This window comes from Petromyzon marinus, chromosome 27 (assembly GCF_048934315.1).
Source record: "Petromyzon marinus isolate PM22_M1 ecotype Great Lakes invasive population chromosome 27, UKy_Petmar_22M1.pri1.0, whole genome shotgun sequence".
Classification (NCBI taxonomy): domain Eukaryota; kingdom Metazoa; phylum Chordata; class Hyperoartia; order Petromyzontiformes; family Petromyzontidae; genus Petromyzon; species Petromyzon marinus.
In genome coordinates this window covers 10,685,796-10,829,974 of record NC_133693.1, presented here as the reverse complement: position 1 = coordinate 10,829,974, position 144,179 = coordinate 10,685,796, and the positions used below count along the sequence as shown (strand labels likewise).

The 144,179-nt window shown below is 44.8% G+C and overlaps 1 long non-coding RNA gene across 1 annotated transcript; it reads left to right on the top strand.

Moving 5' to 3' along the window:
- Positions 1-87,716: 87,716 nt before the first annotated feature.
- On the top strand, positions 87,717-115,688 carry LOC116946541 (uncharacterized). The gene is made up of 3 exons (XR_004403580.2): positions 87,717-89,545; positions 109,644-109,771; positions 109,944-115,688. It is a non-coding gene; the product is annotated as an uncharacterized LOC116946541 (long non-coding RNA).
- Positions 115,689-144,179: the final 28,491 nt, after the last annotated feature.

Here is a 144,179-nt window from a genome sequence, read left to right as displayed (position 1 = left end):
TGGACAAGTACTGTATGATCAAACAATCCTCGAGACCAGCTTCAAACCTCTAGTGGTTTTGACAAACGGGCTGCACTTGTGCACATGTACATCTGTCTACCCTTCGGGTGAATTATTGTGTCAAGCCTGCAATACAAACAATATCAACAGTGTAAAAATAAATGTAGTTTGATAGTACTGGTGTGGACCAATCAGTTTCAAGGACAATGCATGTATTATCAGAGTATGTTTTTGTTTGCATGGTGACTGCAAGCATTGTGGTTAATGCAGACATTATTCCTTCTAAAAGGTTTCAGTTTGGTGTTTTAACATCTTAACACGTGTTTTGTTGCCAGAAAAAAGGGGGAAAACCCTATTATCAGTACAGGATTCAACATAGAAATCGTATTTTACCAAAGCACTGTTGGTGGGCTTGTAAACGAACAGCCAAACGAAAGACCAGCGTCGAGTAAATGTCCTCTTGCTTTGTTACTCACGGACTAATCGAATATCACACCTGCCGTTACTTGGGGCTGACAGTTCCTGCACTTGATAAACGAAACAAGAACACATCTGTCTGTCGCCTGATAATGCTAGTTGTAATTGCTGACGAAACGTCGTGCTCGAATTGTAAATGTTGCGGGTTTACTCTCCCAACACCACCGGTGTGCAGTACTAGTGACGAATTGGCACGTTTTGTTTGCTTGACAAACCTTACAAATTTACTGTATTGGGTGGTGGCGGGTTTAAAGACGCATTTACGTGATCTAACCCAATTTTTTTTTTATTATGGATAATATTGGTCGTGAAAGCCAACGCAGTTTTAAACAGTTTAAACAATATTTTGGCTCATACACATGACCCAATATTACTTTTGTGAGATTAAACAAATGTGGATTTCTTTATAGCACAAGCAATTCACGGCGTTAAAACACGCAATGAAGTAAGTGGGATCCAAGTGAACGTTGTTGTAAGAGAGACAAAGCACCGAGAACCGCACGTAGGTTTGGCTGTGTCGGGTGGTGGCGGGTTTAACAACGCATTTATATTTACTCGCTGGGTGGGTGGGTAGCTACTTAATGGGTAGGTGGGTAGCTACTTGCTGTGTGAGTGGGTAGCTACTTGTTGGGTGGGTGAGTAGCTACTTGCTGGGTGGGTTGGTAGCTACTTGTTGGGTGGGTAGCTACTTGCTGGGTGGGTAGCTACTTGTTGGGTGGGTAGCTACTTGCTGGGTGGGTGGGTAGCTACTTGCTGGGTGAGTGGGTAGCTACTTGTTGGGTGGGTGGGTAGCTACTTGCTGGGTGGGTGGGTAGCTACTTGTTGGGTGGGTAGCTACTTGCTGGGTGGGTGGGTAGCTACTTGCTGGGTGAGTGGGTAGCTACTTGTTGGGTGGGTGGGTAGCTACTTGCTGGGTGGGTGGGTAGCTACTTGCTGGGTGAGTGGGTAGCTACTTGTTAGGTGAGTGGGTAGCTACTTGTTGGGTGGGTGGGTAGCTACTTGCTGGGTGAGTGGGTAGCTACTTGTTGGGTAAGTGGGTAGCTACTCGCTGGGTGGGTGGGTAGCTACTTGCTGGGTGAGTGGGTAGCTACTTGCTGAGTAGGTTGGTAGCTACTTGTTGGGTGAGTGGGTAGCTACTCGTTGGGTGGGTGGGTAGCTACTTGTTGGGTGGGTGGGTAGCTACTTGCTGAGTGGGTTGGTAGCTAATTGTTGGGTGAGTGGGTAGCTACTTGTTGGGTGGGTGGGTAGCTACTTGTTGGGTAGGTGGGTAGCTACTTGCTGGGTGAGTGGGTCACTATTCGCTGGGTGGGTGGGTAGCTACTTGTTGGGTGAGTGGATAGCTACTCGCTGGGTGGGTGGGTAGCTACTCGCTGGGTGAGTGAGTAGCTACTTGTTGGGTGAGTGGGTAGCTACTTGTTGGGTGAGTGGGTAGCTACTTGCTGGGTGAGTGGGTAGCTACTTGCTGGGTGGGTTGGTAGCTACTTGTTGGGTGGGTGGGTAGCTACTCGTTGGGTGAGTGGGTAGCTACTCGGTGGGTGAGTGGGTAGCTACTCGCTGGGTGAGTGGGTAGCTACTTGTTGGGTGGGTAGCTACTCGCTGGGTGAATGGGTAGCTACTCGCTGGGTGAGTGGGTAGCTACTCGCTGGGTGGGTTGGTAGCTACTTGTTGGGTGAGTGGGTAGCTACTTGTTGGGTGAGTGGGGTAGCTACTCGCTGGGTGAGTGGGTTACTACTTGTTGGGTGAGTGGGTTACTACTTGTTGGGTGAGTGGGTAGCTACTTGTTGGATGGGTGGGTAGCTACTTGCTGGGTGAGTGGGTAGCTACTTGTTGGGTGGGTGGGTAGCTACTTGTTGGGTGAGTGGGTAGCTACTTGTTGGGTGAGTGGGTAGCTACTTGCTGGGTGAGTGGGTAGCTACTTGCTTGGTGGGTTGGTAGCTACTCGTTGGGTGGGTGGGTAGCTACTCGCTGGGTGAGTGGGTAGCTACTCGCTGGGTGAGTGGGTAGCTACTTGTTGGGTGAGTTGGTAGCTACTTGTTGGGTGGGTGGGTAGCTACTCGCTGGGTGAGTGGGTAGCTACTCGCTGGGTGAATGGGTAGCTACTTGCTGGGTGAGTGGGTAGCTACTTGTTGTGTGGGTGGGTAGCTACTCGCTGGGTGAGTGGGTAGCTACTTGTTGGGTGGGTGGGTAGCTACTCGCTGGGTGAGTGGGTAGCTACTTGTTGGGTGAGTTGGTAGCTACTTGTTGGGTGGGTGGGTAGCTACTCGCTGGGTGAGTGGGTAGCTACTTGCTGGGTGAGTGGGTAGCTATTTGCTGGGTGGGTGGGTAGCTACTTGTTTGGTGGGTTGCTACTTGCTCGGTGGGTGGGTAGCTACTTGTTGGGTGAGTGGGTAGCTACTTGCTGGGTGGGTGGGTAGCTACTTGTTGGGTGGGTAGGTAGCTACTCGTTGGGTGAATGGGTAGCTACTCGCTGGGTGAATGGGTAGCTACTTGCTGGGTGAGTGGGTAGCTACTTGCTGGGTGGGTTGGTAGCTACTTGCTGGGTGAGTGGGCAGCTACTTGTTGGGTGGGTGGGTAGCTACTTGTTAGTTGGGTGGGTAGCTACTTGTTGGTTGGGTGGGTAGCTACTTGCTGGGTGAGTGGGTAGCTACTTGCTGGGTGAGTGGGTAGCTACTTGCTGGGTGAGTGGGTAGCTACTCGCTGGGTGGGTGGGTAGCTACTCGCTGGGTGGGTGGGTAGCTACTTGTTGGTTGGGTGGGTAGCTACTTGCTGGGTGAGTGGGTAGCTACTTGCTGGGTGAGTGAGTAGCTACTCGCTGGGTGGGTGGATAGCTACTCGCTGGGTGGGTGGGTAGCTACTCGTTAGGTGAGTGGGTAGCTACTTGTTGGGTGGGTGGCTACTTGCTGGGTGGGTAAGCTACTCGCTGGGTGGGTGGGTAAGCTACTTGCTGGGTGGGTGGATAGCTACTCGCTGGGTGGGTGGGTAGCTACTTGTTGGGTGAGTGGGTAGCTACTCGCTGGGTGAGTGGGTGGGTAAGCTACTTGTTGGGTGGGTGGATAGCTACTCGCTGGGTGGGTGGGTAGCTACTTGTTGGGTGGGTGGGTAGCTACTTGCTGGGTGGGTAGCTACTTGTTGGGTGAGTGGGTAGCTACTGGTTGGGTGGGTGGGTAGCTACTTGTTGGGTGGGTGGGTAGCTACTCGTTGGGTGAGTAGGTAGCTACTTGCTGGGTGGGTGGGTAGCTACTCGCTGGGTGGGTGGGTAGCTACTTGCTGGGTGGGTGGGTAGCTACTTGTTGGGTGAGTGGGTAGCTACTGGTTGGGTGAGTGGGTAGCTACTTGTTGGGTGGGTGGGTAGCTACTCGCTGGGTGGGTGGGTAGCTACTTGTTGGGTGGGTAGCTACTTGTTGGGTGGGTGGGTAGCTACTTGCTGGGTGGGTGGGTAGCTACTTGTTGGGTGAGTGGGTAGCTACTCGCTGGGTGGGTGGGTAGCTACTTGTTGGGTGGGTAGCTACTTGTTGGGTGGGTGGGTAGCTACTTGCTGGGTGGGTGGGTAGCTACTTGTTAGATGAGTTGGTAGCTACTCGCTGGGTGGGTAGGTAAGCTACTTGTTGGGTGGGTGGGTAGCTACTTGCTGGGTGGGTGGGTAGCTACTTGTTAGATGAGTGGGTAGCTACTCGTTGGGTGGGTGGGTAGCTACTTGTTGGTTGGGTGGGTAGCTACTTGCTGGGTGGGTGGGTAACTACTCGCTGGGTGGGTGGGTAGCTACTCGCTGGGTGGGTGGGTAGCTACTCGCTGGGTGGGTGGGTAGCTACTTGTTGGTTGGGTGGGTAGCTACTCGCTGGGTGGGTAAGCTACTTGCTAGTTGGGTGGATAGCTACTCGCTGAGCGCGTGTGTTGCCCAACTACTCCAGTCGGCAAAATAAACACGGACCGTGTATATATATAAAAAAGCCGCACCTCCAAGGCACCGGGTGGGTGGATGCGAGGGCCCAAACAAAAGTTGCCTTTCTGGTTTTTCTTTTCGTTGGCGTGTGTGCAAACAACAACAATAAACGCTAACCTCAAGGCGCCGCCGCCGCTGCTGCTGCTACCGCTACCGCCTTGCCTAACAGATGGCTTCGGCTTTACTCCGCACATTTCGGCGATAAGCTGTGCCTTTAATGGCATTATCGCGGCGCAGGGAGATAGCGATATGTAATTTTATTGTGGTCGCCGGACCACAGCCAAGGGAGTAAGTCGGTAACCTCTGGCCGTAAAAAGGCCCAGTCATTAGACTTCGCTGTAATACGTTTTCATAATGTTACTACTACTTCGATGTTTTTGTTATTTTATCAGGCAAGGCCCACTGAGCTATATAGCTCTTTTTCACAAGCGACCTGGCTATCAACAAATGATTAAGGCCTTCGAAGCTTAGGCAGTCGTATTGGTGAAGGGGGGGGGGTTGTTTGACCATACTTCACCTTCTTGGTCAGTGTTAAAGGTAATCAGTTGCTGTTTTGGAGAGAACAGACTCTCTTGATATTTGGCATAAAAAACTACTTGAACATTTTTAGTATTTTACCAGGTAAGGTCCACTCTTTTTCAGAAGCGGCCTGGTCACAAATGATTGCTCGACGAAGTGGCTTATCACGTGGACATTTAAAGCAGCAGCCAAATACTCGAAACGCGTGTTGAGTCTAAATGTGGAGGGGGTACCCGGATAAAAATCCACGCGACCACGGCGAGGGAGAGAGACACGCAAACTCCAAATATGGAACCCACGACCTCCTCTACACCAAGCGAGGTTGTTAACTTCTCCTAGCCACCGTGACGATGATGAGAGAGACGCAAACTCCAAATATACAGCAGGCGTTGGGGTCGGAATCGAACCCACGACCTCCTGTATACCAGGCGAGGGAGTTAACATCTCCTAGCCACCGTGATGATGAGAGAGAGAGACACCGCAAACTACAAATATACAGCAGGCGTTGGTGTCGGGATCGAACCCACGACCTCCTGTATACCAAGCGAGGTAGTTAACATCTCCTAGCCACCGTGATGATGATGAGAGAGACACCGCAAACTCCAAATATACAGCAGGCGTTGGGGTCGGGATCGAACCCACGACCTCCTGTACACCAGGCGAGGTAGTTAACATCTCCTAGCCACCGTGATGATGATGAGAGAGACACCGCAAACTCCAAATATACAGCAGGCGTTGGGGTCGGGACCGAACCCACGACCTCCTGTATACCAGGCGAGGTAGTTAATATCTAGCCACCGTGATGATGAGAAAGAGAGAGACACCGCAAACTACAAATATACAGCAGGCGTTGGTGTCGGGATCGAACCCACGACCTCCTGTACACCAGGCGAGGTAGTTATCATCTCACCACCGTGATGATGAGAGAGAGAGAGAGACACCGCAAACTCCAAATATACAGCAGGCGTTGGTGTCGGGATCGAACCCACGACCTCCTGTATACCAGGCGAGGTAGTTAACATCTCCTAGCCACCGTGATGATGATGAGAGAGACGCAAACTCCAAATATACAGCAGGCGTTGGTGTCGGGATCGAACCCACGACCTCCTGTATACCAGGCGAGGTAGTTAACATCTAGCCACCGTGATGATGAGAGAAAGGGACACCGCAAACTCCAAATATACAGCAGGCGTTGGTGTCGGGATCGAACCCACGACCTCCTGTATACCAGGCGAGGTAGTTAACATCTCCTAGCCATCATGGGGCCCTTGCAAGTACTACCCACAGAGCATGAATGTGCATCGCAGTGCCCAGCAATTCATAGCACGCAACTGCAAGCCAATGTCTTCAGATATAAATTGAAAGAAATATGCAGGTTTCTGCTATACTAATTATAGAGTTATCGTTATTATTGTCATCACACTGACGCCGCCTATCTGGCCGATGCGTGTGAAACTTTTCACGTTCGAGAATCGCATCGAAAGGCTCGCGCGAACACGCTTTGCGGGAAATGTCTCACCTCCAATTAACATAACGGCGTGTGTGGCACGCGAGTTTTGCTGAGTTACCGTTCATGTGGCAAAGTGACAGCGTCTCTCACGATAACTAGAAGTGTCTTTTCTTTAAAAAAAATGTGTAAAAGTAGTCAAGCATGATTTACTGTTTTGGTTTTCTTCATGAGGATGCATGACTAACCAAACACCCTCCACTCACCAACCACACACACTCCACTCACCAAACACACGCACTCCACTCACCAACCACACGCACTCCACTCACCATCCACACACCCTCACTCCCCACTCACCAACCACACGCACTCCACTCACCAACCACACGCACTCCACTCACCAACCACACGCACTCCACTCACCAACCACACGCACTCCACTCACCAACCACACACACTCCACTCACCAACCACACGCACTCCACTCACCAACCACACGCACTCCACTCACCAACCACACACCCTCACTCCCCACTCACCAACCACACGCACTCCACTCACCAACCACACGCACTCCACTCACCAACCACACGCACTCCACTCACCAACCACACACACTCCACTCACCAACCACACACACTCCACTCACCAACCACACACACTCCATTCACCAACCACACACACTCCACTCACCAACCACACACACTCCACTCACCAACCACACACACTCCACTCACCAACCACACACACTCCACTCACCAACCACACACCCTCCACTCACCAACCACACACACTCCACTCACCAACCACACACACTCCACTCACCAACCACACACTTCACTCACCAACCACACCCTCCACTCACCAACCACACGCACTCCACTCACCAACCACACACACTCCACTCACCAACCACACACACTCCACTCACCAACCACCCACACTCCACTCACCAACCACAAACACTCCACTCACCAACCACACACACTCCACTCACCAACCACACACACTCCACTCACCAACCACACACACTCCACTCACCAACCACACACCCTCCACTCACCAACCACACACACTCCACTCACCAACCACACACACTCCACTCACCAACCACACACTTCACTCACCAACCACACCCTCCACTCACCATCCACACACACTCCACTCACCAACCCCACACACTCCACTCACCAACCACACCCTCCACTCACCAACCAAACGCACTCCACTCACCAACCACACACACTCCACTCACCAACCACTCACACTCCACTCACCAACCACACACACTCCACTCACCAACCACACAGACTTCACTGACAAACCACACAAACTCCACTCACCAACCACACACCCTCCACTTACCAACCACACACACTCCACTCAAAAACCACACACACTCCACTCACCAACCACACAGACTTCACTCACAAACCACACACACTTCACTCACCAACCACACACACTCCACTCACCAACCACACACACTCCACTCACCAACCACACACACTTCACTCACGAACCACACACACTCCACTCACCAACCACACACACTCCACTCACCAACCACTCACACTCCACTCACCAACCACACACACTCCACTCACCAACCACACAGACTTCACTGACAAACCACACAAACTCCACTCACCAACCACACACCCTCCACTTACCAACCACACACACTCCACTCAAAAACCACACACACTCTACTCACCAACCACACAGACTTCACTCACAAACCACACACACTTCACTCACCAACCACACACACTCCACTCACCAACCACACACACTCCACTCACCAACCACACACACTTCACTCACGAACCACACACACTCCACTCACCAACCACACACACTCCACTCACCAACCACACACACTCCACTCACAAACCACACACATTCCACTCACCAACCACACACACTTCACTCACCAACCACCCACACTCCACTCACCAACCACCCACACTCCACTCACCAACCACCCACACTCCACTCACCAGCCACACACTCCCCACTCACCAACCACACACACTCCACTCACCAACCACACACTCTCCACTCACGAACCACACACACTCCACTCACCAACCACCCACACTCCACTCACCAACCACACACACTTCACTCACCAACCACACACACTCCACTCACCATCCACACACCCTCCACTTACCAACCACCCACACTCCACTCACCAACCACACACACTCCACTTACCAACCACACACACTCCACTCCACCAACCACACACACTCCACTCACCAACCACACACACTCCACTCACCAACCACACACACTCCACTCACCAACCACACAGACTTCACTGACAAACCACACAAACTCCACTCACCAACCACACACCCTCCACTTACCAACCACACACACTCCACTCAAAAACCACACACACTCCACTCACCAACCACACAGACTTCACTCACAAACCACACACACTTCACTCACCAACCACACACACTCCACTCACCAACCACACACACTCCACTCACCAACCACACACACTTCACTCACGAACCACACACACTCCACTCACCAACCACACACACTCCACTCACCAACCACTCACACTCCACTCACCAACCACACACACTCCACTCACCAACCACACAGACTTCACTGACAAACCACACAAACTCCACTCACCAACCACACACCCTCCACTTACCAACCACACACACTCCACTCAAAAACCACACACACTCTACTCACCAACCACACAGACTTCACTCACAAACCACACACACTTCACTCACCAACCACACACACTCCACTCACCAACCACACACACTCCACTCACCAACCACACACACTTCACTCACGAACCACACACACTCCACTCACCAACCACACACACTCCACTCACCAACCACACACACTCCACTCACAAACCACACACATTCCACTCACCAACCACACACACTTCACTCACCAACCACCCACACTCCACTCACCAACCACCCACACTCCACTCACCAACCACCCACACTCCACTCACCAGCCACACACTCCCCACTCACCAACCACACACACTCCACTCACCAACCACACACTCTCCACTCACGAACCACACACACTCCACTCACCAACCACCCACACTCCACTCACCAACCACACACACTTCACTCACCAACCACACACACTCCACTCACCATCCACACACCCTCCACTTACCAACCACCCACACTCCACTCACCAACCACACACACTCCACTTACCAACCACACACACTCCACTCCACCAACCACACACACTCCACTCACCAACCACACACACTCCACTCACCAACCACACACACTCCACTCACCAACCACACACTCCCCACTCACCAACCACACACACTCCACACTCACATACACCCTCACTCCCCACTCACCAAACACACACACTCCACTCACCAACCACACACACTCCACTCACCAACCACCCACACTCCACTCACCAACCACACACACTCCACTCACCAACCACACACTCCCCACTCACCAACCACACACACTCCACACTCATCAAACACACAGCCTACACTCCCACTCACCAAACACCCTACACTCCCCACTCACCAACCACACACACTCCACACTCACCAACCACACACACTCCACACTCACATACACCCTCACTCCCCACTCACCAAACACATACACACTCCCCACTCACCAAACACACACACTCCACACTCACATACACCCTCACTCCCCACTCACCAAACACACACACTCCCCACTCACCAACCACACACACTCCACACTCACATACACCCTCACTCCCCACTCACCAAACACACACACTCCACACTCACATACACCCTCACTCCCCACTCACCAAACACACACACTCCACTCACCAACCACACACACTCCACTCACCAACCACCCACACTCCACTCACCAACCACACACACTCCACTCACCAACCACACACTCCCCACTCACCAACCACACACACTCCACACTCATCAAACACACAGCCTACACTCCCACTCACCAAACACCCTACACTCCCCACTCACCAACCACACACACTCCACACTCACCAACCACACACACTCCACACTCACATACACCCTCACTCCCCACTCACCAAACACACACACTCCCCACTCACCAAACACACACACTCCACACTCACATACACCCTCACTCCCCACTCACCAAACACACACACTCCCCACTCACCAACCACACACACTCCACACTCACATACACCCTCACTCCCCACTCACCAACCACACACACTCCCCACTCACCAACCACACACACTCCACACTCACCAACCACACACACTCCACACTCACATACACCCTCACTCCCCACTCACCAACCACACACACTCCACACTCACAAACCACACACACTCCACTCACCAACCACACACACTCCACACTCACATACACCCTCACTCCCCACTCACCAACCACACACTCCCCACTCACCAACCACACACACTCCACACTCACATACACCCTCACTCCCCACTCACCAAACACACACTCCCCACTCACCAACCACACACACTCCACACTCACCAACCACACACACTCCACACTCACATACACCCTCACTCCCCACTCACCAACCACACACACTCCACACTCTCCGCTCCAGTCATCGCCCCCTCTCCCCCACCGCCACACCTCCTCTCAGTGGGTGGTCTCTTTCACTCCCTACAGCAGCGTTGCGCGTTTGTTTCCTAATCCCTTAGCTTCAACATTTTCGCAAAATACGTAATACTTGACCACAGTGGTTTGAAACATTTTGTTACATTTTGACAAATTTGGTTTCTGTTTACATTTGGTTGAAGTGAACTTCTGATCGCCACTATGACAAGATGTTAACTACCTCACCTGGTATACAGGAGGTCATGGGTTCCACGGGTATCCTCATTTAGAAAACATACGTTCAGAGTATTTGGTTGCTAACATTTCCACATCATAAGCCACTTCTTTGAGCTATAATTTGTGGCCAGGCCGCTTCTGAAAAATAGCTGTACAGCTCAGTGGGCCTTACCTGGTAACTTTAAAAAGAATTAATGTGTTCAACCACACATCGTACACTTCCCGCTGATAGGAAGACAAGTCAGCGCCTTGTGTGGAAACATAGACGGTTTCGCGGTCAGTGTGAAACAAGACGAGAGGTGTGCGGTTTGTGGTGTTAAACGTCGAAGATTAGTAGGAGTGAGAGTGATCCATGGGTTATGGGGAGAGTTGAAGGTCATCTACCACACGTAGCAGAGCAGTTTCGGTAGAATGAGCTTGGTGCACTGGGTCATGGAGTCGGCAGAGGGAGGGATGGGAAAAGATGAAGTAAGCGCCAAACAAGATTTGGGCTGCACTCATCGTCACAGGCAGTCCTGAGCTCGTGACGGCGATTCCACAATAATATGGCAGCAGTCAGTCTCTCCAACCGCTATTGAACTCGCTAGAAAGTGCCCCTCATTTTATTGACCCACGAGGGATAATAGGCTGAATCACCCCCCCCCCCCACCAGGATTTGAACTTACGACCTTCCAATTGTGAGCTGAATGCTCTGTCACAGCATTGACCCCCAGCCACAATCATAAAATGCCGTCGACCCACTTTCCACTCCGCGTTATATTTCATGCCAGGGCAAAATCATTCCATCCATCACTGTGACCTTTATGACTGATCTAGATTTCTCCCCCCCCCTACTCACCCCAATTTTTTTTTTGCTCTGCTCGAAAAAACATCACGTTCGTCTTTTTTTGCACGCGTTGTCGAAGTTTCAACGACAAAGTATCGCGTCTTATCTACATGCAGACCCGCTGCAATCTGAAGTAAGGGGCCTGGGAATGCATTTTGCCACCTTTGTCATTAACAATGCCGCATTGAAGCTGTGAGTAATATATCCTGTACATACGTATGAAAAATATATGTACATATATATAACATGTAATTTGAAATTGTCATTCTTCATGGCAAACGGAGAAGTGATGTATATTGTGCTTCATTAATCACCAAAACAATCATGGCCAAATTAGGCTCCGCAGATTGAAGGACTAATTGGCAGATGTAAGCGTAATTGTTTTAGAGGCTCATATTCAGGCAACCGAGCAGTTTCACTTGCATTTTATTATTATATCTCATTTGAATCCATGCAACATAATTAGTTTTATTTGTGCGTCTATTAAACAATTCATACGGAGTTTTAAATGTTCGCTATATTTTACGGTTTATCTTTAGTGCCCTGGAATGTTATTAAATGTAGACGTTTAGTCTTACGGAAAATTTTTCCTACGTATACAAAACGGTTTGGATCGTACCAAATATCTGCAAATGAAAACTATTCACACACCAATAGTTTCCACCCGCCCCGCAAATTTCATTGCCTTTGTAAGTAACCGCATTATAAAACGCTGACTCCTACAATAAATCAGTTTCCTACACACCATCCTTCACCGCTCTGAAAAACTAACGTCGCAATACTAGACTGCTTATTATACTTGTACATGTTTTACTTGCAAAGGCAGCTTTTAAAGGCAATCGTGGTGAAGTGTAATTTTTTTAATATTATTTAACATCGCTAACATTTTTTTTATTCGGACCGTGCGCTATTTAATATCAGTCAGGCAGCTCTCTAGATCCAGACAGGATCCCATTTAGAGTTAAAACGTAAAGCCAAAGGTGGAGAAATAAAGTGCAGCAGAAAATGCTAACACAAAATACGCGATGAGTAGAGTGGTACGCAAAAAACATTAGGCCGACTGTATAATAGTGCGGATGAACGTCGCATATCCACCGCCATCTCTCCACCCAGACCAGTTATCCACCCACACTCAGTTCAGTGATCGTCCAAAAAGTGTTTTTTATGCTTACGTAATGGAATGAACTCAGGGGAGATGATTGCCCATTTCTGGATGATAATGCTGGGACCCTAGTTTTTTTTTTACCCAGGCAGTCACTTGTCATAAGCTACGTCCTTCGTCACCAAAAAGCCGCGATTCCATTGACTGGATTTCATCATCCTAGTTCTGAGGGATAAAAAATGAGACACCGCGTAAGTTGACTGACACAGGGTGAACCGCTTTGTTTTACAGAGCGTGGCAGAATGCCGTCTTACGTTGAATCGCAAGAGGTTTTATTACGAATGCGAATTTGCGCAGCAGAATTTTGGAGGGAGTTGTTCCTCGCCTCGGCCCGCGATGCCCTGCCAAATGCTGGCATTCCAAAAAGGTGCATTTCTTCACATCACCGAATAGAATTCGAAACAAATTCTGGAGACTTTGGCAAACTGAAAAAAAGTGGAGAAAAGCAAATGAATGTCAACGATTCATTGAGAAGAGATGAACGCGTATGAATGTTGTGCAAAGTTCTCCAACTTAAAAAAACGTTACTTTAGTCCACACTTTAAATTTAAAAAGTCTGTAGTTATGAACTCCCCTTCGGGGGTCCACAATTCAGTGGATATCTGAGCCAGTCGCAATCGTGGATAAATAAATAAATAATATGTATTTTTTTTACACGCTTGTAAGAAATGTACTAGAAGTAATGGCAAAACTCCACGACTCCAGGAAGTGGCCCCGAAGCTTGCCATAACGTAAGGGACCGTGGCCAGTTACAGCCAACGTGAGTTGAGCGTGGACAATTAGACCCAAGCCGAAACATAACATAAACAAAATAATGTTTAAAAATATATATTTTTTATGATAGAATATAGTATTGTCATCAGTATGACATAAGTATACCAAGTTTGCAGTCGATACCACATTGGGAAGTGGGTTAAAATTGAGTTACAAGATTTGAGGATACAACAACAACAACAACAGACGGAGTGAGTTAAAAGAAAGCGTGTAAAAAAAGAGGAGGGTCAGGCGAAAGGGTTGTCCTGATACTTTCGGCCGTGAAAAAAAAAAGACCAAAGTAATCCAATGCCACATGACGACCACAGATGAAGAAGGATACCGGCTCGGACGACGACAGAGGAAAGTGGAAACAAATGACAAAATGTGCATCATCATGGTACGTGATGATGAGTATTGTCCCACTTTAGTGGCACCTCGACCAATGTGTTTCCATTCCCGAAGGTGGTGAGATGTTACCTCGCCTAGTAAGAAGGAGGTTGTGGGTTCGATCCCGACCGTGTTCTCTCTCCCCGTGGTTTCATGGATTGTTCTCCAGTTCCTTCAGTTTTTCCCTACACATTTAGAATCAACATGCGTTGAGAGTATCTGGCTGCTAAAATTTTCCACAAGATAAGCCACGCAATTGTTCATTAGGCATTCACAACGCTTAATTGCGTGTGGAATCAAACACTCGGGCATATGTTTGCAAAAGGAGCCGATTGTCTCTCAATGCTAATTGTAACGGAGGAAACGAAAACACAAATGAGTTTACGAAGCAGCCCTCTACGTAATCAATCCCCATCCCGAAATGCGCAGTGAAGAGTCATAAATTAGCGATCCCCGATGAGCGAACATTGATTATTTAATTTGCCTAAATAATGGGGGAATACACACGGTAGAGGAGTTGAGGATCTCAGTGTATTGCACTGAGATCAAACCCACGGACACACTCACACACGAGAAAACTTTCATTAGCATTTCACAATTAATTAGTTGCCAAAACTGTAATCACTGCGATGATCGCAACATATGGGATTTCATGACACAAAAATCAATCAGAAGTTCAGCACTTTAATTGCAGCCAAACGAAGGCTTGCGAAAACGGCGTGCGTGAACACTTAAATTAATGTACGAAAATAGATTATGATCCCCTGCATAGTATACATAGACTTTTGCTGCAAGTGATGCGAGTGTGTGATTAACGTATTTTTTTTAAAACATGTCTTCATCAAATGGGACAGGAAAACGTTGCCCAACGCGGCTTTATCTAACGCGTATTTTGGCTCTTCACATTTTACCCTCCGAGGTTCGTGCTTTCCGGAGCACGGGGGGCGGATGTGTCGGCTCTAAGCGGTTTGACGCTGCGAAGATCACCATCGCCGCGTCGACAAAGTAAGTGCCACATCCGTTGGATGGTGTGAACGAATCGACCGTGCGAACGATGTATCTATCTGCCACGTGTGTTTTTGCGTGTTGAGTTTTTTGTTGTTGTTGCGTGATAATGTAACACACTTCAACGCGCGCAATGGCACAACGGAAATGTGCACACATTGCCGCAAGGATCTTGCCGTGCAGTCGTTGAGGACGTGAGTCAAAAGGACGCCGATATGGCAAATCATTAACGAGTGACGGTGTCAGGGGCGAGCGTCGAGCTGACAATTCAGCGTTAGGGGCGAGCGTCGAGCTGACAATTCCGAGTTAGGGGCGAGCGTCGAGCTGACAATTCAGAGTTAGGGGCGAGCGTCGAGCTGACAATTCAGAGTTAGGGGTGAGCGTCGAGCTGACAATTCAAAGTTAGGTGTGAGCGTCGAGCTGACAATTCAGAGTTAGGGGCGAGCGTCGAGCTGACAATTCAGAGTTAGGGGCGAGCGTCGAGCTGACAATTCAGAGTTAGGGGCGAGTGTCGAGCTGACAATTCAGAGTTAGGGGCGAGTGCCGAGCTGACAATTCAGCGTTAGGGGCGAGCGTCGAGCTGACAATTCAGCGTTAGGGGCGAGTGTCGAGCTGACAATTCAGCGTTAGGGGCAAGTGTCGAGCTGACAATTCAGAGTTAGGGGCGAGTGTCGAGCTGACAATTCAGAGTTAGGGGTGAGCGTCGAGCTGACAATTCAGCGTTAGGGGCGAGTGTCGAGCTGACAATTCAGAGTTAGGGGCGAGTGTCGAGCTGACAATTCAGCGTTAGGGGCGAGTGTCGAGCTGACAATTCAGAGTTAGGGGCGAGTGTCGAGCTGACAATTCAGCGTTAGGGGCGAGCATCGAGCTGACAATTCAGAGTTAGGGGTGAGCGTCGAGCTGACAATTCAGCGTTAGGGGCGAGTGTCGACCTGACAATTCAGAGTTAGGGGCGAGTATCGAGCTGACAATTCAGCGTTAGGGGCGAGTGTCGAGCTGACAATTCAGAGTTAGGGGCGAGTGTCGAGCTGACAATTCAGCGTTAGGGGCGAGCGTCGAGCTGACAATTCCGAGTTAGGGGCGAGCGTCGAGCTGACAATTCAGAGTTAGGGGCGAGCGTCGAGCTGACAATTCAGAGTTAGGGGTGAGCGTCGAGCTGACAATTCAAAGTTAGGTGTGAGCGTCGAGCTGACAATTCAGAGTTAGGGGCGAGCGTCGAGCTGACAATTCAGAGTTAGGGGCGAGTGTCGAGCTGACAATTCAGAGTTAGGGGCGAGTGTCGAGCTGACAATTCAGAGTTAGGGGCGAGTGCCGAGCTGACAATTCAGCGTTAGGGGCGAGCGTCGAGCTGACAATTCAGCGTTAGGGGCGAGTGTCGAGCTGACAATTCAGCGTTAGGGGCAAGTGTCGAGCTGACAATTCAGAGTTAGGGGCGAGTGTCGAGCTGACAATTCAGAGTTAGGGGTGAGCGTCGAGCTGACAATTCAGCGTTAGGGGCGAGTGTCGAGCTGACAATTCAGAGTTAGGGGCGAGTGTCGAGCTGACAATTCAGCGTTAGGGGCGAGTGTCGAGCTGACAATTCAGAGTTAGGGGCGAGTGTCGAGCTGACAATTCAGCGTTAGGGGCGAGCATCGAGCTGACAATTCAGAGTTAGGGGTGAGCGTCGAGCTGACAATTCAGCGTTAGGGGCGAGTGTCGACCTGACAATTCAGAGTTAGGGGCGAGTATCGAGCTGACAATTCTGCGTTAGGGGCGAGTGTCGAGCTGACAATTCAGAGTTAGGGGCGAGTGTCGAGCTGACAATTCAGAGTTAGGGGCGAGTGTCGAGCTGACAATTCAGAGTTAGGGGCGAGTGTCGAGCTGACAATTCAGCGTTAGGGGCAAGTGTCGAGCTGACAATTCAGAGTTAGGGGCGAGTGTCGAGCTGACAATTCAGAGTTAGGGGCGGGCGTCGTGCGTGAGTGCCGCGGTACTGGAAGAGGAATGGAGACAGGGTTTTGTGTTGAGGTGAAATTGAAAAATAAAGAGTGTACAGTATGCGCACAAGAAATGGAGAGCGACTCGGCATCCTTTAGTACAATAACAGGGGCGGAAATAATGTGGGAATTAGTTCAGGAAAGAGGGAGCGGCTTATAACTATGTGCCCGGGAACGCAACCCTATGTTCCCCACAAGGTATATTGTTTGTCGAACGCGGTGTTGCCCATCACGGCATTTTCCAGGAAAGCATTTGGTGAGGTCTGCCTGTAAACATATTACTAAAAGTATTTGTCCCACTCTCAAAAACTCAAAACATTTCAACGTAACACGCAAGGGCCCTTCGTCCGCATCGGTTTTTTTTTTACAGACGCAAGTCGCAACATTAGAAGCAGCGGCATCGCAATGTATTTGTGCTTAATTCGTAAATGTTTATTTTTGTTTTAATGCCTATGTTCCTGGAACAGTGTGGGGTGCTGGGTTGCAGGCTGCGAGAAAGGTGAAGAACCACTGGCCCAGAGCTCCAGAATTGTTGGGTCATTGCCCGCGTTTCGCTAACCGAGGTGCAGGCCCGCCGTTGCCTTGTTCGGCACAGCGTCTTGACGTTTCGCTCCACGTGCCCAAATTCAGTTTCTGAAGAAGCTGCCAGCGCGTGGAGCAATAACCAGGTACATCGGACAGCACTCCGGACATCATGCATTACACGGCATAGAGCACAATCACTAGGGCAACTCTTGATTTGGCTGCTGCTATAAATTTCCACGCGATAGGCTACTTCGTTGAGCTATCAATTTTGGCCAGGTCGCTTCTGAAAGAGACGCGATGTTTGTTTTCCCATTCATTCATACCTGATGATGGTCGCTTGTGTTGTAATCGAAACGTCGTATTTCTATTACTGTTTAAATTTATTTTTCATTCTACGTGACTTTACCGAAATAACCAAAGAGTAATTCCTGCAGTCACGAAAGCTTCGAAACTAGTTAGAAGCTAATCGCTTTAGTGGACTTTACCAGTTAAATAAACATAGATTTGATTTTGCTTACCTTTCCTATGCTTTGCACTCCTGTCCTGTTTTCACTTTGTTGTTGTAACTTTCTGACCCCGTGCCCCCTACGGGACATCTGTGAAAAATGGCTTCATAGCTCATCGGATTCCCTCCAGGATAAATAAAGATTCTGATTCTGATCATTTATGTATTTGCCCCTAGAGCCTTCCTCGGTTTCCCCAACTCTGGCCTAATTGCCAGCCAAGTCTCACGGATGTGGAGTGAGACTCGGGCACTCGGGGTCTTTTTAGCACCCTCACTGTGATGTCGCCAAGTTCCAGGACGAGGAAATGATCGCGTAACTCATGTAGAACTGCCGATGTTTACTGTGCCTGAATGTATATGCATTTATGTCGAACTTCTTTCGCACCGTACGTAGCCAACCATGCTAATCGGAGGTGCGGGGGGGAAGAACAACAAACTAAACACACAAAAAGCAGTTCTAAAGATGTGAGTTCGTCAATCAAGATGATTTTAGGGTGCATGGTTCCCAGTGGCTTCCTAATATCGGAATGGAAGAGCGTTCCAGACGGCCGCAGAAGCGCATCCGAAAAAGCGCGCGCGAAGCGGCGACCTATGATTGGACGGCAAGCCTCGCGCATTTTCCAGGACGCGGGGGGGGGGGGGAAATGATTTCATCATTCATTGAGAACTGTTGATGTGTTTGCTGTGCCTGAATTGCAAGTTCGCATGCTGTGTACTAGGCCCACACCACCTCCAGCCCCTCACTTCTGTTGGCAACTGATCAATCGGTCCCCGTGAGACTATCTAACCCACCACCCCCCACCTCCCCCCCCCCCCCCCCACTGGCATCATTTCAATTGACTCTCACATAGAGTCCTAGCCAGTCTAATGACCTCCGCTAGCCATCTCTCATCTTCCAACACTTAATTGTAATTCAGCAGTCTGGACGTATGAATAAGGTGCTGTTGCTGTTTTAAAGATAAATCTGGGTAATTTCACATTAACAACTTGAGCATCAAGTGTTATGTGGATGAGCAACTAAACAAAAATAGAACTTCCTCGTTTCATACTGGGAGCTTCTTCAGTCAGTTCCTGAAGACGCTTCCAGAACTTGGACCAAAACGTCGGACACATTTCCAAAACGACATGCGACACAACCTGGTGAGGTGTTGCCACTGCAATGCGCACCGCGTGACCTCGCCTGGCCTGACCGCAAGCCTTACCCCCACGCTTCTGTAATGACAGTGTATTTCTTACCGTCGCCTATTATCGAAATCAATACTTGACTACTATCTCTTCATCTGGTCTGTTTAAAATTACTTCAGTGCCGCATTAGCGCATCGCCCCCGTGGCTTCGTCCTGAACTTTGCGGTGGTTGATGCTCCTATTCTCCCACGTTTCTTCTCCCCCACCACGTCCTCTTGCAGAGTCCCCCCCCCCCAACTTGTATAAAGTGGGCTATGTTTTTTTGCATTAGAAAAGATGTCTGTGTGTCTGTGTTGTTGCTGTCGTTGCTGTTGGAGGTGGCGGGGAGCGGCAATCCAACGGTTGTAGGGCGCTGCGCTACGAAGCCGGCGACCAGAGTTCCATTCCCGCTCACGGCCAACACCGGCGACGATTGCCTGAACCGGTCCTTGGACTCCCCGAGGTCAACTCGGCCTCAAGTGAGTACCTGGTGCGATGTGTAAACATCGCCGCTAGGGAGACAAAGGCGGCCGGGCGTGGTGTTGGCCACCCATCGCCTCGTGTGCCATACTGGCCTTCAGAGGTGCAGTCTGTTCTCCTATAATGCGGTAGTTGCTTTCCTGAAGAACGCCGCGTTGTGGAAAAATCGCGTTATAATGAATAATATCGGGTAAAGCACATTCCGCGATAACGCGCGAGACGAATACGCAGGCTGAACAAATACTGAGGTGCACGGGTAGCATCTAGAGGCATCCCACTGCCTTGCCACTGCCTTGTGTGATGCTACGCCGAGGCAGCCGTACGGCCGCTTATTCCAACTCGCGCGACGTCGTTCCGTTCACTCAACCGCGTTTTATCCAATTCGCATCCGCGTTACAAGAAATGTGTCCCCTAATACACTCACCGCGTTACATCCAATTCGCGTTATGAAGACGCGCGTTGCGAGAGAACTGGCTGCACTTGATAGCAGCACTTTCCCCAAAAGTCGGTTAAGGCTGTACAGGGGATCTTTGTCTTTGTTGTTTGAAGGTGATGGCGGTAACAATCAAACAAAAGTATTGTGCTCATTCATGTTTTTAACACAAACTCATTTGGGGGTCATTTAAATGACGGCTCCTGGGATCTATCGCAGGTGTCTGGAACGCATCTCTCGCAAAATAACGAGGGAATACTGTACTTCCAATACCTTTTTATTACTACAGTATTAATGCAGCCCACATTCGCATCCACTTTGACACCCATATGTGTGTGTTTTGTATGTGTTTGTTTCTGTGCTCCATTCAGCATTCATAAACCAAATATTGCCTTGCAGCGGTTTGGCGGTTTGCCCGCCACGCCGTTTCAGCCTACTTACTATACCTGTGCGTCACTCGGAAGCCTACACAGCCACAGATGCTGCCGAACGCTAAGGATTTTTTTTTTTGCCGAGAGGTTAATGCTACACACGCGATGTGCGAGCACGCACGTGCACACACCTAGCCACATAGATACAAAGAGTTCCTTTTATCCTGGGTACGTTCTGGGGCGGATTTCTACTGCTGAGGATCTACTGAAAGGCCGCATTTTTGGCCTGCCCCAGCGCTGGTATTGACACAGCCCACAGGCTACTCGGTTCAGGCTGAGCCAACCCAGGAGTGGCCCAGGCCGAGTTTAAATGGCACTCGCCATGAATGGTTTCTTGAATTGCAGCACCGCGCGCTGCCATCACAGCACCACTCTGCTCCTGCTGCTTCTGCACGTGGCACTGTTGTTGGTTAGCGAGGGGGCTCAACTTACATGGCAAGTTGATTTCTTTAAAATATTACAATTGCAGGGTGGGGGGGGGGTCGTCACTCATTATTAACTAACACTTATATTCATTGTACAATTATGCAATAAAATTACTGTGTGCAAAATGTATATTAACGTTGTCAATTCGTGCATCGCTTGTTGATGCTGCACACGTACACGTGTTGATATGGAGTACATGAATGACTTTGTATTTTATTACCGGCCAGGTGGCTCAGCGGTATAGCGACCGGCTCACAATCAGAAGGTTATGAGTTCAAGTCCGTGGCTGGGGGTTGACTCAGCCCATCAACCCTCTGGGTTCAATAGAATAAGTACTGCTCGCTCTATGGGAAGGTCAACAGTGATTTTCTCCACGGTTAGACTGGCCCCCGCCATAGGAAGTTGGAATTTCCACCACTGGCTCAGGGCTGTGACATGAGATTGAGCACCAATGCCTCGGTGCTCATCGTTGCAGATAATAATTTTGGTGTGGATGTTAGAACTTGAGTATTAGATAGCCGGATTGATGTATGTCCTTTAATTATGACCAGATAAGAGTCCATTGGGGAGGAGAGGTGGTGCCGTGGTGGACATTATGTAGATTATTTTGCTGCTATAAATTGCCACATGATGAGCCGCTTCGTTGAGCTATCATTTGTGTGCAGGGTCGCTTCTGAAACAGAAGCTAATAACTCAGTGGGCCTTACTTGGTGAGAAAAAAAAAACTGTTTAGTTTTATTTGTATAAATTTTTTACGTGATTTGTTTACCTTTCCTATACGTTGGACTCCTATTGTTTATTTGTATTGTCTGTTGTTGTAACGTTCTGACCTGCCCCTTCTGGACATGTGTGACAAAGAGCTTCGTAGCTCATTGGATTCCTCCAGCATAAATACATTTTCTGATTCTGACACACTTCGCTAAGATACCGGCGGCATGAATTCAACTTTGTCATGCCTAACACGAGACACAAGTAGTATGTGAACTGGTCCTAGCCTCCCTTCACTAGCCCTGACGGAACAGTGTGGTGAAGTATGGCTAAACAGCCCTGATGATTGATGCAGCGTGGAGAGGCCGTCATACAGTGGTAGCTTGACAAAAGGCTGTACATTATTATTATTATTAGCATTATTAATATATTAGAGAAGTCTCTTCTTCAAGGGACACCTGGGTTTAAAAAAAAAAACGTATGGCAAAACAGGAAATTGCAATGTGCAAACGGTAACAGTGCAGAGACACAACATGTATGGACAATTTACAACACAATTAAGAACAGTAAATAAGTAATGAATACACAATAAAGACTAAATATTCATGAATATAATATACATGAAATGGGCTTATTATTCAAGTTTTGGCATTTGGGGGGGAAAGTGGCCCAATGGCTCAGAGGTCCGATCACTGAACTGATGCTGCTGAGGGCCTGGGTTCGAATCTCGGCACCTACTTGTATCTAAACTGGGTTTTCTCAAGTGGAGGGAGTTGGTGATTTCTTTCTGGTCACCAATGACTGCACAAAAAAAAAACCCTATCACATTAAACATTTGGTTGTAAAGTTAACATTGGGTTTTCAAGTAAAAAATTAAAACATAGGTTTGACTGTCATGTGATGATATGCTGAGTACGAGGCAAGTGCGGCCCTCTGCTTTACAGACCACAAGTCAATCGAAGGGATCTCAGAGGCAGCTCTGTGATATCTGCTTCCGTGGGCCATTCTTTAGCATGAAAGGGTTGCACTGCCCTGTGAGAGATTTGAAAGGATACTTCGTCTCCTTAGGTGATGCTCATAGCAGATTTTTTTTTAATTTAAAAAATAATTTGGGAAAATTATTTTTAAAAATGAGTTATGCTGGCACAGAATGGCTTACTCATGAAAATGTCGTCTAAGGGTCTTTTCAAAGCCTACTCTATAGCAAGGCAGCATTCTTTGGTGTTTTCTCACAGAAATTACCGGGTGACTGCGTGTTCACTGGCTCATTGACAAGCATGCTGGCCACTTGGCTACACAGCTGTCTACGAAGTGCTGCATACACACCCAACAAAACATAGGACAAAGATCCCCCATGTAACCTTTACATACTGTTGGGGTAAGTGCTATTTGGGAGCGCCTATTAAAGACGCCCTGCTGCTATTGCCTCCTGAGCACTGATGTGTGTGCGCTGCAGCAGGTGCTCATTTAAGGCTAAGTTAACAGAGGGGATGTCCAGGGACAGTTCAGGTATCACTCCTGATGTCAGCCATGGCTCTGAATAAAACTCAGGTGGCTGGGTTGGTAGGCAGGTGCACTAACCACGGTGTCACCACGACAAAGATCCCCCGTTTAGCCTTAACATACTTTTGGGGCAAGTGCTGTTAGCGAGCACCTATGAAGGCCGGCACGGCACACGAAGGGGGTGGGTGGTCAGCACCACACCCGGCCGCCTTTGTCTCCCCCAGTGCTGATATTTACACACCGCTCCAACTACTCATTTGAGGCTGAGTCGACCTAGGGGAGGCCCAGGGCCAGTTCAGATAACCGTCACTGGTGTCGGTGGTCCTTAGCAGGAATCTAATTCGGGTTTGCCGGGTTCGTGGCAAGGCGCGTTTGACAACCACGCTCCCGCTGTCCAACACACACGCGCACACAATCTCACCAATGCAGTTTGCACGTAAGAGCCCACACGCGGACCGGGCGCCAATTGAAGACGTTGCAGGCAAACGCCGGCGGAGCGACACAACGAGACGTGCACGAACTCGAAAGGCGCCACGGACTCCACACGTAACACAACAATCCTCAAACAACAACAAAAAAACGTGGAGCACAGCCGCAAAGGGCTTCACTCACAGGCACACGACGTGTGCAGTTGTAAGGTGCGGTGGGGGGAAGCCACGGCGGTGAGAGAGAGAGAGGTGGAGGAATCGCTGTTGGGTTTTTTTTTTAGAAAGGCAAGCTACACCGGAGCGTCGTTCCGGATGAAAGCGCGCTTTTTGGCACCGGGGGTCAAGGCTCTCTCGCGAGCTGAGAAAGTTGCGGAGAGCCCCACGGTGTGCGGGGCAGCTGCAAAAACAGCTCGGGTTTCAGGCAGTTAAAAGTAAAGAGCCCCGGGGCTTGCCGCGTGATAAAAAGCCACAATCATTACTACCCTGCTCTCTCTCTCTCTTTCTCCCCAAGCGCTCACGCGCGCCCGCTGGTCACACGCCAGCCTCGGGGACACTCACGACAATTTGTCCCCAGTGATGGAGGTGGCAATAGACTGACCGCACGTAGGGAAAGGGCTACCGGAAGGGAAAACGAGTCAAGTCGCAAAAAAGGGTACCGGTGTATCGAAGCGTGATGCAGAGTGTTCGCCTCCCGTGCTAGCCACGTTTAGTCATCCACGACAGAAATTTAATTTGTTTGGGTTTTCAGTAACACCCCGGTTTACGTTGCGGATGCGTGCCCGAAAGGTGTGATGGATATCGAAACGACGTAAATCAAAGTATTTTTCACCCCTCTCCAAATCATCAAAATAATATATCATACCTTACAGTACAGTACATGTATCTTACGTGCTACGCTGAAAAGTGGTTCGTGTACATGGCACACGGACCACTGAGAGGCGACGGATAACGAGACACGACGTACGGTGACGTACGGTGATGCTGGGTAGCGGTGTTAACAAAGCGACGGCGTCTTTGTGAAACGACGTAAAACGGGGAGACGTAACTCGGGGTAATGGGTGTGTCATGAATGCATTAAATGAGGTTTCATGCAACGCGACATTATTTTGCCATGTGTATGGAAATGTTACAGATTAAAGGATCTTGTTTTCGAGTGTTTCGTATGACACGGTGTGAATATACATCGTTCATATGTTTTATATTTTGTTTACACATTTGTTCGTTTCTCGGTTCGCTTGTGCTGGTGAGGGTCGCGGCGGCAGCTTGTTGAGTAGTGGCGGTCCAGACCTCCCTTTCCCTGGCGACAGACTCCAGCACTACACTACTATACACTACACTACTATACATTATACACTACTATACACTACACTATACACTACTATACAATACACTATACTATACACTTCTATACACTACACTACTATACACTATACACTACACTATACACTACTATACAATACACTATACACTACACTACTATACATTACCATATACTACTACTTTTCACAGACTATAGCTCTTGCTGGGGAATTCCAAGGCGTTCCCAGGCCATCCGAGCGACACAGTCCTGCCAGCGTGTCCTGGGCTGGCCCCGGGGTCTTCGCCTGGACCTTGGCAATGGAACAAATGTAGTGGCTGGGAATGTCACTGTGTGGTGCCGGGCCTGCGAGGCCACGGCGGGATGTCTACTGTTGTGTGTACACCCCGGACACGGGGTGTACTACCAGTCCTAGTGGGGGCGTGGGTGAGCGCTGGTTAAGCGCGGTGGCACCACGCACAGCGTGCGGGCTTCCATTGAGAGAGCGAGAGAGTGTCAGCCAGCTGGGATTACGTTGGGGGCATGATACGCTGGCTGACCTGGGGACATGTGACCAGATGATACTGGAGGGGGGGCACCGGTGGAGAGGACCAATGGGTGGTCACGTGGTGCGGGAAGAACTCTCGAGAGCCTTCGGGCAAGGGCGAGAGAGATCGAGAAGGTGGGCGGGGCGAGAGGCGGAGTCAGCCCCAGCCTGGCCCGCTATAAGGGGGGCCCTGTGAGGGGCTCGGGGTTCTTACTGTTGGAGAGGCGGGAGATCCACGTCAAGCTTGAAGAAGCCTCCAGCCACGTGGTGTAGGACCCAGCTTGTGGTCCGGACCGGGATATTGGAACCGTGTCTAGTTGCGCCGTAGCGTGGTTAGTTGGGTGGTCACCACCCGAGAGTATGTTGTGTGAATAGTTAATAAACGTGTTGCTCCTAAGACAACGTCTGCGACTCAGTTGGACTCACTACACATATATGTATGGTCGTATATTAGGAAAAACAATGTATACTGTACTTCATAGATTACAGATGTGTATATATGTATATACTGGATATATATACATGGATATACACACCTACATCCCTATGGAAACTTGAAAGAAGCCATCCCAGGGAAAGAAAAGCAAACCATCAGCTTTAAATGAAAATGAACCGCATCATTACATTGTCAAATATCGATGTTTACACTCAAGATACATGCGGAACATAGCGCGTGTAAGAATCCATGTTTTTCAATTCGTGTGTTGTACTTTATGTCCTGCGATGGATTCACATACCACCATTGCAGTCACTGGAAGAGCTCACCACAGTTCTATGAAGAAAGTAATCCACAGATTGACATAATTTTGAGGATATGTGTGATAATGGTTTTGTTTTAACGTTTCAAGTTGGTGAACTCCATGCATCGGCATGCAAGCTTTTGCATTCCTCATTTATCTGACGTCAACCAAGCAATCCACTACTCTGATAACCTGGAAATGGCATTTTTTTTTGAAAGAGACCACATGTATCTTCATTCAGTGAATTATGTCGGAGTAAAATATCTAAGACGCACAAAGACACACATCTTTTGTCTAAAACGCGTTACATTGGACAGTATTATATTATAAAAAAATATACAACGTTGGCGGTAGAACAGTGATGCGAATGTTGGGCTCACTGCGCTATGAAGCCAGCAACCTGAGCTCAACTACTGGCCATGGCTGTGGTTTGGATGTCAGTGGCAAGTGATGTCCAAATCGCAACTGACATTGAACGTGCGAATGTTGAATCTCTTTCGCACCGTACGCAGCCAACCGTGCCAATCACATTATGGTGAAGTATGGGCAAATAACATGTATTACTGACACGACTGTAATCCAATAGTGGATTGCCATTTATCTTTATATAAAGTTTGAATTTACAATATATGCTAAATGGGATTGCGTTATGAATATGAATTGGGGACCTTAATCTAACAGTGGATTGAAAGAGGCCGTGGCTGCTGCTGCTGATAATATACACGGTATGCTATATACATCACAATGTCTGTTGTTTTTAATATCACTAAAGGGCTTAATGCCCCCTTGTTCCAGGCATGCAATCATGCTTGACCAAACTCTGAAAGGGAATAAGCTTAGGGAGGCCCAAGGGGTCTGCGTGGCTTTGGGTCTCAGATGTATGCTTGAAATGAGTGCAGCTGAAATATAATGACACCACTCCGTTGCCAAAATAGCACATTATTAGCAATTTCCACTATTTGTCCCAGCACATGTACGTTTCCGAAAAGCGAATGTTTTGTTTCACTTCCAATCAATACAATTAAGGATCGGAGTGTCATCCGTCAGCTGCAGTTGTAACCGTTAGTTAAATTTAAGAGTAGCATTCACGAGCGCCCTCCGTAAAACAGTTTGTGAATGGTGTGAACGTGTTTTGGGAATGACATTTAAAGCAGTGGTGAGTTTGCAAGGAAATGTTGGTGTGGGTTTAGCTGGTACATGTTCACCAACCGTGAGTAAAGAGGTCTTATTCAGAAAATGCTTTGCCTTTCATATTTTTGGGGGGTTTTGACTTTTGCAATGTAGCCAGGGTGTCTCGATATCCTTAGTCTGCACACTTAGTAGTTGCAAATGTGAAGCTTCAGCTTAGAAACGTTAATATTAGACATGCATTTTGAACATCAACAGTGAAAATACCACTGACAACTACTAACTAATAGGAATTAAATAAACGTCAATACTATTTATTGTAACACTTTAAAGTACGCATTTTGAACAATCTTGGGTGCATTTTCCAGGCATAAATCGGTGACAAAAATGAGCTTCTCAATCCATAACGAGTTTGATAACGGCTGATTGGTCACCAGCAATTGGAATGATTACATCAATACTTGCTTTACATTAGATTTGCCAAGAAGGAAACCAGCCACTCATGTGGAGAGTGGGAAGATAGCAGCCCTTGTGGATAAGTGATGATAGGCCAATGAATGATGTCGGGCTAATAAGGGAAGTGACGTCACATCCAGGTCACCATGTAATGGCGTGTGTGGATGCTGTGCTCTTGAAGGGGATTCTACATTCATAGGGTCCATGTTACGACTGCACATCTATGAAAAAAAGAGCTTCATAGCTCATCGGATTTCTCCGGTCTAAATCAATATCCTGATTCCTTTAAGCATTTTTAAACAAAAAACTAAATTATAAAGGATGAACGCTATTGTAAAGTTCAAACACGTTGCCAGACGTACAAACTGCGGGCGCTTGGGACGTATCCACGTGCAACACGAACGTAGTGACATTAACGCCGTAGGCATCCCCTAACATCTGTGGGTCATTCAGGGATTACGGAAACTTTTTTTTTACCATAAAGACCTTTTTTTAATTCAGAGGGTTGTACAGTAGCTGTTGTGCAGCCCCTGATGTCACAAGCAGCTTTGCCAGTTGCTGTGGTTCTTCCGTGAAAATCTAAAGCAGCTCGGTCACTGAAAAGCTTTGAACCTCTTAAGGCAAACACATGGGCCAAATCACCATTATCAGGAAGAGATTACAGAAGCGGCCACAACTGCATAAAACAAATAATCAGCGCTAATGAAGAATGGCAACATTTAATTTGATGACGCGAAACGATCCCGTTAAATCGATTGTCTACAAAAAAAATTACTGCAGAGGCCTCATCAAACTAGGAATGTCACACAAGTCCACGTGAAAATGACAAGTTCGACACCAGAACCACTTTGCCCACGTGTTTCATTGCAACCATACAATATTTGCCGTGTGATTAAAGACACAAGGTAAAAAAAAAACAGCTCTTAACTTGTGGCCACATACTTGCATACTATTGTGTGTCCAAGGCTGTCCAACAGTTTGAAGCGTCGTGAGTTAAGTTGTGGTATGGCATCGCATTTACAGTGCTTTTGTAGACGCATTGGAGTGACACCATTGCAGTGACATTACGAAAGTGCTCCTGACTGTAACTCGTAAGGAGATGTTTCTTATTAATGAAGCTTCAACTGCATGTCAGACAACCCAAGGCACATAGCTTAAGGTATCTACTCTTTTGATATCTTGCTACATTTGCTTTTCACTTGAGTTAACACTTAGACAAATTGTTAAAAGGGCAGGCACTATTTGGCAGGTTTTATTGGCTGTACAGCAATTTGTATTAACACATTTTGAGGGAATCAACGTCATATGAATTACAAACTAGTTAAAATGTATATGTTTGTATAGTTTATTGAGTTAAATATGTGGAGAGATTTTAGACTGACCTAAGCGAATTGTTCCCACCTCTCTAGAGAAATAATATGGTGAATAGGATGCAAAGATGATCAATAATGTAATACAATAAAGACTGGGGGGGTCAAAAAGTAAACAGAAAACAACCTATCTAAATCAATAAAAAATATGACAAAAGTAAATAAGATATATGAATAAAAAAATTCGCGGACTTAAAATGTGCAGCACTATTATGATCTGAATGAGAACACGATGAAGACAATTATATTTCATCACAAATTAGATTAAAAGTTTAATTATTCAGCTTCAAGACACAGAGAGAGATAGCCACTCCCTGGTGGCAGGGAATTACATCTCACTAAAACTAAAGCAAACTATTCTTATTTTATCAGGTAAGGCCCACTGAGCTATAGAGCTATTTTTAAGAAGCGACCTAGCCCTAAATGATAGCTCAACGAAGTGGCTTATGATGTGGAAATGTATAGCAACCAAATACTCGAAATGCATATTTCTAAATGTGGAGGGAAAACCCGCAGGACCCGGAGAAAAATCCACACGACCACGGGAAGAGAGGGAGAGAGACACGTAAACCCCAAATATGCAGCAGGCGTCAGGGTCGGGATCGAACCCACGACTATAATGTATACCAGGCGAGGTAGTTAACATCTCGCCACCATGGTGCTCACAAGATAAACGACATAACTACTTCCGCCATCTCCTTCACTCGGACCTTATTGGACAAAACCCAGACGGTGTGTTTCTGGCTGTGTATTGGCCGCTTTGCGCTTTACTCTTTGGTTCTATTCGGTAAAGTCACGTAGGTAAAAAATTGAAACAACAAAAATCACGACGTTTCGGCCACAACACAAGCGGCCTTCATCAGGTGAAGGGACCAACCTGTCCAGCGGACAGCGTTGCGCTTTGTCAATCCACCGGAATGAACACGTGTCAAATTAAATCCTTCAAGGTGCAATGGATAGCGCACTGCACTTTCCACCCTGTCACCACCCGAATAGGATTCGCGGTCCTGGCATACTATTACTGCTGATATGCTTGTTTACCCAGGAAAGCCTCACCGAGTCTCATGAAGCCTTTTTCAGGAGGCTCCTGCCAACATCACTGGTGAGTGATACAATCTGGTCGTGGGCCCCCCCCCCCCCCCCCCACCTTCACCAACGTGGTGAAATATGGTCAAACAACCCCGGTACGATGAACACGGTGTGAGAAAGCCTTTTCCCTTCATTTGGAGTGACAAAGTGTTGCAAAATATCCATATCATCAGAGCAAGGATGAACCATATAAACCACGTAGTACAAACGCACGTTTTATTTTGAAAGTGATTGGTGACCAAGCTGAGACCATCAAAGAGTGTTGAACTGGGCAAGGGTGGTGTGGGGGAATCAAATCCCCATTATGGCAGAGACTTTGGCTCAGTTTTCTGACACAGGCGTCATCCCACTGAGCTCACCAACCACTCCCTTCTCATTACCTGCACCTTTAAAGGTGTTACGGCAAGAGTGCTTGAACCGACAACCAGAAGGTTGCAAGTTCAAATCCAAGTTGGGTGGCAACTCGGCCCTTCATCCTCCTTCCTGCGTCAATAAGATGAGAAGCACTTTTAAGTGAAGCCAACGATGATGGTGCTGCATAGAGACAGGCCCCTGCCACATGAATGTGGAATACCCACCACACGCGGAGCCCCACCAACTAGGATTATGACTAACCCATTGCTTTGTTTGAGCAGGCAGACACTTTGAAACAAATTTTTTTTTATTTCTATCACTTCACAATAAAAAAAAAACTAGGGCTACTCCAATTGGGACTCTGCGGTTTTGCTTTCATTGTCTGAGCGATTGAATGAATTTCAGAATGTGGCCAATCGGCAGCCTGTGTTCCGAAGAGCTGGCGTCCCCCTGGGCGCAGCACCAGGGTGCGGGTGAGGTGAGCGGTGGGGGAAGTGAAGCGGATTTCCCACACAAGGTGAGCGGCGGCCCCATGCTCCTCACCGGCTGTGGTGGCGAGATGTTAACTACTTCGCCTGCTATGCAGTGGGCCGTTGGTTCGATCCTGACCTTGGCGCTACCTTAAAAAGTAAACTTTTTTTTTTTTTACCAGGTAACGTCCACTGAGCTATGTAGCTCTTTTTCCGAAGCAACTTTGGCCACGAATTACTTCTCAAAACAATGGCTTATCATGTTGGCATGTATAGCAGCCACATACTCCAAAAAGCACGTTTCTAAATGTGGAGGGAAAAACCGGAGGATCCACATAAAAATCCATGCCACCACGGGGAAAACATGCAAACTTCAAACATACACGTCAAAGTGATGAGAGAGAATGTTACGTTAGAAAGTAATGATATAAAGTGATGAGATACAGTAATGAGATAAAGTGATGAGAGAGAATGTGATGCGAGAAAGTGATGAGATAAAGTGATGATGACGATCCAGATGACCCCCCAGTGTATGCGGATGTGTCTATGTGGGAGCGGTAAGGACATCCCAACGATCATCGTCATCATCATTGTCGTCAGCATTGTCGTTACTGCATCCTCCTACTGCGCAGCATCATATTTAAGGTAAGTTAATTTATAAATTATTATTTAATACTCTTTGGGTCTTTCGGTAAAGTCACGTAGATAGAAAAATAAGAAAAAAATAAAAAAAATAACGACGTTTCGATCACAACACCAGCAATCGTCTTCAGGTGAAAAAATACAGCAGGCGGACTGCTGAGACAGGAAGAAATATAGCGAGAGAGCTACTGCAGCCAAAGGTTATACTGTATAGGTTTGAGATGGGTAGAACCAGAAGGTAAGTGGGCGGGGCTAGAGATGGAATTTGCAAGTAAATGTAAGATCGCAGAGCTAGGTATACCTCGGCTGAGCTAGGTATAGCTCAGCGGTATTACCTTGGTGTCGCGGCATCTCTTCAGAGAAGTGAGCGGCTCGATTAGATGAGCCTTCTTGTCTCGGAGTCCGTTAAAAGATCTAACGGTTGTGTAGAAACCCTCCCCGTAATATTTATTTTCATTTACTCTGTTTACTATAATAGATTTTTTTTGCGTGTGATTATGAAGTATGTAATAGCTTATTTACGAATTTATTTAAGGCAATTCATCTAAGTTTGCATATACCAACATCATTATCTGTGAAATTTGCTATTCATTAGCATCTCTGGAACATATACATCGCGAATAACGAGGTAAATACTGTATAAATGTCTTAGTATCTCTATCGAGTTACTTACTCCTCTTCGCTCCCTGTGGAGCATAAGGCCCCAACAAGCCCACGCCGTGCCAGACGGTCTACAGCAGCTTTCTCTGCTTCACCCCAAGGCAGGCCCATGGCATTTAGTTGGTCTAGAGCGGTGCTATCGCTAGGTGGTCTTCGTCTGCCCCGTGGCCTTTTCCCTTGTGCCGTTCCCCGTTTGGCCGTTTTCGCTATGGACTCGGGTTCCATTCTCAGGACATGTCCCAGTCACCATTGTACCGAGTTAGCAATATTTTCAGTTAGTTAGTACCTGTATTGAATAACTATTTTTACCGTCATGGGCCTCTTAAACGTGAGCCAGCCAGAAGTAGAGGATTACAGGTCTCCCTATGTTCATTACAAAAATATAATTAATCTGTGTTCTGTATTTGAAATGTGTATTCCGCGAGGGCAGGCTTTTAGCTCAAAAAAGTTCTTACTTATGGGTTATAATTAGAGAGCTGGCATTGAGGTTAGGATTAGAATTAGGTGGGAGAGAGAGGTTAGTGTTAGGTTAGGATTAGGGAATTCAGGTTAGGGTTAAGATTAGAGCGGTGGGGGGTAAGGATTAGACTTGTGCATGGCTGAGACAGATTTACTACAGCATGAGGCAATGTGAGGGTCTGTTGTTGCACCGTTTAACTCTGAATGTATTGTTGGAGAATGCAGAACAGATTCAGGTTCGAGGCATATATATATCTGAACCACAAAAAAATGACACTCAATGTTTTTTTCCAATAGCAAACAAAATGCAAAAGGTGCAGTTAAATGGTCGCGTTTGACTAGATGCCCAGTAGCGGCATGAACAGATGGTTGGGACCTGCGCGTGACAGGATTAACATTACACCTGCTCAGCGCTGATTGCACGATAGAATAACATTGTAACAAACAATCAAAAAGTCGCTTGTGTGCGTGTGTGCTTTTATATGCGTGTGTTTAAGCAAGACGCCGAATAGTAAACGAAAGTGTTGCTGGGTAATTGGGTTGTTGGGGGGGCAGGAGCATGTTTGATCAATTACACACGCGAAAAAGTTCCCCTTTTTTCGGTGGGACCCTGTTTAGTTTGGGCAGCCCGGTCCGTCCCCCAGCTTTCTGTCCCACCCCCCCTTTCTTTTACATCACCGGGTCAGTTTACGTTGACGTGTGCATGCGTGCGTCACGACGTGATGTAGCTGCAGTGACATACGACGTCACTACTTTGTTGGCTCGGTATGGGTGCTGCAGGCGGGTGTCACGGGGGTCGTGTCAGGCCGTGGCACTCTGCGTGAACCCAACAGGACACGTGACCGGACAAAGGGGGGCTAGGTGCCCCAGGTGGGACCCTGGGGGTCACGTGGTTGGGGGCCCGTACCGTCCCGAAGGATCGAGAAGGGGGGCGTGGCCTGGGGTGGAGCCAACCACGCCACGGGAGTAATAAGCGGGGTGTGAACAGAGAGCTGGGCTGTTCAACCCTGGGATGAAGATGCCATCAGCGGTCCTTTCAGTTTTCAGTTTAGTTTATTTATTTTGGTATAGCCCTGTGAGCCATTCGGCTCTTGAATTGGGTGCAACCACAACAAACAAAAAAACACGAACATGAAAAACATCTTAAAGTGACTGTGTGACTGTGCAAACAGAAAATCCATGAAAAAAAACAGCAAAAATATTCCTGAAAAAAGCACCGTACACCAACGCTGTTTGCAAAAAATCCCAGTGGGATGCAAGTCACACAACAACAACCACAAGAAAACTTAGATAAAGGCCATCAGTCTAACTCCGTACTACAACAAAACTAACATGTCCAAACCAAAAAACTTTTCCAAATCACCAAAAACTAAAGCCATAATTGCAACGTAACAGTGATCACAGGGACTGTGACCGAATTTTTACAATAAACTACGTAAATAACATGTAACACCAAATCCTAGAGCCATAGCTGGCTGCATGAGTTACTCCACAACAACAGAAGCATCAGTCGGAGTATCAAATTTTTCAATGCACCTTTAAGATCAGCACGCTAAATCAAAATACAGATAATACTTTGCAGCGTCAGCTAGAGCGAATAATTTTATTTTACGCCAATGAATAGCAGTGGCAGCTAGGAGTGTACAACTCCTCTAGAGCAGTTTTGAGAGAAGATCTCATTGGTAGCGATTCAAGTTGCAGTTTATTGGCAATAGCATTCCAGACTCTGGGGGCATCAATAGCAAAGGCCCTTCCTCCAGTTTTTGTACGGCAATAGGGAATGTGAAGCTGGTAAATGAGCGAAGACCTGAGGTCAAATTTGTTCTTTGAAACAGAGAGGAGATCCAGCAGGTAGTCTGCGGATTTTTTTGTAAGTACATCGTGAATAAATAAGATCTGGTGCACAAGCCGTCGAACATTTAGAGATGTTAAGTTTGACCCAATGTAGAGATCACAGTGGTGAGTCCTATATTGGCAGTTCAATGCAAATCTTAAGGCCGAGTGGCAGATGGAATCAAGCTTCTTCAGTACAGTACTTGGGGCTGATTTATACACAGTAGTCAAGTAGAGGCAGTATGGTAGCTTTTATCAATGCCAAACGGAACATAGGGGAGAAGCAGTGCTTGTGTCGATACAGAAAACCAATTTTTATTTTTGTCTTTTTATCAATATAATCAATGTGATCTTCAAAATTCAGTTTTTAATCCAGGATGACCCAAAGATACTTATAGATCTTGACTTGCTCTATTTGATAATTATTTAAGGAATGTAATTGGGGAAAAATAACTTCCTGCTTTAGTCCTGGTGAGAAGCATAGCACCTTGGTTTTGGAGGTATTCAGGACTATTTGTTTTTTTTCGGTAAAGTCACATACAAAGAATAAAATAACATAATAGCGTACGACGTTTCGGTTGCAACACAAGCAGCCATCATCAGGTACAGAAGAGCTAAATTTACGAGAGAGGAGAAACACATAACCCCACATGTATATACAGACACCCAAGTAGGGGGAACTAACACAGACACAACAGGCGACACAGAGAGACAAATATACCCAACAGACAGAGTTTAGCAAAATTTGGAAACCATATAAAGCAACACAGACGGTCGGTCAAAACACAATTAACGCATAGTCCGGTTTATTAAGTTATTTAAAAGATTGCTAAATTGCAAGTTAAGTATGAAATTTAAAATACAGACCGCACACACACACACATAGACATTCAAGTAGAGCGAACCAGCACAGGGACAAGTACACAGTGAAGTCGCCTTAAATAGGCAGAGAAGGATTTGTGTCTCTGTGCTGTCTCTGCCTGTGTGTAGGCTTTGGTGCTTCCGAGTGTGTGCTGCCGTGCCCCACTTTGCTCCATGCATACCTCATGCTAATTTGTCCCATTGTCTCTCAGCCTTACCTTCTCTGCCTATTTAAGGCGACTTCACTGTGTACTTGTCCCTGTGCTGGTTCGCTCTACTTGAATGTCTATGTGTGTGTGTGTGCGGTCTGTATTTTAAATTTCATACTTAACTTGCAATATAGCAATCTTTGAAATAGCTTAATCAACCGGACTATGCGTTAATTGTGTTTTGACCGACCGTCTGTGTTGCTTTATATGGTTTCCAAATTTTGCTAAACCCTGTTTGTTGGGTATATTTGTCTCTCTGTGTCCCCTGTTGTGTCTGTGTTAGTTCCCCCTACTTGGGTGTCTGTATATACATCTGGGGTTATGTGTTTCCCCTCTCTCGTAAATTTAGCTCTTCTGTACCTGATGATGGCTGCTTGTGTTGCAACCGAAACGTCGTACGCTATTATGTTATTTTATTATTTATTATTTATACGTGACTTTACCGAAAAAAACAAAGAGTAATTCCTGCAGTCACGAAAGCTTCGAACCAAGTCTATTCAGGACTAGTTTAAGAGCAACTAGCTGATGTTGTAGTTTGTTGAAATCACCCTGTAGCTTAGCAATCACATCATCCGGAGAGCGGCAAGCAGTAATCAGTATCGTGTCATCTGCAAAAAGATTTACCCTGGAATGATCCAGGTCAGTGCCCAAGTCATTGACATAAAGAGAGAACAAAAGGGGGCCGAGGATGGAACCCTGTGGAACCCCTTTTGTTATCTTAACACTGTTTGACCTCCAACCATCTGTGAATACAGTTTGGGTGCGAGAAAAGAAGTAATTTTGTAACCATTTTACTGCGTTTTTGGAAAAACGAGGCAACTTAGTTTACTAAGCAGGGTGTTGTGGTCTACTGTATCAAAAGCTTTGGACAGGTCTAGAAAAAGACAGGCACAGTACTGCTTATTATCCAGGCTACTGTAAATATGATTCAGAGAGTCTAATGCAGCAGATGTGGTGCTGTATTTTTTTTCGGAACCCAGATTGTTTTAGATGTAGTAGATTGTTGGTGGGCAAGAAACTGCTAATTTGGTAGAACAATAATTTTTCAAAAATTAGCATCAACGGGGACAAAATTGAGATAGGTCGATAGTTATTTGGATCATCTTTAGGGCCCCCTTTGTGAAGTGGACGGACATAGGAATGTTTCCATTCTAGAGGAACTGATGCTTCTTTGATGGACAGGTTGAAAATATGGGCTATAGGTTTGTATATTAGGTGACCACCAGTTAGTAGAGCAAAGACGGGAATACTATCTGCTCCGGTAGAGGAGGACCCTTTGAGGTAGGACAGTTGTTTCAGAACATTACTTTCGTGGATTGGCTGTAAACTAAATTCGTTTAATGTTTGGACAGGGGTGTAGGAATTTGCATGAGCAGGGGTGACTCCCAATACATTATCAACAAGATTACCAGCTTCAGAAAAATGAAGGTTAAAATTGTCAACTATTTTTTTGGGGATCTGAAAAAAATTTTCCCCATTTCGGTTAAGCTCAACGGGCAGATTGTCTGTTTTGGACGCCTTTTCGTCCTCGAGTCTCCGATCGTCGTCCGTGACCAGGCAGCCCGTCACCTGCCCTGGTCACGCTGTGCCGTACTCCCCAAGTGTTGGTGAGATTAGGAACGGTGGTCACCACCCTGTATACAATGTTCACGTTGGTTGCTACGCGTTAATAAATATTGTTGCCTCCAGGTTGAGTGTGCGCCTCAATTGAACCCACTACATAACGGGTCCGCAACGTTGCCTCGATAACAACACAAATACATATATATGTACGTGTATATAGCAAAAAAAAATAACGCGCAGCAACTTGGCGTCTTCCCTCTTCGTTAGAAGTTGCCTTGTAAAGTTAACGGGTTTTTTTTTTTCGTTTTGCCAGGTAGTTATCAGCGCCCCAGGGACTCACCGACATGTGCATTGACACTTCTGTTATTGGTGGAAATATCGGGCCTACAAGCAGGGCGATTTCTATAGCCCCATGTATATTCTTGGTGAATGAAAATAACCCGAACCTTTTGTCCACCTAAACTTGCCTTTCCGAAACTTTGCACTCGCATCGTGTGTTTGTATTGTTTGTTGTTGTACCTTTTTGACACCCGATCTACCCCTACTAGACATCTGTAAAACAAAGAGCTTCATAGCTCATTGGATTTGTCCATGATAAATACAGATTTTTATTCTGACACAGCCGTGGATAAGCACAGATAATAATAATAATAGGAGTGACTTTTAACTAGGTTTATTATCGGTGAAATGGCCGTGGGTAACAGGAATTGTCACGCAATTTCTGGATACCCGAACCAGGTGTCACCTGCATATTCATACTGTAGTTACCTTCTCTCTGTTTAATGTTCATTTTTTTTGTCGATGAGTTTTGTAATTTGTGTTACGTTCAATCTTCAGATCATCTGGCCGATCCGACGTTGTGCTGCAGACAATTATGTTCGCACAAATGATCAATTCCTCAGTTGTTTTTCTTCTGAATTGTATTTCCTTAGATTTTGTCACTCTGTTGACCCAGTTCACCCTCGAAAACGAAACTCATCCTGGTCTCTTGAGTTTTGGATCTTAGGAGTGATTATAAACATCACCATAATTATCATCATCGCCAACTTCACCATCCTCTAAATCACCGCATTCATCAATCAATCCATTCCTAAAGCCATTGTCAGGGCGCGACTGTGGTGAGATGTTCTACTACCTCGCCTGGTATACTGGGGGTCTTGAGTTTGATCTCGACCCTGACACCTGTTGCATATTTGGAGTTTGCGTCCTGTGGATTTTTCTCCGGGTCCTCTGGTTTTTCCCTCCACATTTAGAAACGTGCATTTCGATCAATTTCCACATGATAAGCCACTTCGTTGAGCCATATCGCTTCTGAAAACGAACTTCATAGCTGAGTGGGCCTTACCTGGTAAAATAAAATAAAAAGTTGACAAATAGTTAATATTCTTAGTTTTTTCGGTAAAGTCACGTTGAAGAGAAACAACAAAATAACAAAATATATATAAAACAATAAAAAATTATCACGACGTTTCGACCATAACTCAAACGGTCATCATCAGGTGTGTCGGTTTGATGATGATGATGACCGTTTGAGTTATGGTCGAAACGTCGTGAGAATTTTTTATTGTTTTATATATATTTTGTTATTTTGTTGTTTCTCTTCAACGTGACTTTACCGAAAAAACTAAGAATATGAATTACTGCAGTCACGAAAGCTTTAAATCAAAATAGTTAATAGTTTTAGTAAATTTCACCACCATTATCATCATTATCCCCGCCACGAAAATCTGAATAGTCTGGCTCCTGACACAGGAATGTGGAACATACAATAATGGCTTCGTGCCAGCATTACAGATGAGCACAACCTCACACTCATATGAACAGGGATATATGTTGAATTGTTCCTTTAAGCTTTGGGCTAATAAAACATCCTGGTTTTATGGGTTAGTTGTGGGTGGGATATTGGTCCCGAGAAATAAAACCCACTGGTTATTTTCATCATGTGACTGTTAGTAAAGCTCATGGACGTGACATGTTATTCCAAACTGCAATATGAAGTGTGGCAGTTGCCTATGAATTTTGTGATCTCAAAGTTAAATAAAATGCAATTTTGACTGGAAAAAAAAATCCTACAGTAAATGCTTCATTTTCTAATTCACAAACTACATGTGCTTCGTTTAAACATTGTAATATTTTCAATAAGTTCGTTAAACGTTTACAGATTTGAAGCTAACTTTGGTGGAAATGTTAAGAAAATGCCTTAAACTCTCTATGTACGTATGTTGAACTTCTTTCGCACCGTACTTATCCAACCCTGCTAATTTGAGGTAGAATCTCAATAACAAGAACCTCAGCACATGTCCTTTCTCACCGAAAGCCTGGTCTGCACAGGATTTACAGAGCTACTTTAGCAGGCGAACGCAGCCCAAATCACGTACGCCCTGGGGAAAGTGGCGCCCTTCGTGCCGGGCAAGAGGTCTGTCACTGTGGGACGTGGGACGGGATTCACGGCACAATTTGGGACAGTGTCGCAATGTAACACGTGCACTCAAATACAAAAATACCCCGTATAGCCTGCAACGACTGTTGGGGCAGGTGCTGTTAGCGACCAGCGCCGATGAAGGCACGCACGGCACGCGATGGGGTGGGAGGCCAACACCAAGCCCGGCCGCCTTTGTCTCCCCAGTGGTGATGTTTTACACGCTGCACCAGGTACTCATTTGAGGCTGAGTCGACCTAGGGTTCAGATAATCGTCACCGTTATTGGCCGTGAGCAGGAATCGTAGCGCGATGCGCTAACCACTGCACTCCCGCTCCCCAGCCTTTCACTCAAATGCAACAAACGCCATTCGCCACTAAGTGGCGGTGACCTCACCACGACGCCTGTGCCAGGCCAGGTGCACTTTAAGGCCACGTGAAGTGTCGAACGCCCGTTGTTGGCAGGTCAGGGGACAAGATCCAGGGTGCCATGGTTTTGCCTGACCGAGATGACTGGCCGAAGCACCGCCTCTTGCCCCCCTACTGTGCCAACTTGCTGTGTTTCATTCGCCCGGCGCTCCGCTCGTTGTTGGGAGCGTCGCTCACTCTGTCATCCGTTGTTGCTGGAGGGCGGACTGCCTCCCACTGCCTTAGTAGCAGCGTCCTTCACGAGTTTGCTCCTCTCAAATACAACAAAAACAACAACCGCCATTCGCCACTAAGTGGCGGTGACGTCACCACGACGCTTGTGCCAGGCCATGTGCACCTTGAGGCTACCACGTGAAGTGTCGAACGCCCGCTGGCAGGAGGTCACGGGGCAGACCCAGCAGGTGCCACGGGTCGACTGACTTAGAGATGACCGAGATGAAAAATACACACACACACACACTCGCTCGCTCGCTCACCCACACACGCAGGGGTACAAGACAAACGATGCAGTGTGTGCCCGGTGACACACGCAGGCAACCAGACTTCTCAAGTCGCGCGTGTTAGTTCGGGGGTGGGTGGTGGGGGGTCGACTCGTGCGGGGCTCTCACGGGCATCTCACCAGTCCGCGAGGTGCCCGCATGCGCTCGTGGTGTGTGTGCTCTGTGTTTCATCACCTAGCGTACGAAAGCCTGGCGGACCGAGTTCGATTCCCGCTCACGGCCAACGCCCAGTGACGATTATCTGAGCCGGTCCTGGGCTTCTCCTAGGTCGACTCGGCCTCAAAACGAGCCCGGCGCCGTGTGTTGTAAACATCGCCACTGGGGAGACAAAGGCGGCCGGGCGTGGTGCTGGTAGCCACCCGCCCCCTCGCGTGCTGTGCCGGCCTTCATAGGTGCTCGCTAACGGCACTTGCCCCAACAGTCTGCTAAAAGGCTACACGGGGGATCTTTGTCTTTGTTTTCCCATTGAAACATGCCAGTTGCCTTGTGCCCTTCCTTGGCTGTTCTCTGCAGTAGTTGGTGGTTAGCGGTGTTCATTTTGCTCGATAAAATCGGTGACACAAACGTGTTGGAGTCGATCAAGCGTGCTCTTCATTTATTTTCGTCCCTGAGTGGACGAGTGGGGACGACAGCAAGTGCGATGGTGACTCTGAAAACCACTAAATACCAGCGGGTGATGACCGATGAGGAGACGCGAACCGAGATAAGGGGCCGTCCATAAATGACGTCACGCGATTTTGGACGATTTTTGACCCCCTCCCCCCCACGTCGTCACACGGCGTCACAAAAAGTCAGACCCCCCCCCCTCTCAAATATGACGTCACAAAGCTCTGCCCCCCCTCCCCCCCCAAAAGAAAACATGCTTCAAATCGCTTTAAACTATTGTCATTGTAGTGCGTATTTAATGTGGCGCTGCACTCTGATGTTGTAGGAGAAAACATTTATTTAAAAGTAAATTTAATTAAGTAGAACGTGTTGTCTATGTTTATTTAAAGTTGTGCATTTTGATGTGACGTCAGATTTCTCACCCCCCTCCCCTCGTCACACATCGTCACAAATGCCTGACCCCCCCCCCCCCCAGGTGCGTGACGTCATTTATGGACGGCCCCCAATGTATAATACAGATTTGTTTTTGGGGTTAGATCTCGTTCTGAACCCCCCAAAAAAACCTGTATTATGGATGATATTGGTCGCAAAAGCCTACTTGTTAAACTGAGATAATATATTGATGTCGTTCGAGACCGGAGTGAGAAAGACGACCCCCCACACACCAACATGTATTAACGAGTGAACTTTACGTCCTATTGACACAGTCGCCTCGACCAGGAGAATTAAGAAATAAAATCCACAGACTTAGACCTAACTAATGCTCAAGGCTGTCATCGACCAGGCTAAGACTATGACTAATGTAATACACTAATTAAATAAATTATTAAATTCTACCGAGTGGTTTCGCGCATTGTGCTATAAACCCGGCGACCTGATTTCAATTCGTGACTACGGCTGACATTGGCGGCGACTGTATATCTGACTCCTCATCATTGCCGCACATTGACCAGCACGGTGATGGATGGTCAAACAACCCTCGTGACCGAGGCTTTCATCCAACAGTAGACTCACAAAGGGACGTGCAATGCAGTCCTGTAGAGTGTATGCGTGGTTATAGTCATCCGCTTGCCATGGGGGTTGGGGAGGGGTTTTGGGAGTGGAACTCCCCTACTGAGAGCTCAGCCCTCCTTTAAAAAAATCTTACATTTTAAAGTTGTCTTGACGGCCCTGTTTTTCCTTTGGTTTGTATGTCCCCCTTTACACAACAATGTCACAAAGCAGGGATGGTTATGTCCACAGTGCTGTAACAAGTCGGTGGCGAGAAGTGAACTACCTCGCCTGGTGGACAGGAGGTTGTGGATTCGATTCCGACGCCTGTATATTTGGAGTTTGCATGTCTGTGTCTCTCCGCATGGTCGCGTGACATTTTCTTCGGGTCCTCCGGTGTTTTTCCTCCACATTTAGAAACGTGCGTTTAAGAGTAATGGGTTGCTATAAATTTCCACATGATAAGCAACTTAGTTGAGCTATCGATTGTGGCCAGGTCGCTTCTGAAAAAGAGCTATTTAGCACAACGGGCCATACCTGGTAACATTACAAAAATATTAAGTTTTACTTTTTTTACGTTTGCATTGCCTAATCAGTTAAGATTAAATGTGAGTACGATAAACATTGAAGGTGTATAGCAGCTACAAGCGCATTGCATTTCATGCAGAGGATTCATCTCTATTGGCTTAAAAATCTAAAGATTATCTTTGAAGAGCGTTATTCATCAAAACCGAAAGCACCTAACATCCTAATCCATTGCAATAACATACACACGCATATACAGTATTACATTATATAAAGTGCATGACCACAACTTGTGTTCATTCATATCCTACCATATGGCACTCAATGACATCTGATCTATCAACAGCACAAGATAAATACGGACATTTAATATTTTGACCATGAGCGTTTGCAGAGTTACAGGGTAATATTGCATCTTCATATTACACGCCACTCTATAGTGAATAGATATGAGTGTATTTCTAACATCTTAACAAAGCATAATTAATGCGATACGGTAAGTAATAATTGTATTAAGAACCGTTTATTTATAAATCAATTAACTTCAATGCACTTTATTTACCATAACAAAGCACGTGACCTTTGTAAACGTATCTAAGCTCCTCATAGTTAGACAATATTGTTATTACTTTTACAATTCAGTTATGGGCACATTTTTGTGTTTACTTTGGAGTTGAGCTATTTATAAAGAAAATAATGAGCAACTCACGTGAAAGCTTTAACATCCTTCCCATCACAGTAAACAATACACTTTGGTCATTTCCCACTTAAATTACTGGTGGCAATAAAATCCAAAATTGACTTTCTTAAAACTGGCCCACCGGTGATTGTGCGAACCGCTGATCTATCGGCACACAAATAATTACTTAATACAGTACAGAACTGTATTTTTTCAGCAAATAAGAGGGAGAAACACGTTTCCTAAACAAATTACAAGTCCCAGCAAATGTTTTAAATCATCATTTCGCGATGACCGTGCGCCCGAGAGCTCAGGAGTTGTTCCGAATGACCAAGCTCTTTTCTGATTAAAATCCCGAGCAAGCGTGTGGGTGGAGGTCCTCAATTGTGAGGGCTTTGGGAGGGGGAGGGGATGGGCCGTGCATTGGGGATGGGTGCAGGGGAGTGGGAGGGTTGCGTGATTGTGGTGAAGGGATACACTGGGGGATGGGGGGGGGGAGCTTTAGCCCAGCACGTGGCTGCATAAGGCCTGTGGCGAGTAATTTTCTCGCTTTTATACGGCTGAGCCCTGATGGTTGCCATGGGATATGTGCCTGGCATAAGGAAAGCCACAAAGCAGGAACGGAGGCGGTATGGGGGCAAGGCAGCCCTCGGTTTGCAACACGGGAGGGGGTGCAGGGGGTGCTTTTAGTTTGGACGGATTCAGTGCCTCTCCTAAAAAAAAGGAAGAAAAATTTAACAATAGAGGGCCAGGGCTACTGTAGAGCCTTTTTCATGCAAAGGTCAGCCTGGATGACCCTAAGCCAAACTCTGGATGCTGCTGGGCTCCTTACAGACAATAGACTGCTAGACAGGGCATGCAGGGCTGTATGCCCAATACACACGGCGAGATGTAAAATGCTGCGCTTAAGAGTGATCAGCCCATAACGTGCGCATGCAAAGATCACCCGTAAAGCCTTTAACAGACTGTTGGGGCAAGTGCTGTTAGTGAGCACCTATGAAGGCCAACACGGCACACGAGGGGGTGGGTGGCCAGCACCATGCCCGACCGGCTTTGTCTTCCTCGTGGCGATGTTTTACACATCGCACTAGACACTCGTTTGAGGCTGAGGCTACGAACCTGGCGAGGTCCAGGACCAAACCAGATAATCGTCACTGGTTTTGGTCGTGAGCGGGAATCGAACTCGGGTCGCCAGGTTCGTAGCGTAGTGCGTTCACCACTACCCTACGGCATGGACACACACAGACACATATACACACACACACATAGACACACACACACACAAGTACAAGAAAGGCAAAGTTCTCCCGTACAGTCATTCACACTCTTAAAGAAAGTGCTGTTAATGAGCACCTATAAGGCCAGCCTGACACTTGAGGGGATCGTGTGGCCAGAATTGTTGGTGTTTAAATATTGCACCATGTACTCATTTAGTCGACCTAGGAGTGGCCCACAACAGCTTGTAATAACAGCTGTGTTGCCTGCAGTGTGAAAATGAATACACACAAGGACCAAAAGGACCCAAACAGATTCATAGTTTTAATTAGCAATGGGCATCTATTAACAATCACTTTTCGAAGCTTTGTTTCCATGAATTCCCATTTGTGTAAACGTAAACATTGGAAAGCAGTTTAAAACAAAATACATTCTATTGTGCAGGGCACGTCATTAAACATTAAACTACTGAATTCACCGCCACACTATTTATCTATGTGGGATGTTTTTAATGCTGGTGATAAAAAACGATTTTCAATAGCCCTTGTGGTTTTGTGAAGCCGAAAATGCATCATTGGATAAAAAGAGTTTAGGAGGACAAAGTGTTTGAACTCGGGCTGAGGGAGCTATATCCTCTCACACACTGCTTCTCATAATACGGCACTTGCTGATGAGTGAGATAACAAGATTTCACAATGCTATCAGCAAGGGGAATTGTTACCTTTCAGTCTAAAATGAGACTGAATGGTAACTATTCGTTTGGCGAGATTTTGAGCTTGCAGATGGCGCTTCTGAAAGGACTCCAACTGATGGAATCGGTTAGTGACGGAGTGGCGGGCAAGAGCAGGGTACACCCGTGAGTGGGTGAGCGAGAGGGCAAAAGAAAATTTGGGAGACACGGGGAAAAAAAAAGATGGATTGCAGATGCACGCGTCCGAAATGGTAGGGACGTCAGCACGCGGAGGCGATTGTGAAAAGGCACAGTAAAAAAAAAAACTATCATCAATAAACTTACGATTCACAATGTTCATTGAAGTAAAAAATACAAATATACAGCCCTTTCAATGCACTATTGAAACTAAAACTATAAAACGAAACAATTTTTTTTTTCATTTTACCAGGTAAGCTCCACTGAGCTATATAGTTATTTTTTTTTAAAGCGACCTGGCCACAAATGATAGCTCAACAAAGTGGCCAATCACATGGCAATTTATAACAGCCAAATACTCGAAGCGCACGTTTATTCTAAATTTTGGGGGGGAAAAAGCCAGAGGACCCGGAGAAAAGGCCACGTGACTACGGTGAGAGAGACATGCAAACTCCAAATATACAGCAGGCGTCAGGGGTCGGGATCGAACCCATGATATCCTGTATACCAGGCGATGAAGTTAACATCTCGCCACCGTGGTCCCTTGTACTAGATGAAGGCTGTGTCAGTCGTGGGGGGGGAGGTGGTCGTTTGACTCCGCCACGTTGATCGGTTGTTGAAGGGTGCAGAGGTGGTAAGGGGCGGGAGTAGTTTAGAATTAACTTTTTCTCTGTGGTCAAGAATCAAATTTGATTCGTTGGGTACAGTGCGTGGTGCGCTCTAACCACGGCACGACTGCTATCATGAATATGACAGAGCACTGAAACAAACGTCGATTCAGAGTGTGTAAAGATCGATGTAAAGAGAGGGGGGGGGGGGGGTGTTGGTTGTAGTTTATTTTCAAGATAGTTGGGTATGGTGCTATATTGTATATTGCATTTGGGGAGATCTGAAATCGGGAATATGGTCGAATAAGGAACGTGCAGAAAAAAAACCCTGGGAATATGTATTCCTTGTGATTTACAAGCGTAGTCTTATTGTGATACAGTAGAGAACCGTGAAAGACATCATTGATCAAGTTTGATAACATTTGTATTATTGCAATAAATAATGTGGGAGCACAAGCAAACATTCCATGGCTATTGTTTGCCGAGCTTGGGGAATGCAATGCAATAAGGAGGATAATCTGAATCAAATCTATAAAAAAAATCACGATCTGCCAAATAAGTTGTGAACATTTTTTTTTGTCAATAACTCACTAAACTGCTGTGATGTGCTCATAAAAGTGTACGTGTGCCCGCATGATTGGGAGAGTGTTATTTTAGTGATTGAATGCGTGCAAATGCATGTGGGTGCATGGAATGCGAGTTGTATGCATCTGTGTATATGTGGGAGCAGTAGTGTAGTGGTTAGCGTGTTCCACTACGAACCCAGCAACCCGAATTCGATTCCTGCTCATGGCCACTACCAGTGACGATTTTTTGAACTGGTCCTGGGCCTCCCTTAGGTCGACTCAGCCTCAAATGAATGCCTGGTGCGGTGTGTAAATATTGTCACTGGGAAGACAAAGGCAGTCGGGCGTGGTGCTTGCTTCTCACCCCATCGTGTGCCGTACCAGCCTTCATAGGTGCTACTCACTAACAGTACTTGCCCCAACAGTCTGGTAAGGCTATACGGGGGATCTTTGTTCAGCGTGAATGTGTGTGTGTGTGTTTATGAATGAGCCTGCGTATATTCGTACGTGAGTTTTACCAGCAGGAATATGTATGTGCATGTGTGCATTACATAGCATGGCGTTAGCACGATAGTGTACGGACAATTTAACCCGGTGCGATGAAAATTGGCATGGTTAAGACCAGAGCCATGTAGATGAAGTGATCTAATTTTTGGCTTGTCTTAGGCTCACAGTTCAGAAATTGTAAACGTACAAAAAATTACGTGGACTGTAACGCTGAATTGATAATGTCGCGTGAAGGATTGTGTTTAGCGCCCAGCGCCAGTGTGTTCTCTGATGCGGTCAGTTACATTTAGGCTTAACTTTGAATTCAAATATAAGCCATTAAACACTCAATTGACTGGATAATCCATCTTGTTTTATATATTCTTCTTTTTATTACTGCATGGATATAGCATCCATCACTAGACCGGTGCCGTGGCAACGCACGTATCCATATTTATTCGGTGTGTCAATTTCACGGCAGTGCAAAAAAAATGTACAGATGTTATTGATGAACACGTTAACTAAAAACTGACAATGAATTTGCGCTTATCAGTGCAATACCAATTCGTGTAAATAACACTGCACAATGGTAAAACAATTAACAACACTGATACTGATATATGAAATAATGAGAAATACTTTAGCCAAACATCTTCAGATTGCGTATGCAGAAGTATGTGACTACAATGTCCACTATCTCACCTTGGCTACATCAAAACCCTGACTACGTTCATCCTTGGCCAGGATGAAGCTCAGTTTGAAGACACACATTGGTTATAATCCATCCAGGTTTAACTCATCCCCATCATCTCTCCAGGGTCGATAAAATCGGTGCTGTGCAGTGAGGCTGTAACTGCTCCGTGGAAAGTGAACAGTAGACTGTTTGAACGATGAACTGGTCACTGTCACATGAATGTGGAATTCCCACCAAATGCTTGTGACGACTACACTGGCTATTGTGCTTTGACGCAGTACTATATAAAATATGATGCGCTTCATATTTGTTTATACATCTTCTGGTATATCTATATATTTTTCTCAGTTGAAAGGCCGTCAAAATATTTATGCGAACAACTCCGCTAAGATCCCCACTAAAATTCTAAAGTTTATTTTGAAGTCTCCAATTAATATCATAACGAGTGGGTTACCCGCAGCTGAGCACTTTTTAAATTAATTCTGGAAGCTTTGGGCATGAACAATGTGCCCCTAAAAATCCCAAAAATGCTTTAGTCTGGCTCTCAGAGCCTTTGAGCAGCAAGAACGAACCCTAAGAATCTTTAAAATGCCTTAGTCTGGCTGTTTGTGTTCCGTTGTGTCATTTCGTGTATGGATAGGCAGCTTGGGTGGAGTAGTGGCACAGTGATTCACACACTGTGCTCTGAACTGGCTACGTGATATTGACTCTCGGCCACAACTAGCATCGGTTGTGAGTGGTATCTGAAGCAGCTCTGAGTTTTCCCCTTCACAAACCCGCACAAGATGAAGTATAGTAATGACAACAAAGGGAGACAGTGCGGGGAGGCCTTTACCCACCAGTTATATGTTTACACATTTACTCTGCATGTTCTCTTACTCCTTTATATAGCTTTTACATTTTTTGTTGAACGTTAAGCCATTTAAAATCTTGACTTAAAGCTTTGTGACTGCAGGAATTCATATTCTTTGGGTCTTTCGGTGAAGCCATGTAGATAGAAAAATATATATTTTTAAAAAATTATCACAATATCACGATGTTTCGATCGCAACATATATTTTTTTCCTGCCTCAGCAGCTCTCACCTGATGACGATTGCTTGTGTTGCGATCGAAACGTCGTTATATTGAGATTATTTTCATTTTTTTTTATTCTATCTACGTGGCTTTACCGAAAGACCCAAAGAATATGTTAAGCCCTTTTGTTATCCATTACTGAATGAACGCCTTTTCTAGGTATGTCGGTCTAAACTAAACGATTTTTTATATTTTTTTATTTTACCAAGCAAGACCCACAGAGCTATGTACAGTATCTCTTTTGCAGAAACGACCTGGCCACAAAGTGATAGCCCAACGAAGCGGCTTGTCACGTGGAGATTTACCGCAGCATAATAAGATAACGGCATGTTTCTAAATGTCGAGCGGGGAAAACCGGAGGACCCGGAGATGAATCTACGTGACCACGGGGAGAGAGAGACCTCCTGCATACCAGGCGAGGTAGTTAACATCTCGCCACCATGGCGTGCTGGGGGTTTTCTTTTTACCCAGGACTGTTTTTTTTTAATATCACGTGCACTGATGCTAGCCGGGAATAAAAACTCGCTCAGCGTGGTCATAGTGCTGGCAACTGCGCCGCAGCTTCTCATACATACCGACACTATACAGAGATGACGATAATTGGCTCCACAAGTCATGGTTTCCACTTGAAAGCGCGTCAGACGCTGAATCTAAACAATCTCCCAGCGCTCATGAATGGACGTCGCTGACTGGGTGAGACCACGTCAGACCAATTTGGAGCTCGCCGATTGGCCGAAATTGGCGGTTGCCTGCTCCTCGTAAGCCCGTCGTTAACAGGGCAATGGTCGGTAAGCGAACACATTGAGCTCCTTGGAGGCACTACACTACTATACACTACACTATACACTACACTATACACTACTATACACTACACTATACACTACACTACTATACACTACACTATAGACTACACTACTATACACTACACTATACACTACATTACTATACACTACACTTTACACTACACTATACACTGCTATACACTACACTACTATACACTACACTATACACTACTATACACTACACTACTATACACTACACTATACACTACTATACACTACACTACTATACACTACGCTACATACTACTATACACTATTATACACTACACTATAGACTACACTACTATACACTACACTATACACTACTATACACTACACTACTATACACTACACTACTATATTCTACACTACTATACACTACACTACTATACACTACACTACTATACACTACACTACTATACACTACACTACTATACACTACACTACTATAGACTACATTACTATACACTACACTACTATACACTACACTATACACTACACTATACTATACACTACTATACACTACACTACTATACACTACTATACACTACACTACTATACACTACTATACACTACACTACTATACACTACACTACTATACACTATACTATACACTACTATACACTACACTACACACTACACTACTATACACTACACTACTATACACTACACTACTATGCACTACACTACTATACACTACACTATACACTACTTTACACTACACTTTGGGCTCTATGGAGGTCCATCGTTAAGTGATTAGTCTTTAACAGGGGCGGTCGTTAAGAGGGGTTCTTACTCTACACTACTATACACTACACTATACACTACACTGTACACTACACTGTACACTATACACTGCGCTCTATGGAGGCTCGTCGTTAAGCGATTAGTCGTTAACAGGGGCGGTCGTTAAGAGGGGTTCTACTGTAATTGTTAAACAATGATGATAATTAAAAATGTTGTCATGTCCCACGACACAGCTACTGTGCGTGTCTGTTCCATTTATCGTGTGTAACAGCAGCTTATTATAATGTGGACACATATACTTCAAGTATATATTGATTGATATTGGGGGATACCACCACAATTTTAATCTATAGGGAAGCATAGTGAGTGCACGTGAAGAAAAGCAACGAGTGCACTTTTTTCTAGAACGTTACAGAAACTTTGAACTGTCTTGTGTGTTTGTGTGCCTATATATATACATACATTAAAATGTACTACGAAGGACTGCAAAGGAAACTTGTAATAATACAGAGCTAATGATGGGCAATGCTGGCCGTCCTTAATAGTGCACGCGGTTTATCTTGGCTGGCTTGAGCGGTGAATCTGGCTGTGGAATATTCGTCGACTGCTCTCTAAATAGCAATGGCTTGACTCTCTCCATCCTCAATGCCATGTCAGGCCACGTAACGCCTCCAATGAATTATGTAAAGCGTCGTGGAATATGCTTTTATTTAATGCATAATGGATGCGCTGCAAAATGTTAGGAGGAGCCCGTTGGTCGCCAGATGAATTGGCAAAGGCCATGGCACAATCGACACCAGGTAAGGGACGTTAGTCTCCATGCGCACGCTTACACTGGAATGCGTGCCAGTGTGGGGTTAGGTCCAGGCCAAACTTGCAGCACGATGCATCACGTTACAACGTGGTCTTGTGGAGAATCAAGAAACAAAACAAAAAGACAAACCTATCTCCAGGTGCCTTCCAACCGTGGTAGGACAAAGACAATCGGGTTGAGTCTTAGAAAGAACAGCGCGACAGATATTGACTTGTATTTTTTGTTTCATGGGCTCACTGTGTGGCAACGGCACCGCTGGCTGACTTTGATTAAAAGCGAGCGTTTTGATTACGCCTATCATCCAATAATTTGCGTAAGGAATTTCCTTAGCATTGCCAAAGTCGTTATTAAAGTTCCTGTGGCGTCATTTGTGAAAGGAGAATAATTTCTGCCAGTTCAATGGCCCATCATCTTAGATATTCAAAACTACCTGCAATTAAACTAAATGGCCCTTTTTAACAATGACAAACTCAAAATCTCCCCCATTTAAAGGACATTGTCCTCTATGTTCTTTTAAGTAGCTTAAAATTACATGATTCAATTGATTTATTGATTTAAGCACTCGCATTTAGTGATGCCTTCCTTATACCCCATGAAACTATACAACCATCGGTGTATGTTTGTATCGGTACATTCCATTCACACGAAAACGCGCCAATGAAATGACTTTGTCCGTTTGTAATCGGGTAAATGAACAAAAGTTGTGAACCCCAATTCATTTTCATCAAACTTGACAAAGGTTTAAACATCAAAGCAGCCATGCATTATAAAAAAAATGTTTGCTAAATCCTTTTACGTTAATGCATAAATAAAAATCCTTCATGCGCACTGACATTTAATAATGATATTTTGCTATTATACAATACCAGTATTACGTACCAAAGAATGTGCGACACTGGGTTAGCAGTTGTGTATGAGTGCAAATGAACAAGAACTCAGGACGTTCATCAATAACACTGCCCTGAAGTGGAATATATATGATAGGTAATGTTTAAAGCAATGGCCCTTCTTCACAACAGAGATATCCTTCTGCATCATAGCATCATTATATACAGGGCATGCACATGCAAATGCATCTCAAAATGTTGCAGAGAGGGAAAGAGGCATTAGGTCGGAAAGAACATCAGGAAAGGAAATGAGCAACAGGGCTGTATAGGGTTAATTTGGAGAGCCTATGCAGTATATGTACGTATGTTGAACTTCTTTCCCACCGTATGTAGCCAACCACATTGACGGAGGTGCGGGGGAAGGACAACAAACTATACACACAGCAGTTGTAAAGAAATGTGTTTAAAATCTAGATGTAAAGTGCATAGCTCCAGTCGCTACCCAATATCGGAAGGACGAGCGTTCCAGACGGCCGCAGAAGCGCATTAGAGAGTGTGCAATGCAGTGGCCATCTTTTGTTAGATGGCTAGCCAAAAGCCACTGTGAGGATGACCCAAGTGTGCGTGATGGTTTCTGCTCCTTGACGAGATGAGCAGGGTATAGACAACGTTCAGGTGTAACATAGAGAGGGAGTCTGGACAGTGGGGTTGAACGGTGGTGCAGCGGTTTGTGCACTGCACTATTAAATCGATCATTCAGAGTATTTGGCTGTTATCAATTTCCATGTGATAAGCCACTTCGTTGAGCTGTCGTTTGTGGCCATGTCGCTTCTGGAGAATAACTAGTAGCTCAGTGGGCGTTACCTGGTAAAATACAAAATTGTTTAGTTTTAGTATATTTACATATTTATTTTTAGTTGTTTGCTTACCTTTCCTGAACGTTGCTCTCCTATCGTTTTTTGTAGCGTTTGTTGTTGTAACTTTTTGACCCACCCCAATGGGACATCTGTGAAAAAGGAGCTTCATAGCTCATCGGATTTCTTCAGGATAAATACAGATTCCGATTCTGAACACAGCATCCAGAGTCACATTTCTGAACACGGATAAGTTCAGTCGCGAGTGAATTCCGAATCAGTCCTTGGCATCGCCTTCCCCAACGTGCACTGAACCGGTGCGCTATAGTCAAACAACCGCCCCCCATATATTTATATATTTTCAGAGGGAGTAAAATGTGGGTGAGAAGAGATGAGAAACAATGCAATGAAGACAGGACTCATTGAAATTACATCAATGGGGGACAATTCAATCATAGAGGGAGTTGGAGGTAAGTTGTAAGGCCGGGCTTCAACGGGATGAGAGTGAGCAGTGAGGACAGGCACAGAGTAATCATTCCAGACTGCAGGGATGAATGAGGGAAAGGGGTGACCTGTTGAACAAAGGTTGATTGCACCTGTCAAGAAAAGACATTGTTTGCCAGGGTGCAGGACATGTGTCGGAGAGGTAAATACATGGTGATGTCTTTTAAAACAAAATATTCACCGCAGAGAGCAAAAACACGTACATTTATTCAAGCAAAGTTAGGTGTGTCTGTCGATGATATCGACGGAAATTCTACATTCCTATGGCAGCGGCAAATTCTAACATGTAAAACAACAAGAGCTGGGATGATTAGTCGTCTAAGTGTCGTTGTATTCTTGGTTCTTTCGGCAAAGTCACGTAGAAGGGGAACAATAAAATAATAAAAATATAAAACAATAAAATTCTCACGACGTTTCGACTGCAACACAAGCAATCATCATCAGGTGTGAAAACCACAGCAAGAAAATTTGCAGCAAGAAAATTTGCCGTCGAAACGTCGTGAGAATTTTATTGTTTTATATTTTTATTATTTTATTGTTTCCCTTCTACGTGACTTTACCGAAAGAACCAAGAATATGAATCCCTGCAGTCACGAAAGCTTTACATCAAAATGTAAGTGTCGTTGGTTACGTTTCTGTGGTTGATCACTCGGGTCCGTTTAAAGTTGACGACCGCCCTCACATCCTGTCTCTTAACAGCTGGAAACTCCTTACAAGTCACACCAAGTGTGACGCGCTTGATGATGCCAAGCTCCGCCCACCACCTCCCGTCCAGCAGCACACACAAGAATATACGTGAGACTTTTTTCCCCAACAATGTTTTGGCTATCCTTTAATTGAGGAGATGATCGGTAGAGTGATCAATTACCTATACAGTCGGGGATCCCAGCTGTAAAAACAACAACAACAACAACCGTTGACTTTTACCACAATGTAGTACAATGCTATTTTTTTCAACCGTCGAGGAATGATGGGCCAAGTCGACCCTTGACCAGGATTTTAACTCGCAACTTTTGTGATCTTGATTCGTGCACTCTGTCACCCAACTGATGTGCAGTGTTTTAATAAATAAAAAATCAATCAACCCGTGTCCCAGCTGAAATGAACAAAGGAGCGATACTCATGTTCTGTCGTAGGCCCTATCTCTGTGGTGGAATTCCACCTTCCCATGGCGGGAGACAGTCCATAACAAAGAAAAGTGCAGGTACATTTTGTTGAAATAAGCATGCTTGGATGGTTTATTGCCAGCTACTAGGACATGATCGCCGCATATCCATCATAATAACGTTGTTTTGGGTTGTATCGAAATGTAAATGTGTCGTAAACATACAGTAAGGGAAAACAGTATTTGATCCCCTGCTGATTTTGTACGTTTGCCCACTGACAAAGAAATGATCAGTCTAATGGTAGGTTCATTTGAACAATGAGGGAAATAAGTATTGATTGAATAAACTCTCAAGTACAAAAACAACAACAACAACGCTGTGCGGGTAATGTGGAAAGCAGAGACTTTTCTGAAGTCCTGGCAGTGCTGAGTCGGGGAGCGGAAGGCACCGGTGGGCAATCCGGATCGTTTGAGACAACAGCGACCCAGTGCAGGCTAATGGTAATGCTTCATAATCCTGGCCGGGAGATGGCTTTGTTAATGCTTCATAAATGCTTTATAAGCTCTTTTTTTTTAAGCAGTGATAATGGACTGAAAGAGATTCGTATTTATTGTTTAGCAATATTATGAATGCCTAATTACAGCTGGTGGTTTAACCTTCAGTATCCAATTAATAGCCCACATAAACAACGTGTGTGCGTCTGTGTGTGTGTCCATCACTCTTCAAATCTCTGACTGCCAAAGTGTGATGCTGTGTAATGTTAAAGGCTTTATTGTTCCAAACGTCAAGGAGAGTTTTTTTGGAACGCGAAAATGAAAGCTATGAAAATGCACTCAACAGCCTCTTTCACATGCGACAATATTCACCGAGCATGGAGGTCACATGGGCCATTACAAGTGATTGATATTAAACATATAATTGTTTCTGATTGAATATTCATCCCCATCATCCCTCTGGGAGAGTAAATGAGTATCAGCTGGAGGGCCACTTCACGAGTTGAAATCAACGCTGGCTGCCGTCCTGTAGTTCCCACCATGAACGTGTCTGCACGGTCTCAGGAATACTAATGGATGTGAATGCTGTGCAGGGCCCAAAATAGCACCCGGGACACTAAAGTCTGAGCTGATTCCCATCTTTATGAAAAGGCCCAATGACATCGTCTGTCCGGTTTGCCCCATAAGTTGCTCAAGGAGCCATTGGCCAATTTCTGCCCAAAAAAATCTGATGATAAGGACACACGACAACCTATGAATCGGAGCCTTTGACTTTACATATATTATATATAAAATATGTGGCTTTTTATACGAAATGTCCTTTGACTATTCAATATAGTGGGCATGCACGTGTACGTGTGGTTGAGAGTAAAATAATGCCCAAGCGGTGTTTCCACTCAAACGGGGGGGGGGGGGGATTTTTTATGGCACGGATCCATTGGTGGAAATTCCACATTCCTATGATGGGGGAAGGGGGCAGTCGTTGCAAAAGACAGCCCCTGTTGATTTCCTGCAAAAGTGGAATTCGTTCTTTTTTCACACCCTGGGAAAATAAAGGGCAAAGCCAACTGCCGGCTGGCATGTGAACTCCGTGACGTTCTGGTTGCGAGTTGTTGCGCTGGGTGTAGTTAATGGGCCAATATTAACCATCGTCTGGCCAACTCCTACAGCAAGTTGAGCTGAAGAATTTAACTCCAAGGTTAACTTAATACGTTAAAATAAAAATGCTTAGATATAGTATACCGTCGTGAAATCTTCACACTAGTGTCATGGATTTAAAACTTTCGTGACTGCAGGAATTCATATTCTTGGTTCTTTCGGTAAAGTCACGTAAATATAAAAAAAAGCAAAAACCCACGACGTTTCGATCGTAACACAAGTGGCCTTCGTCAGGCGTGTAAGTGACTTCATGATGAAGACCGCTTGTGTTGCGATCGAAACGCCGTGGAGTTTTTGCTTTTATTTTAGATTTTTTGTTTTCTATTTACGTGACTTTACCGAAAGAACCAAGAATATACCAGTGTAACTGTGGAAATTGTCAAACCCTGTGGGAGGCGAGTATACTCTTTGATACAAATAGCATAACCTCGAACACAGTGCTTCCAATTCTTTAGGATCGCTTCATGAGTTTAACTCGCTCAAAGGTTAATTTATATTTCCATCTTTACATAGTTCTGTTTAGTCATATGTATGCCTCTCTTTCCCCAATGATGCGTATATAGCCATCGAACAAAGACGGCCACTGCATCTAGTGCTTTCAGATGCGCTTCTGCAGCCGTCTGGAACGCTCTTCCTTCTGATGTTAGGAAGCCACTCGAGCTGTGCACTTTTAAATCTGCATTGAAAACTAATTTCTTTACAGCTCTTGTTTGTGTTTAGTTTGTTGTCCTTCCCCCACACCTCCGATAACCATGGTTGGCTGCATGCATGCACACCACTGTTCTGTATATAGTCTAAAGATGTGGTTGCATTTGAACGCTCTAAAATCCAAATTGTATTGCGTTGTTTACCAATGCACTAAAAAAAAAAACACGACGTAGCATTGCACGACTCAGTGTGGTCAACACGACTTAAAATGCCACGATTCCGTGTTGTGCGCTGTTCAATGTTAACACTCAGCATTCCGGCGCTATTGTGTTACGAAAGAAGATAAATGAGTGAATCTCACGAGAGTGACAGCCCTGAGGAAGAATATTGGTTTCCTTGAAATTGTACACTTAAATTAATGGGAGCAGTGGTGACCTAACAGAAATTGCAAGACCCAGTGGATGTATTGGTTTATGTCGCTTGTGGAATATTTTAAGGTGTGAATGAACACGCGATCAAAAATAAGGACACACTCTCGGGCATGGAATGCCGGTGAAGTTTTGCGTGCTTTATTTAATCTACAGCATGCTGCACCTGAGATATGCACATAACACATACTTGTTTTAATTTAACCGGTTGGATAGTGGGCTGGTCTTCACTGAGCCAACATGCACCTGATATGTGGTTCAATCCCCACATTGGTAAATTTTGTCAGGCATTTTCGAATAATTCCAGGTTTTGCGTGCGTCCCTTTTCAGCTGATGCAAATTGTGCACGGAATGTACTCTAGATGTTAGTGGTACACCATTTGGTGGCACTGTCACAACTAACGTCCTGCCACCTGACTGACTGCTGGTGCAACGATTTCTGCTGCTTGGTGGACGGAGGTTGGGGGGGGGGGGATTTAAGGAAACAAAATAACAACAACAACAACAACAACAAAACTTTGCCCCATTATTTTAACCGCCGCGCCGGGAGATCCGAACTGGAATGCTCAGCATTTCAGGTCCAGCGGCCTCACCGTTGCACCGGAGCAGCATCATGCAGATTAAAAGTCAAGTTCACGAATCATTCTGGGGGTCAAACAATTAGGTAAAAAAAAATTGTGGGGGCGGGGGGTGGGGGGAATCAACAGAGGTGCCATGGAATAACGGGCTCGCCCTTCACCATGACACTGTGGTGTGTCCATCATTAGCTCAGGGAAGTCAATGGAGATGGTCACCAATGTTTGTCAGAGGAGGTAGACACTTTTAACGTGAAAAAATATAGTTCAACCATCCAACCAAAACGTTCTATCCTTCCTCGCAGCAAGGAAAAATGGTCCCTTTTAACTTACATTCGTTAAATTAGCCTGTCTGCTTACTCCGGCAACAACTATATCTGAATCGCATCTCTTGGAAATATTGTTTTGCATATACAGCAACTGTTTTTTCCTTGTATGGCTGTAAGTAATGTCATTCCAGTAATAATTATGCCACGTTGAGAGAACACTTTTTTTGGCTTTATATACAATCAAAGTATTATAAGATGAGATGCCATTTACCCAACTTGTTCTGAGGTACAATCTACATCGGATGTGTATATGCTCTCTTAACGGTGGAGTGAAATATGACGAATATGCCTGTCCATGTCTTTCGCATGCATACAAATGATACTGATTTAATATTGCTTGCTATATTTGCTGTATTTTAATGGGCAATTCGATATCATGAAGGCCAAGTGATACATTATCATATGGACAATGACATATTAGTGTATTCATTTAAGTAGTCATTTGACATAACTGTTGCGGAGTGTTTTGTAAACTGCTCATAATTATAGGATGTACGCAAAATGTGTGCCTTTTACTTGACAGTCATTTAATGGTAACGTACCATTAGGAATGACATCACACTCTGCCATGAAAACACAAGCAGCAAGCACCGTGTAAAACGACAATCAGATAATTCTCTCCACGTGCGACGGGCTTGCTAGAAAAGCCTCGAGTCTCCGTGTGCATGGGAAAACTCTTAGTTTTAATGAGCGACATTGAGAATGGGCTTTTTTATATTCCGTCTGTCCATCCTGTAAATGGGCCAGCGGAAATATAATCACAATAGGAAGCTGGCTTGCTCATTGAGAGTAATGCTATACCGTGTCAGAGCAGAAGTCGCACACTGCCGTGATAAATAGCAGATTTTCACGTGCAGCGAGTTTGATGATTTCAGTGCAGTCACCAGAAAACTTTGCAAACATGATGAAAAAAGTGGTTCTTGCGTTTGTTTTGGGCCAATCTCAACTGTGATAACATGTGTGGGGAATTGGCAAACATTATGTTGCGAGAGCATGCATAAGTATTCCGAAAGATAGGCCATTGAAGGATGTGGCAATATGTCATAGTATGGTTCAGGTGGACCTTGCTGTCCAAATCTGACGTGAATTTTCATCTGTTAAGCCCTTTGTGAATATTCCATGTGGGCACAATGTTTAGAATGCTATACAGTTGTACAGGATTCTGTTCACGAATAATTACATAAGGCCGATGAATCAATTTATAGTCACGGAAAGTCATTCATTCGAGAAAAAATGCATAGAAAACACATTGAGACTGTGTTGCACAAAAATAATCTTCAAATGTCCATGGCATTCTCAGGAATTAACGTCTCAAATTTAGTTTCAGTTCAATAAAAAGTTATTGAGAAAAAAAGAGGAGTCGTTACTTTCGCAGCATCCGTCATATTTGAGACAAGACTGTTTCCCTCCTATTGCAAGATGCTATTTTTGGCGCTTACTCTAGCTGCGTTTGCAGCCTCAGACAAATTGTTCATGGATTGCAGGCTCTGAGAATCTAGAATTCATTACTTGGAGAGAAGCGGAACCATGAGCTGTTACTCAGTAATTTGTCAAGATAAAAAAAACTACTTTGGTGTGGTTGCTTATGTATGGACACAATATAATAACAATAATAAAATAATCTCCTGTCAACTTTGAATGGGGTATTAATTAATTCTGTCTCTTTAACTTTCCCATTACTGCAATATTATAGCTGTCGAACTGTTGAAATGTGTAGGTATATTTAATATCCTCAGTAGCTGAAAATTGGGCTTACTAAAAATGATTAGCTTACTTTCCCAGGGCTTCGTGCAAACATTCAGATATAAATTTCGATTTAAAGCTTTCGTGACTGCAATGATTCATCTTCTTTGGTTCTTTCGGTAAAGTCACGTAGAATGAGAATAAAATAATAAATTGATAAAATAAAATAACACAATAAAATTCTCATTCTACGTGACTTTACCGAAAGAACCAAAGAAGATCATTCAGATATACATACAGAGGGAGGTGAATGGGTTATTTAATGGACGATGGCGTCACCTCAACCAAAACCGTTGAAGGAAGGGATGGTGAAACTACCTCCGTTGTCTTTTGCCGAGCTGTGGCTGAAAACACCCGATTGTGGAGTGTGGTGTTGTGTGGTGAAAAGGGAGAGCAAGATCGTATGGCATACGGCCAGCTTGAGCTGTGGACCTGCCCTTGGGCAGAGAAGTTAAAAGAAGGATGTGACTATACATTCTCATCCCACTGATTGGTCTTCTTTAGCCAAGTGAAATATGCAGCCGGGAAAGATGTTTCTTGCTGCAAGCACGCCTACAATGCACGTCCTGAGGCCTTAACGTACGATGCTTGACAGTTGATGTTTGTATGTGGGGAACGGTGGCGCAGTGGTAAGCACTGCTCTATGGACCCGGCGAACCAAGTTCGATTCCCGCTCGCGGCCAACACCAGTGATGATTATCTGAACCGGTCCTGGGCCTCCCGTAGGTCGACTCAGCCTCAAATGAGTACCCAGTGCAATGTGTAAACTGCCGCGGAGGAGATGCTGGCCACCCACGCCCTCGTGTGCCTTGGCGGCCTTCATAGGTGCTCGCTAACGGCACTTTCTGCAACAGTTTGTTAAGGCTACACGGGGGATCTTTGCCTTTATGTATGTTGAACTTCTTTCGCACCGTACGTAGCCAACCGTGCTAATCGGAGGTGCGGGGGAAGGACAACAAACTAACACACAAAAAAGCATTTCTAAAGAAAATTTCAAAAAGTTAAATATGCCACAATGGCAAAGTTTTATGGGCAGACCTTTCTGATGAAATGTTGCATTCACTCTTTTACTGAGCAGCACTTCCTGAAAATATGATACTGCTTGCACAAACCAATAAAACTGAGGTATCGCAGCAAAGGAATTCTTCCCCTGTGAAGTAACTTCTGTGCTTTATGATATCGTTCATTATTAACGGGAGCGGTGGCTTAGCGGTTTGTGCACTGGAGATCTGAGTTTGATTCCTGGCCACAGCTATGATCAGTGGTGAGTGATATCTGAACCAGTCCTGGTCCCACACCTTCACCAATCCAGGCTGACCATCATTGGGGAATTGCGGTCCAACAACCCCCTTGACCTGCGTGGCATGAGAAAGCCATCATCGAGCAGTGCATTGACAAATGGCAGTAATTATTATTGTATTTTTTTTATAATGAGGTAAAATTGCAAGTACATGTATTTTTTACATCCTATTTTCAAAGCATATTTCCTCTGGAGGTGGAATGGTGGTGCAGCGGTTAGCGTTCTTACCTCACTGTCAAGCTGAACATCTAAGTTCAATTCCTGGCCACAGCTAACAGCAGAGGCGAGTGATGTCTGAACCAGTCCTGGGCCCTGCCTTCACCAAACTGCACTGACCACCAGCCCCAGGATCGACAGCAGTGGATAGACAAATTGGCTGTAAATGAATGTTTATTATTACATCAACAGAAGAAATAAACACTCGGAGTGGGATGTATAGCGTTGTTGCATGGGCCCAGTCCTTAAAGCTTTAGGTGTGGATTAACAGTTAGCAATAACGGCATCTGTGCAGCCGTGTATATGCCCAGTAACTTTAATGGCCTCACTCAACGCTTCTCTTGTCTAAACCCAATTGCAGATTTCATAGCCATGGTTCAAGTGAAGGCCCGCGTCAGTTGTGGGCCCTGAGTTTGGCCACGGTGGAACAGTCTCCAGTCTTTGGGTGTTGACCTACGCGGAGAGTTCTTCTTTCGTATGGCTGACGTAGATGCACATTCATGTGGAGTGGAAGATGGCAGCCTTCACGCGGCCCACTCTCTTAAGCGAGAAATCACGGCAAATCCCATCAACGCGGCGACCGAACATCGATTATCGATCGCACAGCCTCCACAGCAACAATAACACGTACACAGAGTATCGTGAACTGTGCCCTATTTGTTTTAGGCCAGATGAACAGCACATAGAAAAACGATATCTATTTTGCAAGATGGAGCAGGGACGTTTCCGTATTTAATACTTCAACCCATGCAGAGGCCAACGGAGGTAACTGAAGACCAGCCTGCACCAGCACATTCACTTAAGCTCCGATTTCCACGCTTAATGCGCAAAAAATTGTTAAAACCCATGACAGAAAGATGTTCCACGCCAAAAAACGGGATTCTGATCCAAGCCACGTTTTTTTTAATGAATTAATATATGGCTCGGTTTCCATTGATTTTTTTTTAGTTTAAAGTTTGGGCATGTTACTCGATTTCACTACTGCACTGGCTAAGGCAACCATCATATATGTGCTTAGCCGTGGAAACCACAACCTACAACAATATTGTCTCGCAGGTCATCTCGTGATTGTGGTAAGATTAGTCTCGCCAATAAATGCTGTCAGTTGTGCATTGAAATCTCCGCCAGCCATCTCCGGTGTGATGTGGTTGCCTTTGCGTCCATAGTACAATAGGTAAGTAATTGGTGAGAAAACGTAAAAATAGTCGTACAAATCGTTACTCCACGGACCACAGACAGTTCCCATCAGTGTTTAACAACACTGCAAGATTGATGAAAGATTGCTGTTATATGTGTGTGTGTATGTATTTAATTGTGAAAGCACAAAGAATGATGTTATCGTGAACTTTATTGTATAAACTTGATGAGAGTCGATCAACATGGGTACCGTGCACAGAAAGTTTGCTTTCTGAAGTTTCTGCCAAATTTGGATGTTTAATCTATATCCAGCATTCATTTGCACCATTGTACCCTCCTGTAATGTCACTGAAGCGCATGATTTATAATGGTTGGGGAAAAATAAATACGTTTTTCAAAGCGCCGCTACCGCCAGCACATGCCGATTTTCAATAAAAAAAAAACTGGGAGCTGTTTTATATTGTGGCAGACACACTGGGACAAAGAAAGATTGCACACTGACAATTCCACACATTTTCTGAGGTAAAACAGCTCCGCTTGTCGCTTATGAATTTCCCGCTATTAAATGTGATGCTGATGTAGAAAGGGGTCTGTGAGTCAACCATCAAAAGACCCCCGAAATTCCGTAATGTCCTGAGGGCTACAAATACCGATATTACTATGGTTTAGTAGACCTGAAAACACGTTTGATTAAATAACAACGACTCTGTTGATGTGAAAAATGAAAACAAAAAAAAACTTAATATAGCAGTCTAAATGATTGCAGTTAATAATAATAATTTTGTTCAAAACTAAAATAAGTTGAGTGTGGTGAACACGGTAATGATTATATATGCTACGTGCTATGGGAAATTATCTGTTTCTGTGGCAGATCCTCACGCTGAATTAAAATGCAACACTTTTTGTGAGTTCTGAACAACCCCAACGGGCATTTAATTTATTGTTGCCTGCAGGCAATGGGGCTGTCCACAGCGTTAATGTGGGACCTTCCATGTCAGGGCTCTCAGAGGCACAAGGAAGCGATGATCGGATGGCCACATTTCCAACTCTTTTGATTGGTGATCTGAACAATAGTCCAGCCACACATTTAGCTGTCTCGAGCTGGTGATCGAGACGAGGCTGAGAGCAACGTGCGTGGAATGTGTTGGGTGGGAGACGGTCGCTTTCTCACGTCCCACCTGGTACGTGTTCTGGTGTCACCTTAAACACAACTAACTCCGTCATCAGGGAACAATTTACGTTGTTAATTTGAATCCCAAATATGGCCGGTAACCCGTACAGTAAACCACTGGCAAATCTACGCGAACTCTCTCCTGAAGCCCTCTCGTGGCTAGCAGACCTTGCCATTGGCATTGGCATTTAGCTCCTGAAGCGTATTGCTGCCACACGCAAGCATAGAATAGAATGCGGCGGGTCACGCGACAATCCATGTAAAGGCTTATGGGTAGGCAGTCGTGCCTCCCTGCTGTTTGTGAGCAGCAACAGCAGCGGCAACAGCACACCTTTGCGTGTTGTTATTTTCCTCAAGCTTCTGCAAAGCACGATTCGCTGGAGGCGCCCCTGGGAAAAGACTAACGCAGCAAAATGGTCCTGGGTGGCAGCTGTTCACACTTCAGAATGTTGCAGATAAAACCAAGCCTGACAATGCAAGTGTATTGCATTTAGAGCTGAAATGGAAGAAAATGAAGAGGGGGAGGGGGGAAGAAAAGCTCAAATGTAGAGCTGTAAAAAGTTAGAAAATTAGCATGGACATGTACGGCCCTTACTGTCAATCCACAGGTTGACGAGGGCCTCCCCACCTCATGCGGTTCACGGGGGTTATTTGTCCATACTTTAGTCTGCTGGTCAGTGGGGGTTAGTGAAGGTGGGGAGCATAGAGGCATAGTTCAATAATTGATTTCACTGGACTGTCATCAGATGCTCACAACATTATAGACGCCTATAAAAAAAACTGGCATGCATGGTGGTCACCCATTCAAGCATTACCCAGGCTCAAACCTGCTTAGCTCCTTAGATCTCCGCAGAATGGGTTCATTCCAGGGTGTATGATCAACTAATTCCATTCAAAGCTTGAAGAGTTCAAAAACCCATTCAATACAAATGAATTCTATCTTTGCACATAATGCATTCACCAACCATTTGAATCAAATGAGAAAAGTGCACTACAGGATTAAACAAAAAAAAATGTGCGACAGAGACCCGAATATCTGTCGTAATAAGAAAATAACCCAACAGAACGCAGGAGTGAATTGTCACTGCAGAGGAAATGTCAAAGCGTGAGCAGAGATAATTGAAGAGGTTATTGGGGTGGCCCAGGGGCAGCAATGCCACATGTGTGTCCACACACAGTGTGCCAGCGTCATTGAGCATCTAGGCACTAAAAAGTTGAACGTCAATCAGCGGGAAAAAAAATGAGATCCTTGGTTGAAATCTTACACTCCTGTTGAGTAAAAACAACAACTTCTCATGGTATCAATTTAGTCAGTAATAATTTAGCAAAAAAATATTTGCTTAATGAAGTCTGCTCCTGCTCCAAGGGGCTTTCAACAGGATGGTCGTAGCCAAGCACTCACTCCACTGCACAGCTCAAAAGTGTCTCGTGGTTGTGTAAAATATACATTGGTTGTGCAAAATGGCCCCTGTAAAATAAACCCTGGAAGCACACTGGGTAATCCTCCAAGGTTACTTCTTAGTCAATCCTCAATTTGCTGTGCGACCCGTCTGTTGCCTGAGATTGCAGAGTAAAACGCCAAAATACCTCGCTTTAAGGCCTGGAACCCATACTGGTAGAGTATAGCTCCGGATATCTGACTCGCTGGAGACTGAGGTACAGGCGGATTTGTGAAAGGTCAGAAATGTGACAGTAAATGCACGTACAGTATTCCCTCGTTTTTCACGAACTTGCTATGCTCGATGTTGGATATTCGCGAATCGCATCGGGGACTCTGAATTAGTGCACTGAGAAAGAAAGTGATGAGATAAATCAATGAGAGACAAAGTGATGAGAGATACCTTGATGAGAGATAGAATAATAATAATGAAGGTTAGCTCATTCATAAACTATGATTTAATACTTCACATTTACTCTTTATTTACTTCATGTTTATAACCAATTTTATTTCTTTGTATTATGGTAATTGCCATGTATTTTAAAGCTTATTTACCTATTTATTTAAGGTAATTCATTCAAAAGATAGGTCTTAGTTGGCCAATATCATTTTCTGCGAAATGTTCTCTTCACGAGCGTCTCCGGAACGTGTCCCCCGTGAATACGCCTGCTGCTGTATATTTGGAATTTCGTGTGTCTCTCTCCCCGTGGTCGCATAGATTTCTCTCCGAGTCCTCCGGTTTTTACCCTCCACATTTAGAGACGTGCGTTGAGAGTATTTGGTTCCTGCTATAAATGTCCACGTGATGATGACGACAAGCCACTTCGTTGAGTTATCATTTGTGGCCAGGTCGCTTCTGAAAAAGAGCTATAAAGCTCAGTGGGCCTTACCTGGTAAAATAAAAAATTAGTTTATAGGTAAGATAAGGAGGGAATACTGTACACATAAGTAACTGGACAAATTTATAACGCAGAGTGCTTAAACAGGGGCGATGTATCACTGAGCTTTGAAAGTGAGCTAACTTACGCTTGAGTAAGAAGACAGCGCTGCATGTGATAAGGTAGGATTTGTGAACATTTTTTTTGTTTAAACGAGAGTTACAACCGTGCAGATTTACCGCAAAAGGGTTGTGGGTGTTTAATTGGGCGGTGTGTTTATGTCACGGACCGGATATGTGACGTTACTTTATGTAATTAGTAGACATTTTTTGTCGATTGGAACAGAATAAAACCGAGAGAATATGAGTATTGTAGCTACTACATTGCTATACTGTGGTTTTACAACGTAGTTTCTCGTACATTTCAAAAAGCAAGACTGTGTTTTGCACGTTTTGAGAGACAAGCACCTATGGACTTTCAATCATCTTAAACGCCCAATTCTTTGCTGCTCACAATTCAAACACCCCCCCCCCCGCGACAAAAAAAAAAACTTTCTGTCAAATCTCGACACGCTTTCTTGTTGTGCATTGCGATGGAGATTTCACTCCTGAGCCCCCAATTACTCGGACCACATCGGCCGCCCTTGATAGGATGTGATGGACGGACAGGGCGACCTTATGCCTGGTCTGCTGGTGCGAGCTGAACATGAGATATATTTTCTCTCCCGTGCTTTCTGGTAAAAAAAGGAAATAAACCAACGGCTATTGCGTATGCACGTGTGTATGTGTGTATGTGAGCAAGTGCCTATTCAATACTATTTGAAGGCGTACTATTTCTCGGTGAAGTCGATACGTTGACACATGCACCAATATGATGTATAGACACATTCACTAATGCACTCTATACAGTAGCATATCGGCACAAATACAACGATGCCCCGTATAACCTTAGACTGTTGTTTGCATCAACGATTAGCACGGTTGGACACGTACGGTGCGAAAGAAGTTCAACATACATACGGTGCGAGTTGTGTTAGATAAGACAAAACGATCCTCCGTATCGTCTGAACAGACTATGGGACAAGTGTTGTTAGCGAGCACCTATGAAGGCCGGTACGGCACACGAGGGGGTGGGTGGCCAACACCACGTCCGGCCGCCTTTGTCTCCCTAGTGGCGATGTTTACACACCGCACCAGGTACTCATTTGAGGCTGAGTCGACCTAGGGGAGGCCCCGGACCCGTTCAAATAATCGTAAATCGTCACTGATGTTGGCCGTGAGCTGGAATCGAACACACACTTATATTGACTTTATATATAAAAAAAAACATTAAAAAAATAAGCAAACATCACGTGTTCAATAGCCACATGTAGGTTGGCAATACCATGGCATGCAACATAATTCCATCACTTGGCAAGACGGCTGGAAGCACCGCGTTCTAAGTCCAGAGTGCATGTGGGTCATGCCTTGCTGTATGAGCTGTATGTAGCGATGCATGACGTGCCAGTCTTCCTTGAAAACAAGTCCAGTATATGTTAGTGGTGATAGACCGTATAGAGAACACATACGCAGCTTAGTGGCACCGTCGACGCTATAAAGCAAAGTGAGTGAGCGGACTTGGACAGGAAGCGGCAACGGAAGGGACAATGGCCGATGGTCAAGGTTAATAGCCGAGTGGCAGCCAAGGAATGGAACGCATTGGATAAAATGTCCACCAAGGAGATGGGAGCAATGAAAGTAGTTGAAGTGCAGAAGCTGTATGGGGATTGTCGCATTGCAGGATGGTGGGTGGGTGGTGGTGGCTGTGGAAAGCATTCATCCGGCAGTGGATTGATCATGGCTGATGATGACATAGCAGAATAAAGACGCATTTACGTTTCTCAGCATTCATCGTCCATGGCTTCAGATAAATGAGAAGGCACATTTACGATTGGCAGGGTCATTTGTTAGTGCCTGAGATTGAGAGATTATAACGTCACCATCAGCTAGGGTACAACAAACAGAGAAAACGTATATAGTGTGATTGTATTCTTACATTGTAGTGAGAAAACTACTCCATTACATAACCACAATCTCTGCGATGAATTGGGTCGAAGATAAGTAAGTCGACGTATAAACCAGCATTAGAGGGGATAGAGTTTGCAACCACAGTACATATATGTGCAAGCTTGCATGTTTTTTTTTGCGCGCACATATTTGATTGTAAATTGTGCGTTTAAACAAACTAGAGTATCACATGTCTTGTTACATAATCGTTAAATGTGTTACAGATGATATATATACACACACGCGCACATATACACTGCAGTGGGTGTAGAGAATGGAGATTAAAGTAGAGTCCTGCCCGAGTGTTTATTTAAAGGGCCCCTATCAACGGCAGCATCAGTAAATACACATTAAACTCTGCCTCAGCCCCGACGAAACTATTACTTCCCTGCTCTCCCAAGAACCAATCGAGAGACCGTAGAGAGCAGTGTTCCAGAAACAATGAGCAACACTGCACTGTTACTACTGACTTAAGGATACCTGAGAGTTCCTAGAAGGGGAGGATTTTAGTCTCCTCTCTGTCTGACCACCGTGGGCGCGACAGTCCCCAGGAGGTTTTGGGTTTCGATCCCGACCCTGACGCCTGCTGTATATTTGGAGTTTGCGTGTTCTCCAGATTGTCGCGTGGATTTTTCTCCGTGCCCTCAGGTTTTCCCCTCCACATTTAGAAAACATGCGTTTTGAGTATTTGGCTGCTATACATTTCCACATGATAAACCACTTTGTTACGCTGCCATCTGTGACCAAGTCACTCCTGAAAAAGAGCTACATAGCTCAACACCGCACTGTTACTACTGACTTAAGGATACTTTAAGGATGCTATCTCGCCACCGTGGATGCCACTGTATACAGGAGGTCGTCGGTTCGATCCCGATTCTGACGCCTGCTGTATATTTGGGGTGTGCATGTTCTCCCCGTGGTCGCGCGAATTTTCCTCCCGAGTCCTCTGGGTTTTCCTTTTCCATATTTAGAATGAACAATGGTTTATAGTATTTGGCTGCTATGCGTTTGCACATGGTAAGCCACTTAGTTGAGCTATCATCTATGGCCAGGTCGCTTCTGAAAATAAGCTACATAGCTCAGTGGGACTTATCTCGTAAAACATTTTTTTTTTTAAAGTTTAGTTTAAAGTCTGCTGACAAGTTATGGAAAGAAGGATGTAGCATGGACAGTCGAGATTCAAGTATGTTATAGAGGGTTTTTTGTTTACAATTAGTCATGCATTTTATAGAGCAGTGGTGCAGTGGTTTGCGCACTGCGTTATGAACCCGGCGAACTGAGTTCAATTTCTGGCCACTACCCACAGTGCACTTCACCAAATTGCATCAACCAGCATGGTGAACTGGAGTCAAACAACCCCCATGATGCATGGGGAGGCCTTCATCCATCAGTGGATTGACTAGGACATGTACGTATATACATATAATCTCTCACACAAACCAGTGATTAATCAGAGGTTTGAGTTAAAGTATTCGGTTATGTTTTGTAACAGATCTGAACAAATGATGTCTGCAGTTTTGCATTTGATTCTGCTTTATTATTACAATAAATTCATTCAAATTACAGCAAGATGACTGTTAAACATTTAGCTCATGCAAAAATTAAAATCAGAGACCGTCGTGCAGTTGAGTACTGTAATAGTTCCCATTTGCATCCATACATATGTACTTATATACAGGACATCTGTGAAAATAAGCCTTATAGCTCATTGGATTGCTCCAGTCTAAATATATTTTCTTATTCTGATTCTGATATTTGTTTAGGGTGTGCGTTTGTGTGACACCAGGCAGCAGCTTCATTATTTTCAAAATGAAATGTTGTCCTCAGCGGACAATCATATAAATACATAAACACGCTCCCAATTATTGTATGCACCAATGTTGGGATGAGATATTGCTTTGTTTCCTCACAACACCTGATACCTTTTCCGCTGACCAATCACTTTCGCAAAGATGAATTTTGCTAGATGAGTGCTTTTGCTCGCTGGATAGAGAATTCCATCTGCAATATGATTGTGTTGTTTAAAATCGCGAATTTCCTCCAATTCTTTTCCTCAATTGTAAGAATTACTGTAGTCAGCTGGACAGTATGCAGTAGTTGTCAGCAGACTTGCCAATGATCCATTAGGTGAAGAATTTATGGTTTGGCGGTTCAATTTATAGGATTATGACGTTACGGAGACATGACATTTTAGCAAAAAAATTATTCTTGAGAGACATTTTGGGAGTTCAGTCCTATCGAACTGTCAGCAACGTATCAACCTGCAACTCCTCCATCAACTGCATCACACACACTATATATGTAAACCACGTGAGAGCCTATTGTGTCACTTTTTAAAGGGAGACAGTCACAAAATATTATAAGACACAAAGGTGTACGTTTGAACAGTTTAACATGGAATAACTCTGAATTGTCTCTTAATGATTACATCTTAGATACGGTGCCACATCGCTTTAACTATATTTTTACAATTGCAAAAGTTAAATAATAAATACTATAGTTACATTTTGACGTTATAATTTATATCTGCATTATACTCTCTGGTTCTTTCGGTAAAGTCACGTAGATAGAAAAAAATGAAAGGAAATCACGACGTTTCGGTCGCAACACAAGCGTCCATCTTCAGGTGAGACAAGTATCTGCTGTTGTGGCTTTATATAGGCACGGGAGGGGGGGAAAGGGTGGGGGAGTTTTGTCGAGTCGTGGCAGCAGGAGTTCACGGGGGAGAAGGGGGAGGGTTTGTGACGTGCAGGAACGAGTGGGGCTGGAGGAATTAGCATGTCAATGAGCTTGAGTTAGTAACCGGAAACCAAGACGAACGGGTGGGTGATTGAAAATTATAGCAGTTAAAACTTGACGTGGGTAATCACGTCCTTCCAATGATTGCTTAATCTGAATCCATCTTCTCGATTAAAGTTTTGTCTGTGTTTGTATATCTGGATGACTACATGAACAAATCTCTGATGGTAGCCCGGGGGATTGTTAAGCACCTTGGTCTCGGAGAAATCAATTTCATGTGTGCCCACAGCGTTGAAACAATGATCCGCCACTGCCGAGGTGTTGGTTCTGCCGTGTTTCAAATCCGCTTTGTGTTCGCGAACCCGGTCTGAGACATGTCGCTTCGTTTTACCAATGTAACTGCTGCCGCAGACACAACTCAGCTTATAGACACCAGGGCATTGCATGTCAAGAATCGCATCCTTCACCGATGGGATCAAATCACGGATTTTGTGTACTGTATTGAACCGAACTTGGATCTTGTGTTTGTTCAAGATTTTGGAATGTGATTAAGCCACAACAGCAGATCATTTTCTCACCTGAAGACGGATGCTTGTGTTGCGACCGAAACGTCATGTTTTCTTTTGTTATTTTTTCTATCTACGTGACTTTACCGAAAGAGCAAGAGAGTATGGATTCCTGCAGTCATGAAAGCTTAAAATCAAGACTATATCTGCATTACTTAAGCGGAACTATTTATATTTTACCAGTAAAGACCCCACTGAGCTATGCAGCTCTTTATCAGACGCGACCGGGCCACAAACGATAGCCCAACGAAGTGGCTTGTCACGTGGACATTTATAGCAGCCATAAACGCAAGTTTCTAAATGTGGTGGGAAAAACTGGGGGGCCCGGAGAAAAATCCATGAGACCACGGGGAGAGAGACATGAAAACTCCAAATATACAGGTTATTGTCAGGGTCTGGATCGAACCCATAACCTCCTTGCATACAGGGCGATGGAGTTAACATCTCACCACCGCGGCGTTGGAAAATTAAAGTTAAAGACTGTTTGACATATTCCATGAAATGGCGAATGAGTTACAGCTTAAAATAAAATGAATAACTAAACTGTAAAAATAACTGCTGTAATTAGATATAGAAACTACATGCAGTTAATTCCTCAATATAAAAATAAATGCATATAAATTGACTGACACATTATAAAATACATTAAATGAATACATATAGGAAATACCTTGAACATGGTTACACACTTTAAAAAAAAAAGACCACCATGTTTTGTGTTGCCTATGACTCAAACCATACGGAGTGCACCCTATCTCGTCAAATCAAGCGAAGCAAGTTTGGACCTGGGTAGTGTTTAGATGGGTGGCCACCATGCATAGCAGGTTGTTATAGGCTGCTGCAGAGGCCAGAGCAGCAAAAGCCACTGTTGTACCGTACTGCTATACTCCCCACATTCACCAACCCACACTGATCAACGTGGCGAAATAGTATCCAAGACTGAGAGTAGAGGCCCTTTTTCAGAGTGGACCAACAAAGGAAGGGCTGTATAAGCACAGTACATTGCTTTAAGTTGATGTCCCACATAGCCACGTAGATTAGAGTTGATCGTGAAAAACTAAAAAAAATATTTGACCAGGTAAGGGTCACTAAGCTATATAAATCTTATTCAGAAGTGACATGACCACGGGTAATGATAGCTCAACGAAGTGGCTTATCATGTGGACATTCATAGCAGCCAAATACTCTAAACGCACATTTCTAAATGTGGAGGGAACAACCGGAGAAAAATCTATGCGATCACGGGGAGAACATGCAAACTCCAAAAATACAGGTGGAGGGCTCGGGTTCGTACCCACAGCCATCTGTATACCAGGTGAGGTAGTTAACATCTCGCCACCTAAAGATTGCAGAAGTTAAGGACAGATGAGACAGCATAAGATGTCATCAAACTTGCAAACATTGACCACGGGTAAAAGTTAATAACTTGGTGACATGGACCTTTCCCCCCATCACCTTGTTCATTACCCACATTCTACTGGACCCCAGACACTTCGTTTTTTTCCCTTCTTCTCCCAATTTCTTCTTGTTATTCTGCGCACATGGGGTTGGGGGGGGGGGGTGTCGGTGCATAGACATCAGCAGCTCATAAACCAGGTGCAGCCTCGGTGCGGGCCGTGCGTGGAGTTTGCAGGGGAGTTATGGATTAGGGCTATCGGGCACGCGCAGCTTGCCTTACCCGTGCCCTAATCCTGTTTCTCCAGCTCCAAACATGCTGGCTTAGTAAGGCTCGGCGCGGTGCCCAGATTAGCCGGGATTAATAATTTGTTTTAAACATGAGCCCGAGACGGTCGCCCGGCAAAACACAGACTCATAAGACAAGATTAATGCGGCATATTAGCAGTGCGGAGGGCAGATTACTGTGGTGGGGACTGTGCACTGTACGGTTAGGCCTAAGCCTGTCTACATATTTTTGGTGCCAGTACCTGTCTCTGAGCTTTATCTTGCCGTAACGCCCCCATCCATGTGTTTTATGTTCTTATTTCCGTATTTATCACCTCCTCGCCTCTGTCTAGATGGCGTGTCTCTCTCCTAAAACAAATCTTTATTGTTCTGACTCCGTATGTCTGTCCTAGGGGCCAAAGTTGCTGTCAGAACACTGAGCCAGAACCAAATTCGATGCTTGATTTGAGTTCTATAGGCAGAAATAAAAACTAGGTTCTAAAGTTCAGTGAGTTGGTGTTTCTCAGGCCAGCCCAATAAACATCGTCGTGGAACAAAAGGGCAGGGTTTGTTTTGCAACCAACTTAGCATTTTCAAACTCGTGAGAGTATATATATATGTCTTTCTATATAAGTAACACAGTGATACAATGTGTAGAAAAGCATAAAGGAGACCATGAGGGGATTGCTCGTGAAGGGGCATAGTTAAAATTATGAAGTATCTTTTTGGGTCATTCCCTAATCGGATGTTAAACATTTTTTTTTCTTGTAGAGAGAGGGTTACGAGAGTGGTACGGACAGGCAGGTTCGCAGATCGCAAGAATACGGTATCATTTCTGATCAAAATAAAATCGGTTAAACAACGTTTTTGGACAATACACATCAAATTAGGTTCCAGGCCTCAAGCGACGGCAACAACAAATGCAATGCTGTATGCTACTTGAAGTGAAAATAATGTCAATCTGAGGAAGTGTATATCATTTGAATGTGTTTAGTAATTGTATAGCACAGATTTATAAAAAAAAATTGCTCGTAAAAATAATTGCTTTATTGCGCATAGGCACTGCATGAAGGCATGCATCTAGCCTCAGGTTATGCCGTCAACTCTTCTACAAAAAGCGCCATACTGTAGACTTATCTCTCTTTTTACTCGGCTATATTTCTACGTCAACGTTAATAACTGCATAACACATTCATAATCGTGTAGATGAGGTGAGGTAAAATAAACGGACGCAAGATTAAACAAAAGGGTCCAGGGCAAAGGTTAATTGGCAGAGGATGAGATGCTTAACGTTAATGGTGTGTTTATCCGTGCAATTGATTTGACTCGTCTTCACCGGAATATCCTGAAAACAGACGCGACTGTTCTGAACAGCATTAATGGTGGGGGGTCACACGTTTCTGTGTTTGGGGTTGCGCATCTCCCCACGCACACTCGCACGTATTTATAGCAAATATCTACGATAGACCGCTTGCAGGTCTGCGCGGATAATTTGTTTCACGTATTGAGGCAGCTGTGGCATTGTTGGTCTGTACCGTGCCCTGAAAACTATGCATCGTACATCACAAACATGGGATTTAATGTTAAAGCATCAAAAAATGGAACACATTGTTTTGCTACTTGGTCACATCTATCATATGCATTTATTGTGGCATATATATCAGCAAATAGATGGAAAGTGTTTACAATGTGACACATTTTTAAGATGATAGTGTCACCTAGAGAGGACCACTGCAAGAAGTCAAAGGGAAGCCACAAATATGGCCACCACAGCAGCTGACCGAACTTGAACCATTTACCCCACATGGTGGAATGGCACACAAGAGAGCGGGAAGAGAACCCAACTTTTTTTTTCCACTTGTCCTCCTGGAGATCCGTAGAAAAAAAAGAGCTTTGTAGCTCATCGGATTCTTCCAGTCTAAATAAAGATTCTGATTCTGAAATGTGCAATTCAGCATGCAGGGGACTGCACGGTGGAGTGGGTGAGGAAAGGTGTCGAGGGAAATTCCAAGATATCCATTGCGCAATCATGCATGTTCAGCTTACTGACAAAAGTTGTTAAAATTCCACAAGGCACCTCTGCCTCATTTGATATTGCCGAGGTATAATGGTTAGCGCACCGGTAAAGTGTGAGTACTCCCACCTCTTCTAGGACATCTGGCCAGTGTGAAAGAGTAGGCCAAAATACCCTCTAAAGGGGCTATCTAGATCTCTCTAGCGGAGGCCCTTCCACCAGCAGTGGCATGCGTAAGTAATTGCAGCGCTGCACCTTTGCCTTTTTGAAATACCACAAAAAAAAGTGCTTAAACATTTCACTACTGCTCAAGACACACTAGAATAAATGGGCCCGTATTTTGGATATCTGTCAAACTCCTCACCTTGTGTTGTTATTCTGTTTCAAATATTTCAATTGCAAGGAAAACCTTGCCCAACGCGGCTTCAATCCAACACATGTTTCGGCTCCTCATGGTGTTCCGAATGAGACCTCTTTTCCAGAACATGAGGGGCGACGCTGCTAATATTCTCATCTCCTGGTCGATATAGTATTGCCGTGAGAGTGCTGGATCCGTTGGAAGGCGGTGAATGAATTGACCGTGAGAGCGAATAATTTACCATACGTTTTTTGGTGTGTGATAATGTAACATTCAACACGTGCGCAACAGGCACATTCACATATTGCCGCACGCATCTAGCCGTCCAATCGCTGAGGACGTTAGTCACACGGACGCCTAAATGGCACAATCATTAATGTTCAATTGACAGCGAGGGGTGAGCGTTGGGCTTGAGAATTCAGTGTTAGGGGGTGAGCATTGGGTGTGAGTGCCGTGGTGTGGGAACGGTAATGGGTTTTTTGTGTTGAGGTGAAATTGAAAAATAAAGATTGTACAGTACACACACAAGACATGGAGACGCGAATCAGAATAATTTAGTGCAATAACAAGGGGCGGAAATCTCGTGGAATTTGTTAAACAAATAGGGCCGGTGTGACGATGTCGGACCCCAGGAACGCAACCCTATTTTCCCTATAGGGTATATTATTTGTCTAACGCGGTCTTGCCTGACACGGCATTTTCCAGGAACGTAACCTCCGCGTTCGGCCTGGTCTGCCTGTAATGTAGTTAGATAAGCAGATAACGGTATGTTTTAACAAGTAAAAATAACATTAAAAAATTAGATTCATTATCCTATGAGCCTTGTTGACCAACGATTCCCAGCACCATTTTGTTGAGCCTGAAAATGTTGGATCGGTTTTGCCTTCCACGTCTCATCAGCAGTCAAGCTTGTTGTGCAAGTGATGCTGCATTGCTTGCAGGCCAGACTCGACTGATGAGACATATATGGTCCAGATGTTGGTTGTTTAAAATTGCTACGGGGAAATATTCCTACACAAGTTCCAATTGTTGAAGAAATAAAATTACATTTCCTTTTATTGGTGCTCGCTGAAACTAAATGTTGCATGCTTGGGATATGATTACCTCAAATCCACGATTACACTACACGGAATCAAATAGTTTACTTTCTTTACAGCATAGTTCTGCCTAAACTCAGTCTGACAGTTATTTAATTTCAACATATTAATAGGAAAGCACAGATGCATCACTGTTTAAATTAATTAAACACCCCACGGTGCCTGTTACGTAACTTTTACATTATAAAGTTATGCAAATCACACAAAAAGTCACAATTAACTCTGCTGTAATTGCCGCCTTCATGCAGGCTGATGCCAATCACATGGCCCTCCGTTTAACCATGCAGAGGCATATTGAGGTCAAGCACGTGTTTTTTTTTGCCATAGAGATTTGGCAGTTGGTATTTACGCAGGGATGTGTTACAATTTAGCTGTGGATCATTTTCATATTTGTGGTTTAGGCTATGACAACAGCACACACAGCGGTCTATTTGTGTGACATGTCGCAAAGTCTTTAATGTTGACTTGCAGATAGCGTTGCATTTGCATTTTTTTTTCTTCAGACACTACCGTGTCAATGCAATGTATAATTCCGCCGTTGAACTGACGACTGTCAACACAGCTTCCCTTCATGATATGATTGCGTTCACGTGTGCTCGCGCTTTAACTTTTTACAGCCAATTTGTAATACTGCTACCTCACTTCCAGCTGACATGTATGGTACATTTTGCAATGTGAACTGCAAGAATCTAATCCAAGCGGGCAAATACAGCCAAACTTTAGCTAGGTTGAGTTGTTTTTTTTTTGCTTGACGATTGCAGAGAACAACCCAGCGCACTTTCCTGAAAGCAACGATGTGGCTTTCATTATGCACACAGATAAAGATGTCCCGTATAGCTTTAACAGACTGTTGGGGCAAGTGCTGTTCGCGAGCACATATGAAGGCCGAAACGGCACACGAGGGGGCGGGTGGCCAGTAACACGCCCGGTCACCTTTGTCTCCCTAGTGGCGATGTTTACACACCGTACTAGATTCTCATTTGAAGCCGAGCCGACCTAGGGGAGGCCCGGGACCGTTACAGGTAATCGTCACTGATGTTGGCCGTGAGTGGGAATCGAACTCGGGCCGTTGCGCAGCGAGCTAACCGCCACGCCACCGCTCCCCACTCACACACGCACGCACGCGCAGACACATCTGTAATCATCGTTTTTTTCATTGGCAAACAAAGAATACTAATTAAGTGTAAAGATAAAGGATATGCAATTAGAGGGCACTTAAATGACACACTTGCAGCCGTAATGACGGAAAGGGTTGCAGCTGTGCACGCTGGCATCAATCGGTTCAATGCTCAAGGAGAGAGTGGGGGTTACCAACCTTCCATTGCATCCGAGCTAAAGTATCACCAACCACACACGTAGACTTTATTTAAAAAGCAAGGTGAGAAGCTCATTCAGACAAATGTCTCGCTTGCAAAGGGAGTCCTATGTTCTAACCTCAAGGCGGACCGCACAAAACCCATCCCAGTGTGGGGGAAATGAGCAAATGAAAATAAAAAGGCAAAACTGTGTCTTTTTAAAAAAAATGAAATTAAACAATTGAAATAATTTCGATTTAAAGCTTTCGTGACTGCAGGGATTCATATTCTTGGTTCTTTCGGTAAAGTCACGTAGAAGGGAAATAATAAAATAATGAAAATAAAACATAATAAAATTAAATTCTCACGACGTTTCGGCCACAACACAAGCAGCCGTCCTCAGGTGAAGAACAGAGCCGTTCTGCTTGGGTTGTGGCCGAAACGTCGTGGGAATTTTATTTTATTATGTTTTATTTTCACTATTTCCTTTCTACGTGACTTTACCGAAAGAACCAAAAATTTAAATATGTGCAAGGAACTACTATATTACAAACAAAATTCTATCACCCCACGTCCGACGCGAATATATTTCAAACGGTTCATGATCTCATCTCACACCGGCCCTCCAAGCCACTTTAAAGAGTCCATTGGCAATAGACAGCACAGACAGCATGTTGAAGACTGTAAAAACAAGTGCGTCGTTGTACTCAAAATTAACCAGACCTATTTTTGGTTTCCAACAGAAGTAACAGGCATGCACTCCTCCCCATCCCCATTCACGTGACACTTTTATTAATTGGCTGTGTTGGGTGGAGGAGGGTTCGTGACACACACCACCTTAAACCAATTATGAATCCTATTATAATCATGTTTTAAATAGTATGACGCTGATTTAAAATGGACATGGGATTCGCTCAAACATGCGTGGTCTTGGAGGGGTGGGAAAACAGAATAAGGATAATATTGAGGTAACGATGTGCCATTGGGTTTTAACAACGGCCTTATAAATATCGATTACTCTTTGGTTCGTTCGGTAACTCACACAGAGACAGAGAGAGACACACACATAGGCACACAGAAAGACAACGTCTCTGTGTCGAGGCCTTAAGTCTCTCTCTGCTTGTGTGTCTATCTCTGTGTCTCCGTGTCTATGTTTTGTCTCTCTCTCAAATTTAGCAATGTAATCAACCAGGTGGGGTGTTGACTGTCGTGTTGGCCGACTCTCTGTGTTGTATTGCATTATATTTCCAAGCTTACTATGTTTATTTTCTCATTCATTTGTACCTGATGATGGTTGCTTGGGTTGCAATCGAAACGTCGTATTCTATTAGTATTTAATTTACTTTCTTTCGACGTGACTTGACCAAAAGAACCAAAGAGTAATTCTTGCAGTCACGAAAGCTTCGAAAATATCAATTATTCCGTTGGTTTTGCTGGGTCTGATGGGGGTTAGGTGGAGGGGAAAGTGGTTTCGTCGACCTGGTCTGGTTAATGAACAGTTTAATCCGTGGCCTAACTTCTGAGGCTTGTCTCTGAAATGCGCGCACTGCGATTTACAATCAAATGTGCGATCACAGTCGTTGGCTGCTGCTGCTGCTGCTATACATTTCCACACGGCGATAAGCCACTACGTTGAGCTGTCATTTGTGATAGCCAGGTGGTCGCTTCTGAAAAAAGTAATATTTAATTTTACAATAAAATAATAATCATATTTAATATAATAATGAAATAATAATCATTTTTTATTATAATAAAATAATACGTCATATTTAATATTATAATAAAATAATATTCATGTTTAATATTGTAATAAAATAATAAGTAATATTTAAAACAACTTTTTTTTACAAACACGCTTTAATGAAACGTCTCGTACTAGTAATGGCAGAACTCCACGACTCCAGTAAGTGGCCCCAAAGCTTGCCACAACGTAAGGGGGCCGTGGTGATTTACAGCCAACGTCAGTTGAGCGTGGACAATTAGACCCAAGCCGAAACATAACATATACAAAATAATGTTTTAAAATATATTATTTTATTTTTAATGATAGAATATAGTAATTGTCATCAGTATGACATACGTATACCAAGTTTGCAGTCGATACGACATTGGGAAGTGGGTTACAATTGAGTTACAAGATTTGAGGGTACCACAACAGACAGAGTTAAGAATGTAACAGAGTGAGTTAAATAAAAGTGTGTAATAATAAAAATAGGAACAATGGGGACTTTACGAACCACACCCACATTGTGACCTGTGCAGTTATGTGTCGTGCTAGATTAATAAGACTTTCTAATTTTAAAACTAATTCCTTGATAACTGATGTTTGTGTTTAGTCTGTTGCCCTTTCCCCACGCCTCCGATTAGCACGGTTGGCTATGTACGGTGCAAAAGAAGTTCAACATGCATACACACAACTCTGCAACAGTAAATTATTACCCTCAGTTTAGCTAGGTGAGCGCTCGGCATTCTGTCATTTTGAAGGAAAATATGGTAATCTTGGTTTATCATGTTATCATGCAAAAAAAATATCCAATAAATATTATCATGAGCAGTCATGCCATCTGCGATATTGATCGTCGTAGTCGCAGTAGATTTAGTAAAATATATTGATGGGGGAAGTATCATATATGGTCGTGATGTCAATAGTGTATTGCAGATACATAACGTTTTTATCATTTGAATACATGGACATACAATTAGAGAATACATATAGACTATCTGTATTACTGTCGTGTATATATGTGTAAAAATGTAACTTATAAGTTTAAGAATATTCCGCAGCGTTATGCATATCAATGATAGAATAAAACGGTTATGACGCTGCTCTGCTACGTTCTCGTGAATTGACTAATCTTCCACGTTGACGCCAAAAAAACATCTGCTTTGCTGTTTGCTCCGCAGTTGTATTGGCAAGCTTGCTAAATCTGGCCACAATTGAATTATGTTAATCACGTATGCAGGGAAAGTAGGGCAATAATGCAACTGGCAGCAGAAATTGCTTTGGGGCACATTGTGAACTTGCCTTCATCACTGTCTTAAGGCGAAGCAAATCAAGTCATAATGGACTTACTGTGTGTTACATCAGCCGTTCTCTAGTTCTCATTAAGTGACGGCACTAAAGTAAGCGGGCCAAGATTACTTATGAAGAGGAGCATTGTGAGTTAGGGGCCCTCCATAAATGACGTCACGCACCTAGGTGGGGGTGGGGGGTCAGACATTTGTGACGATGTGTGACGAAGGAGGGGGGGGGTTGAGAAATGTGACGTCACATCACATCAAAATGCGCAACTTTAAATAAATATAGACAACACGTTCTACTTAATTAAATAGACTTTTTAATTAATGTTTTCTCCTACAACATCAGAGTGCAGCGCCACATTAAATACGCACTACAATGACAATAGTTTAAAGCGATTTGAAGCATGTTTTATATTTTTTTAGCTTTGTGACGTCATATTTGAGGGGGGGGGCGTCTGACTTTTTGTGACGTCGTGTGACGAAGGGTGGTGGGGGGGGGTCAAAAATCGTCCAAAATAGCGTGACGTCATTTATGAACGGCCCCTAACCAATGAGGAGGCGAACAGAAGGAGGTGCGAGCGGGTTGACAGTCAAGGGCGACGTGACGTCACAGGGCGGGGCACGGGGCACCTTCGGGAACAAAGGCGGGCCCGAGCTGGGGGGAGGAGCCGCCCAAGGGGTTCTTAAACGGGACCCCGTGACGAAGGCGTCACCGTCGTGGGGGGCCAGGGTAAGGATCAGCTGCAAGAGGTCTCTCCCTCCTCGTCACCGAGCGGTGTTGGTTGAACCCCCGCTCCGGGCAGACGAGTGAGAGAGCCCAAAGGGTAGCCGAGGGTCGGAATACAAATCGTGTTCGGTGTCCGGGGGTAAAGGATTGAGATGGAGTGCACCTACACTGGTGTGAGCGTAGGATGTGGAGTGTGACAGTGATTTAATAAACGGCGACAGCCCTTATGGTACTCCGCGTCTCCGCGTGGTTCTACTGCACAACACTTACATCAGTTCTTCACTGCTGCTACATTGTGCCAACGCCATAATGTATTCATTGTCACTTTAACATGTTTACATTGGAGAGAAAATTCGGGAATCATATTTTACAACGCCATGGAAAGAGCTCTTGTAACAATTCACAAAGTTTGCATTCCAGCCAGTGCTGGACAAATGATGAGCGTGCAGTCTAATGATGTTTAAGATAGACCCTGAAGAATATATGACAAAGTCCTTTTAAGTCACTTCTGGGCAATTCCACAATGTGAAATGTTGTAGGGAAGTTCTGGAATTGTAAATATGTGTCTAATGTGTGTCTAAACACTGCTCGATATAACTCATGAAATATGGCAACAGTAACTGACTTACGAACATTGAGGATGGAAGTATTACTTTGCATTTGCCTAGATTATTGAGTAAGAAATGCACAGCTTACACTTCATTTCAGACTAAGGCAAGGGCTCAATCCGTCCTCACATCTTACCGTCCGGAAAATGTGCACTGCGTGTACATAATAAATCATGGTTGAGAATGTTATGATAATGTCAGTTGTCTATTGTTTCAGTCCCACTTCATATGAAGTCAGTGACAATGTAATGGATTTATTGCACAGCACTGTGGCGGATGAATTACAGTGATGCTCACGCTGTGGTAACACGATGCCCTTCTGTGATGATACAGAGCCCAGCAGAGACTTTGTCCGATCACGATGATGGTGATGAGGATGATGTTGCCGACTCTGATGATGAATTACACCCATGTATTTGTTTTGAGTTCGTCGGACAAGTTTCATAAACATACGTGACCTGCTGGCTGCATTCCACATTTGTGTCAACAAGCATCAACTTGGCGGCATTGTGTATATTATGTATGTATGTATGTTGAACTTCTTTTGCACCGCACGTAGCCAGCGGTGCTCATCGGAGGTGCGGGAAAGTGTGACAGCCAGTGGCAAGTTAATTAGCGATTCGCATGGGTTGTGGACAAACGTAATTGCTTGACGGACAGCAGATCGACAGATGCGGTGGCTGGGCTGGGCTGGGTTGAGGTTGGTAGTGTTCGAAGGACGTTGGTACGTAAACAAATTAAACATAAAAAGGAAGCTATATCACGGGACCTTTTTGCCAGTGTAAAAGTATGAAAAATAAGAATAGGTTATACCCTCTCTGGCCCAATATATGCATTGTCCTTAACACCGTTTGAGAGGAGGCTCAAAAGAAAGCTGTCTCTGGTGTGGACCAATCAGTTTCAAGGACAATGCATATATTATCAGAGTATGTTTTTTGTTTGCATTCGGACCACAAGCATTGTGGTTAATGCAGACATGATTCCTTGTAAAAGGTTTCAGTTTGGTGTTTTAACATCTTAACACACCTGTTTTGTTGCAAGAAAAAAAGGGGAAAACATGATCAAATTAGATACCCTTTGCAACGAATCTGCATTAACCACTTGTGATGAACATGCAAACAAACATGCTGGTGTAAGTCAATCAGTTTTTAAGACAATGCATATATAATTATCAGAGCTGTTTGTTTGCATGTTCACCACAAGTGGTTAATCCAGACCTGATTCCTTTCAAAAGGTATCTATTTAGTGTTTGAACATCTTAACACCTGTTTTATAGACAGAAAGAGTAACACCCATTACTATTTATGTTTTATTGCCAGAAAGGGTAAAACCTATTCTTATTTCTCATAAAAAAACATAAGTTCTTAAGAAATTAGTTTTCAATCTAGATTTAAAAGTCCATAGCTGTACCATGAAAAGGAAAATTGTCATTCCTTTACACGTTTTTTTTTCTCTCCAATTTTCCCTATTCATTACGACTACACAATGGAACTTGGCAATTCCTACAATTTCTACCCTCGATTCACCATTGAATTCCTAGAATCGATACCAATTCCTAGAATTCCCACCACTGCCTAAGCGCTGTGAACTCGAGATGCACTTCGACTAATAGCAATGCCATTTGAGCAGGACATCAACTTTGACTGTTTTAATTTACCAAGATAAAATTAAAAGCGATGTAACGTCGAGTGCGATGTCACAGCACCACGCGCACTGAGACGTACGCACGGCCACCTGCGCGTGCCGATCGCCTTTCTTGCCAACCAACTTGCCAGAAATATGTGAGAGATGATTTATTAGTTATGTTGCTTCTTCCTCTCGCCCCATCTCTCCCTTCCACGTCACCCATTCGTAATCCGGTCGTAACCTCGCCATTTTAACCGGTAGCCCATTTTGAGGTGAATAATATTCCGTTTAGATGCTCTACAAATACACATTTATGTTGTATGTAAATAACTAAAAAATCCATAACAATACAGCATGGGATATGCACTCTGACTCGGGCACCTAATAGCTTTCCTCGTGATTTATGCCACAAAGTGTTTGTATGTATGTATGTGTAGTGACATTGATTGAGTCACTGTAGCACGTGTCGCTGGGAGATTGGTAGACAGTGGGATTGGGGGTAGCAGCCCGCTCTACCAGTTGGACCCGTGGGCGAAGCCCGGAGCCTTCTGGGGGATCCAGAGGGGGGCGTGGCCGAGGGCGGAGCCTGGCCACGCTGGGGAGGATAAAAGGTGAGCTCCGACTCACAGTCGGGGCCGCTGCCATCTGGAGTGGAACTCGTCGTGCTGTCATCGTCGTGGTTTTCGCCTCTTCAAGCTGTGGGTCTACAAGCATGTTGGCTGTCCTGACCCGGTATGTGGTTATCCCCTATGGCTGTGAAGGCCGGAATAAACCAGAGAGAGTGCCTCCTACTAGTGTCTCTGAATTGGTACACTACATTCATATGTTGAACTTCTTTTGCACCGTACATCGCCAACTGTGATAATTGGAGGTGTGGGGGTGGGGGGACATCAAACTAAACACAAAAAGCAGTCCTAATGAAATTCGTTTTCAATCTGGATATAAAAGTGCATAGGTCCAGTGCCTTCCTAATAAATGTAATGTACACTTTACCACAGCAGCGCAGCTTTGAATTCCCCATAGAAGTTGCATGGACATTGAACCGCGGATACCAGGCAAGCTGGCTCTGTGGGCGAGCATGCTGCCCACCCACTCACTATCCACCCCCCTCTCATTCCTCTTGTAAACAATGGCTATAACCGTGTTCTTCGCTGCTCTGCGCTCTTTTAATGAAATGTCGAGCGTCGATGACGGCAATGTCCACAACGGCACTGTCGCGCCCAACGAGAGGAGTCGCAGTTGTACGGTCTGCGAGTTCAAATCCCTCTGTTAGTGGACAGCTGAGCCCATCATCTCTCCAGGGTTGGTACATGAAGTACCACTGAGTGAAAAGTGAACAGCGGTTGCCGTACGAATGGACTGGCACGTGTCATATGAATGTGACATTTTCAGTACTGGCTCGGGGCTGCCAATGGTGAAGAGTGTCACGGCATTGCTCGATTGAGTAATCTACAGCTAGCATTCAGATGCAAAGGTTTCTGTGATTGATGCACAGTTATAATAAAGCATGGCTAAAAAAGGAAATAAGTGTACCCTAACATAAGTGTTTAAAGAGTTACTCCAGCAGTGGTTGCATCGATAGATATCCAACGACGGTACCTTTCCCTTTGTCCAAATATTGAAAGACATTTTGGTGTTCGTTCCAATATCTGTGCGTCTCATGCCTTCACGCACATGGTATTCTCCGGTAACTCTGATTTCCTCCAATATGCCAAAGCGATCGTTCGTGATATTACCCAACATCCCGATGGTGCCTCTCCTGGACAGTCTCACGGCTCATTGCAGCTTTGCTGGATAGATAATTGGCATTGCTATTATTATACTCTTTGGTTCTTTCGGTAAAGCCACGTAGGTAGAAAATTTGAAAATAAATATATTTTATTTTTTATACCTATGTGACTTCATCGAAAGAACCAAGGAGTATGGATTCCTGCAGTCACGAAAGCTTCAAATCAAGATTATTATTATAGCCACCTAGCTGAGTGTGATCAACATTTATTGGCCAGTAGGATCGTGTTTACCATTAGTAAAACACGCATTGGATGATCTGGTGAAATGCTTATGTTGGTGAGTGAACTGAAAATGGAATGATGATGATTAAGTAAACATTTAGTACTTGGATAAACCCACTCATATAAGGGGTTAGCCTTCAGATTTGGCAGTAGAACCCCTGTTCACGACCACCGCTGTTAACGACTAATCGCTTAACGACGGGTCTCCATACAGCCCAATGTGTAGTGTGTAGTGTAGTGTATAGTAGTGTATAGTGTAGTGTAAAGTGGTGTAGTGCCTCCATAGAGCCCAATTAGTTCGCTAACCGACCATTCCCCTGTTAATGACGGGCTGTTGTAGGTACAGTAAATATTAATTCATGCATTGATTAGCCATGTTTCTTTTAATATCATGTATTTATAATGTTGTTAGCATCTGTATGTATTAATATACATTGTTTAAATATTATAAAGTACGTTTTTTCGGCGAGAAAGGGTAACTTGCAATGCTATCAGAACTAATTAAGCCTTTAACGCTTAACGACCGGATTCGTTGCACCAATTTCGGTCGCTAAGAGGGGTTCTAAAAACCTACTTGCTGTGCTGTACCGTTAATAAATTATAATTACTGGGTGCCTCGTGCAATGGTGTTCCACCGACCCTGCTTGTACTGCGCGATATTCCACTACACACAAGCGCCGTTTAATTCGCACATCATTTTTTTCGTTTTCGAATGTGAACGCCTGACTTGAATTCGGTGCGATAGATGCATCGCGTTCACGGTGATGCAGAGGAGCGCTCTTCCAACACATGAGCCTGCCATCATGACACCGTGTGACGTTTTTTTTCCAGCCTTTTGAGCTTTAAGTGGCTCTTGTTTTGCCGTCGCGCAGACATATGACAAACGGTAGTTTTATTATATGCACACTGTATTTAATATTAATGATCTCAATATACATGGAATGCATACAAAATTAGACCGGCAGTCGTAAACCATAGAGTTGTCTCCTTTTATGATGCTAAACCAGCCTTCTATGCAATGACCTTTACCGAAAATAAATAATTGTCTTTTTATCGCCCCCTATTTGCATCACGTACCCCTCCCCGTAATCATTTACAATGTGTTATTATTTTTTTACGAATGAAAATAGAATGAGATGCAAAGCTGTGCAGCAATAACCGTATCCTCTTGAACATTTTTAATAAGACATTTTTGTTTGTCGTTCTTGAGAGCGTGGGTGCTTTAAGGAAAACATTGCAGAAATAACAGCAACGCCCAATAAAAGCAAGCCACAATATCCACACTGCTGCAAAGCCCATGTAGACATGTGTGGGTAAAATTGCTCGGAGATGCTTTTGTGGCAGTGTGTTCTGGTGGTCAAAATACACACACGGCACACACACACACTCTCTCTCTCTCCCTCTACTCCTCTCCAGTTTGGATGGTGTTGATAGCTTTGCGCCTGTTATTGCACGGATCTCGGGGAATTCGACAACGGTACAGCCTGCAAGTAAAGCGGACGTTAACAAATATGTCGGCAATAAATATATATAACACACAAACAAAATATTGCGTACAATTATCATCACAAAATCATACAATTTCAAGTTTCACTCGCAATTAAAATAATGTCATACTATAGACATAACTGCCGTAACCTGTATCTCGTACACACATTGCCATTCTCAGTGCGCTTTGACCGGATAAAAAAAAAATACGTTCAGTTCAACGGAACGGACATTTACATGTTAAAGATATCTTAAAATGTCGCCTTATATTAAAGTAAAGAATAAAAAGTATATATATATATTTTTTTGCAACCGTATTCGGGGTTAAGTAAAGCAGGCAGCTTCATTGCACAGACGCTGCGCATTTCCGCTGGAAACTCAATTTAAATGAGCAGCTTTACAAGCACAGATGTCTGGGGCATCCCCAGAGGAGAGTTATGCTTGGATGAGATGGCAGCAAAGAGAGAAGGGATGGGGGACAAGAGGGGTAGACGGGGAGGGGGGGGTCTGTATGCCAGCTTCATGAAAGACAGGAGAAATGGAGCTTCATGCAAAATATGCACTTGATAGTTGAAGGCTGACTTCTTCGAGTAAGGTCGGCAGACTTCAGCTGAATTGGAGTGAAGCGAGTGTACCGGCGCGCGTCTAGGATGCAGCGGATGCTTTAGTGGCGGGGGCATGGGCTGGGAGAGGAGAGAGAAAGGAGAGCGATGCACAGAACACAGAACAATATTTTGAGCGACAATCAGCCGAAAATCGATGGCCATATCGGACAAGGGAGAAGGCTTATAACGACTCGAGGGGCATTCGTTATGATTTCTGCTGAAACAAAAACAACATACCCCTTAGATTAATTCTTCAAAATCCTGCGTTTTGTGTGTAATCGAAAGTAAAATATATATACACGAATAACCGTATTAAAATCATGAAGGCGAGAGTGGTGAATTTTTTTTATAAATAATGAATGATGTTTATGCCATGACAGAGAGGCTGGCTCGATGCTGCCTTTACCATTGGCACATTTCACCGGGGTTTTTTTTTTCGTGCCACAGTTTGGGGGCAATCAGTAGGAGGCAGGCGGCCTGACCTCATGCCCGTCGTGTGGGTACGCGGCTGAAAGCCTCATTATGCCCGTGGCAACTGTCTTAGCCTCCCCGCATCCCCGGCATTCGTCCGCTTCGCCGCCGCCGCCGCTACCCCAGCCCCGCCGCTTCTCCCCTATTGTCGCCCCATAATGTACCCTTTCATTTCATTAACTCTGGCCGGTGATGGATGACAAGTGTGCGGAGTGGCTCCTCCTGACTGCCCCGGCCGTGACAGCCCACAGCAGATGGTAGATTAATGCTCCACTCGCTCACGCAGGCTCCCTCTCCCAAACCCACACCACCCCCCCCCTCCTCCCCAAGCGCTGCTTCTTTTCGTCCGCGGCATCTCCTCGCACTCCCCGGTTCTCTAAGCGTCCCCCCTCTCTCTTTCTCCATCGTAAGCCCGCCCCAACCAATGGCACAAAAAAAAAACCCCACACTCACCGGGGCTGCAGCTTTTTAATATGGAAATGAAGTGTTAATATGCTTCTATTGATGGAAAATGAGCTGCCGTCCAGAATGCGGGATGATGGGCATGCAGTGCGGAGTAAATTAGATCCCGTGGCAACATCCAGCGAAGGGGAGGACGACTTTTGACGGTCAACCCCTTGCAGAGGCTGCGTCTGCGCTCTTGCTCACAATGCTAACCTGCATATCCCTGACAAGAGGAGTTCCTCGGTCGGATGAAACGTTGACGACTCTTCAATTCAGCTCAGCCTCTGGTAATATAAACCGTTTGGTAAATTGCACGCTTGTAGATTCAACTATAGTATTGTATGTATTGTGTTATTTTAGGGGGGGGGGGGTGGGAGTGTGTAAGGTAGTGCGCATTTTATACAAAGCAAATATAAATGACGCTGCTAACAAATGAGCAGATGAGCATGTAATGTTGCGGACGCCCTGCATACCTCCCTGCCAAGAATGTCTTTTGGTTGTGGTTGGTTACTTTTATAATGCACATTTCAATTTTCCAGTAATTTGCTTTTTCTTATGCAGTATGCAGGCCAAATTCTAGGATATAAATATATATTGCACGTCACTCACTGAACTGCTCACCCCAGGCACATGTCCAGTTTGCATGTCTGCATGTGAGCGTTCCCAGACGAGTAAATATCCATCTGTGCCCACATCTACAGCCTGGGCATTGGGTGACAAACAGCATATTTCATCGAGGTGTTCTGAGTCCACACCTTTAGCTGCAGAAGCAATCATTTCACTCCGTCCCTGTGCATTCTCCGAACATTCTGGCATTCTGGGAGTAGAATGTAACCAATTTAAAAACAGCAGTTTTAAAAAGCATTCCTTTTTATAGCCCATTGATTTTGTGCAGGGCCCATGCATTCACAAGTCAAAGAGTCTCTCGCCTCAGAGGAGCGCGGTGTAGTGGTCGCTTATCTCTGTTGGTGACCACGGGCCAATTAATGGAAATTCCACATTCTTGTGTTGGGGGCTTGAATATTTGATAGGCTAAATTGACTCTTGACCAGAATGTGAGTTCGCAACCCTGAATTCTGGTTAAACCAAATTATAATTGCCTAAATATCTTAAATGTGGTATCGCCGGAGTACTCTCAGCACATTTATTTGGACGTAAACCCATTGAGCCACAAAGCAACGTCTGCACAAACATACGTCGATCAACTCAGATGATGCAAAACGAGGGCTTTATTTATTTAAAATATTTATATAAAATAAATATAATTTTTTTATTAATGATACTGTGTGACATGTCATTACATTCTCACTGTGTCTCCACTGGTCTCAGCTGCTCTGACTATGTGTTTAGTTAAACTGTAACAAATTGAGTCATTTGAAAGAGCCTTCTCTGTCACGTGTCAAAAAGAAAAGTCGCATCATTCCCAGTGTTCTGACCATGAAGACAAATTTACTGATCCACTCAGAAAAATAACCCACGGGGTGAGACAGCTCCAGATGCAGACCCTCAGGCTATCAGCCTTCCCCAAGGGATTTGTGGCTATAGCATTTCTTGACACCCTTGGCCTTCGGAAACATTGGAACCCATGGTTATAGCTATGGAAATATCATTCTGCACACGGCGATGCATAAACCCGTACCTGTGCGAACGCAAATTAAATCAGCAGCTCCTTAAAACAACAGTTATACATTTACAAACAATTACGCGATGAAAATGCTGCTGGCAGCCACTGTGCCAGGTACACATTGTAATCGAAACACGTGCCAGGAGTTTACAAAGCCCCGTGTGCGATAATGTAAGACAGTCGATGCCAGACCTGAAAATAATGGGCGCTCGCGTGAAAATCTGGGTCAGTTGCAGGCCAACTCAACATTTATAGCGGCTTTTCCAATGCACTCTTTTCCAAGAATTGAAAGCAAGCACGGAGCCAAACTTGTTAGTATCTATTACCGTTTGAAACTGTGCTTGGATTCCTTATTTATTTTACTAATTATGCCCCCCACCCCCCCCCCAAGTGTTGTAATGTATTCGCAATGCATTCCCGGGGCCGTCACGTCAATCCCACCATCCATGCGACCACGAACGAGGAATAGACTGCACCCGACACAAAGAATGACAGACTCCCTGCCCAGGTGAGGTGTCTCCAGCTGTAATTGTGACAACTGAGCGGTGGTGAATTAAATACGTGTATACAGAAGATGTATACACGGTGTACGTATATACATACCGGAATGAATATGTGCCTACAGAAAATCAAAGCGTGTCTTCAAAAGGGGCACGGTCAAGATTCTCCTTAAGTAAAAACAAAAGCAGGCAATGGCAGCCCAGATTTCACAGGGTCCTCACAACACGTTTGCTCATTCTGGCGATCTTCCACAGCAGGCAGCATTGTTGGAAGTTCAGGAGCGACCCACCGCGCAAACACACCTGGGAAATGAAGCCGAACACAACTAATAACGGCGAGTGAACGGCATCACGTGACCAGTGAAGAAATAACCCTTGTGCCGCTCCATTTCGGTGTCAGAGGTCGTGACTTGTCATGTGAGGCCACTGGCTTATAGTGACTGGATAGCATTTACCCGTGCAATCTTTTCATCTGTTATGCCCAGGGGCGATCTTGAATATATATGTTGTACTGTATGTATAGGGAAGAATGAATGTAGTCGTACAAATACAAGGCCGCAGTTACCTTGCTTTGTCACGTGCCATCAGGGTAAGAAGCCGGAGTCTGTGAAAGTCAAGGGCATTTAAACCCCGTTTCCCAGGTGCCACGCAACCAGCAATAATGCTTCACAGAGACATGCGGACCCTTACAGGAATGCTTACGTCCTTGCAAAGTCATTTCTGAAAAATACTAAGCCATTTTAATATCCCATTGATCGATTGATCAGCTTACGCGCAGAATCATAATCTTTATTTAGATTGAAGGAGGAATATGATGAGCTATGAAGCTATTTTTTTTCCACAAATGGAGAGTAGGGACAGGGCAACGAATTACATCGACAAAAGCACAAACTTGCACACGATCAAAATGAGTGTTTTTGTAAATGTTGTACATGCGTGTATATGTAAGTGCTTTTACGTGCTAAATGCCTTTGGGATAGGAAGTCCAAAACGTCTACTCGTCATGTTTTACATTACTTCGTATAGTCTGTGGGATACATCATATGATGATACAGCAACTGTAGCAGTTTTTTTTTACAATAACCATACATGGCATTAGGCTGTCCCCTATTACATATACATTCTGAGTGTTTACAAAAATCAAAAGAAAAAAACGTATTGTGATTTTTTAGCCAATCGTGGATAAGTCTACAATGTATGTCGCCTCCCCCTGTATTTGGCCTGAGAAAATTAGGTGATTTTTTTTAATGCATATTTATGGGGCTCAGTGGCGACATAAATCCCCAAACCCAGAGTCTCGTGATCATGCGTTTGAAATTTTTGAAAATGTCCTCCGGGTCTCCCGCATGTGTCCATGAGGATGAATTCAAATTCTAAAAAGTGTTTCTTTTGTTTTGACGAAAGTACTCCACCAGATCAGATATGTGAAATAACGGTCGGATATGCGACCTTGTACTCTACAGGAATGTGTGGATCCAGTATATTTATGCACTGATTGTTTTTTTCTTGCCCACCATCTAATTCAATACAAATTGTTTTCTCTCTACGTGACTTTACCAAAAGAAGCAAAGAATATTACCCACGTTTGCTTTATGTTGTGCACGTGTCTGTCTGTGCACGTGTGTCCACTTGGTCAATATAAAACAAAATGGCGGCGAATCTTAGGATTGAAATGCCCAGTACACACTTCGTGATCAAGAATTAACGACACCCTGTGCGTTATCTTTTCATGAAGGTCTTATGAAACAAATATTGACCGCATCTGTTTGTGCAACGGGCGATAAGTCTCTTGCCTTCGGGTTACCAAAAAAAAAAACCGTGACCTCATTTGTGTAATAATTTCCTCATCCTTCAGCTTCGGGCATTAAATCATAATCTCTGCAACATCTGTAACCCTTAGGCAGTAACCTCACTCGTGCTGGCTCCACAGTCAGACAGCGCCCTGCTATCCACACACACACACCGTGTGGACATCAGGGCGTCCTCCTTTTTAAAGAGAGAGGTTGGCCTTCTTCTCCGCCATGACCACCCCCCCCACCCGCCCGCCATGAGATGGAAGAGGTGGAAGCGCGCCCACACTTTACCACCCAGCAATCTGCTGTACTCTACTCATTTTATTGCTGGCCATGAAGTCAATGACTGGTTAAACACTTGCTCAAGGATTGGACTGCCTCGGAAGAATATACGTATGCAGATGCGTGTGTAAAACTACTGTACATAAGTAACATGTTCGGCTTTATTAACTGCACATCAAATTTCCGTATAAATAGAACACTGGACAGAGTGTTTATCCAGACAATGTTACGTTTGCATGAGAGTGCATGTGAACGTCTGGGGCTGAGGTGCAGTGGTCAGCGTTCTGCGCTACGAGCCTCTCGGAGTAATTGAACACAAGCAAACCGAGTTCAATTACCGTCAGTGGAGGGGTCATATCTGAACTGCCCCTGAGCCATCTCAGGGCGAGCCCTGGGGTGGCCCAGGGGAGAGGAAGGTGGCCACACCTTCCCTTCGTGCGTAATGCCCTGTAGTGTCGGGGTGGCGAGATGTTAACGACCTCGCCGGGTGTACAGGAGGTCGTAGATTCGACCCTGACGCCTGCTGTATATTTGGAGTTTGCATGGTTCTTCCCGTGGTTACTTGGATTTGTCTCCAGGTCCTCCGGTTTTTCCGTCCACATTTAGAATCAGCATGCGTTCAGAGTATTTTGGCTGCTATATATTTCCACGCGATAAGCCACTTCGTTGAGCTATCATTTGTGGCCAGATCGCTTCTGAAAACGAGCCATATATGTAGCTCGGGAGGCTTTACCTGGTAAAATTAAAAAAACATGCCTTAATATGTGCTCAGTTAAATCTTGACATAAAGCTTTCGTGACTGCAGGAATTCATATTCTTTGGGTCCTTCGGTAAAGTCACGTAGATAAGTTATCTACTTGACTTTACCGAAAGACCCAAAGAATAGGTGCTCAGTTACAACAATTTTGCCTCGGCAAGTCTACTAGGCTATATGTGAGATATTTGTTGTCGTTTGTGTCTGGTGTGTATGTTTAAGAACTGTTTTGTGAGATGATGATGATGGATAACGTACAATAAAAACTAATTCATTCATCTACCAATCAACAAATCCAACCTAGCATCTCATCCTTTAGGTAATACAAACAAACGCTGACAAGTGGCACTCGCATTGTAGAGGTGAGGCTGTACGCAGCACCCACAGTTAAACTGGCCCTGAATGTTTTTTTTCCTGCACATTTTATGGTCCAAACGAGTGTTTACACTTTACTTGAGGCTAATGGCCATTTTAGTGGCATTCCATGCCGAGCGTATATTTTGCTTTCGCGTTTGGATCAACATTGCATCCATGCTTTGCGAGGGGGGGGGGGTATTGCTCCAAAACTTGTCTTTGCGTATTTACAGCATATCTCTCATAATGCATGCCACCTATTGTGTGAACGAGCGCGCATTTTGACCATCGTGGTGTGTGTACTCTACACAGTCTACAGCACAGTACGTTAAACTGAATTGTCTCAATGCAAGAGAGGCACATGAGTGTAATACCAACGTTTGCATACGTTGACAAAAGATGAATCTTGTGCAAAGTGAATAGGCGTAATGGAATATAAATAGTGATTCTTAAATTACTACAGCACTGTCGTTACATTACATGATCCCCGTGTGCGCCACGCTACCCTTAAAAGGAGGTGCTCGCTAACGGCTCGGCAGTTGAATCTGTACGGTCAGATGGAGGACATTCATGTTGTCTTCATGGGGCAGGAGTAGCCAGCTGATGGGGGCAGTTGGGCATTGTACGTAGGCAGGGAGGCAATGAATCCTGAAAGCACTTTGACTTTGTCACAATTATAATTTTCATTTTTTTTTAGCGGGGGTGGGGGGGGGGGTGTCAGTGGGTTTTAGCAGGGAGACAGTGACCCCCTGGGCCTCTACATGGCTACAGGCCCGATAAGGAGTATTACAATAACAGTGAGCAATACCGCATTATGTGCGCATTTGCCTTCGCGCACACACACACACGAGCGCGTTTAATCCATCGCCAGCTGCTTCATCAACAATGTGCCAAATAGTAAGGCGCGGGATTAGGGCGATTTAATATTTAATGAAAGTAACTGAAACAATGCGAAATGTGTGTCGTGTCGCTAAACAGCATTTCACCCCTCCAAAAAGAACGATGGTTTATTGTTAACGCTTTGTATCCTCTTACAGTAAATGCATGCATGGTCCATCCGGTTGTCTCCTGAACGCAAGAGCTGCCATTGCTTTGGATCTGTGCTTTCGACGGTTCTTCCACGGGCAAATATTTAACAACAGCTGAACTCAGCCTATTTAAACGATTACACTAAACATTTTTTTTTTATTTTACCAGGTAAGGCCCACTGAACCATATAGCTCTTTGTCAGAAGCGAGCTGGCCACATATGATGGCTCAACGAAGTGGCTCATCACGTGCAAATTCAAAGCAGCCAAATACTCGAAACGCGTGATGTTCATTATAAAAGTGGAGGGGGAAAAATCCACGCGACCACGGAGAGAACATTCAGACTCGAAATATACAGGCGTCAGGTTCTGGAATTGAACCCACAACCTCCTGTATACCGGACGAGGGAGTTAACATCTCGCCTCATGTTTAACCGTGCTAACCGATCGTTCTAAAAAACCCGTCAGAACACGACACCAAATTGAATGTAAAGGACAAAAGTTGAACATTTTCCCCTCGTGGTATTACTGTATTGTAAATCAGCCGCCGATGTTTGCTCTGGGGATTACAATGCAGACGCAGAGATATGTAATGACCACATAATGAGGAAAGTTGTGGGGGATGGGTAAGCACCGAGCACGAGTGTGAGGTGGGTGCAGGATCTGGTAGGGGGACTGGGAGAGACAGGGAGGGCAGACGGAGGGAGAGGGGTGGGGGTACAGGCTGGGGGTTACAGGAGGGAGTAGTGCATGGGGGTGGGGAGTATGTCTGGGTCTGTAAACCCAAATATGTGACGTCAGCCATGGCCCTTGGGTTACCTTGATAAAAGCAGAGAGATATGGTGCTATTTCTGTGCTGGCCAATAAGCTGTCTTTGGGTGTACGGTTCCCACCCACCCACCCACCACTTCTCTCTCCAGCGCCTCTCCCTCTCTCTGCCTTGCCTGCTCGCGAGATCGATTCCCCAAGGCTGTCTGCCCGTGGCGGTTGTGCGAAGCGGTGAGCCGTTGTGGATTGAAAGGGGAGGGGAGGTGTCGTGACATTACAAGGGTTAGCACGCCGATAACCCAACGACGCTGACGAGCCTGAGTTCGATTTACAGCCGTGGAGAGTATCAGTGGCGCGAGTCGTCTGAGCCTGTCCTGTGCCTCCCCTCGGTTGACTCAGCCTGAAATACAGAAGTGTCCGAACATCATCACTGGGTTCGATAGGGCAACAGGCATGGTGCTGGTCACACGACGACCTTTGTGTGTGTGTGTGTGTCACGTGTCTTGAACTTCCTTCGCACCGTGCGTAGCCAACCGTGCGGATTCATTTGCTGTGCTCGCCATGCAGAGAAGCTCGCTTTGCGGAGCTCCCACTCGAACAGGGGGGATCTTTGTCTCTGCAGCGGGGAAGATGGAGGGGGGCTTCAGTGGCCGCGTCTGATTGACAGGTCACGGACAGGGAGCGTGGCAGATGGAGCCGGTGATGAGGCAGAGAGAGGAGCCACACACACACACAAAACGTGGAAATGCTAAAGAAGTGACAATGAGCTCAGACAGGGCATTTAGAGTCGAATAACACAGACTCTTCGGTTGAAACGCTGCGGAGCGGAGCCTACAGTACGGCGCAAAAACTAAAAACATTAGGAAAAACATGCCAAAATGTTGGAATAATTAAAAGACCCAACACACATTTCAGCATTCGTGTTCCTTGGGAGTCTTTCAAGGGAAGGATCAGAAAGCACGGCGCTCGTTTAAATTGCATTCTCACAGAAGTACTGCGGAATATAACACAAAAGAGTGAATGTTTATTGCAGCCGTACTCAATTAGATTCACCGATGGTCCATGTAATAACAAAATGTATTCAGCCTAGGCTCCAAGAAATGTGTACATTATAAACGCGCGCACGCATAACACACACACACACACGTATACACAAGCCGGTGTATTTACTCCATTCACGTGCACAGATGCAGACGAACGGACATTCATCAACACACACACGGCAAAATGCGTGCAGTCACACACACTAATAACCCACACACACACTGCACACACGCACACACACTGCACACACGCACACACACATATATAGGGCACAATTTTGATTGATAACGCATCTAAATACAACGCCGCGTCCTCTCGATGATGTAGAGTGCAGGGAGTGGGGGCCACGTGCAGTGGATGTGAAAAGAAGGGTTGGGAGAAGGAGGAGAGAAGGAGGGCTGTAATGGAGTACAGATGCCACAGAAACACTGCATGGTGTGTGTGGGGGGGGTGTAGCAGTCAGTCATAGGCGGAGCACAAGACGAAGGTCATTGAGCTCTTCTTGAACGGGATGACAGTTGGCCGGGGCGGAGGGGGGGCACGTCCAGACAGACTTAAGAGCAGCAGAAGGCAAGGAGTGACCACCCATTAAGCCGAGTAGGGCGTCTTCAGATGCAGCAGCGTTTAGATGCTGCTCGGAAATGAATCGTATCGTATAGAGCGTGACTCGGGGTATCAACGGAGCCAAATGCAGTAGAACCTACACACAGCAACAGCCAAATCGGTGGACGCGTCATTCGCTTAGAGCAGTGGTTTTTAACCTTCACTGCAGGCTTGCCTTGGTTCTCAATCATTAAAAATATATAATGTTAATAAAAACACAGAGGGCTCGATGAAACAAAGTAGTTGTACTTACGCGCCCGTGCTTAATTTGTCTTTCGATAATTTACGTTCTAAAAAAATATATACGGCCGTGTACCGCACGCCCAGAAAGGGCAAAATACACCCCAGCTGATGAAGAGCCACTGGCTTAGAGAATCGACGTGCCGCCACTAATACCGTAACGAGGCATGGAATGTAGTGCTCCAGATTTCTGTTACGCCTTGTATGTATGTTCAACTTCTTTCGCACCGTACGTAGCCAACCGTGCTATTCGGAGGTGCAGTGTTGAGTCTATGGGCAGTGTTAGCCAATGGGGTAGTGCTAGTCTATGGGCAGTATGTATGCATGTTGAACTTCTTTCGCACCGTGCGTAGCCAACCGTGCTAAATCAGAGGCGTAGCGGGAAGGACGACAAACTAAACGTACAAAAGAGCAGTCCTAAAGAAATTAGTTTTCAAACTAGATTTAAAACAATGGCGATGGCAGAGCTTCACACGCATGTTGTGGAACAAGTTCATGGGATGATGCTCAGTGACACGTGTAGCGTATGGAGCCGGTGCCAAGCAAGTCCTGCGTTAAAGCCTATGGCTCACTGCTAAAAAAAAAAGCCAAAGCTTGATTTTACACATAATTTGGTTAACTTTAGTTGCCTGGTGCAGTGTTTATAGCGCAATGATTGCAAATCATAAATGTATTAATTCAAATCCAGGTTGGGAGAAAATTACACAGTCGAAAATACCACGTTGTTGGAAACGGATTGTTGTCTTAGAGATGCATGACACCTCCACCATAAGAAGGTGGAATTTTCACCACAGTCTCACGGCCTGCAGGCAGAATGATACTGCATCCCCACGCTCGCTATATCAGTGACACACCACTTTGATATGTTGGTGGCCACTATCTGTGGGGGCTTATTCAGCAAATCAACACGGAACCATGTGTTTGTCTGTGCATATGAAAAGGATGCAGTCGACTGTTTGTGCGAAGAAAGATCGGTGCACGATTTTTTGAAGCAGTTATGTGATGTCTTCTTCAGCTCGCTCGACAAGGAGGTGTTAACATTTGGCTTACTCGAGGGAGTAAAATATAATAATATGCCTGGGTACCTGTAGAGTAAAACATTAAGGAAACAAATAGTTTAAAACATTCTAAACAAAACTTTTTTGATGTGACCCTAGATCCTATAAAAGTAACTGTTAATTTTCAATACTGGACAAAATTAACAAGATCCGTTTCAACCATTTTGACTGTTGGGTAATTGTGAGCTGCTGTTGGAGCTGCAATAACATTCTGCGGAAAGTCTGTCCATGTGACACATGTGCTCGGGTGAATGGGAAAATCTGTGGCTGTAGGGAATAGCTTGGCATGAAATGAACACAGTGTGATTTAGAAATGATTTAGAAATTAGCAGTTGCATTGCCGTGGTAAGGGCATGTGAAAAGAGTGGGTGTGCAAAGACTGCTTGGGGTATATTACAGATGCTGTGAGACGGAAATAGAATAAGCACAAATGCATTGTGTTCCATCCACTCCGACAGCGGAGCCTTCGCAATATCTTGTGGGAAAAATTCCCTCACTCTGGAGAAGTGAAAAAAAACAAATGCGAGTTGAGAGAACCGGGAAACTATTTCTCGTCCAAAGATTCGTTTCACGAGATCAGCCTTCAGCCTGCGGTACGAACACAGGAACAGAGACGTCTTTCATTATCCCAGACATTAAATAAACATATTATTCTATACTTTAAAATCCTTCCATATAATGTCAGTGAAGAGCAGTGGCAGCGTGCAGCAAGGCCGTAATTGTAATATATATTGGGGGGGACACATATTTGAATAATGGGGACACATCCCCCCCCAATATTCAAATATGCTCAAAATGTTCCCCCCAAATATATTTTGCTATAAAATAGATTTCTGTTTATATGATTGTGGTCATGGTTGTACTTTATTAATCCCTAATCTCTGCCATTACATGCAATGAAACAAGAAAATACAAAACTGAGCAATGTAATACAATATACACTATTAGACATTATTGTAAAAATAAAAAGTCCATCCTTTGTGTTAGTGAATTTTTTAATATATTTTAGGCAGGAAATTAGATTTCAAATTTAGATTTTTTTTTTCTAGGGAGGGACCCCCAGACCCCCTGGAAGATTTGGTCCCCCCCAATGTTGACTCCATAGCCTCAGCCTTGGCGTGCAGTGTTTGAGTTCCAGCTACAATGTGTCTTTGAATATGTCAACGTAACGATTAAAAATATATTAACTAAAGAGGAATAACGCCTGAACAGAATGTTAATTGCTAAAAGATTTTAAGAGTTCATGTCTATCGAACCTTCAGAATCTCCTTCATTAATCTATGGTTCACAGTCGAATGTGTTTCATTTACAAACAGTATAAACTCCACCCCTAAAAAATATTTGCACATTCATCATCAACTGCTCCATGACTGGAACTGCCGGATGATCTGAAGTAAAAATTCAATTTAACTGTTTTTTTATAGAATTCTTGAAAAGTATTTTCTCCTCATCCATCTACATTTTAATTGACACAGCCCACAGGTCTCCACAACCTACGGTCAAGGAGATGGTAACAAACAAACAAAAACCATTTCTAATAAAAAAACTAAGCTTCTGATGAACAGCAAGAGGAGACTTGAGGGGATTTGTGCTGTTGTGGTACAGGAGGAGGAATTGGCGCTGAGTGGGACGACCGATGCCAACGTTGCCAAAATCGTTTTCTGTTGTTTCTGCGGAGGGGGCTGGTGAGAGACGTCAGTGGGCAGCTGGAGGCAGCCGTGGGCTTTGGTTAAGGAAGTGAAGCGAATGTGACTGGGAACCCTGGACTGATAAAGGACTTGCTGACAGTTTGTTGGGGCGAATACCGGAATGTCTTCTCAAAATTCATTTTCAGTTGGAGCGTTATTCATCCTTTTTCCATTTCACAAACACAAACGTTTCAAGAAAAACAAATATACATAAGTTTGAAATTTCTCCCCTGTTTCCACTTGCGTTGATGTAGTGTTTTTTAAAAAAAAATGGCCTGTTCGAACCATTATTGTACACAATTGAGTTGAAGATCAAATTAATTGTATGGTACCACTCTGGACACGCATGACAAATTTAAAGTGATTCAATCCTGCAATCCCAATCATACCCGAGCCTTCCTTGTCAATTTATAAAGTCACTACGCATCTCAATACAATATATGTATTATTTTACCCCTGAAAAGTGGCTTTCAAACCAGTGTGCTGGTCTCTTTGGAAAATGTTTCCAGTCAGAAATCATAAAGCGTGCTTTCCAGAACATTTAACGTATTAAGGTAAGTTGCAAAATGACCTCGCTACTGTATTTCATGATATGGGTTGGATCGCAGGGACACATCTGCACTTTTCCCCTAAATAGAAATGAGTGCAGTGGTCAAATGTAATGAGCAACAATTTACACAGGTCCCAGACATGACCTGTCATCTCCATTTCTAAAGCTTTGAATTCAAATTTTGGAAAATAGTCTCAATGCACACAGAAACAACTATTGCAATATTTTCGACACGGCCATGAAGCCTTTTCATTATTTGCACGGCTAAAAAAATGTATGTAGGCTTTCGCCACCAATAATATCCATAATAGAGGTTTGTGGGTCAGATCACGTAAATATAAATGCATCGTTAAACCCACCACCACCAGGCAATTGGCTGTGTCGGGTGGTGGCAGGTTTCACGACAGATTTATATTTACGAGATCTAACCCCCCAAAAAAACCTTACGGATGAGACATTCACCTTTGCTTTTAGGCCTAGCAATGGCCATGCGGGTCACTTGCATGGAATGATGCTGCTACATGCTCATTCTGCCTAATGATCTGTGGCCTTAAAATATTTCACAGTTCTGCAGGGAGGTTAAAATGAAACCTTGCTTGCAGATTCAGTGTTGCACAGCAATACACCTCGCAGAACCTTTTTGAAATTGTTTATTTCTTTAAATAGTAATTACTTAAAGTCCATACTCTGTTCACTTGATCACCACGATGGATGCAGTGAGCGAGCATGGCCTTAAAAATGCTCGGTGTCCGATTGCAATTGGGGCAGGTTGGAGGGCTTCGATCGGGAACCTCCTGCACCTAGACTGCGTCGCGGGCAGAGGAGCGGCTCTATGAATGCTGTGGCTGTTCGTAGGTTTACACAGGAGGCCTGCGTCAATTGTGTGATAGTGGTAAGTGCAGGCCCTTGGTCACAGCAGCTACATCCTGGCCTGAAGCCCGCCTGTTCCGGCGGGACTGCTGTCTCCAGGTAAGGTTAATAGAGGTGTTTTTTCTTCTGGGTTAGATAAAACCCGCCACCACCCAACACAGCCAACTAGTAAGGGTTGTCACGTAAACAGAACGTGGCCAATTCGTCACTAGTACAGCACACCGGTGTGTTGGAGAGCCAAGCCACAACATTTATAATCTGAGTACGACGTTTCGCCAGTAATTACAACTAGCTTCATCAGGCGACAGACAGATTTGTGGAGAAGTCCACCCGTTTAATTCCTTATATAGAGCCGTAGATATCGTAACCACACTTCTGCGCTAGTTGTCTGTGTCGGGTGGTGGCAGGTATTAACGACACATTTATATATTTATGCGATCTAACCCCAAACCTATTATGGATGATATTGGTCGCGTGTTCAACTGAAGGTGTTACCCTGGCTAGCAGGGTCTGGTGCTGCAGGTTGTGTTTTGTATGGGACGGGGCGACATCCATGTGGCAGTGGTCCTTTGGATCATCAGTCGGGTTTTCTTGTTCTAGGGTGGCTTTGATCTGTGCTCGTCTCCAGACTTATGGAGTTATTTTACCCGAAGGGATGATGATGATGATGATACTTTATATTTAACGTTCAATTAAGTTGAATACTGCACCGCACGTAAGGCAAAGAGGGACTTAAATTTAAGTACGTACACTTACACCTTTTTTTTTTTACCAGGTAAGGCCCACTGAGCTACACAGCTCTTTTTTAGAAGCGACCAGGCCACAAATGACAGCTCAACGAAGTGGCTTATCATGTGGAAATGTATAGCAGCCAAATCCCGTAAATGCATCTTTCTAAATGTCGATGGGAAACCGGAGGACCCAGAGAAAAATCTAAGTGACCACGGGAAGACCACGACCTCCAGCATACCAGGCGAAGTAGTTAACATCTCGCCACCATGGCACCCTACTTAGCACTGCTAAGGGGCATACATATGGACAATGAACAAATATTCCCCATTTAGCCTCAAACACTGTGGGGGTAACTGCTTTTGACAAGCTCTTTATTAAGATGCCTTCGACTCCCTAGTGCTGATGTTCACACACTGCACCTTCGACTCCCTAGTGCTGATGTTCACACACTGCACCTTCGACTCCCTAGTGCTGATGTTCACACACTGCACCTTCGACTCCCTAGTGCTGATGTTCACACACTGCACCTTCGTCTCCCTAGTGCTGATGTTCACACACTGCACCTTCGACTCCCTAGTGCTGATGTTCACACACTGCACCTTCGTCTCCCTAGTGCTGATGTTCAAACACTCCACCGGGTGCTCATTTTGGGCCGATGAAATCTTTTGCGAGGGCCAGGATAGGTTCTAATTTTCGAATTTCCCAAATTTGGACCATGAAGCCGGCACACATTGGCCTCCTACCCGTTGCGAATGACGTAATGGGATATTTCACGCCCACTGTGAATCACATGGCACGTAGTCGGAGGGAGGAGGAGGATCGTGACAGCAGCTGGATTCGAATCGTGAAGCTTTGCAGCAAGCGGCGAATAATGGCCCAACCCAATAACGTCACACTTAAAGCATATTTATGTAGGATATGAAACAATGTCAGAATTATAATCTTTATTCAGAGGTATACAATGTGAGCACACTGTATACCTCTGAACACAATACATAGAGGGCATTTGTACATACGCACAGGAAGTCAGTTCTGTAGGGGTAATGCTATAAAATTGGCAGTAATCACTATAATTCAGAATAATTATAATAAAAAAATACTATTTGCATCTGTGGAGACAGAAAATTATCAGTGGGTGTCGGTCCCATGGTTGAGACATTGCGTTTGATTTAACGGCGAATTTTTTCTCGCTAATACCGCATTTTGCCCTGGAGGAAATTAATCAAGGAGGACAAAAATAGTTGTTGATTGTCCTTGCAGCACATTTTAATCCTCAGTCTGAAATCCCTGAACACTATCTGGCGCGAACACACGTGATTCGCCGCTTATGCCGACAAACAAGGAAAAAATATAAACCATGATGTCATTTCACACGACAAAAGATGGAAAGATTTGGCTACGATACACGAGCATTTTTTTTTAGATATGAGCATGTACAATGGATTATTTTTTTTATATAAAACCGGAACAAATTGGACACAATGTTCTGTCAGCTACATAACTATTGGGAGATAAAAGTCTTCAGAATTGGAAACATTTTTTTAAGTGTTATAAATTTACAATGAAACACCATTTCGCATTATGATGAAGAATATCTCCAGGCGTAACATTGTATCAAATGAGACACTTTGTCCAGGCACGTCATGATTGATTTTAGACAGGGTGGACCATTGGCATAATGATTAGCGGCATTGTCTTATGAGCCCTACAAGATGAGTTAAATTTCTAGCCACGGGTTAACAACACAGATCACGAGTGACATTTGAACTGCTCTTGTATCCCCTCCTCCCCATCACCACACTTAACTGGCCAGAACGGAGAAGTATGGGGAATCAAAACCTTTATGACTGACACGGTGTGTGGAGGTCTACGTCCAGCGGTTGACTGTCAAAGGGCTAGACAATATTGTCAGCTGAGCCATTAATGTACATTGGAGAGCATGGCCTACAGAAACATTTGCAATTGTCTGTTTTTCAATGAGATGAAAACCATTGTTATGCTATTGATAACACTGTTCAAATGAACAATGATATTATAACCAATGATGCAATGCTAATGCTGAATATATAACTGTGTGAATGCTTTCCAAAGCAACATTTGTACAATTTAATTTGTGTTCATGGCTGTATACTTCTTGTATCCCTGATGTTTTCAGTTTCAGTGCTTTCAGAGAGGTGTTTTATGCAAACATTTAAGGTCTCAATGGGCCTTCACCCGCTTCTCAATTTAGAAATTAATTTGTGATTCCAAATTGGCTATGATGCCTATTATTAATGGTTTTATAACTCACGATTGTTGTGTCGGTATTAATGATGATGTTTTTCTCACGTTCAGCTTCAAAGGCACTGAACCCTGGGCATCACTCTTCTCTCCACCATTAACAACGCAGCCGTCATTCATCATTGATTATTTTATTGGAACATCCCAATTTTTGTGAATTTTAAGAATAATCTTGTACTGAACAGTTGAGTGTTAGAAACGAGTGTAAGAGCAAATATAATAACTCAAATATGTAAACAAAACATTTTTAAAACACTTCCATCTATACAATGATAAAATCAGATTTTATCCAAAGATGGAATTATTTTTGTTTTGTTTTTGTAGAAAATAGCCATTGCAGCCCAGGTCGAGTTGCCATGGGGATCATCACACGATAGACCGCAACCCCAAGTGTCAAGAAGTTGCGTGGGCAGCTGTCTCCCAGATCCCCTCTGTCTCAACATCCATGGATGATGATGCCCTCCGTGCATGGGACCTTGCCACCCGACATTGTACAATACAATCAAAAGTAAAATTTAGTCATCTAGTCACTTACTTTGGAATCAATTGTGCCTTGAAAACCCGCAGCAAGATACACTCTACCTTAATTCTTAAAAGATTTTTGCTCCGCGTTATAAAGGTATATACAGTGTATTTGTAACTTCGGTTTATATCTTCATCACCTAAGGACATAAGTAAAAAGTTGCAAGAACTTGCATGCAAACATTTTTAATGGGTGAAATTCTTTAAAAAAATGAATATAAATAATCGAATATTATCGATAAAAAATACCTATTGACTACACACTCTTAGCTCTTCGTTAAAAACTCTGCGCATGAGAATTCCCAAGCCACGCAGACCTCAAGCTGTTTTTCTAAATCACTTGTTGATGACAAAGTGAGGGGACACGGCGACAAGTCACGATGCAGGATAATCTGAACCTCACGATGCTCTCAAACCCCCCTCCTGGTGCCAAAGCTGTTGTGTGCTCCGAAATTACAATTTTTTTGGACAATGTTTGCACGCAAAAAACCTGTCCCTCTCTGAACACTCGCACGAAAATTTGCTTCGGAAAACTGGGCCACAGCGACCAGTGCCAAGTGAATAGGCAAGACCAACCAGACATTGCACCATTGATGAATAGTCATTATCAGGACAAGGCATTTCAATGTTGTATTCTACAACTAAATATTGCAGACTTGAAGACAAAAATCGTCTACGGTTGGGCAAAATACCGGAAGGTGGGCTCCACTGTAATTGTGACAGATTGTGATGGCTTTCGGAGGCCTTCATCCAGCAGTGGATTGTCCATGCTTGATGATGATGTTGACGACAACTCGCTCACATTTATCTATGGAACTTTACTTGTGATGATGACGATAGGTAAGGGAAATTGAGAACTCGTTGACATACGATATCCAGTTTACACAGCAGACCTTGCTTGCAAGTAATGCAACGTTTAATGTGCATACAAGCCAATTAATATGTTCACCATGACAGCATGGGCAGACTGGTGCACTGATATAAATGGAGTAGCGATATAATTTCTAAAAAATCATCGAAACATATTTACTCTTCATAGCCATGCAAGGGAAGTAACCGGGCAGTGTAGTGATACGACCTTTAGATGAATACGTGAAAGAATCAAGTACTCGGAGAATGTCAAGCAACCGTTGTATTCTACAGCTGGAGAGAGCATCATGCGTTGCTCAGATGAATTGTCTATGGTTGACTAATACCCTAGAAGGTGGACTATTGGACATTGTGTCATACTAAGTAACTTCGAGTTTGTTGGCACTGCAGGAGAAAATAAAACTCCCGTGGGGCTGGCACCGCTGTGCTACTGGTTTATGCTGCATTGCCATGGAGTGGGGCTTAACTGCCCCACTCCATGGCAATGAAGTGGAAGACATGCTGTGCATCTGCTCTCAATGCAACTCATGCAAACGACGAAATGTGGAAACGGCACAAATAATGCAATTCCACTCGTGGCATGTTCACTTTATGTTACATTTGCGTGTCTTGCAACACAGCAATTGTGTTCGCGGGGCACACCAAAGGACACTCTTGCAAGGGCGATGTTATAGAGACAACGTTACCATATTTGAAAGGATAAGTCACGACTCAGCGTGCTGCTATAATTGTCCAAAGTTCAGTGTGTTATGAATTTCAAAACTGCCAGCTGCCAATCCTGACTCTCGAATCCAAATATGATGGTCGACTCTGATTATTTTTGTTTGACTCTAAAGAACCACAAAAAACGAATTTCCATTTAATGGATTAACATTCAATTGCAGCCGGAACAAAATCCAAACTGAGCAGCAGGGCATGATGCGACATACGTTTCCATTAGTTGGTTATGTAGGACAAGCTACCACTTTTGTAGAAACACATTTATTCATGTCAGAAGGGATGAATAATTTGTTGGATTGTATGATCCTGAGGGATGAGAGATACTCTTAAACTATACAGTATATATATATTTATTTTACCAGGTAAGGCCAACTGAGCGAAATAGCTCTTTTTCAGAAGCGACCTGGCCACAAATGATAGCTCAACGAAATGTCTTATCATGCGGAAATTTATAGCAGCCAAATACTCTAAGTGCATGATTTTAAATGTGGAGGGGAAAATCGGAGGACCCGGACAAAAATTGACGTGACCACGGGGAGCGAGAAAGACACCCACACTCCAAATATACAGCAGGCGTCAGGGTCGGGATCGAATCCACGACCTCCTGCATACCACGCGAGGTAGTTAACATCTCGCCACCATAGCACCCGTGTGGCCTCGCTATTGCTCGTCCCAAAGGAGGTGGCATTTTAAATGAGGAAGTCCACTGTGATCACACATTGGGAAATACCTCCGTATCGTCACCATCTCCCCAGCAGTCGATGTTCAAGTGCTGTTTTCAATGCAGGCTTTATGCCAGAGACAAAGGTAAAGGGTCCATAACGTGGAAAATAATGTTCTTTGATATTGCATTGAGTTATAGCGCAGCAACCTGTATTTATATTCTTTGGGTCTTTCGGTAAAGTCACGTAGATAGGTTGAAAGAAAATAACATAACACGGGCATCTTGTTATTTTCTAATGAACCCATCTATGTGACTTTACCGAAAGACCCAAAGAATATGAATTCCTGCAGTCACGAAAGCTTCAAATCAAGATTTAACGTTTATTCACTTTTTTTTCAACATGACAGCCGTGCAGGACATTTTGTGATAGCTATAGAAGACACGGATAGAATGTGACTTGTGTAAAAAAAAAGTCAAGCAGCTATCGGGTTGGCTACCAACGCCATTTTGCGTGGCTGTGACAGTGTGAATCCCACTGGCAGGTAAAACTCTCGAGCATTTACCAAAGTGCACCATCTGTCCCACGGTGCACGCTGAAAAACCACGGACATCATTCGCAAGAATAGACAATTTGGGTGCTCTTGCTTTTACGAAAGAAAAAAATACATAATTTTCAAAGCTGCACCGAGGTCATATCACCTAAGTGGGAAAACCACATTTTTCTGCACGAGATTTGTATTCGTTGCAGTCATCGGTGACTCGACTAAGACCGTAAACTTGCTATACTTGAGTACCTGGTGTAAATCTGAAAGAGAGAGCACAGCGTTTGAACCCGTGGGTCTCAGGGCTGCTGACTCGGTTCTCTGACACGGGCCATTAGCTCCGTGAGTCACCCGGCCACCTCAGTGGCGTTTGGTTGGGCGCAGCATTCATTAAGTGGGCTCATGACTGGACCCCAAAACGGCACTTGTTAAAATTGTGCATAAACATCACAGTCAAGTTTTTTTTTTACTGCATGCTGACCTCAGAGCTATATTACAAATGGAATTATGATGTCGGCGATGACTCATGGTTAACTTGAACATTATCACCGAAACCACTTTACATCACCGCACCTCCGATTAGCACGAGTGGCTACGTGTGGTGTGAAAGAAGTTCAACATACATACGTCACAATTAAATACATTTCTGATGGCATTGGAAAGGTCTTAATTCAGCAGTGGATAGAAAAGGGCTTTGATAGTAGTAGTAGTAGTCACTAAGCCATCAATGGGCTATTCCGAATGTTTGTCCAGGTGTCGTGGTCCATCATTCCTAGCCAGGCCTCGTGGATAGGGACGGGTCCGCGTCATCGAGCGCGACGATGATCCATGAGCAGCACCAGGCTGAGCGTGGGCATCCCCCCAGGTGGTGAGCCCACGTATGGTCGGCTTTTGTTCCAGATCCGATTTCAAGGCTCGACCGCAGGGCATGGTGATCCGGAACGTCTGGTCGAAGACGAGCTACGCGCCCGAGCAGGCCCAGGCGGTGGTGTCGGATGAGGTCCCCGATGTTGGGGAGAAAAAGCATGGTACTGTATGTCACGGTGACATTTGTGATACAGTCAGACCACCTGATCCCAGATGCTTGATTTAGAACGGGAGCAGTGTCCAGGTCCTTGAGCAACAGCATCGCAAATGGCAGGATGCGAGCATTGTAGACGCACGGCTTTGATTAAAGGCCCATTCTTTCCCTGTCGCCAGATGTTGTTTTGAGAGGCAAAGCAGCAGGAGGAGGCCATGGGGATCTTTCACCGGATCTCCACGTCGCATCGACTGGAGGAGCACAGGTGTACCGCCAAGGTCGATGAATGTGTCGACCTCCTCCATAGTTTGCTGCCCACTGTGCTGGAGTTTGGTGGTGGCTCCTGGACCCACCAACTGGTTCTGTACCTTTGTCTTGGCCATCACCAGATGCAGCCCCGAAGGCCTCTGCCTCCATGTGGTCGATATGAGGCTGGAGGGACGAGGGGTGAGTCACTGACGGGTAGCACGACATCGTCGATGAAGTCCCAAGTCCGTGAATCGTACGCTGCCGGCAGGGCTGTCCATATTGGACTGCAACTCTACCCATGAAACCAATCGATAGCCAGGCAAGAATAACGATGGTGTCAACACGCATCCTTGCTGGACTCCAGACCGAGTGTGAAATGGTTCAGACAGTTCTTGACTGACCCTCACCCTGGTGGATGTATTTCCGGAATAGGTGAGTTTGTAGCACATTCGCATTTGCTTTTCCCGGGACAGATAGAAGGGTGATCCGACGGTAGCTGCTACAGTCAGCTGGTGAACCTTTGCACCTTACAAAAATAGACAATTGCACCATCTCTCCAGTCCTCCGGGGCTCACCACAGGTTCCAGGCGAGGCTATGACGATACGTTTGAAAACATGAAATGTTTCGACCAATAACGAGGCACAATTTTAGCGTTTAAGTACCTTGTTCACATTTAGACAGCTGGCACTTCAAATAGAAGTCAACGGTCAAGACTATCCAATAATACTGTTCAGCGTCAATAAATTAAGTTACTGTACCCCTTTATTGGAAAGTCAATCGTGGGAAAGTAGAATGTCCACTGTTGGCTCAGACAGTTGCAGAAATGAGTGCTGCCCTGATGTTCATTTTAGCAAGAAGCACCATACTATTCTTTTTTTAGCAAGTCTTGGGTGACAGATTTCCTAATGTTCGTGGGAACGTCACTGTGGACTGCTCAGCAAGTGCCGACATAGGATACAAAAATATAAAAAAAACGAAGTGGGTGTAGATAACTACACCCACTTCAGAAAAAATATGAACGTGTTGTTTTTTTTACTTAAATAATCCCGTTTTCCTGAGCAGGTTTTCTTCAAAAATATAAAAAAAAACTATCCGAGCCGGTAAGCGTGACCTGCTGTTGAGGCACGACTCGGGAGAAGTAGGTGGTGGTGGGTGCGGGAGGTCTGTGAATGACGCACCGGACACCTTGAGACTGCACGGCACCAACTGGCCCGTCCCAGAATAGCAACTGCACAGCAGCGCCGGTGCGGTCGCGACGCGGTGGCAAGCGGCACCGGATGACTGGACTCATGTTCCCGAAAGGAGGAGCTAGGTTCAATCGCCGGTGGGCCAATAGTTGACAAATTGTATTCCTCGACCGTTGTCTCGGGCAATCCGAGAATAAATGACGTCGTGGTGTGCGCGTTAAGGTGCGAGAACATCTGCTAACGCCAGGCATTGAAGGCGAGGGCTAAATGGTGCACAGGAGATAGCAGTAGGGCGATGGATTACTGAATCTATCTGTGAGGACTTTTGGGTGTTATCCCCTGTGTTTGCATTTTTAAGTACAGCACTTTGATTTTCTCCCACGTATTGAAAGCTCTTTAACGAAATTAGCCAAAAAATGATGTTCTCAGGCAGTTTTCCCATCCAAGTACCACAAGTAGCGCCTGAAAAACCGTGTCTCAAGTCTCAGTGAGACTGTCCTAGCTCAGGGGCATTGTTTGTTCTCGTGGGCACCCTCTCCTAATGACCCAGAGTAAAATACTTGCAATTTTATACTTGGAAAGTCTCCTGAGATGGGGCAGTGACTGCACGAAAGACAGAAATGCGAGGATCGCAAACGCAAAAAGAGTAATGGCAGGATTCAAAAACATATGAGGAAGCGAGCGAATCAGCTACAAGACCAAACTGAACATGTTAAGAACATTGGTGTTCAGTACAGCTTTGTATGCCTGCGAGACTTGGTCATTGAAAAAGACTGACAGAGATCAGATATTGCACTTGAACTGTATTACTACAGAAGGATGCTGCATCTAAGCTGGACCCAAAGAGGGAGCAACGTAGAAGTAAGAAAACAGTTGCACATCGAAGATGGGCTGATGAGAAGGAAACTGACACTATTTGGACACGTGCAGGATGGACAAAAACAGAAAAATGTAAAGCATGGTGTTCGGAAAAATGGAAGGAACCGGAAAGAGAGGAAGACCTCACAGAGAGTGGCTTGACGATGACGACATCAAGAGATTGGTGCCAGAAGGATGAGGCGCTACTTGTGCAAAGTGGCACAAGACAGAGAAAAGTGGAAAGAAATAACGAAATGTGCAGTGGACACCTACGGGCTATCTGCCCATGGATCGTGATGATGATGATGATGAAAATGCATTATTTCAAAAGTGGCAGGCCACCTGCCTGCCATGGTATTAGTGTTAAATGCATGGCTAGATATTTTTTTTTAAATCTCTAATGCTCCAAAGACCTTGCAAATTAGCTGATTGTATCTCAAGTACATTAAGCTTATCTTTGCCGTAAACATTCTAAATTAATGAAATCAATCAAAGAGCATACTTAAGCTGCAAACAATATAAAAGGACCATTTATTGAACGGCAAAACGTAGTCCAAGTCATCACATTCACGATTAATACCGTATCCTTTGTATTATAATAATGTTAATTTATTGGTGTTTTGCCCCAATGCGAATCGTATAATTGAAAAACGGCACATTAGTAAGGGTCGCTAAAGGCCCTTGAATACATAAATAACGATGCAACGTCATGGCACAGCTGACAGAGGAAGCACTGATTGGTTTGAGGGAATCAGGAAGGGAAGAGAGCAGGGAAAATTGATAAGGAGGAAGGGCACGGTTACGGGCGCCATGGTGGTGAGATGGTCTACCGGAGGTCGTGGGTTCAATCCCGACCCTGACGCCTGCTGTATATTTAGAGTTTGCATGTCTCTCTCTCCGTCGTCAGGTGGATTTTTCTTCGTGTCCTATGAGTTTTCCCTCCACATTTAGAATCATGCGATAAATTTCCACAAGATCAGCCACTTCGATGAGCTATCGTTTGTGGCCAGTTCGCTTCTGAAAAATGGAGCTATTGGTAAATAAACAAATCGTTTAAGGTTGGAGAGGGAGCGAGAGACAGGATTGGTGAGGAGGAAGAAAAGGGGGTGGACGTTCGAGAATCTTCGAGAAGGAACAGGAGAGGAATATACAGAATGGAACACGATGTGAGCATGGGGTAGTTGGTAGGAAGGGCTCCCTATGAGTGTAGCGTATGCGTTGTTGGAACCATGAAGCTCCCTTACCAACGACGACACGTGTGGACTCCCTTTCACATTCATGAAAGAGACGAGATATAATGCAACTTGGAAGAAGGGCCTCTAACCGATGAACGAAGCTCGCGGTGAAATGGCATTTACACGAAGGGAGCACACACGTGGGCTAACCTGACCCGCATATCTCAACTCTGCAGGAGTTCGTACTTCCATCAGCACGACATCTTCCGCATCTGCCATTTCCCTACCCCAGCTGACTCTATCTTCTGTGGCTTTCCAACATCCCTCACCTTCGGATTCCAGATGTTCCCCCTGCACGTATACATAAGATGGCGTCATACCAATATTCCAACCCCTACACCTGCTCCCAATCCAATCCCAGATCAAGTTTACAATCATATTGTCTTCAACATCCTCGCTTGACTTGGCCCTGCCTCCCATCCCCTGTTCACTCTTACTCCTCTCGGTGTGCTCCTTACTCCAGCAGCCAAGGCTTCTGTCAAGGCCCCTGATCAACCTTCATTCACTGTGAGTTTGCACATTTTTTTCCATTTTTGTGTTTAGCTTGTTGTCCTTCGCCAGCACCTCCGAATATCACAGTTGGCTATGTACAGTGCGAAAGAAGTTCAACATAGGATGCCTTCTGGATTTGAACACCCGTTACCCAGCCATACATGCTGTCGACTGCCTGACCTTGCTCAAATCCAGGCTTAAGATTTTCCTTTTTCCTCTACCTATGACTGACTGCCTCTATAAAAATAGATATGTCCACTGTTTTAATATATATACGAGATATAAACACAAATAGTATTGTAATGGAGGAATGTGGGCCTTTGCAGATATATATACAGTGTGCTCCCTTTATAGATTCCCCACTGCAATGAAAGTGAATAAAACATTTTATTTCGAAGCCTCTGCAGTATTTTGCCTATATTAATATGATACATATATTCCATATTCTTGGGTCTTTCGGTAAAGTCATGTAGATAGGTTCAAAGAAAATAACAAAATTATTGCTCAGTTAGAAGGACGTTATTAACCAGTTTAAGTCATAACTGGCTGTGATGTTACCATCCTACCTTCCGATGTTAGTAGTTATTTTCGACTCTCTGGTTTTACATTAACAGGTTAAATGTCTCACACTAACACCAGCCACCGTCGCTCGTATCCTCGATGTGGCGGTGGCTCTGCGATCTTACATTGACATGCTAATCTCTCACAATACAATGGCCACCTCCGCCCCTTCGTCGTAGTGGAGGTAGCTCTCTGATCTTACATTCACATGCAAATTTCTCACTTTAACATAACTAGCCCCGCCCACTTCGTTTATGACCCTTGGGCTACGCCCATTTCAAACTTTTAAAACAGCTTGCTTCAGCAGCTTTCCCGCTCTTTTTTCTCCTGATGATGATCGCTTGTGTTGCGATCGAAACGTCGTAGTTTTTTGTTATTTTGTTATTTTCTTTCAACCTATCTACGTGACTTTACCGAAAGACCCAATAATATGAATTCCTGCAGTCATGAAAGCTTTAAGTTAACACTTGTATCCCATGTCTTAAGTCTCCTCTGTAAGATGCGGATCCGCCATTGCTTTCACGACATTCGGTCACCTGTTCAGAAGAAAGCTCTCGGGTCTTTAGAAACCAGCGGGGTATCTGTACAGAGATCACCCGGTATTTTTCTGTTAGTATGATTTACTGGAACGAGATGAGGGTTTGTAACTTAACAGGACGGCATGCTGTTGTGTCAGTATTGGTCCTTATTCGGTAGTGTTAACGACGCTGCTGACAGTGAAGATCTAGCTGCCTCATTAATACGTAAACTAATTTATGCTCAAGCATGTTAGCGCTCCTTGCATCTCTATATATCACACCCGTCTGTTATCATTGGCGCAATCTCTCGCATGGCAAATGGTTTGTCATTAACTAGAAAAGGTGAAATTACACGAATCACATTGCATGTTGTTTGCCAAATTCTCGACAACATTGTATTAATAAACAAACAAACGAAGAAATATATAACTGGCCATACATAACTGCATTGAGTAGATGGCCCCCTTAAAAAAATAACGTTTTTTTTAAATAATGGATTCATCATTTCGTTACACATGCAATGTTTTGGTTGAGCGTGCTCTGGGGGAGGGTGGGGGCAGTTTATTTGCCACACATTTCCGCAACAAATCAAACTCTGTAAACGAACGAACGGATTGAAGGGGACTTTGAAGAGGCGAACGGAGGAGGCGCTCCATTTGCGTCTCTCGGGCAGAATGCAAATGGAGTTTCAAGAGACGTGGCCGTGGGGCACCGACGAGTTCGTCCTGACTGCGCGCTGTTCAACAGGAAACAACGAGACGCTATGTTTTAAATCGTTGCGTGTTTGTTTTGTACGCGCGCCACGAGGGAATGTCTCTGCCAAGGCCGGGGGAAGTGGGTGGGTGGGTGTGGGGCCGGGGACGCAAACACGCGCGGCGTCTGCGCCAATTAGCGCCGCGTCGCAAATTCGTACGAGGCGCGCGGAATGACACCATCACGGCAAAGCAGGCCGAGAAGAAAGTCGATTTCAGAATGTTGTTATTTCATTATTTGCATGCTTTAAAAAAAATGTATAGCATTTATATAAGGTCATTGGTGTCCCTTGGGAGAGAGTGCCTGATGGACCTTGCTCACCACTCGTCTGATGCGCTGAGACCGGCTGCATATTCCACGGGGTTGTGGCAGAGCCAGTTCATCCTTAGGAGGGGACCCAATCTCACTTGAAGCAAGAAGAAATCGGCATTGGGCCCTGTTCATCTGTAAAAATCCGCCTTGGCAAATCTGCACTATACGAAGATAATTCACTTTCCCCATGTAAAAATCCAAGAAACCCAAGGCGTCCGTCCATCTTATTGACTTTTAAATATCCCTAGAACAGGTTTTGGAATAGGTGACAAAGCCTTTCCCGTTTGTAGCACCAACGTTTTGAAACATCCTTGTTTCCTCCCTTAACATCGTAAAATCTTCCTTCAAAACATATCCTGATGCATAAAATTAATGGTGGATACAGCAGCCACATTTCCCAATGTGATGTGTAACTTTGATCCTTACCTGTGCATCGATAGTTCATTTTTTTACGTGGCATTTTACTAAAGAACCGTGTGTTGGTTTCGTGTGGTCTGGGACTGTTTTTGTTCTTTTTGCTGCCTTGCCCAAGCTTGCATTTAGTGTAAAAAAAAAAAATCCGACTTGTGCAATTACATATTACATTTAGTGACTTGCTTACCGTTTTCTTTCATTTGCACTCCTATCGTTTTTTTATTGACCCTCTTCATAACTCATCGGATTCCTCCTCCAGTCTAAATAAAAATACTTATCCTGATGTTGACACCCATTACCGTATTATGCTTTGCCATTGGTGCCCGATGGATGAAGGGCATATAACACTGGTGAACAGGATTTGGAACTCGCAACATTTGAATTGTCAGTTGAGGACTCTGCTACAGGGCCACCTGGCTGAACAATACATGGTGGCTGCTGATGTCGATGCAGAGCATCAAGTACAATTTCACATTCGGGTGGTCAAGCTAGACAACCGCGTCAGACTGATTCACTTTTTTGTATTTCACCCCAGTTGCTGCAAAAGTAATTCTGCCTAATTTATGCCACCGTTTTGGATGATGTTTCCCAATATTTAACGTGTGGAGCCCCATTGCTCAAAAGAAGCGTTACAACCACGGGAGATTCCGACAGGAATTGGGGATCTATGTGTACTGATGTGACCGCACTCGCCAAACCATCGGGACCGAACCGACGAACCAGACTCCATCTGTCTCTCTTTCACAAAGACAAATAACCCCCATATAGCCTCAACAGACTGTTGGGGCAAGTGCTGTTAGCGAGCAGCACCTATGAAAGCTGGCATAGCACACGGGGGGGGGGGGGGGGGTGGTGGCTGTGGCGATGTTTACACACCGCACCAGGTACTCATTTGAGGCTGAGTCGACCTAGGGGAAGCCCAGGACCGGTTCAAATAATCGTCACTGGGTTTTGGCCATGAGTGGGAATCGAACTCGGGTCGCCGGGTTCGTATCGCAGCGCGCTAACCGCTACACTATCGATGTGGTGACACAGAGACACACACACATGTTTGATGTACGTGTGAGAGTTGCTCCACTCTTCTTTTTAAGGTTGTTACATGTTTCCAATTTCTGTAAGAAATTAGACACTTGTCCTGCAAAAGGTGGCACGTTGATGGCTAAAAATGGCGACGTGAATTCAGGCCAAACTGTCTTCCTGCTCAAACGACTATTTCAAACATCTGACCCACAGCCAGCTGTGGAAATTCTACATTCCTATGACAGGGGCTAACGAAGGTCGTCTATTGTTGATGTTCCACATAGTGGTACTTATTTTTATCGACTCCAGGGGGATGATGGAACGAGTGGATTCCAGACGAGGACACCCTGGTCACTCATAAATAAAACTATCCTGGCCTCTTGAGTTCTTACCTGGTTACACGAATAAACTTGAGTTGAACTTGCAACCTTACGATTGTAATTTGGTCCTTCTAAGCGAAATTATTTGTATACAATGGACATTCAAAACATATCCTGGCCTAAATATATAAAGCGCACAAACACTCACAAAGTACATTTTTAACTTGTCAACCCTAATAATAATAATTGCTCCGCACTCAGGAAAGCCTTACTCGAGTCTCATGGTGTTCACAGGGGAGTTATGCTTTGAGATATTTTAAACGTTCCTGTTTTTGGGGGTATTTTGAGTGTGGGAGGAAACCAGATTGCCCATATATAACCAGTTCCAGGACGGGATAACGCTGTAACTCAACACAGAGAGGCTAGCAACTTACTCACCATACTGCATCCTACAGGCACCTAATTTCCCTGCAGGTGAATGCGTCTTGGAGGCTCCGTCTCTGGTGAACTCACGACCTTGCTTTCCAAGCTCCTAGACGAGATGAACATCACCCCCAGTCGTGGTGCTGACCTATTGGGGCCCTAAGAAGACAAAAACAAATGTGTGGCCCTCATCCTTCAATGTATATAAACTCCCAGTGAGATGGCAGAAGAGATATATATGTTTACTGAGATGATGCATAACTCGACAAATTATATATAGATGTAGTGAATAACAGAACAGAGATGCAGACATGATATATAATATGACATTAATTTGCTTTTGTATGTTGATTAGCTTGTTACGTTTACTTGGACTAGAATTTGAGCTGATGTTTGCACCCACATTTATTCACGAATCAGGCGGCCTCTTGAGCAACTTGGAGCCCTGCGCTTTTGCTTGGTTTGCTTTTGCCCTGCAGCACAAACCCCCAATCACCAAACCTTTGGTTGAGAATCGATGGTTGTGGGCAACGCATTGAGTGCCGTGTTTCCATGACAAACTCGGAAGAGAGGTGGCTTAGTTCACCGACTGGCTCACCGCGGGTTCGCACGGCAGCCTTATCAGGCCAAGGTGACGTCCAAGCGGGTTCCGGGAGGTTGACACAGCGTGGGCTTGCTTGGCAGCTTTGCTTTCCATTCTGAGCCACGTGCTTTTTTTTGTTGTTACCACGAGCTGCCCTTTGGAACCAATGCTCTATGTCATGAGATCAACATGGAAACGGGGTATGCAGTCAATGTAAAAATCTCACTTTGGTCAATTTTTGGGGGTGGCTGTTTTTTTGTAAAAGGATAACGGACGCTAGCTTAGTGGAGCCTAACCTAACACGTCTACATATATATTGGTTCCCTTTGGCAGCGGAAGGAGTGGTGGGTATGGAGGGGAGGGGGGAGGGAATGGAAGGGAGGGGGTGGCGGGTATGGAGGGGAGGGGGTGGAGGGGAGGGGGGAGGGAATGGAGGGGAGGGGGTGGCGGGTATGGAGGGGAGGGGGGAGGGGAGGGGTGGTGGGTATGGAGGGGAGTTGCGTGGGACGCAGTCCCATGCCACGGTGCTGATCCTTGAACGGCACGAGGGTCATTCCTTGGCCACTGAGCCCGCTCGCCACTGGCCGTGGAAACCTCGCACCAGGCCTGCAGACTGCGGCGCTCTGCAGCCCACAAGGCCCTTGTAGCCCTGCAGGCCACAGCTCTGACGCTGCACGCCACATGACGCCAACGCCTGCAGGATGCCTCGCAATGAATAGTTGCGGCTGTAAATGATAAATAATATATTATTGGCTGGGGTGAGGTGGGGGGGGTTGGAGTACCTGCCTTGCTCCCCGTATATGCTCCACCACCTCTGCTGACAATGCAAGATTAATTGATGTGTACTTCAATCTGGAACTCCAATGTAGTCCTCGTGTTAGCTCAGCATGACTTCCGTATGCATCTTTGGACGTATCTGCAAATTGAGCCCTCAGTCCTTTGTACGGCTTGGATAAAAACAAAATGCATTGCAAGTCGTCCATCCTCTGTTGATCATCTGTCTGTAACTGTGACACTTCACTTGACACATTTTGATTGTTTGCATCGTTTTCATTTTCATTTTGAAATTGCTTCATTACACTATCCGCATGGCCTCCACGTAATGTAAATGTGTCTATTGGCTCGGGACGACGATGAAGAGACTGGATTGTGAAATTTCATGGGCAGGATATAGTTTAGGTAAACATGCACACGCACAGAGGAGATGAAAAGACACTGCACATGCACAAAGACAAATATCCCCCGTTTAAGCTAAACATACTTCTTGGGGCGAGTGCTGCTAGCGAGCGCCTACGGAGGCCGACACTGTGGCACACCGTACCCGGCCACCGTTGTCTCCCCAGGTGCGACGTGTAAACAGGTACTCGTTTGAGGTTGAGTTAACCTAGGGGAGGCCTAGGACCAGTTCAGATGTAATCGTCACTGGTGTTGACCGTGAGCGAGAATCGTGCTCGGGTCGCTGGATGCATAGCGCAGTGCGCTCACCGCTAAATTACCAATCCCCCCAACACACACACACACCCCATAGCGTAGCCATTATTACCTGTCATTTTGTGCGTGTTACAATCGTCCCGTACGGTATATAGGATAGCATTGCACTCCAACAATTACCTATAATAGTCTCGATTGGAAGCTTTCGTGACTGCAGGAATCCATACTCTGGTTCTTTCGGTAAAGTCACGCTCAGCAGTTTCACTGCTGGATTGTATTTTTTCCACCTGAGGACGACCGCTTGTGTTGCGATCGAAACATCGTGATATATTATTTTATATATTATTTTATTTTTTTCTACCTACGTAACTTTACCGAAAGAACCAAAGAGTATACCTATCACAGCTTCATTATTCGTACTATAGAGTCGTTTGTTAATGCTCATGTGGATGAATGCCTCCCCGTGTTATTAAGAGTGGTGGCTTGTTTTTAGCACCTTGCTTCATTTACGCCGGTCGGCGTGGGTGGGTGAAAGGGGAGAGCTTGGCCAGTTTAAATATCATTCACTGTGGTGGTCCCCAAAAAATTTAGCTCAGGTGGACGGTGCAAGAACGACTGGTGCCACCCGCTCCACCCCGTGAATGTAGCATGTATGAAGTGTTTTATAATTGGATTACAGAGTGACCGGGGATTATGGTGAAAGGTTAGATCGGGGTCTCTGAGTTAGACTTTACTTACTTTTGATCAGTGATGGAGACGACCTTTTAATTTATTTTACGCGTCCAGAACAAACTCTGCAATGGTTTAGAAAACGAGGGCTGTTGATTTAAGGGGATGTTTTGGGGGGTATTTAGGACTTTCAGCCTTCAGGCGGTTCAGCAGTCAAAACGAGACTGCTCACGTCGGCCTCTGTAAAGCGTGGGCGCTGTAAATGAGTTACCCGTTATTGTTTGACTGGCATCCCTTGCATCCCACTGGGATTTTTTGCACTCAGCGTTGTTATGCGGTGGGTTTTTTTTTCTGGAAGACTTTGCTGGGTTTTTTTCCTGGAGTTTTCTGTTGCGCGTAGTCACTTTAAGATGTTTCTTTGTTCATGTTTTTGTTTGTTGCGGTTGCACCCGAGTCAAGAGCCACATGGCTCACAGGGCTATGCCTAATAAATGAAACTGAAAAGCCCGTGACATCGTGCACCCATGCTGGCAGTGGAGGAGGGGAGGACGGTGAAGTCACATGCCCCCCGTTTCAGCTTCAGCAAGGCAAAAAAGGGAATGTGTTGCACCTTTTCGGGGATAAACAACGTCCAAGAGTTGTAGATCTCATGCCATCTGACGGCTCTGAGGTCTTTGAGAACGCCAGGGAGTTGAGTGGACTCCAAAGCATTTGCTGCAATGCACTACAATCTCCTTTTGTATCTGTACGGAAAAATAAAATAAACCATTGATTCTCAGCGTTTATGGAGGCATCCGATTGAATTAAAGACGTACATTTTTTACTGAAAAGAACTCAAGAGAATCGTGCTTTTTATGAGCCAGTGCAGAGAACCTTATTTAGAAATCCAGATAATGGAAATGATTTAAAAGTCATCGAATAATCATTCCGCGCCATGCTGTAACACCGGCGCAGGCGACTACTTGGCCCGCGAGACACAATGCACTCCCGAAAACTATCGCAAATCATTATCAGGACAGTATGTCACCTCGACCCTCGTGTGCTGATATAAGAATCAAAATCGGAAGCTAGAAAGCGCACGACCTATGATGTATATACTATATTTCCTTATCTATGAAAATGTGGTTCGCGATCTTCTTTGGTAACAAAAAAGTGTTCACTTATTAATGGGCTTTTAACCGGTTACATTAATTGAATAAAATTAAGCTGAGATAAGACTATATACATTTCAGCAAAGACACTCAAAATGTCCCATTCATCCAGCATAAGAACTGGGTATCAGGCCATGAGAAGCAGCACACAGACGCACGATTGTGGGAAAGCTTCACCACGAACCCACGCAACAATTTATATTTATCGATGTAACACAATGACAGAGGCTTGCTCTGTGGGTGTAGATACTTCAAGTGCATTATTTAGGGCCCCATTTGTATACCACCCGTGGTCTATTCCAGATCTTTTCAGCCCGCCACCCACACTGACCTGCCACACACCTCCTGCTCCATACTATGCAGGCCAGACTCCAGTCTCAGGCCTTGTGAACTGAGTCCTAGAGCGTGCCATGCCATTGACTCCCCCCCCCGTTCCCTTCTCACTTTTTCTTGCCAAATAAACTCCATCTTGTTTCACCTCCTGTCATCCTCTCCTGAACATTATCTTGTGATGTCCATTGCATTTAGGGGTTGAACAAAAAAATATATATACAAATGTAAGAACGCTGCCTGCCTTGGTATAAGACTTAAAAAAATACCACTTGACCTCATTAATGAAGCTTGTAGGGGAATTGTGAAAACTATGGACATTTTGTTGAATTTTGATCTCAACATAAATAAGCAGACACTTTGTTGCAACCATTAATATTATATTGGACGGTGAAACTACACGTTAATAGTGTGCACAACTCACGTTTAAACAAACAAAATAATCTCTGCTGACCAAATGTTATTTTTTTTCCTTTCACAGGAAGCAGGACAGCGTTTACATTTCCAGGATGCCATTTGTTGAGCATCCGCTGATAATGTCCTTCTCATTGTGCAGAAGCCTTACGCGGGGGGCCCTCACATGTTAACGCTAAGCGAAATGGACCGCAGAGCATCTAACGCCTGCACGCTACGCCGACCATGTAACAACGGTGAGTCTGGCCGTCAGGAGACAGGTTTGGGTGGCTGGCCACCAGTTCGGGGCCTGGTGCCAGAATGCGTCAACTTCAGCGTCCGGCGCTGTGCGGGATAAGACGCCTGTCTGCTTTCATGCGCTTCCAGAGCCCGCATGCACACAGACGGTGCCCCCCACGCCAAACACTCGTAGGTCAAAGTCACTCGTGGGTTTTCGCCTATGGCCAGGATCACAGGAGGTTTACGTTTCTTCACATTTATTACGTGTCTGTGTTTAGACGCGTCCCTCCGCATCTGCATTTATGACGCGTGTCTGTTTACGTGCGTCTGAAAATCCACGTCCGCGTGGCTACTGGTAACCAGTGCGATGTCAAGATCGACCTTTTGTGGAGGAGGCTCGTGAAGGATGCCACCGAAAAATAAACAGTGCCTGCCCCGAGGCGAACAACAGGATCCGGAGGAGTGACACTCTGCAACGAGTCACAGTGCCAGGAAGTGCACACAGAGAGAGAGATAGAAAAGGGGAATGGTGTAGATCTCAAGTTGATAACTTGGAATAGATATCTGTCAATCCAGCCTGTAAACGCGTAATTCCCAAAATACGTTGCATAACTTCTTATTTTTGCCACTCATTGTGGCCTCATGCAGGCACATTGGCTTGTGCAGGCATCTCAGTAACACCGCTGTATCTTACTTATTGTTTTCTAACGTACACCATGCCTGTACCACACACACACACGTATGGCCAAATGTGATGCTGTATACTGCACACAGTCCCATATCCATGGTGGCTTGAATGCGGATATAAAGGGAACTTACTCTAAATCATCAATTACATAATCCAAGGTGCACAATTGTTTGCAAGCCAACAGCAGCAGCCAACAGCAGCATGGTGTGGTCCATACGTAGTCACAGACTGCTGCTGGTCCATCCAGCGGTTTGGTATTATACCTCCACTGTGAGATTCATATTCCAGTTCGAAGCCGAGGCGCAGAATTCTTTTGTTCATGAGCCGACCCCTTGAGATCCCCCTTTCTACCAGGATCACGCAGGCGTACTCGTCATGACGTCACCTCCATCCAGGTTCAATCTGTTGTGTGGACTGAGGTGCAGTGACACACGCCGGTGTCTGCGGGGGAAGAGATTCTCTCGTGTGATTCAAACGATGGACTCAAGCCAACTTTGTCGAAAGTTAGCCGCCGCTCTTTGAAAACGGGGTATGACGATGGTCATAAACGCTCACGAATAACGCATCGAACCCGAAGGGTACAATAATCGATGCACTTGGTTATGCTTTGTTACGTCCCCATTCAAAGAATTATGTACTCCTCTCAGGGCTCTAAGAGCAAACGTATGAGCCATCGTAGCATCGTGGTGTCGAGAGAATTCCCTGGGCCTGGCGACCACAGCAGCGCGGGGACCCTCGTGATACTTGCCACTGGTACCGTCCTGATGCGAGACTCTCCCAGGACTCTCTTACCGTCCTGATGATCTCGTCAAGGAGCTGAAACCATCGCGAAAACTCCGGTCATCCTCGCAGCGGCTTTTGGTTGGCCATCGAACAAAGACGGTCACCGCATCGTGCGCTTTCAGATGCGCTTTTGCGGCCGTCTGGAACGCTCCCTCTTACAATATTAGGAAGCCACTGGAGCTGTGCACTTTTAAATAATCTAGATTGACAACACATTTCTTTAGAATTGTCGTTTGTGTTTAGTTTGTAGTCCTTCCCCAGCACCTGCGATTATTATCATGGTTGGCTACGTACGGTGCGAAAGAAGTCCAACATGTTTCGTGTGGCAGAGTCGGTTGTTGTTGGTGATGGTGGGTGATGGTAGTTGGGTGGGTTGTGGTTAGTGGCGGTGGATGGCTGATGATTGGGTGGGTTGTGGTTGGTAGCAGTAGATGGGGAGGTGGTTGGTTGGATTGTTATTTTGTAACGGTGGGTGGCTGGGGATGGTTGGCCTGTGGTTGGCAGCGCTAGGTGCTGATGGCGATGGTGGTTTTTATTATTACACGCTTTTTATTAACTCACTGTCTGTTGTCTTCGTTGTATTCTCAAATCTTGTAACTCAATTTTAACCCACTTCCCAATGTGGTATCGACTGCAAACTTGGTATACTTATGTCATACTGATGACAATACTATATTCTATAATAAAAAATATATATATTTTTTTAAACGTAATTTTGTATGTTATGTTTCGGCTTGGTTCTAATTGGCCACGCTCAACTGACATTGGCTGTAATTGGCCCACGGTCCCCTTACGTTATGGCAAGCTTCGGGGCCACTTCCTGGAGTCGTGCAGTTCTGCCATTACTAGTACATTTCATAAAAGCGTGTTTTTTTTTAGTTTTTTTAAATATAATTATTGTCTCGTGCTTTTGGGACTTCCCTGGGCGCTTCGGAGGGTTGCTGGGACTCTCGGTGGCTTTCTTTTGCCCGGCAGTGCGTGCGCTGGTCACCGTTTGTGCCCTCCCTTGCGCCAGTCATATCCCTCTGCCACGGACTTTTTATTTATTATCTTTTTACTTTCTTTTTTCCTCCCCTCTGTGTCTTGCCCTATATTTTATTTTGTCTATTTGTAAGTCACTTTGAGATTGTTGTTGCATTTAAGCAATTGATGAATACAAATTTTTGTTCTTATTTACTCCTAGGTTCAATTAAACTATAAATCGCAATAGTTCTTTATTTGTCCATGAATTCCGTATGGAGTCTCCAGATGCTTGTTCAATTGGGTCTTGCATCAGGATTATTGGCCAATACCATTTTTAACGAGTATTTTGAAGACCTTTTAAAATGCCTAATGTTCATTTTGGACCTGGATCATACACATGAACACTATTTCATGTAACCAATGTGCAGTGCTGTGTACATAATACAGCCTATTTCACTGTTCTCAATCTCATATGTAAAATCCCAAACACTAGCTCAACAGTGTCCTGAAATACTAACATATTTAGATGCTATATAAATTCAAATTTTATTGCAATGCAATATATTTTCACAATTGGTGGGTGATTGGTTCATTGGTTCCCGAAATGTGGGGCTTATATTTATCGAGTCAAGGCAAATCGTAGAATTCGCAGAAAGTGAGCGCATTGCAATTCTGAGCAGTTCGAAAACTGAAATTGCAAAAAGGGAAGCAATTTTAAACGGTGGTGCATTCTAATATTAGCACCAGCATTTGCGTACATGGCCATCGTTAGCCGGTGTGCACGATATCGCACAGGATATGCTCAGCTGTGAACCCTCCAGCAAAATAGCAATGGCACTGGAAGGCACCAGCAGAGGTATTTCACAGAGGTACCGGATTCCTTCTTGGTCTGTTTAGTCACACCTCATAATTCAACCTAACTATAATCTGACACTTTGTCTCAACGATATGACAGCGCCACGATTAGATTAAGTCCGTCTATATTTACCTAAATTTTATATTAAATTACCTTAAATCAACACATTCTCTAAACACAAGGGAGCTCTGATGGATAATGATTATTCATATTAAAATTGCTTATGCATTTTCCCATAGTCTTTAATCTGCCTGGAATCCAACGGGATGGATGGAATCGCAAAAATAAGGTTGTGAATGTCAGTGGGAGACCCATTCTTCCCATCCTGTCTCTGGGCTCAGTAAAACAAGTACCACTTTGTGTCAATTCTGTGGTGGCTTTCCGGCATGCAAGATTGGCCTGCAGCGTGGAAATGTGGAGTTTACACCGCTGGTTAAGGGCTCTCAATGACGATTAATACTGCTACGAAAGCCACTTTTTGACCCGTGAATCTACCTGGGGTATTTGACCTAACGGGGCACCACGGTGGCGAGATGTTAACTACCTCACCTGGTATACAGGAGTCTGCGAGTTAAATCCCGACCCTGATGCCAGTACATTTGGAATTTGCATGTTCTCCCCCGTGGTCGCGTGGATTTTTCTCCGGGTCCTCTGCTTTTTCCCTCCGCATTTAGAATCAACGTGCAATTGGAGTATTTGACTGCAATGGATGAGCTACTTCGTTGAACTATCATTTGTCACCAGGTCGCTTCTGAAAAAAGAGACACATAGCTCTGTGGGCCTTGACTGGTAAGAAAAAAGAAAACCATCAGATTTGTTGAAATTCCACAGTGCCAAATGGCCTATATTGCATTGCTTTTTACACAATTCAGTACATTGCCTTTATCCTCCAGTCTTCTCAGACCCCTCTTGCAAATGAAACATGCTGTCTCAATGGGCTCTCAGTTACGAACAAAGACTTTTGTTTATTCACTTGCACTGTGTAGTGCTTTTGCAGCGCCGGAGAACTGTGATCTCAGCAGACAAGTGTCACGCGTGATATCAGCACTGGAGCATGCGTGTAGCCTCCACCAGATTAAAATCCAATAGCTCAATTACTAACTAGTCACCTGACCTTTACCCAACATTAGATACGAAATGGCTGATAATGATAATTGATGATGCAGTAATCAGTATATGCAGTGTGTATAAGTGATCTGATCTATTCAATATTAGGCCTAATTTGAAATGGCTAATTCAACATATAAATAACTAGCATGCCTCTCCGCATAATGAACAGCGGCATTTTGGGGACACAGCTACAGTGCTGTATAAGCAAAGAGTCTCGATTACTTTTGACAAACTCAGCGTTGGACATTTTTGCTGGAATGCTCTCGCCAAATTTCGGTCGTAAGACCCCCTCCCCATCACCAGACAAAAATTGGCAAAACCCAAAAATCAATTATGAGTCACAACATTGGCAAAACCTACATGCTACGTATACTTGAACAAGCCGGTTAGAGTGGATTGGTGAAGCATCCAACCAGGAGCGCAGCGGGCGAAGGACAACAATCTGATTTTTGGGTTTAGTTTGTTGTCATTGCACCACAATGACAACAAACTCCGTACGGTGCGAATAAAGTTCAACATACGTACAGTAACAATTCAGATATCGCTCCCCATCTATGTTAGCCGATGGCCGTGAATCAAAGTCAGGTTGGCTGCGTTCGTAGTGCCACGTGCTGAAGCACATAATGCATCCCGACTGACATGAAGGAAAGCTATTTCCAAACTACTTCTGATTGATGGGGATGCCTGTTGGGTGCAAAGGCCATCGTGAATGGGGAACATCTGCATTGAAACTGATGTTGCCTTACGTGTGCTAATTTCATGATTTAGGTTGAACTATTTAACCAGATAAGAGATTATTGCAATTATTAATGCTCATTCGGATGAGACGTGTGAAGCCATTTTACCAACTGGATTTTCACTATGTAGTGACAGGGATTCAACACGTGGTCATCGTAGATAGCGGGGGGGGGGGATAGGGGTGCTATTGGCCGATCATATTCATATTAATTATTCAAACCTAGCGATAATAACTCACAGCTCTGCGTGACGACTCGGATTTGAGATGGGTTTGCTGCCACTTCTGCTCACTCCTCTTATCTGCAATAAATTCAGATGAGAGGAGAAATGCATGCATGGATAATAGGATAATAGGCTGTCCAGTAGATGCACTGAATCCATGGATAATTGGAGTAACTGGTAAAAGGACCACATCTAAGGTGAGTTTCACTCTGCGACACAGCTATACACGGCCCCACTTTGGAAAATGACGTCAAGGGGTCTTTAACATCCATCCTGAAGAGAATAGGCCTTGCTAATTCCCCATTTAATAAACAGTAACACATTATCACCCTCTCTATATATAGTATGCTGTGTGCGTGCAAATGTATTCAGAGAATATACATGTTTCGCACGATGTTTTTTTAGCACAGTTGGCTACGTACGGTGCAAAATAAGTTCAACATACATAATACATACATATACAGTATCCACGCAATATATGCACTGTATATTTATGCCGGATGGTATATGGACGATGATCACCTGAGCCATTACTGCTTCAGAGATGGGGGTGGCTGTCAGCAGCAGCAGCAGCATTACCGGGCCACACTCTCCCACGGGGGTTTGTTTGGCCGTTCGGCCCTCCACGGCTGCAGGACAAATCAGGCAGCCCGTCCATCAGGAGCGGACGGACTGGGGGAGGGAGGTGGAGGAGTGGTGGGGGGGGGGCAGAGCTGGGAGAGGGAGGTGGAGGAGTGGTGGGGGGGGCAGAGCTGGGAGAGGGTGGTGAAGGAGTGGGGGGCAGAGCTGGGAGAGGAAGGAGTTGGGGGCAGAGCTGGGAGAGGGAGGTGGGGGAGTGGGTGGCAGAGCTGGGAGAGGGAGGAGTTGGGGGCAGAGCTGGGAGAGGGAGGTGGGGGAGTGGGTGGCAGAGCTGGGAGAGGGAGGTGGGGGAGTGGGTGGCAGAGCTGGGAGAGGGAGGAGTTGGGGGCAGAGCTGGGAGAGGGAGGTGGGGGAGTGGGTGGCAGAGCTGGGAGAGGGAGGTGGGGGAGTGGGTGGCAGAGCTGGGAGAGGGAGGAGTGGGGGGCCGAGCCTGGAGAGGGAGGTTGAGGAGTGGGGGGCCGAGCTGGGGGAGGGAGGTGGAGACGTGGGGGGGAGCAGGGCTGGGAGAGGAGGCGTGGGGGAACATGGCTTGGTGTCGCCACGGCTGCACTCATTTGTCAGAGGATGGGGCGGCATGGGGATTAAGGACACAGGGGTGGTTCCCGATGTGAACAATCGGAAGGGTGCTCGTGTGCACAACTAATTGAACATGCCTTGGGGGTAGTGGTGGGGTCAGATTCGTACAGAGAAGGGTAGTGGTTATTCTACAGCTGCACTATTGCTCTACTAATAATAATTAGTAATGTGTTACTCATGAAGTATGGCACAGCGGTTATGCATTTTGTGAACCCGGGGACCGGGATCCGATTCCTGGCCGTGATTGGCACGAGTGGCGAGTGTCATCGGGTCCCCCCCCCCCCCCCTTTCACTCACCTGCACTGCACTGGTCATCGTGGTGAAGTATTATCAAACAACTCCCACTGCCGACACGATCTGGCGAGGCTTTCATTCAGCTGTGGCTTTACAAATGGGTTGAATCAAATTTTATCGGTTCATTCCAAACCAATTGCGCGGTTTTTTTTTAACCGTTCCTGGCAGTTCATAAAGATATTGACATTTCGGCAGACTGGGCAACAATAAATATTAAGCCTTGGGGCTTTACGGAAAGATGGTCTCAAACATAGAGAAAACAATCAGTCTGGTTGAGTTGAAGCCGTTGGTAAAGCACCTATTGTTAGTAGATGGCAGCGGCTGTTAGCGGGTTTAATGGAAATGATATCCATCTCATTGAGGTGTATTAAGTCTGAAAATACGAATGCCTTTAAAAGCCATTATACTCTGAAGACTCATTAAACTTCGGTGACTGATTTAAACGCAACTTTAGCTGCCAGCAGCCACTGCCGTCTATAGCATCAACCCAACAAACCTATAATTTCCAAGCATTTTTAAACTGCCTAACTACACAGCTTAATATTTCCTGAAGACCAGACAGCCAAATTGCCAATATGTTTGTCTCTCTTCTGAAGGACGGTAAAAAAAAATCCCCTGTTATTATTTTTAATTAACCTCTTACCCATTGCATAAATTCACCGAAGCAGCTACTTTGTAACTTCTATGAATAATTGCTTTGTTTACTCAGGAAAGCCTCACTGAGTCTAATGACTTTTTCACATGATTGCTTTGGGTTGTTTCGAGAATTTATCCTTTAAAAAATATATAAATGTGGGTGAAAAATCGAGTGTCTATATAACATCATCCCACATAGAGATGGAAAATATGCTTACAGATGGACTTGAAACCTACTTTCTGTACTGTCCCGAAAATACCTTGTCAGAAGATGATTTTGGTGTGCTGCGGTGATGTTTCAGGTTTATTTTCAGTTTCATTTATTTGGTATAGCCCTGCGAGCCATTCGGCTCTTGAATCGGGTACAACCGCAACAAACAAAAACATGAACAAGAAAATCTTAAAGTGACTACAGAAAAATCCAGGAAAAAACAGCAAAGTCTTCCAGAAAAAGCACCGTGTATCAACGTTGTGTGAAAAACTCCCAGTGGGATGCAAGTCAAACAATAACAACCATTAGACAATTTAGATTAAAGTTATCGGTCTAACTCTGTACTACAACAAACAAATATGGTTAAACCAAAACGTTTTCGAAATCACCAAAATGTTGACTGCCTTTCGCGGTATACATGGGGTCGTGGGTTCGATCCTGACGCCTTTTGGGGTTCTATCACGTAAATATAAATGTGTCGAAACCCTCCACCACCCGACACAGCCAATTAGTAAGGGATTTGTCAAGTAAACAAAACGCCAAATGGTTACTACTTCAGCCCACGGGTGTGTTGTAGAGTAAATCCACAACATTTACAATTTTAGTGGATTTACTCTCCAACACACTGGTGGGCTGAAGTAGTAACCATTTGGCGTTTTTTTTACGAGACAAATCCCTTACTGATTGGCTGTGTCGGGTGGTGGAGGTGTTCGACGCATTAATACTTACGCGATATAACCGAAAAACCTTTATTATGAATACTATTGGTCGCGAAAGCCTACGTGTTAAACTGACTCTCTTTTGCAAGGGAGAGCTGAATTGAATTATATTATCACCACATACTAATTCATTTTGGCATCGAGTGGCACAGTTGTTAGTGCGCTGTGCTGCATTAGCTTCCGGTTGCCAAACGAATACATTGTAAGGTCGCACTCATTACACACACAAAGTGATTGCCATAAATGAACCACCAATACCTTGCTGATCTCGGCAAGGAGCATAAACCATCTCGCAATCTTGGGTCATCCTCGCAGCAGCTTTAGGCTATAGCCACCCAACAAAGACGGTCACTGCATCGCACGCTTTCCATGTGAGCTTCTGCGGCCGTCTGGAATGCTCGTTCTTCCGATATTAGGAAGCCACTTGAGCGATGCACTTTTAAATCATCTCCATTGACAACTCATTTCTTTAGAATCGCTTTTTGTGTTTAGTTTGTAGTCCTTCCACCGCACCTCCGATTTGCACGGTTGGCTACGTATGGTGCGAAAGAACTTCAACATACATACATACATACTATCCGGAAACCTGCATTCAAGTCCTGGCCATGGTTAACATCAGTGGCGTGTGATATCGTACTGGTGCGGTCCCCCACAACCTTCCCACTTCACCAATCCACACGAAGTACAGTCAAACGACCCCCATATCTGACAGCATGGAGAGAAATTCATCCAGCAGTGGAGTGACAAAGGACCTTAAATTAGTATTATAATTACACATTCAGTTGAGGGTGGACAGAGGCAATGCCACGTTTCAGACCACGTTTCAAACCTAGCCAGTCTGAACTGTAGAATTAACCTGCCAGTCCCTGCAAAGTTGTGGCACTATGCGAGCATATACACTGTCCCCATTTGTTTCGATGAAGTTTACTAGTTTTTTTGTATATTTCCCGTGGCTTAATTGCCAAAAGTATGCTTTTTTTAAACGAGCTGTCCACGTGACTGAAAATAAAGTAGCCTAGGTCTGCAGACGTACATTGCTGTGTAATGTTCGATGTAAACGATAAAATGTTGTACGTTGCAAAAGAGCAATGAACAGAAAAAACACCATTACGTGAGCGTATAAGTACATCACCGAAACATTTGTGCGCAAATCATGTTGATGCAAACTACGACACTTTTTTTATATACTTGTTGTGTTCAAACAACATGTTTACCGGACGGAGTGTGAGCAACTTTGGGAATATTTCCTTAAAAGACCGTGGCTTTAAAGAACCTGACGGAGCAGCGAATGGATTGACAAGAACCACCGTGAATGCGCGGTCCCGTTGGTTGGTACGAGCTGATAGTCACAAAGATGCCCATCAGGCGGGGGTCTTCCGTGCACAAACACGTCCATTCAATCGCGTTCGCACTGCATCGTTTTCATCTTAGGTGCAAACACTTTAACCAGGTTCATTTTAAAAGGCGACACTGAGGTGGCGACTACTGTGTGTCATCTTTGTGCGTCCAGATAAAGACCTACCCATCACTCAACATACGGTACCGCCATTTCAGGTTTCTACCCAAGGTATAATCACGGGGCATTATCAAGGCAGATTGGAAAACGGCAATCCTGTGACGCTGTTGTGCTCAGCGCCAAAACTGTGACAGAGGCCCAGAAACCCGGGGCAGCACGATCACATGCGACTGTCAGACAGATTCTCCACAGAAGCACACACACACATGCGTATTTATTTCTTCACTTACGTAAAAGATATAAAAATGAGCGAGCCTAGCAGTAGTCGCATGGCCTTTTATTAAGAATTAACGACGCCACTCGTGCGTAAGTGCTCATGTTAGATAGGATTCGAAATGCAGTGTTTACAATGCAGTCAAACGTCGCGTACACACACAAAATCCACCTCGAGCGCCAGGGAGCTCCTTTGCAGAAATTATTAAAGGAATATGACCCCATTTTTTAAATATATAAAGGGTGCATTTTGTCTTGTTTATCATTGCATTTGCCTGCACAATAGGCATAAGAAGATCGTAACTGACAGACCAAAGCTAACAATGTCTGCATTTTATTTAAAAAAAAATACGAAACGTAACATTACATCATTTTTAAAATGCAGTACAAGGGAACATTCCCACAAGAGGAGATTTCTTAAACTCGGTATTTCTCAAGCAATAACGGGACACTCTGTTGCAGCACAATGTGAAAGAAGAGAGTGAACGTGTGAACAGCTCACGCGAGGCATGGCTGTATTAATCTATTATATACCATACACTCATACCTGCAAACACATGCGCGTGTACTGATACTTACATACATACATATTATACCGCGACAGCTTGCGTCTGCATTGGGGTGGGGTCAATCGTGGTCATTAATTGCCTACAGATTTATGCAGGCGTGGGTGTCTGATTCGGAACCGGGCTTCCATTAGCATGTAAATGTGCCTTGCCCTGGCTGCCCATGCGGTCTGCCAAATGGGTCACGACGCTCACAATCAGAACGTGGCCGCCCCTGCCGCCCGTTTTCTCTCGCCCACTCGATCGCAAGATAAACTGCATGATTGATCGCCCTTTCGGCCCTGACAGTCGCAGTGGAAGCGGATTTTTATCACGGCTAATAATTACACCGTTGGCTTTCAACCTGGGAGGGGGGGCGGATGTTAAGGTGTGCAGATGCAAACACAAGACAGATTTCCCTCATAGCCTCAACAGGCTGTGGGGGGCAAGTGCTGTTAGCGAGCACCTATGAAGGCCGAGGGGGAAGGGTTGGCCAGCGTCACGCCTGGCCGCCTTTGTCTCCCCAGTGGCGATGTTTTACACGCTGCACCAGTTACTCATTTGAGGCTGAGTCGACCTAGGGGAGGCCCAGGACCGGTTCAGATAATCGTCAACGGTGTTGGCCGTGAGCGGGAATCGTAACTTGGGTTTGCCAGGTTCGCAGCGCAGCGTAGTGCTAACCGCTGCGCCGCCGCTCCCCACGATCATAACGCACAGAGTGAGTGACACACACACAGACATGCAGAGATATAAAAGCATTTACAATAGACATACACGTATAATGGCAAAGACAACGATACACACACACACACACTCTATAATCATTCACACAAACACATGTAAAAAAAAAACACGCATAGATTAACACTGATCATTATAATTAATGCCTAGACATAGAATCCATGCTGCGGAAAACGAAGCGTTACAAGGTAACTGATAAGCCGAAATATTCAATAGTGCATTTTGAGAAAAATTCACGTGCCCACAAAAAACGAAGATCCACCCGAAATCCTTAACAGCCTGTTAGGGCAAGGGCTGTAAACAAGGCAGTTTCGGGCCAGCACCACGCCCGGCCACCTTTGTATCCCTAGTGGCGATGTTTACACTCCACACCAGGTGCTCATTTGAGGCTGAATCGACCTAGGGGAGGCATATGACGGGTTCAGATAATCGTCACTGATGTTGGCTGTGACCGGCAATCGAACCGTTACACTACCGCTCCCCATGCACAGAATTAGCACGGTTGGCTACGTACGGTGCGAAGGAAGTTCAACATACGTATGTATGTTGAGCTTCTTTCTACATCCATATGGACTTTGAACTTCGTTCGCAACATACATAGCCAACCGTACTAATTGTGTGCACGGGGCGCGTTAGTGCAGCGCCTCACCAACTGTGCTAATCGGAGGTGTGGAGGAAGTCCAACAAATGTATACATTTGTTGTTGTTGCACAAATGCGCTCGCAAACAAATACTCGTTTTCCTCCCAGCATGGACCATTGTCATGGTGCTCTCTGTGGGCACGTGTGTGAAGAAATGACGTATGCCTGAGCTCCACTGCCTCCCCAGCGCTGATGTCAGACTTTTATTTTAGGCCAAGTTCAGACTAAAATTCTGAAAGCAATTTCCGTGTTGTACATGGTATGGAATTGGAATCAACGTCACTAATCACTGCGGTGGATATATGTGCACGCGTGCACAGTTACGAGAATGATGGATGGTTGCGACGGAGATTTTATTGTATTCTGATGCATCGCCCTCCTTGAACAAAAGTCAGGTAAAATTCTCGAGCTATTGTGCGTCACTTCAAATGGCTAAAAATGGCACTGCGGATTGCTCAGCGTAGGTTTGATCCCGCGTAAAAATCAGGACGCTTGACACCACCGCTTTGTAGGAATCTCGGGCAGGCACCCACATTGTATGTGAATTTTCAAGCTGTCACAGCTGCCAGATGTGGAGTTCACTATATTCCACGCAGTTGAGGTGTGCATTTGCAGACGATGAAACAGCATTTGACACCGTAGAAATTGACTTGACACAATCATCTGAGCTCTCAAAAACCGAGGACTAAAATAAAACTAATGATCAATAATACCAAAATCTATTGGCAAAAACGGAACTGCCATACTAAAACTAGATCATGAAAGTGCCAAATGACAAATTAACAGGCGAATCAGACAATATACGTACGTTGCATTTCTTTTGCACCGTACGTAGCCAACCGTGCTAATCGGAGGCGCGGGGTAAGGATGACAATCTAAATACAATGAGCAGTTAAAAAGAAAGACACGATTTTGCCAAATGTATTCACGGCATCATTATAATACGTACTTTTTTTTTACGAGATCGGACAAATGAAGGCACAAATATGAATGGGTCTAAACATTGACCATCTTAATATTAGCTGACAACACAATGTCATCATGAACACCAATGGGAAGTTTCATAGTTTCATTCCATTTATTTAACAACAAAAAAAACACGAACAAGAAAACATCTTAAAGTGACTATGTGCAAACAGAAAATCCAGGGACAAAAAAAACATCAAAATATTCCTGAAATAGGAAGGAATGGCGGGGAATGTTAAGAAGAGCTTCGTGAAGAAGACGGCAGAGTTGGAGCTGCGAATAAAAACGAGAAAAAACACGCGTCGGTTATAACGATTTCGCGCGATGATCAGAGCGGTTACGGGAGAAGGACACAACTGGAAAAACACAGCGAGGTTTACGCGTGCCTGGCACAGCTATTAGAGGCGGACCGGAAACTAAATATATGGAATGAAGACGGTGGACGTGAGGTAGACTGAATAACTCTCTGGGTATCTGAGATTAGTAACGAACCTAATTAACCAATGTGTCCCAGGGAATAAGAACATTCACTACCTGCGTATGAAACACGGTTCAGCAGCAATGGGGTAATTAACAACAAACTGAAATGCTGTGCAAAAAAGCACGAGGAGATGCCATACTTGGCATTACATTGAGAGACAGAGAGAGGAGCACATGCATTCGAGAACATCAAACCTATTAAGGAAAGAAAGTGCACTTGGGTGGGACATGTTGGGATGGATGTTTGGCGATGGTCAGGAATACTGTAGTGGTGGATTGGCAGCCAAGGACTGCCACACAACTGAGTGGACGCACACTGGAGAAAGAACATGAATTTGTGTGCAAGTGCTGGATGGATTGTTGCATCGCAGGATTGTGAGAAGTGATGATGGCTTGAGGTGGGATTTCATCCAGATGTGGATTAATCACGGCTGATGATGATCAGCCAAGCAAGTGGTTTTCGATGCCTTCAAAACATCATGGATATCTAAAAATAAAATATGCCCTACATTGTGAAATCACGTGGCCATTCAAAGTGCTCTCAACCTCAATCATATGGGATGACTGAACATATCAAATACAATGCACACGTACAATGTCACCCCTGGGTGCCTGCGAGTACAGGATGTGCTTCTACTTCACGGTTATACAATCAGCTTGCAGCCCATAACACTCGCTCTCAGCTTAACAGTGGCTTCCTAGTAACAAAACAATCTATGCCATCATCGCTGTTCGTCGTTTTAAACGCACACATTGCTTGTATTTATTTTCTTTTATTTTTTAATGCCATGATAGTAGTTAAAACAACATTTTTTAAGTATTATGAATGTGAAAAAAACGCACTCCTACTGAGATCCATTGCCTTTTTAAGCCACACAAAGACAACCTTTCTCCTCGAGGATTAACCCATAACACCTGGGTCTGTCCCGTGACCTCCTGCCAGTGAGTCTTCGACACCTCGCCTGGCCTCAAAGTGCACCCAGCCTGGCACACGTGCTGTGGTGCCGCCTCCGTCAATTAGTGGTGAACGGTGGTTGTTGTTGATACTTCGTTAACAATTTAACCTAAACACAGTGCATATAAAGGGTATGCAGTGATTGATGGTCAGAAAGGCAAATTGAAGAGACCTGGGGAAAAGTTCTGCCGTGTCTCTATTATAGCTGTTCCCCAGCGTGCCGTGAAGGTATGCAGTGTATCAAGAGTTCCAGAAAGGGCATCACTTCACTTCATGCCTTCATGCCAAGAGCACAGGTGGGACGTACAGCACTTAAATTAGTCTCGAAATCCAAATACTATTCACAGCGTGAGCAGGTAGCCACAACACTTCTTTATATCCTGGAGTTCAGCGAACTGGTATTATACAGGGATATAGGGGCTTCCCAATACGGTAAGGGGACTTGCAAATATATTTTTACAAAATTGTATTTTGTATGTTGAACTTATTTCACACCGTACGTAGCCAACCATGCTAATCAGATGTGTGGGGGAAGGACAAGAAAGTACAGTAAATAAAAAGAGCAGTTTTCAATTTAGAAAGTTTTTTTTTTTTAATCTAAGGAAAGTTAAGCGGGCTTGGGCCGGACGCGACATGGCTCGAGAGGATGGCGATCGCTGGATGAGACTGCAGGAGCTGACACGCCCGAGAGGACGACTAGCACGGAGACGGAATTGTCGAGATCATCTCACGTGCAGGAGCGAGATGAATTGTGCCATCGAGTGACCATGCCTTCACCCAGCAGTTGGGCAGAGCATTGCTGTTGATGATGATCGACCAAGCGTTATCACGAGCGGTCGTGTTTGCATGAGCTCCACTGAATGTTCTGACTTTATCTTTTCCTGCTCCACAAACCTAGGAACTAACCCACGCAATGTGCACATTCCTTGGCTAGGATCTACGTGACTTGGTCAAGGCCTTTAAAACAAAGTAACGTTAATTTAAAACCCCCCAAAAAAACTTGTTTTAGGAGGGGCAAAAGCGTAAACATTCTAGAACTTTCATGACGTGCACACCATTCATACAAACGATTACGATAACCTGTTGGGTGTTGGTGATGTTTGTGTTGGCTGTGTTTTCAGAACTATTGTGGAAGATAGATTGGTGCGAGGGGAGGGGAAGGCAATGGCCGGGAATAGGCGCAGTGGAGTGTGAAGCGAGGCAAATTGGGAGGACAGCGATGGACTGGGGGAGAAAATGCTGCAATGTCCAGTTGGTTATCGCCTTCCAATCTTTACCAGCGGCCAGAAGAGTCAGGCAACCTCAAGAGAATACCTTATCAGTTACTTCCCGCATTTTTTTTTTACTTACCCTGTGCCAATCACCAATAATTGAATGTCCATCCCTTATTAAAACAGAATTACCTTATGGGCTTATCAGCCATGTGGCGTGTTTATCCACGGTCCACCTAAACCCCAGATAGAGGAATGCAGCCAGAAGGCAATGAATGGAGTGAGATTTGGGCTGTGGGTGCGTGCACACAGGCACAATTGTGCGCAGAGTATTACCGGTTGCAGGAGAAATCCGCGGAAGGCGTTTAGTTGGGGGGGGGGGGGGAAACACTAAGTGTACGTTTTTAAAAAAGAATAGCGTCTGTACAAATAACGGTGTGATCAAAGTCATCTTGAATGATATGTTTAAATAAAAAAACTGTTATCTGAAGTTTGCTTTTGTTCACTTCAAAACTGCATTTCATTTGTGAAATGTCATTTCTGAATACACGGATTTCTACACTGTTAATATTAATGCGCTTGGTTATCTAATGCAATGAAAAGAGTAAACCTTATCTTCATACAACCAAGTAACATGTCTGTTTATCTTAATAAGGTATAGTTTTACAACTGGAATTGACAAAAATGCTTAAATTATATATACTGACCAAATAATTATCTTGGGTAATGTTCTGGATTGGGAGCACGCTCGACTGACTAAAATAAGGCTGCAGTCTCCATCCATAAGGCTCGGGGTCTGTGTGCTCCAATTTTTCTCCAGATTCATGAAGTTAGAATTGTCAATAACTGCGTTCTCTGGATGCTCTCTCTCTCTCAATTCCTGAAGAGTGAAACCTCAACTCCACTGAGTCCGACAGCCAGAATGTTTGAAAGGTTTGCCATTACTGGCCCACTTATGAACATAAATAATTAATAAGATAAATGTGCTCGCATGAAGGCCTCCCCATATTCTTTGGGTCTTTCGGTAAAACCACGATGTTTCGATCACAACACAAGCGATCGCCATCAGGAGGACGATAGCTTGTGTTGTGAGCGAAACGTCGTGTTTTTTTTTAATATTCTTGGTTCTTTCGGTAAAGTCACGTAGAAGGGAAACAATAAATAATAAAAATATAAAACAGTGAGAATTGTATTGTTTTTTATTTTTATTTTATTGTTTCCCTTCTACGTGACTTTACCGAAAGAACCAAGAATATGAATCCCTGCAGTCACGAAAGCTTTAAGTCGTGGTTTTTGTTTCTTTTATTTTCACTAATTTGAACCTATTTGCGTGACTTTACCGAAAGACCCAAATAATATGAATTACTGCAGTCGCGAAAGCTTTAAGTCAAGATTTAAGGCCTCCCCATGTTGTGTCAAGGAAGCGGTTTGGCCATACTTTGTCACGGCGGTCAGTGCCAGTTGCTGAAGGAGGAAACCCAAGACCGATTCAGATATCACTCTCTGACTGAAGTTTAGCTTACGGCTGGGAATCAAACTCAGGTAACCAGAATATTTGCCCAATACGCTAACCACCATCCCAACGCTCACTTATTTATGCCAAATGCCTTATTCATTACGCGTGAGATAAAAATGTTGATTATCTGTTTAAATTTAAACGAAACGTGTAGTTTCAATATCAGTCCAATTCAGTTGTCTCTTGCATTTTTGATTTCCAGTGACACTCACAAAAGGACTGCGATTTGCTTCAGAGTGTCCGTTTCAGGTTAATTCCATAAACCGCAATTGAGACGCGAAACTTCGTTCGGCGAGTTTGCAGACTCGCCTTGTGACACACAACAACAGCAGCAACAAGGACCATTACGGCAAGAGAGCGTCAGACCTCCAATGCGCAGTAATTTCCGATGAGTAAGCGCTTCGCTCACCAGCCAGCCTCCGTCACGCTCCCATGGCAAAGCGTGTCCGACTTAGCTGCTGGTTTGGCGTCACTGCGACGGAGTATTTGCAATCGGCCGTAATCTCGAGAGCTCGTAACGCGTGGATACATTTCCAGCGAGAAAGGCGTTTTTTTGTGCTGCGTTCCCGTTGCAACAAAAAAAAAGCCCACACATGATTGTAGATTACAATGTAATAAAATAATAATGGATAGCACGGTCTTCCCTCTGCTTGAATCCTCTATCGGGGACAGGCCGCTGTCTCAAGCTGCCTCCGACCTTACCTGGTCCAACATTCCCTCTGTACCTCTCAACATCGCACCGCACACGAGGGCTCTTGAGTCACGAAAGAAAGTTAACGTTGAATTCCAGGTGGTTTCCCGTTGCCCTAATCAACGGTGCCATGAGGTGACACCAAAACCGGATGATGCCGCACTCTCATTTTGGCGACGAATGAAACAACTTCTGGGCTTCTAAAAGAGTGCCCACCGTGGGAGAGTGCTTTTGCTTCCCTGTAGGCGCGGAAAGCAAATCTCTCCGACGAGTTTCCAGGCCGTAGCGCATGCTCCCTCCGTGGGTATAATGTACGCGGGTTGAACTTCTTTCGCACCGCTACGTAGCCAAAGCCTGCCAATCGGGAGGAGGTGCGGTAAACGCGCCGGGAGCTTGACCCTCGTGTGCATAGGAAGCGGCTCCCAGCGCACGGAGGGGCATTGTCGGCGTTTTGCCTAAACAGCACGTGGCGTGTGGCGTGGCGTATGCACTCGGTATGATATTACAGCAATTCCCCCGTTATTCGTGGGGGATACGTTCCGGAGATGCTCGTGAATAGCACATCTCACGGATAATGATATTGGCCGTCGAGAACCTATCTGTTAATTGCATTACCTTAAATACATCTCCATATATATTTAAAAGGCAAAGTTGTGAATGTGTGTGTCTGTTGAAAATGTTTAGCGTACTTCCCGACATGCAACAAACTTGGAATTTGTCATGTGGGTACTTTCCAGACTGAACACGATGCAAAAATTATTAAAATACAATTTTTTTGGGGGGGGGGGGGGCTCAATAATGCATTTATTTTTTGCACGGCAAGTGACCTGTGACGTCAAATCTGTCATGTGACCCGCACACGTGGAAGTGTAACGCAGTGTAGTGTAGTGGTTAGCGAGCTGCGCTATGAACCCGGCGACCCGAGTTCGATTCCCGCTCACGGCCACCACCGGTGACGATTATTTTAACCGGTCCTGGGCCTCCCCTAGGTCGGCTCTGCCTCAAACGAGTAACTGGTGTGGTGTGTGAACATCGCCAAAGGCGGCCGGGCGTGGTGAATCCAAGTCCCGGGCGAAGCCGGTCAGTATAAAGCTAGTATGTAAATAAACTATTCTATACGTAACCATTTTCATAATAACGCAACAATACAAATTGGTTATAATAAACATAAAGTAAATACACATACAAGAATGGAATAATAGTTTATCAATGAACTTACCTTAAATTATGATATTGATGTGCATTCTCTCTCATCACTTTATCTCTCATCACATTCTCTCCCGTCACTTTATCTCTCATCACTTTAGCTCTCATCACTTTATCTCTCATCACGTTATCTCTCACCACTTTATCTCTCGTCACTTTATCTCTCGTCACTTTATCTCTCACCACTTTATATCTCATCACTTTATCTCTCATCACATTCTCTCCCGTCACTTTATCTCTCGTCACTTTATCTCTCATCACTTTATCTCTCATCACTTATCTCTCATCACTTTATCTCTCGTCACTTTATCTCTCATCACGTTATCTCTCATCACTTATCTCTCATCACTTTATCTCTCATCACTTTATCTCTCATCACTTTATCTCTCATCACTCATCTCTCACCACTTTATCTCTAATCACTTTATCTCTTATCACTTTATCTCTCATCACTTTATCTCTCATCACTTATCTCTCATCACTTTATCTCTCATCACTCATCTCTCACCACTTTATCTCGAATCACTTTATCTCTCATCACTTTATCTCTCATCACTTTATCTCTCACCACTTTATCTCTCGTCACTTTATCTCTCATCACTTTATCTCTAATCACTTTATCTCTCATCACTTTATCTCTCATCACTTTATCTCTCGTCACTTTATCTCTCATCACTTTATCTCTCATCACTTATCTCTCACCACTTTATCTCTCGTCACTTTATCTCTCATCACTTATCTCTCACCACTTTATCTCTCATCACTTTATCTCTCATCACTTTATCTCTCATCACATTCTTCCTCTCTCTCTCTTTCTCTCTCTCCCGATGCAGTCGTGTAGAGTTCCAGATGCGATTCGCGGGGGAATACCGTACTAACTACATCTTGGTATAAGAAGATATATGACAGTGGTCGTGTCAGTAATATGGGCCGTGCGATCCACACGTGTTAGCTATGAGGTTGATGTTCAGCTGGAGGTGTTTCTTAATTTGCGATGTTCATAATTCGGGTATATCCTAAACGCTCCTGAGAGGAAATAATACATTATATTGGGAGGTGGTTGGGCTGCTCAGGGAACTACCACTGAGCCATCACCATTGAGATCCTGGATGTGATTCTAGGCAGCCACCTATGATGAAACAATATTCTCACGTGTGGCAAGTTAATGGCGGCACACACACAAAAAAATATATCTTCTTGAATGTGGCACGTCACTTTAAGTGGCAGTTAAAAAAAAAACAATTTGATTTGCTTGGCATGCCGCAAACCTTATCTACAGAGCACAGACATGTTGTTGCCCCTCGTGTGGATAAGGAGGCCTCTTTTGAAGTGATCTTGGAAGTAGTTCTGCAGTGACATCTTCTGGGGCCACTGCCTGACACAATGCTCGCGGCGAGAGTTTTCAATTGCATTGTTGTTCTTCTCACGATGTGCCGATAGCGCACGTGTGATGAAATTGTATGAAAACATAAAAAAAAAAACTTTACGAAAACAGTGATGAGAATAATTCGAATTAACAGTCTGTAGCGGGGAACACACAATTCCTGCCACAAAAGCGCTCGCATGCCCTGAGTTCATTGGTGACTACAGAACACTCCACAGCAGCAAACGCTTTTGGAATCGTGTTACCCTCACACATGGCAGGGTAGCTTTTGCATTGATCTGCAGAACACAGAGACGGCCAGATGGCAGCACAATGGCCCACTGCAGGCCCTAAAGGCGAAGGTCGTTGCTTAGATTACAACCCAGCTAAAGGCCATAAGGCCCCACGGAAAGTATAATCAAATAGGTTTGCAGTAAGCCTAATGAATCCTTTTTTTTCATTTTATTTAAAGTTTACGAATTAACCGCACATGCGGGTTTAAAAGGTCTGTTCACAGTAATGAAGTAAAATCGTTGTGTGTTTTGCATAAGGACGCACCACAGTCGCGTACGTATGCTTACAAACGCGAAGTGTATTCTTGAAGGCGGAGAATAGAGCTGGATCATTAGAATGAGGTCACAACTGACCAAGGTCATCAGATCGAGGTCACTGCACGTACAGAATATTTTAACGGGAATGGTTGTTGACAAAGAAAATGTGGGGAATACAGCGAGTCCCTTGGAGGAAATGTGTATTTATGATCTGGAGGGATGTCAGTGGAACGGTGGCAAGGCAA